General features: G+C 38.0%; 1 protein-coding gene and 1 long non-coding RNA gene across 3 annotated transcripts; both read left to right on the forward strand.

Moving 5' to 3' along the window:
• The first annotated feature begins 16,274 nt into the window (after positions 1–16,274).
• Positions 16,275–66,852, forward strand: LOC103985272 (zinc finger CCCH domain-containing protein 4). 2 transcript variants are annotated; one of them, XM_009402924.3, is made up of 14 exons: positions 16,275–16,481; positions 27,393–27,579; positions 27,945–28,118; positions 28,515–28,662; positions 31,937–32,248; positions 59,299–59,445; positions 59,523–59,703; positions 61,871–62,154; positions 62,235–62,348; positions 63,190–63,334; positions 63,413–63,675; positions 63,785–63,976; positions 65,465–65,980; positions 66,490–66,852. In XM_009402924.3, exons 1-14 carry the CDS (start codon positions 16,313–16,315, stop codon positions 66,670–66,672), a joined length of 3,015 nt encoding a protein of 1,004 aa, XP_009401199.2. In that variant the 5' UTR covers positions 16,275–16,312; the 3' UTR covers positions 66,673–66,852. The 2 variants fall into 2 exon arrangements, with proteins under 2 accessions (XP_009401199.2, XP_064965075.1); XM_065109003.1 differs by having other exon boundaries at positions 16,345–16,481; positions 27,416–27,579.
• Positions 43,430–46,171, forward strand: LOC135612566 (uncharacterized). Its single transcript, XR_010487004.1, has 2 exons — positions 43,430–44,178; positions 45,894–46,171. It is a non-coding gene; the product is annotated as an uncharacterized LOC135612566 (long non-coding RNA).
• Positions 66,853–133,296: the final 66,444 nt, after the last annotated feature.

The following is a 133,296-nucleotide window of genomic DNA, read 5'->3' on the forward strand; positions in this document are numbered from 1 at the left end:
ACCTTTACAAGCACTCACTCTCCTCTCTAAACAGAAATCTAAGTTTAAGCTAGAGGAGGGAATACACTTATGATCACAGTAGCGTTTTCTCTCTTTTAATCTTTTTGTGCTCGTGTGCTTTAACCAGGAATGAGAGGGATATTTATAGGATTTAAGTTGATTCAAACATAGAGCCTAAATCTTTCCTATCCCGGGTTCCACGAGCACGGGCGGTACTACCTCCTGCGTTGGGCGGTACCACCGGACAACATGATTAATGCTTTGTATTAATTGTCTAGATCGAAGTATATTTTTACATGTGCAGGATTAACTATGATAGCAAGGCATGAAGTAAAATGAAGTCCCAGAGTCAAGGATACGATTTCGTTGGGAGTTCAGAGTTCATCGGAAGTCCGAACGTTCATCAGAAGTTCTGTTAGAACCAAAAGAGAAGTCTTGGAGCTTGCCAGAGAAGCTCATCGGAACTTGCCAAGAAGATCATCGTGAAGACTAGGAGCTTGCCAGGAGTTTGTCGGAACATTACCAAGAGTTCATCAAAAGTTTGCCGGAAGATAAACCAAGACATAAGGGACTTGTTTAGCTTAACAAATGTCTTAGGAATCATAGTTAGCACGTAATTGGGTTTGGATTTAGGCCAAACCAATTAGGGGCCAACTAGGCCCATGTAAGGACTGTATTGGGGCCAATGAGAGGCCCAAACAGTGTCCCATGAGGTGGCACCGTCATGGCATAGTCTCCGAGACTGTGTCAGGTGGTGGTACCACCCAGACACACCCTCCGAGAGGCTACAGGCGGTGGTACCGTCGGTCTGGGTGATGGTACCACCCAACGTAGCCTCCCAACTAGTGGTATCGCCCATCGCAGACAGTGGTACTACCAGTGCCCAGGAAACCCGGGATGAGATATTTTTAGGCTCCAAGTTTGAATCAACTTGAAGTTTATAAATACCCCTCTCATCTCTGGTTAAAAGACACAAGCACAGAGAGTTTAAAAGTACAAAAACACTGAAGAAATCTCTTATAAGAATCCTCCTCTAGTCTAAGTGTTAGAATTCTGTAAAAGAGGAGTGAGTGCTTGTAAAGGTTAACTCCTAAACCTGTAAAAAGGGGAAGAGGGGTGTAAGAAGGAGGTTGATCTTCGCCTAGTAAAGGAAGATCAATAGTGGATGCTAGTAGCCTCGATGGAAGAGGAATCGACGGAGTGGATATAGGTCACGACGACCGAACCACTATAAATTGGCATGTTCTCTAGTTTACATTTATGTTTAGCAATTACCTTACTGCAAACCTCTTTAATTGCTTACTGCATTCAATTTATTTATGAATGTGTTTCAAGTTAAGATATTTTCGAGATCGGTTTTCAACGTAAACGGTTTTATCGAAATGAAAGTTTTTTTGAAGATGTGATTTTACCGCTGCACTAATTTACCCCCCCCTCTTAATGCTTTCTTGATCCCAACAATTGGTATCAGAGCCTCGTTATTTCTCATTTGGTTTAACACCCAAGAGAAATGACTCTTTTCGGCTTTCAAGAGGGTAACTCTCTCATTCATCCTCCCTTTTTTAATGGGACGAACTATACTTACTAGAAAACTCGAATGAGAGTTTTCTTACTTTCATTGAATCTTGATTTATGGCACATAGTCAAATCCAGTTTTCAAAGATCTTCTCTTCCAATGAACCATTGGAATGATTTGGAGAAGAAGGCTTTTTCTCTAAATGCAAAAGCTATGAATGCCTTATTTTGCGCTTCAGACAAAAATGAGTTTAATCAAATTTCTATATGTAAAACGGCTTTCGAAATTTAGCATACTCTCGAAATCACACATGAATGCACTAAAAAAGTTAAAGATTCAAAAATCAATCTTTTATTACATGATTTTGAACTTTTTCGAATAAAACCAAGCGAAACTATTATTGACATGTACACCCATTTTACGGATATCATCAATGGTTTCAAAGCTCTTGGTAAAAGTTTTTTGAATCTTGAACTTGTGAATAAAGTTTTGCGCTCACTTTCTAAAACATAAATACTTTTTTGATTGAAAAATTTATCGAGTCCCTAATGACCTATGAAATGGCATACAATGCACGTAAAGAACTTGAGAACCATCTTCCAAAGAACAGGAAGGATTTTGAACTTAGAACATTTGAAGACCACTCGAGCATAAGCTCAAGTGATGGTGAACTTGAACTCACTAAGAAATTTAAAAAGTTCATAAAATAAAAATTCAAGAACAAAAATAATGTAACTACTTGCTATGAACGCAAGAAGAAAGAAGAACTTTGGGATGAATCGAGCTCCTCCGAAAACAAGGAGAAAATCAACAAAGGCGAGGTGGCAAACTACGCCTTAACGGCTTTCGACGATGAGGTAATAAAAAAACCCTTAATTTATTTCAAAATTACATGATGCTTTTAATGAGTTATTTTTAGTTTAGAAAAATTATTTTTCTTGAAAATTGTATGTTTAATAATTTTATGAAAATGTAAAAAATTAGGAACCATATTTATCATGCTAGTAATTTTGAAAATAATCATGAAAATTACATATGATAAAGGAACAAAATGTTAGACTTAAATCATGCTAGATGTTTTAATGATGTGATAATGTGTATTTTGATGATCTTCGTATTTAATTGAAAATACTTTACGAAATTATGCTTGATGAAATAATGTAACGAAGATTTGAAATCATGTTTAGTGGTTTTATAATTCAAAATTATGCATGATGAATCTTGTGATTTATGGATTATCAATTTTTATAGTAATGAAAGTGGCTTTTTCGGTTTTTAAACGTTGATGCATGTTTTTGGCATAAATGAAAAAGGTATGCTTCTATGAAATAAATCAGATGAATTAAAACAACTAAAAAGATAAACATATTTTTCTTGAAATTTTTTTTTCTATATCTTATCAATTTTTCACTAAGAGATTGATAAAGTTGTTTATGTCATTTTGAATCTCATGAAAATGATTTTGATGAGTTAAATTTGAATGAGACTTATCTTTATTTTTTGAGATTTATAACTTAGAGATTTCTTATACATGAATCAAGATATTATATCATTTAATATCCTATGTTTCTTTTTTGCTATTTATAAAAAGAAGATATTTGATAAAATGAATCATGTCTTTTGTAATTCAAGAGATCTTATCTTTCATGACAAGATGTCTTTGTATTTATGGCTTATATGCCTTGAAATGATTAAAATATTTTATATTATTTTATTCTTCCCTTATTCTTTCTTGTTTATAATGATAAAAGAGGGAAAAGTTATGATCATGCATGGTATGATGCAATTTGATAAATTAATACCATCATGATCTGAAATATTATCATTTTTTACTAATATTGATGTAATTTTGAATGATGATTTGGAATCATGCATGTAATGATGATTTTATATTTTTTAAATATACATGATGATTTGGTATTATACATACAATGCTTATACTTTTTAATTATGATGATGAATGTGATGTATTGCATATTATGTGAATCATGATTGCTTTTATTTAAATTTAAGGTTTATCTCAATTATGGTATTTTGAAATAAGAATGATTACTTACCTTTATAATAATCTAAAAATTGATATAAATGGTCTTTCCTTCTTTTTAACAATGACAAAGGGGGAGATAAAAAGATGCTAGCTCGCACAATTAAAGAAGAAAGCAAAAATTACATTTCTCAAAAGAGAAGAAAAAACTTACTTCTTGAACATCTCAAATTGTTAGCTTCCATCTTGTAAAATAATGTAACATTTTGATAGCTTGCGTTTTTGCAAATGAAGCAAAAATAATCCCACTTCTCAAAAGAAAAGAAATTGTTATCTTAAACATTACTAAGAATTGCTAACTAGAAATCTCAAGAAGATACAAAAAATATGCTATCTTACACATTGCAAAGAAAAGTAAATTTGTAAACTTGCACAACTCTAAATTATTACTAGCTTGTATATTGCAAAACTTACTTTCTTTTTCAAACACTTGCTAGCTTGAACATTACAAAACAAATAAACTGAACTTGCATATCTAGCAAAGTTTACAAACTTATAAAACTTAAAATTCTTGCTACCTTGCATGATTATAAAACTGGAGATTTATGACATAATACATTGAACTTGTATTCCAAACACATGAATAGTTAGACTTCTTTTTGTTGATGACAAAGGGGGAGAAGTATATTGATGTTATGCATGATTTGATCATGACATGTTGCTTGGATTTTTTAGTCCAAGAGTTTCTATCAATATGACATATTAATAGGGGGAGTTTATTTAAACTCCAGGAGTTAAGGTTAACTCCGTCATCAATTGGTTGTCATCATAAAAAAGGAAAAGATTTTTGAATCTCGTATTTTGATGATAAAACCAATTGATAAATATTTATAATTTTAATCTGCATTGTGAGTGACGCAGGATGCTTCGATCAGGATGAGATAGTTAAAGCAGAAAGAATAATGTTGGGCCGAGGGAAAACATGTCAGAAGATTGGATGTCGGACCGGAGGATCGATCGAGGTATCGATAGAAGGTTTTAGGCCATGGATTTGGGCATTGGCCAAGAAGAGTGGATATTGTGCTAAGGATATCAGAGTTGCGGAGTCAACTGACCGATTGGGCAATAGGACGGAAGAGAGAATGATGCGTCGAAGAATCGAATGAAGCATCAAGGGACCAATGACATGCCAGACAACATGATTAATGCTTAGTATTAATTGTCTAGATTGAAGTGTGTTTTTATATGTGCAAGATTAACTATAATAGGAAGGCATGAAGCAAAATGAAGTCCCGGAGTCAAGGACGTGATTTCGTTGAAAGTTCGAGAGTTCGTCGGAAGTCCGGACGTTCATAAGAAATTCTGTGGGAACCAACCGAGAAGTCTCAGAGCTTGCCAGAGAAACTCATCGGAACTCGCCAAGAAGATCAACATGAAGTCCAGGAGCTTGCTAGGAGTCCGTCAGAACATTATCGAGAGTTTGTCGGAAGTTCGCCGAAAGATCGCCGGAAGCTTGTCGGAAGAAACCAAGACATTGGGGACTTGTTTAGCTTAGAAAATGTCTTAGGAATCATAGTTAGCACGTAATTGGGTTAGCACGAAAATGTCAAAAGAGAAGAAATTGCTATATTAAACATCACCAAGAATTGCTAGCTTGAAATCTCAAGAAGATGCAAAAATATGCTATCTTGCACATTACAAAGAAAAGCAAATTTGTAAACTTGCACAACTCTAAATTATTGCTAGCTTGTATGTTGTAAAACTTGCTTTCTTTTTCAAACACTTGTTAGTTTGAACATTACAAAACAAACATGCTGAACTTGCATATCTAACAAAATTTACAAACTTGTAAAATTTAAAATTTTTGCTAGCTTGCATGATTATAAAATTGGAGATTTATGATGTAATGTATTGAACTTGTATTCCAAACACATGAATAGTTGGACTTCTCCTTTTTGTTAATGACAAAGGGGGAGAAGTATATTGATGTTATGCATGATTTGATCATGACATTTTACTTAGATTTTTGAATCCAAGAGTTTCTATCAATATGACATATTAATAGGGGGAGTTTGTTTAAATTCCGGGAGTTAAGGTTAACTCCGTCATCAATTGGTTGTCATCATAAAAAAGGGGGAGATTATTGAATCTTGTATTTTGAGTGACGCAGGATGCTTCGATCAGGATGATATAATTAAATCAGGAAGAATCATGTTGGGCCAAGGGAAAATATGTCAAAAGATTGGACATTGGGCCAGAAGATCGGTCGAGGTATCGACAGAAGGCTTTGGGCCATGGATTTGGACATCGGACCAAGAAGAGCGGATATTACGCTAAGGATATCAGAGTTACGGAGTCAACTGACCGATTGGGCAATAGGCTGCAAGAGAGGACGATGCGCTAAAGAATCGGACGAAGCATCGAGGGACCAATGACATGCCGGACAACATGATTAATGCTTAGTATTAATTATCTAGATCGAAGTGTATTTTTACATGTGCAGGATTAACTACGAAGCAAGGCATGAAGCAAAATGAAGTCCCAAAGTCAAGGACACGATTTCGTTGGGAGTTCGAGAGTTCGTCGGAAGTCCGGACGTTCATCAAAAGTTCTGTCGGAACCTACCGAGAAGTCTCGGAGCTTACTAGAGAAGCTCGTCGGAACTCGCCAAGAAGATCGTCGTGAAGTCCAGGAGCTTGTCGGGAGTCCGTTGGAACATTGCCGAGAGTTCGTCGGAAGTTCACCGGAAGAAACCAAGACAGAAGAGACTTGTTTAGCTTAGCAAATGTCTAAAGAATCATAGTTAGTACGTAATTGGATTTGGATTTGGGCTGACCCAATTAGGGGCCAACTAGGCCCAAGTAAGGACTGTATTGGGCCCAATGAGAGGCCTAAACAGTGCCTCATGAGGTGACATCGTTGTGGCAAAGTCTCCGAGATTATGTCAGGCGGTAGTACCACCCAGCCACAACCTCCGAGAGGCTACAAGTGGTGGTACCGCCCAACACAGCCTCCCATGTGGTGGTACCGCCTAGTGTCAGACTGACTCTAGCGGTGGTACCGCCCAGCACAAGCGACCGTGCCTAGGAAACCCAGGATGAGATATTTCTAGGCTCCAAGTTTGAATCAACTTGAAGTCTATAAATACCCCTCTCATTCCTGGTTAAAAGACACAAGCACAGAGAGTTTAAAAGTAGAAAAACGTTGTAGAAATCTCTTGTAAGATCCTCATTTAGCCTAAGTGTTAGAATTCTATAAGAGAGGAGTGAGTGCTTGTAAAGGTTGACTCCTAAACTTGTGAAAAGGAGAAGAAGAGTGTAAGAAGGAGGTTGATCTTCGCCTAGGAAGATCGATAGTGGATGCCGGTGGCCTCGACGGAAGAAGAATCAATGGAGTAGATGTAGGTCACGATGACCGAACTACTATAAATTGGTGTGTTCTCTTGTTTGCATTTATGTTTAGTAATTTACCTTACTCCAAACCTCTTTAATTGCTTACTATCTTTAATTCATTTACGATCGTATTTCAAGTTAAGATATTTCCGAGATCGGCTTTCAACGTAAACAGTTTTATCGAAATGAAAGTTTTTTTGAAGACGTGATTTTACCGCTGTACTAATTTAACCCCCCTCCCCCCCCCCCTCCTCTCTCTTAGTGCGATCCTAACACCTAGTGCAAGGAATACTATCAATAGATTTTTCCATTTATCCATGGTGGAAGATGAGAATGAGGATGATCACCACTTGGACGGTGATAGGTTTTCTAATGTTGTTTTGAGTGTGAAAAAGATAAGGGTTGCTAACTTAGACCCCTTGAGTAAACCTTCTAAACTCTTTTTTTTATTTATGATAAATTTTGGAATGTAAAATATTAGGGACTTAATGCCCCTTATAAATAAAAAATTTGTTAGGGATACTATTATTCCTCAATATTATATTGAATGCTTCTTTATTATGGAGCCTCGATTTCAATAAATTAAAGTCAAATCTATTTTTAAAAACCTATTTCGGGATTGGAGATATCATAGAAATTAAGATTTTGATTCTTCTTAGATTTAGTATATTTGAAATCCTTTATTTGTGTTCATTGATTGATATGTTGCATTCGTCCAATCAAATCATGACTGGTTTCTTAAGGACCGTCGTTCATAAGAATCTTTCTAACTTTTCTACAGTCTATGGTCTCATTATTGTAAACTCTGCTCCAATCTTGTAGAACTATTCAAGGCCTAGGGGTTGTGATGGGCAACTTTAATACAGTTTTCTATCCTAAAAATAAAGTGGGTGAGCGCACTATTCCAAACTCAACGATTACTAAAATCTCGAATTACCTTATAGGCTTATTTGACCTAAAAATGAAAAGGCATTACATGATCAAATAAAGTAGTTGCAACGTATTAAGTGTAAGCTGGATCATGTTCTAGTTAATAATATTAGATTTCTAGCTTTGTTGACTCAGAAACATAGTTTCTTCCTCTAGATATTTGAAATACACGCCTTAGTTGTTATTCATAATAGCAAACTATAAAAGGGTAACGAGAGATTTCCCTTATTCAAATATTGGACTTTTCATTCGGAGTTTTTAAAAGTTGACATGGGAATGTCTAATTTACTACAATCTCCTCGTATGCGATCTTGCTGGAGCTATGGTATATTTTTTAGCCCATAATGTTGTCTCATAGTTTTCAACTTAGCACACTCAATCATGACAGCTCATGAGCATATTCTCTATACAAAGTTATAGCTGTCCCAAGGTGTTTTTCTTCATGACTAAGGAATGCATTAAAGAAGTTGGTTACGAGCTATAAAACACTTAATTTCATAATTTCCTATGCATGAAGGGTTGTTTCATGTACTAGTACTTATTTTGGTGTTTAGGAGTTAGAAGAAACTTTAGAAACTAATGATAAACTCTGTATCTCTTGGATGCATCCTTGAGTGGTGAGTTTTTTCTTTTCAATTCTGTATCCTCGTTTATAATCCTTGGGATAGTGAACTTTCTATATCCTTTTGTGATTTTAAACTTGGTGGTGAGCTATTTTTCATTTTTATCAAAGTTGCTTCCTGAGTTCACTCTTTTTATGTTTGGAAAACTCATTCTAGCAAATACAATTGTACTGTTGACGTTTGTTCGTACCTTCACTCATTTTTTGTATGAAAAACTCATTCCAGTAAATATGATTGTACTATCGATTTTTCTTCGTGAGTTCGTTCGTTTTCTATCCGAAAAAACTATACTATCATTTTTTTTTTATCTATTCTACATCATACAGGTATCAAAGGTAGTGGACGAGGTTTGGAACTCTCCATTGGATGCAAGGGTCGTACCCCCTTTACTCATATATTTATTCTAGTTCATATGCTGAAATCTCGTAAGGCAAGACTTAAAATTTGGTCTTGGACCGTCTACCAACAATGTAATAACTCTTTGAAATCCATTTAAAACCCATTGTATCTAATTCGAAAAGACATTGATTCTTCCCCTATATATGAAAGTCTTCGTAAACATGAGTAGGCCTTTCACTTTGAGCTACGTAAACTTCTTGAAGCTGAAGAACCTATGCTTAGATAGAAATCTAAAGATCGTTAGCTAAAATTGGGTGATGCAAATTCTTATTACTTCTTTTGGTCCCTTCATGCTTCTAGGAGTCATAACTCTATTCTTTCCTTGATGGATTCCAATGGTAATATATTAAAAGTGACCAAATTCATGAAGAAGCTGTCAACTATTATAAAAATATATTCAACCCTTTTTGTCTCATAGATGCATTTCACTCCTACGAAGGTTCAAAAACTATCAAATGAATCCAAATTGACTCTTGTGCAACCGATTGCTCCTAAGGAGATTAAGGAGGTTATTCTCAAATCTAACCTAGATAATGCTTCGGGAGTTAATGACTTTAATGCTCATTTTTATATCTCTTGTAGGCATATTATATAGCGAGATGTTATTACAACTATTAACAAATTTTTCATCTTAGGGAAGCTACTTAGGTAAATATCACATCTCTTATTCTTGTCCCTAAGAATAAGAATCCTCAATCTTTTGAGGATTTCAAGTTCTTTCAATTGGTAAAGTTCTCTGTTGGTTCATATCTAAGATTATCTCTAATAAGTTGGCTAAGGTACTCTATGACATTAGCGATGCAAATCAACATGCCTCTTTAAAACAATGATTAATTCATGAAAACATAGCTTTGTGCCACTAGATCATGCATAACTATAATATCAACAAAGGGCCCTCCAAGAATAAGTTTGAAAACTAATCTTCATTAGATTTATGACTCTGTACATTGGGACTTTCTCCATTTCTTAGAGCTCTATAGCTTTCTTGCACAGTTTATAAAGTGGATTCAGGCTTGCATTACAAACTCAATGTTTACTATAAATCTAAATGAAAAAAGTGTGGGGTTCTTTAAAGGGAGAAGGAGCCTAAGACGAGGCTATCCCATGGCCCCTTACTTATTTCTAATTGTCATGCAAAATCTTTCTCATTGGTTAAATCAGGTCATTACCTAATGAAGCATTCATTCATACCAGAATTATCATATATAATTGGTTATACTCACCTTTCATTTGGGACATCCTATTTTAATTTACAAACGATTCCTTAGATAAACTCAGTAAGACATCAACACTTTGAAATATGCCTATCGGTATCCTCCTCGACATTTTCTTGGGACCCCTCTTATCGATAAAATATTATCATTCTTTGATTGTATTATCCTCCTATAATCCATAGTATGTAGAATCAAAAAATGAAATACTTGTTACTTCTCTTATGCTAATTGTACCCTACTGATCAAATCAGTTATGATGGAAAAAAAATTATTCTAATATAGCGTGTTCATTTTACTATAATGGTAATTCATCGATTAGAATAAATAATACCTCGATTCTTATGGAATGGGGATGACAATAAAGGCCTCCACAAAGTTGCTTTGCACGACGTCTATAAACTATTACAAGAAAAGAGTCTTGGGATTCGAAGCCTTCAAATCCTAAACCGAGTATGTTTACTTTAGTTCATATAAATAATAGCCTCTAAGAAGGATTCCCTTAAGGTCAAATAGATTAGCCTCTAAGAAGGATTCCCTTAAGGTCAAATAGATTGTGAGATAATATTTAACTCGAAATTTTATTTGGATCATCCTAACTCTTAGTGTTTACTCGTGGAGCTTCAAGAATATATTGCAAACAAAGGTACATATTGAATCGATGGTTTTTCATATAATTGAAAATGAGAATGATATTTTTTGTTAGCTTGATCCATGGTACCCTAAAGGTATCCTAAAACTCTCTTCAAAGAACTATATTGATTATGAATTCATGCTTAACCGTTTAACTGGAGTTTCTAAAATTTACAAAGGTGGAACATATGTTATTGGTCACTCTCACTCGCCGACCTTAATCCTTATTTGGGATGTTCTAGTTAACATTAACACTTTTTCCCATACTCGAAAAGATTGCATGTTTTTGGAAATTGTTAACATTCGATGATTTTATTTTTATATAGCCATGGATGAACTTTCTACTATAGTAGAATGGAGTAATCTTATTTAGTTTAAGAGTAACATACTATGGTATTTTTTCATCTATTAACTTATTTGTTTAAATAAATTGAGTATATTGGATAGACCGACGAAGTAAAGAATTTGTACTAGTTCTTCCTACTACTTATGCGGTTAAGAATATGAAAGTGTTTATCATTTACTCTTTGAATGCACTTTTTAAGTATGTGTGTGAAGAGCCATTTTGAGTAGATGTAATCTATCTTGAGTCTCCACAGGGATATAATGCAGAATTGGCATGTGTATGCAATCATTGAAATAACGATAGTTTCATAAGCAAATAAAAAACTATCCGTCACAACTATTATCTATCATATGTGGATTAAGAGAAATCGTAGATCTAAATCAAACACCTAAAGATCTCATGATATCATTATCTAAGTTGTTATGCATGATGTAAGAGATTACATATTAAAATCATAACTATAACTTACATTACATCAACTCGGGCCATTGGTGTAAGTTGGAATCTATTTCTAACTTTGTATCTCCAAGTCTACATGACACTTTTGGATCGCAACCACAAAGGGTATTACTACCATGCATATTAATGCCTTTTTTTTTTTTTTTCTTGGCTAGGTTGGGATGTGTGTTTCGGGACACTTTTGAAAGCTCCTTTTTGTTATGCCAAAGATGAATCGAAGGAATATCTCATTCTACTACATAAATTATAGGCATAAGAAACAATTTACATTAATTATCACTCAGTCCATTTGATTCACAATTTGATATGGATATACTTAATATTGCATCGTAATTTTATTGGATTGCCTTAGAAATTCATTCATTTTTTTTGGAGTGCTTTAAAACTTTAGATTTCTTTTTTGTCTATCAAGAAATTAATTGATCAATCAATTTCCTTATAAATGACATGATTTTCATGAGTCTTGTATGTGATTTATTTATCTCACTAACTATGAGATTAGTCTCCTCGTGAGATGTATTTGATGCTTTACACGTGATAGTGATTTTTGTATTTTGTAACCATACTTATGTTTAACACACTTTTTTTCTCCTTAATATTAATATATATATATATATATATATATATAATAAAGGTTAAAAAAATGTTTTAAATAATAGTTCCGATAATGTTGTAAGATAGATTAGTACGGTACGATATGGGTCAACATGGCTCACCAATAAAAGAAAATTTCCTATGAGTGCCTACCAATACAGTTTGGGGCGACATGTACACTGGTATATCAGTATGCTATTTAAACTATACGCTTGGTATACCATGATATAGAATTAAAATGAGATGAGAGATAGAGGCAGTCAACCTTCTTTCTTATTCCACATAAAGCAACATTATTTTTTCTTTTCAGACTTTTTTTTTTTTTCTGCCAAATATGCGCTGTCAGTCTTTTTATTATCTGAACTGATACCATAAACATGGTCATTTCAATCAAGAAGTTTCTCTATGCTTTGATCTGACCAAGAATTGGAGCAAAATGCATTCAACTCAGTGGAGCTAATTAAGTTCAAATAAGAAGAGAAACATATAACAAAAAGAGATAAATCATATGATCCGAAGCAGATTTTTACCTAAAAATATGCTAAGGAAACTTTTGATATCAAAGAAAGAACGATAGCTTTGTCCACGGTTCAGTTCAAACCGGAATCAAATTAGGTCGATAATTTATTAGTTCTCAATAGAATTGGAACATTTTTTGGACAGTTTAATTTTATTTTTTTGATTATAGAAAATTGAACTAACGGTTCCAATTCCAACTCGAATCATTAGTTCCATAATTTAAAATAAAAAAAATTGGTCAAACAAGCTTCACCAACGATCCAGTGATCGATAGTTTGAGGGTTGGAGGAGTAAATAACTAGTTTGCCCATCTAATAGTTATATATTTTCAGGATAATTATTTTATAATTATAAAATATAAAATATAAAATATAAAAATATATAAAAAAAATTATCTCTTCCAACAGCTAAATAACAACTAGTTTTGGGGCATTTTAGAGAGAAGAAAAAAAAAACCTTTGAAAAAATCTATTTACTTACATACCACTCATTCTTCCTCATATTTGATTAAGCATTCATAATAAATACTCTTTTAAAATATCTTAAGCTCTCTCACACTCTCTTAAGCGCTTTCCCTAATACCAATGATAAGTGAAAGCTACTACTTCACTAAATCATTCATGCTCAAGGAGAATTTTGAAAGTTCGATCATGATAACACAAGAAATCCAGTACATCATTATTGAGTTAGAGAAACTCGATATAATGACCAAAACAATCAAGTCAAAGATTTTCAAGTTTCATTTCAGTTCCTTGTAAGTGATCTACAACTGTTGCTCTCAAATTTTCAAATTCAAAGAAGACGGATTTGAGACCTTTCGCATGCATCTTGAGAATAAACACCCAACACAAGCCGATATAGAAAAAACCAAATATAGATTTTCAAGTATCTAACTAAAAAAATGATGATGAACTAGTTAGATCTATTTCTGTCGAATATTTATCTTTTAATTTTCGTGAAAAGTCAAACTTATCGATTATTGTGAAATTAGTTTGAATTATGTTGTCCGATGTATTTCTCATTCTACACTTACTGCATAATCCTTGTAAAAAAAAGAGACTTATAAAATTCCTTTTAAGCTTTTGATAGTCGGTTTTTGCTGATATTAGAAATGATAACTAACAAATGCACTCCTATATAGGTAATCATATGTTATTGAAACGATAGTGATTCGACCATGCAAAAAAAATTATTGCCTTTGGAGTTTCTAATTAATGACATACTACCGATAACATTTGTATAATGATAAAAATTATTTTAGCATAGTACTAATTGGTTTTTTAAAATTGTTTCAATTGATCTTGATAATATATCTACAAATACTACTTCTACTCCTAAATTACAAGAAGTGTGTTAATCGGCTTTTGATGGTTTTCTTTTTTCATACAAGGTATTCTTGTCATATTTTAAATTTATATATCTAAGAAGGTTTTAGTTTTCTTGAAACTTTTCTTTCTCCCATTAAGTAGATTATTTTTTTCATCCACAAATAATAAAAGGGTTGACTATGTTTTATAAATTAAGTGACAAAAAACCTAAAAGATTTACTAGGGATGTTCCTACCTAATAGAATTCTAATTATGAATTATTTTATGAAATTTTGAATAAAAAAAAAATTATTATGTGATTTATTATAAATAATGTCAGACAAATCAATTATATCCACAACATTGAAATGTTTGTGAAAAAAAAATTAGAATCTTTAAAATTTTATAATGATGCTACTTACACCATATTCAATATTTATTATCTTATTATGCATATATTTTTAATTATTTATATTAATTTTATTAGTTCTTTAAAAGAATATCAACATGATTATGATTTAAATATGATTATCATGGTAATGAAAATAAAATAGATAAATTATTTTCTTGATATTCCGTTGATTTATCTTGCTGTTTTTGTTTTTGATCTTCATACTAGAGTAGATGATAGTTTGAGTGATTATTTAAATATTTATTATGAAAGTTTATATATGATTAAAAGTTAATATTGATAACAAAATAGATAAATAAAAAACTGATCATTAACTTATATGACCATTATAATGCAAATTATATTAGACAACAAACTATATGAACCTTCTTAATGTACGAATCAAGTTAGTAAGAGTAATAGAATAAGAGAGAGATTATTATTATAAATACAAAAAAGGGGGAATTCTTAGGCTCAGATTCCGAGCTTGAAATTTATCTAATAACTTTTTTGAGTTTAATGACAACATCATGGGTATAAAGTTTTTAATTTTTGATTGATGGGCACATTGTACAATTACCTTTTCAATTTTAGCGATGATTACAATGAAAATATTAGTAACTCTGATGTTCATAATAGTTATAGGGTAAGCTTTCCGCATGGGTCATATTCCGGATGAAACTCATTCGAATATGTCTCCAAATTAGTTGAAGTTTAAACATATATTAATAATTAGACCAAGATGAAATGAAAAAAATAGATTGTCCAGTATCAACCAAGGGAACGGTCCAAACAACTAAACATTAAATTTAATTTTTATATTATTAAACTCATTATACATTCAAATTTCATAATAGTAGAAATAAAATTTTAAATTTTTAATGTTTTAAATAGTTTTTAATTAAAAATGAAAAAAAAAAAAAAACTATTCGAACTGAAACTTGCCCAATTCGGTTCGTTCCCGTTCCAAATTTGAGGTAACTGGAACCACCGGTTCAGGTCTGGTGGGAAGGGCCCAATTCCAAAATCTTTGACGTCCACAGCTTTTGCTGTCGGCCCCACTCTCATAGACTCGGGGTTGTGGACTACGCTCCCGTGTTCGTACCGGCGCGCTCCGTGATGGCGTGCGAGCCTCGGCGCGGCCCTGCCCTCTCGTGTCGCGTCACGATGATGGGATTCCGACCCAGCAACTTTTCATTCACCGTCACGTCTTGAGCCAACTTTTTCACCTGCCGCGCTATTTGCGAGAACGACGGTATCTACGCGGGAAACGCTTGTTGGCTCCCCGCTTCATCCAATCATGAGATTGAAATGAAATTAATCGAGGGTAAATCACTAGGGTTTAGGACAACTATTGTTTCGAAGCAGCATCCCTGCTGCTCCAAAGTGCCAAAGCCAACTCTCAAACCTTAACGTGCTCCGTGAGTCGGAAAGTTAGGAGCGGTGCTCATGTTACAGGACTCACGAACGACCACAGGCACGGGCGTCACAGGTGGTGCCCATCAAGCAAGCGAGGGATACGTTGCAGTCGCCGGCGACTCGCCACATCCCCAGCCGTATCTCTATCGAAACATTTCTATTAACAAGTTTGCTGGCTTGCACATGTACATGCTTGTACATAGTATTTAGAAACGAAGATATATTTTAAAATATATAAATATTTAAATATTATAGATAAGATAATTTTTCAATAGAAAGAAGGAGAAGGTGATCCGCGGATGCATAAGAGATAACCAAATCCAATTATAACTTCCATCTAATTTGCAACTACCACACGTCACAGCTCGAATGGTAAGTATTTAAAGTTTAATTATATGTCAACATACTTTTGTTCAAGATAACATTAAACGAGAGCTCGGAGGAAACTTACCGCGATGCTTCAAAAGGAAAGGCGGGAGGAAAGTGGCGTAGGAGGTGACTGCATCGTTTCGCATCCCCTCCATAAAATATCTTCCCCTGGGCCTTTCTGTTTCTGACCTTTTTTACTTCATTTGCTTCGCCTCGAAGAATGGTCAGTAACGGGGAGACCTCCTCGGTGGCGTCGTCGTCGTCTTCCTCCGTCCTAGCCACAGTCACCGATGGCCGTCCGCCGCTCCCGGTGATGGCTTTACGGGACAAGATCGTCGCCAAGATTCTGGGGAATCGGGTGACTCTTATCATCGGTGACACCGGCTGCGGTATAATCTCAATGCCATCTTCTATCGATGATGTATGATCGATCGAACTTTCGTCGTCGGTGTCTTAGGTCTCCTGCTACTGTTCCTTGTTTATATGCTGTTGCAATTCGCCTTTTGTTTCGTAGAATCGCGTCGGTTGAGAGAAAACCTGTGATTCTTTGACTACTGAATGATTACGTTAGAGATGTTTCTTCTTTCCATATAGAAGTTTGATTTCTTAAACCATGGCAATGTGGATGCCATCAATAACATTCCTGCTTGTGTTGACATTGAGTTCTTTGACCGTGGTTTTGAGAAGTAAACGGTAAAGGAAAAGCATGGGGGTTCGGGTTTACATGAGTACCGAAGTGATGTTTGTCGCTTTGGTAACGAGGAGTATTTACTGATCCTACTACAGGGTAGATGCGAGAAAGATTGTTGGTTCAGTCTTTAGGTTTTTGTTTGCTATTGGTTGCGGTAAAGCTGCTTATTGAGGATATTTTTTGTTTTAAGACAATGATGGCGATGCTTAAGTATATTTTCTTGAAAAAGGGGATGTGACGATGCCCGTTTTAAGACAAAGATTGTTGGTTCAGTGAAGTTTCATTCTTCATTTTATAGCCCTTTTCTTATATCATAGTCCTCGTTGTAAGCACAAAAAGTCATTCTAGAATAAATATAAACCAGTGATTTAAAAAGCTCTAGGTGCCAAAAGGCGTTAAGGTCCAAAAATGCCCGAGGTGGTAGGCGCTCGCCCGAGCGAAACGAGACGCTAAAATATAAAAATATATAATATAATTAATAAATATAATTATTTAAATTAATAATTTTAAATAAATCTAACAATATTAATAGTATACAGTATACTGTAATAGTATACTGTTGTATACTGTTAACAATATACAGAAGGAGAAGAAGGAAGAGTGTAAGGGGGTGCTGATCGTTGACTGAGAAAAGAGGAAGCGACAGGGGGAGCCGGAGCGGGAGAGTAAGGAGGCAGCGGGAGCGGGAGTGTAAGGAGGCAGCGGCAGAGGGAGTGTAAGGAGGCAACGGCAGCGGGAGCGGGAATGTAAGGAGGCAGCGACCGTGGGAGTGTAAGGAGGCAGCGATAGCGGGAATGTAAGGAGGCAGCGGGAGTGGGAGCGGCGATAGCGGCAGCAGCAAGCAGCGGGAGCAGGAGCAGGAGTGGGAGCGGCGACAGCAGCAGCGGTTGTGAGCAGCGACAGCGGCGAGCTGTCACGGACTTAGCTGGTTTTGCCTAAGTCGTGCGGCACCCTTGCGTGTTCGTCCGCAAAGGTTAGCCACCCCGAAGCCTCCCATTGTCCCTTAGGACCAACAAAAGAGAGAACGGGTTAGAGAGAACGCCTTAATCGGGATCCACAAGCAAACATCTCTGAAAAATACTTCATAGACAATGCAAATTACAAACAAACTTTACAAGCTCTGAACAGTTGCACAATAAAGGGTAAAATGGTCCATTACAGATCGAAAATCTCTCGCACGTGTCCACATGACAACCTTTATTTATAAGCCTAAAGAGGCCACCAACCCAACTAAAATGAGATTATTAAGCTTTCGACCGTCCCTCTACATGCTGTACAAGGCATGAACATACCAAAAGACACGGATATACATAAGCATTACATCAAACATCCTGTTTAGAAGTTTGTCCGTGACATTCTCCCCCACTTATTCCCTCGACGTCCTCATTGAAGCCTTTGTTGACACTGCAACTCCTCGCCTTTGCTGAGTCTTCAATCTTCTGCTCCAGCTACAATGCGCCTCTTGGCTCCTAGCTGCTCTCCGCTGCTGTTTTTGAGTAGTCGAACCTTTGGTCCGCCATGCTGCTTCAACTCACCAATGACTTTGACTCTGGTGTGGGGTTGACTGAGTTGTGTTGATCATTGTTGATTCCTGCGGATCCCCCCAGATGAAGGAAAAGACCATTCTTACTGTGCCAATCTCTCAAATTTCTCATGCTGCTTGAATTGGGTGGATGCTTGTTGGAGTTTTAACGAGCATCATCTCGCAAACTTCTGAAGTTTTGGGTCCTTCCTCCATAAAATTTGCTCATTGACTCTTTTTTCACTTAGTTGTCACATCCAAATAAGTTCGCATCACTTTCGCTTTCGATTGGCATTTCATTGGGAAATGAAGCGGACAATCTACTCTCAATAGCACTGATCACCGTTGGTGAGTATTTGACAACTATTGTCTTTCATTATCTTCGAGGGGTCTTTGAACTTGTGTAGAGCTCCTCTGCTGGATAGATAAGAGAATTGGGGTACTCGGTTTCGCCCATTCTCTTAAGGGTTGAGAAGGCAAAGGTTACTTGACTTCGCTCGCCTCTTCCAGGTTGTACTCCATGCATCGAGCTGGTTACTAGCCCTCACCTGCTCTTTGCTCACACTTCTGAAGCACTTGAAGTGTTTGCACTCCTTGCGTTGAGTTAGTTACTGTGATTCACCTTCTCAATGCCATCGAACTTTTGGAATGCAGGAAGTTTTCACCCCAACTTGGAGTAATTCTCTCATAGGTTTGGTCGCCTCTGGGATTGTATCGTCTTTTTCATCAACCCTGTCGCTTACTCCCCTGAGTAGCGAAGGTACAACACCACGTACTGCCTGCTTCGTTCCTTGGTTATGCACTCTTGCATGACCCGAAGTCCTTCACTTTCGGCTATCTTGATGAGAAGCTCATTGATACCGGTCTTACAAAGTTCCTCGGCCTCTACCCTTCAGCCTTGTCTCGGTACCTGGAGATTACCTCTGCATGCTCCATCTCCTCGGCCCCTTTCACGACCAAGCACTCTCCCTCCATGAGAGCAAGGGATCAATAATTTTCACGGAAGTCCCACCTCTGCGGTACCATGGCGTTGCTATGCCCATGGCCCTACTATCCGTCGCCTCGCATCTGCATTCCTTTTCTTCACGATCAGCAGATATGTCTTCGTGGCACTCCTCTGAGTCCACCTACATTCTAACTGATGCTTGATTTTAGGTAGCTAAGTCCCTCTGGACTCGTCGTCGCTTTCTCGCCCCTTTCGACCCCCTGCTTCAACATCTCTGTGTTCTCCAAGCAGTTTCCTTTGGTCGATGGAAAGACAGACTGCAACTCCCATGTATGGCCTCTACCATCGCATTATAGGTTTGCACCGATTCTGTTCTCCTTAGCTTCCTTGGTAGCAACGTTCGCTTACTCGACCTTATCCTCTAACTTGTCGGGCTCCCTTAAGCGAATATGAACTCTGGAGCAGTCCAACTCTCCAGCTGCTTCGATCATACCTCTGCATGATCAAGTCCCTCCCATGGAACTCACTGATACTTGCATTCGAACTTTTCCCTTGGTGGAACCCAGCCCCCATATGCTGATGACCAAGGTTTTCATCCGATGTAAAATTCGATGCACGCATGGAAGATCCGCCTCTGCGGTACCATGACCTTCAGTCCTTGAATCCATAGCTCTTCTTGCCGTCGTGTTGTTCACCGAAGTGGAGCTTCCAATAGCTCCCGATCATACCTTCGTATGATTTAGTCCCTCACGGGACTAGATTGTGTGTATCGCATTGCCACGAACTGTTCCACCACGATCCGCTGCACCATGTCGCCTCCTGGTGACATCTCTATTGTATTTTGATCCTTGTGGGATGAACTCGAATTGTGAACCTTCCATGTGTGGCCTCTGCCAATACATCGCAGGGTCTCTTCCACCTTCGATTTTGTTCGCTCCTTTGGCAATCGACCTTCATCCACCCACTCTTGGGTCACACTTAGATGAAGCATCGCTCTAGGACAGTCCATTGCCTAGTAGCTCCCGAAGTCCACCGACTTCACTGTAATTTGTGCATCATTGTCTGGATCCTGGGCCTTTGCCCCTACCAGCACAATCTCCGTTGCGCACCGCTTCCTTCATGACAACTTGAATGGCAACACTGTGGCATATTCTTCAAGAGCACCCGCCTGTGAGTCCTCTTGCCCCATGCTAAGGCCTTCTGAACCCAATTTCACCTTCGCAAATTGAGTCGCCTTAGTTCCTCCATCAAATGCTTCTCTGAGATAAGGTGCATGTGCCCAGAAACTCCTTTCGTCTTTGGCACCAAGCAAGATGAGTTCACTTCGTCAGAATGAAGGACCCATGGAACAACATAATTCTACTCTTGCCTCTACAAGAGTTCATGTCCTTGACCTCTGTCTAAGGAAAGCACTGTGCCTCCGCTCCATGTTCCAACTTCTATGCTGGCTCCCTTCATGCGGCTTGGGTACTTCGCCAAGTTACACTCCAGTTGCTCCGCTCCTCGTTTTTGCATTGAGTTGATGGTGGCCCTCGCGCTCACCATTCCACGGGTCAGCCCTCCCTTGAGTTCGATCTCGATATCGACTCCAAGTATGCCTTCATTTGAGTTGCTTTGGGTCGCTCCCCCACTTGATCTCGCAATGCATCCACCAATGTATTCTCTCGAGCGAGATCATGCGACGACTCTTTGTCGCTTTCTCAGTCCATTGAGCTTCGTGGAGTTGTTGTTTGTCGAGGTACTCCTCAACTTGTGAGGTCCGTCCCATATGATTCTCCCTCTAGAGAGCCGGGACTTATCCTTCCTGGATAACTGTCCCATTGGAGCAACATCTCTCTTCGTTTCGGAGACCACCATCCCTTTGGACTACTCCGATCTGCTGAACAAACTGTGCATTTTTCTGTCTCCTGCAAATGCACTTGCTAGATTGCAACTCCACGTCAATACACCCCCCGCTGCACCACTCAAGGCCTAGCAACATGCTGAACTTGTTGCACACTTCAGCCTCCTACGGACGTATCCTTCACATGCTGAAGAGAAAGTTTCAATGCTCCATGACGCCGAGTTTCGGTCGCCTTGGGATGGCCACGAACATTTTATCATCCGCATACAAGTCCATGCATGAGTACCAAATTCTTCGAGTTAGCAATTCCCCTCACCTCTGTGAGCTTTGCAAAACTCTTTTGGTCGTTGAGCAACTCATTCCACCTTGCATGGTCTCATCCTTTACCAAGCGCCTCGCTTGCCTTGAGCACCATCAAGTATGGTTGTCAACGTTGAGCCGTAGCTCAAACTCAACCATCCCAACCTTTGTATGCTCCGCATTCTTCCAAGCTTGCCTGTTCTCGTGGTGCCTTTTGCGCGAAGGGTTGGCCATTCCTCTGAATGCCAATGTCAGATGCCCGCTCCTCCGAGCGACTCCTTTTCCCTACATCTCCATGCCCGTTTTCCCCCAAACGGTCGCGCGTGTGCTGACTGCCCTCAACGCAGCCCCGCTAGGTCCCCCACGTTTGCATGTTAAGTGTTTCTATGAGTGCTTGTCCCGCTCTGATACCATTTGTCACGGACTTAGCTGGTTTTGCCTAAGTCGTGCGGCACCCTTGCGTGTCCCTCCGCAAAGGTCAACCACCCCGAAGCCTTCCATTGTCCCTTAGGACCAACAAAAGAGAGAACGGGTTAGAGAGAACGCCTTAATCGGGATCCACAAGCAAACATCTCTGAAAAACACTTCATAGACAATGCAAATTACAAACAGACTTTACAAGCTCTGAACAGTTGCACAACAAAGGGTAAAATGGTCAATTACAGACCAAAAATCTCTCGCACGTGTCCACATGACACAACCTTTATTTACAAGCCTAAAGAGGCCACCAACCCAACTAAAATGGGACTATTAAGCCTTCGGCCGTTCCTCTACATGCTGTACAAGGCATGAAAATACCAAAAGACACGGACATACATAAGCATTACATCAAACATCTTGTTTAGAAGTTTGTCCGTGACAGAGCGGCAGCGGTTGCGAGCAGCGACAGCAGCGAGCAACGGGCGCGGGAGCAGCAACGAGCAAGGTTAGGGTTGGGCAGCGATAGCTGATATCGGTTTTAGTTGGTTCGATTGAACCAACGAATCACCGGAGACCGAACCTGACCAAAAATCCTGGTTCGGTCGCCTGGTTTAACCCAGGCGCTCGCTCGAAGCGCCCAGCCCCTAGGCTCGGGCGAGCGCCCAGGCGGCGCCTCTTTGAAGCGCGCCTCCTGGAAGTTTAGCGAGGCGCTCGGGCCTTGCCTCGCCTCGTCCGAGCGCCCAGCCCCTAGGCTCGGGCGAGCGCCCAGGCGGCGCCTCTTTGAAGCGCGCCTCCTGGAAGTTTAGCGAGGCGCTCGGGCCTTGCCTCGCCTCGTCCGAGCGCCTTTTTAAATCACTGATATAAACAAAAGAAAAAAAGAAGTAATTTGCTAAAGTTAAAAATAATAAAGATGTTCAATCCAAAAAAATGTTAATCTAACTTAAAAGCTAATCTTTTAGTTTTAGCAAAAGAGATTTCCCACAAAATTTATTGATGGTATTCGTTTTTGCTGTTGTAGCTCATGTTTATGATTATCAGAAGGCAGCAAAGCTGTAAAATCAACATAGATTTCTTTTTAAAAAATAAACTTTTTACATTTACATTTATGCTAGATGTTCAATTGAATGATTGTTACAAAAATCATGCTACATTGCAATCATGCAGGTTGTTCAATTAAAAAGTATGAGTACAAAAATCATGATGTGATCGTTAAAAAAGGTAAAAGAAAGAGAACAATTTTTAATTTTTCTTAGTTCTTTTCTGTGTTGATATAGGATCAAGGAAGTAGTTAGGAGAGGGCTGTAACCTCTGCTACCTTGAAGAACATTCTGATTGCTCACAGTAGCTGCTTCTTGAATGTTAAATTATACAAGAAAAGAAATTAACAAGACAATATAGAATGAGTTTCTGTTGTGAAGGAGATTATCACAGACCATGGTACTTTTTCTGCATTTATCCTGTATGATTGACTAATATTACTAATAAAGTTGGATGAATATTACTAATCTGTGTCAATCTATCAGACTACCATGTTTACCCTCTAATATTTTGTTGTTCATCTAAGTTGTCTTTGATGAACTGCTAATTGGTCTTTATGAAAAGGCAACATTTCTATAAAAGTTAGAGTCAAAGTAGTCCTTTTGGGTTTTTGGCCAATAAATACAAGTGGTGGGTCAAAGTGTATAATGCTTTGCACATGAATTACAAAAGGAGGATCAGATCGTAGGATGGAATGTGGTTTATACCATGGTGTTAAATATTAACCCATTATTAGTTTAAACAAATTGTTGGTCTAGTTTGGAAATAGTGTATAGGGTGATATATCAAACTCTACTTAATATCTGAAAATAGTCACAACAAATTAAATCAATGGGTGTCAAATTTTATGGTTTGTTATTGGTGCTTGACGCCAACCGATAAATACAGATTGATAGGCATGGTTCACTTTAACAGTCCGTACCGATGTACCGATTAGTTGTTGGTGTGGTACATACTAAGCTATACCGAGTCATACCAAACATGTCGACACATGGTATATGGGGGCATATTGATGTACTACCCATATTGGTCCCTTGTTGGATTGGTACATGTTGTTGAGTGGTATGGAGAACCTTGTTGATAGGTATTTAGGGGTCTCACCAATATTCAAAACCATTTGCTCATACTGTGGGTTTCAGATGTTGGACAAAGAATTTATTACGGACTAGTTTCAAGCAGGGTTCTCAATTTTGATGTGTACTGCCCGGTACGGGTGGTATGTATCGGTCCGAGAGGATATCGGTACACGGACCATCCTCTACTGGGCAGTACCAGTGTTTTGACTTTACCGAGGCGTACTGATAGATATCGCCTCGGATTTCGACCGTTACCGAGGCATATCGATCGGTATGCCCTGGTGTGGTAGTTGAAGGTATTTTTAAGGTTTTAGGGTATACCATTGGTACGCCCTAGCGTACCGACGGTATATACATGTATGTATCGTACCGAGCAGAGCTCAGTATGCTGATACGGACTAGTATTCAAAACCCTGGTTTTGAGTCCATTGTACTTGTAAATATAACATATTTCACCACTCGAGCATTTGTCATAAATCAAGAATTTCTTCTTCTACCAATATGTAGCAAACTTTACAAGCCCTTTATAGACATTCCACGTACAAAATAGTAAGGAAAGTAAAGGAAGAAAAATAACAAAAAGAAATCTATTACATCTTTCATGTTGCTGATTGATGCTGAAAGATCTAATTTTATTCAAGCTCCTATGTATTTTGAAGTCCTCATTCCTGGTCGATACTTGATTGGAGAAATTATCTTCCTCAATTGCAATGATTTTATTGGAGATTAGTTTTCATTTTATCCAAAGATATTAAATTAGTCACCATCAACCATATTGGTTCAGGATCTAATTAGAAATTGCAATGTAAGAAATTTTCTTTTCTTCCTGATGGATAACTGTAGATTTAGAATTGAATGCATCTCCGATACAAGATGACTATTGCCTATAAAAACCTATAATTTTGACATTTCGCAAAATTATTCTATATGCAATAAATTTCAAACTGTTATGATAGTGCATAAAGAATAACGAAACATGAAAGATAAACTAACTTGAGACATAACATTAAACTAACTTGAGAGATAACATCAACTTTGTTGATATACATCAACTTTGTTGATATACATCAACAATGATGCCATTCTCTTTGCAAATTCCTTCATTTTATCTCAAATATTAAATTTATCATTTTAAATATATAGTGATTTTGCCAAAAATTAAAAAGGCATGAAGGAGTTGATCTCCATAGGTCATAAGGTATGAAGCGGGGTTTTTAATTTTGAATGATATCGCTTGTACTGGGTAGTACATATCGGTCCGCTAGCAGATCGGTACGCGGGATGCCCACTACCGGGCGGTATCGCAGATAGGGGCTGTTTCCATCTCGTTATTATCTGAAATCGGTCGGTGACAGTCGAAGGAGGAAGAGAGAAGAAAAGGGAGAACTTGGAGATCTGACGTCACTATCTCTTGACGATCCCGATTCGTCACTACCCTCCCTCGCAGGATGTTGCAGATGATATGTCGCCTCCTCCTCGTTTGAGGCGACGATGCCTCGGTGTTGTCGGTGACTTCTCCTCATCTACGCGGGGAGAAGAAGCCTCGGTAGCGTCATCGAGGCTTTGCGAGGAGAAGAAAACGAGCAGAAGAAAGAAGATATCGTTTCTTCTCCCCACGCGGGCAGAAGAAATGAGGCAATGTTGGCGACTTCTCGTAGGGAGAAGAAACTGCCTAGGCTTCGAGGGGAGAAGAAACCGAGCAGAAGAAACCGTTTCTTCTCCCCATGCGGGCAGAAGTAACGAGGCGACGTCACCTCTCTTTTTATTTTTGAACTTTTTTATTATATATATATATATATATATACACACTTGAATGTACCGCTTGGTATACTCGTATCGTTCTATATCGAGCTGAACTCGATACTTCGGTACGGTACGAAATTACGAACCTTGGTATGAAGTGATGGTTAAATTTAGGTGAAATGAGTGGAAATAGAAGTTCAATAGAAAAAAAAAAAGATAACATGAGGGGGTTGGGGTTAGTTGGAGTAGAAAAAAGAGAGGGAAGACGGAAAAAAAAAAGAAGAAAAAGGAGAAAAATGAAGAGAAACAAAGGGCTCTCAGATATGGGAAAATGTGATAGGTTACTGCCAAAAGAAAGGTGAGATAGGAAAGTGGGTACACTAGTTTGCTGATTGGCCACATTCATTTAATCTATCAGGAAAGAAAACATGATTTTGGAGTTTAAAAATCTCCCCTTTCTTTTGAATTCTGTTTTTTGAGTGTCTGAAATATACATTCTAATAGTAAAATATGAAAACAGAGTTTGATGTATTTGAGACAGATATTTAGAAAAACTGTCTTGAAAAAGCTACAAAAAGTCATTGTACACGTTTCTTATAGTTAGTTATAGCATGCAAGCAACCGACTAAGAGTTTCCATCATAGGTGTAACAGCCATTGAATTCATGAGTAGTCAGAAAGGTTTCACAAGAACAAATAAGTCATGTTAATGATTAATGTTTCCCACTGTGAGATCTAATTTTTCAAATCTCAATGAAGCAATGTTCTCAATGGCGGCGAAAAGGTCCATGTAGTCGATCGACTCGATCCCAAATATTTGAGACTTTAGTTTTATTGTTGTTGACTATGAGATCTAAACTCTTTCATTTGCTTTCTTAGTTGGTCAAACAGTTAATTCATCATTCAACTATTATTATGATTTTAGTTTAGAAGTAAATATAGGACTTTCTTGGTGAGTATCATAATAGAAACCTTCAATCACACAATTTCAAATTAAATGGAGTCAGATATATATTTTTCTTTATATACTGCTATCTGACATGAATTATGAATTTTTAACATCCTCTTTAAGTTTCATTGTATCTACAATAAGTCATCAATTCATCATATGCAATTCTTTAATAAACTTACAACTAATCAGATTAATGAAATTATTAACTAAGCAAAACCTTATTAAAATATTGCATATCAATGTTGTTTTGATAAACTCTATGGTCCATTAGAAATGTTGTTTTGCATATTTGGAATTTGTTGGACTTGATGGATGTATGTAACCTTTCCCATGTGTATAGGTAGGGAAATGAAGTGGCCAACTGGTTGGCCAGATATGCTAGGGAGTCTCAGTCATTTATATTTTGGAGATGGGAGTGGCCCTCTTGGCTGAGTTTTTTCTTACACTCCGATACTACGGGTGTCTTTTGTAATGCTTTAATATAGCTAATTTAATCTGCCGGGTTTGAAAAAAAAAAGAGATTGCATATCAAGATTATAATGCAGCTCCCAATTTCTAGACTAGGTTTGTTACCATTTTTTGCCATAATTGGTGCCGAAATGCGAAAAAACATCTCAAATTCTTAACATTACTGAGCTTCTTATTTCCCCAACTACCTAATAAATTGTTTATTGCTGGATTGATCTTGCTATGTGTACAATTACTTTCTAGTTTGTATTTTTTTTTCTTTTTTCCTTTATTTTATGCATTGCCATTTTATTATATTAAAGGAAAGAGCTCCCAAGTTCCACAGTTCCTCCTTGAAGAGAATATCGAACCCATATTATGTACACAACCTAGAAGATTTGCAGTCGTGGCAATAGCTAGAATGATAGCTCAAGCTCGTAACTGTGAAGTTGGAAGTGAGGTTGGATATCACATAGGCCATTCAAATGTCTCCGACATCAGTTCGACTAGGTACTCAATCTTTCCTTGACATGTATTAGCACTAATTACATTGCAATGATAAATAATACTGTGATCATGTACCAAAAGATAATCTGTTCTGCCAAAACCTTTGACCTGTGTTCTAAGTCATCCTTATTGATAAGAAAATGCAAATAGCTCATGTTTAATGTGGACAAGAACTTACATATGTGCTACTTTTTCTTGTTTGGTTTCTAAATTCTTTAATGATATGACTTTTCTGATTTGTATTACTTTCATCATGAACTTAACCATTTCGCAAAGGTTGCTATATTACATTGTCAGCCTGTGTTTTTTTTTTCGCTTGGTGTTAAATTCTAAGATGCTTTACTTTTTCTTTAACTATCATGTGACAGATCAAAAATTGTTTTCAAGACTGCTGGTGTTGTATTGGAACAAATGCGTGATAAGGGATTGACTGCCCTAAAATATAAAGTTATAATTCTTGATGAAGTGCATGAACGGTCGGTGGAATCAGATCTTCTTCTTGCCTGTGTGAAGCAACTTATGATGAAAAACAATGATATGAGGTTAGGACCATGTGCTGCTTTTTCTTTTCTCCAACTATCATATTATAGCCTATACTAAATATGCAAGGATTGTTCTGCTAGTTGGCTTGAGCCACACAATGGAATATGTCCAGTACATGGCCATACCAATTTTTGCTCTCTGCCAGATGGCAGTTGTATGTTTATTGACATGATACAGTACATTCCATTTTGGGAGGCACTTTATGCCTTGAAACCACAATCCTTGGTTAGATGATGATAATTTTTTTTCAAAAGCATATCTGGTTGAATTTTACACTATGGATTCTTTTGTCTAGAACATTCAACTACTGTGATTAGAACATTATGCTTTTAACCATTTAATTTTGGTATCTCTCCTATCGATAATATTTCTGATACTATTTTGTTTACATGTAGGGTTGTTTTGATGTCTGCCACAGCTGATATTACAAGATACAAGGATTACTTCAAAGACCTTGGTAGGGATGAAAGAGTGGAAGTGATCGCAATTCCTAATGCCCCACAGCATAGCATCTTTCAGAGAAAGGTTCTATATCTTGATCAGGTACTTTACATTTCTATCATTTTGTCTTATTTATGTTGGTTTAACAATTGATTATTGGTTTGGAGTTATTATATAATTGCTTAGCGGACAGGCAAAATTTCTAAATCTCATTTGGAAGAATAAGTGACATTCATGATCCATATAGTTAAAGATGCTGATTGTGCTTGAGGATGTCAAAGTGTCATTCTTAGATTCTTTCTTGCCTTAGAAATTACCATTTTTTAGCTCATGATTGTGATTTCACATTTAAATGACCAGGAGATTTACGACTTCTGGAAGGTCTCCTGAGATATGGCCAACAATTTACTGCTTAAATTAGTAGACAAGTCTTGTGGTAGCAAATACCTACTTTGTGATAGCTCCAACAGTGATACTTGGTTCTTCCAGCCAACAAAAAACAATAGAGGGTGATAGCGATAGTTGTTGTCCCTCTTGTTTAGTGGATTACCCATTATATGGTGCAATGGAAATTTCTTTGAAGGTAGCATATATGGCATGTGTTGTTGCAGTCTGTAGGATCTAGGAACTTGCCTTGACTACTGAAAAATAATTCTATGTGGTATTTGTTGATCGATTTGGTTCACCTAATTCTTTTAGTGATTTTCTAGATATGATGGCCTAGAAATGGCCTTGACTACTGCTACAGTGCTCGGCACGCCTGAATATATCGCTCGGTACACCTGGGTGTACCGAGCGGTATACCGTACCGTATCGGTACCGAGCCCAGGTCGAAACTCCGGTACGGTACGGTATTGCGAACCTTGCATGAAATTGTCCCTCAAATGCAGAAGCGACAGTCTTTGTCACTTAGATCAACTAATGATCATTTTTTACAAAAAATACTAACTCAAATCAATTGAAATTGTAACCTAAATCAGTAATTTTTTTTATTAAACTGAAATTTCTTTAACAAAAAAGAAAACCCAGAGCTCGAAGCCTTGGCAATGCAGGGTTTGCAAAGGTTCAATGAACGCAAGCTGACCTCTATAAATAATTAAAAAACAGAAATAATTAAGATAAGCATATACTGAGTTATTGTTACAATTCCACAAATTTGAAAAGTATTGACATGCCTTGCGCCACTGAAACCTTTGATAGATCACAAACTTGTCATAAACAAGCCTATCTATTTAAGAACTTGTGCCATGAGGACTTAATGGTGCTAATTAATGCTCTTAAAGAGCTCGCAATGATCTTTACTATAAATCCCTTGTACATGCTCGAAACTGATCTTCGATATAAAAGAACAATTTAGTAGGTAAATCAACCCTGAAAGTTTTCCAAGAGTTTGCTACCTCACTAAGATCTGATGTTTAAAGACCCATGCACAACAGGTTTCTTGAGAGGTGACACCACTCCTGAAAATTTTCAAGAGCAACTGCCACATCCTAGGTATCGTCATTTATATGAACTTTATATGCTTGGGAACATAAAACTTATTTGTATAGTGATTTGTTCATGACAAGGTTTGAAATATCGTACCGTACCGACGTTTCGATATTCGCTCGGTATGGTACGATACTGTATACCGAGCGGTATACCGTTCGGTATATCGCTCGATATATATGTATATATACATGTATATATACACATGTATATATATACATGTATATATACATATATATACATATATATACATATATATACATATATATATACATATATACATATATATATACATATATATATAATTTGGTGACGTCGCCTCTGTCTTCCCCCTCTTCCCCAGTGGGGTGACGTCGCCTCGTTTATATATATATATATATATATATATATATATATATATATAATATTTATATATAAAATATTTTTATAAAAGGCGACGTCCTGTCGCCTTTATATATATATATATATATATATATATATATATATTTCCTTTTTCGGCGACGTTGCTGAGGCGATGCGATGTCACCTTAAAAAAAAATGTATTATATATATATATATATATATATATATATTTATATTTATATACCGTTCGGTAACGAGTGGTCCGTGTACCGGTCAGCTGACGGACCGGTACGTACCGCCCGTATCGGGCGGTATTATTCGAAACTGTATACCTTGGTTCTTGACAACAAAGACATGCTTATTTGGTCTTAAGGTTTTTGATTAATTGTCAAAAATCTTTATGGTCAAACTAGTTGACATTCTTAATATATCTTGGATTAAGGGTTCAATACCTTAATGGCGACGATGACAATAATTGTAAGTCACTATGTCATGAATATTTGTTGTTGGTTACATGAATCTTTTATTACCATTGATTTATATAGAAAACCATATCTTTAGTTAAATTTAGAGTGTTTAAATATATATGTGAAGTTTTGAGTAGTCTTCTTGGGTCTTCCCTTACCTCTCCTCATATATATCATTAATAGTAATTGGTTCCTCTTCTATGTACATCTATAGGTCTCCTTAACATATGCCCAAATGATTTTTAATTTTTTTCTCATTTTATTATTTATTTATATTACAACTTATTATTCACGAAAGACTATGTTTTTTCTTATTTTATATAATAACTGACACATTCATCCCAATATTCTTATATGATGATATAAAATTTGTGTATATGTTACTTATTAATAGTTTAATTCTCAAATCCATAAAACATCGTTGGTTTGACAATTGTCTTATAAAATTTTTATTTCAATGATACAAAGTTTTTTGCTTGTGGGAACTTTTTGTCTGTCCAATTTTTCTGTATCTTTAGATTTGGTGAAAACCAAGGACATTATATCAGTAAAAGTTATCTGAATCTCATAAAATTTCTTGGTGAAAACTTGAAATACAAATTAAGGTGAGCCTTTGATATGCTCCATTTAGTATGTAGCCTTTTGATCAAGATTGAGATGTGACAAGTTGACTTTTGAATTCTTTTTTACTATTTTTCTGTAGTGAAAGTGTTAATCTCTCTTGGTTAATGCCAACATGTAGATCCATTTGATTTCTATGTTGTAATTTTCTTGCAATTGTTTCTTGCTTTAATATGACTAGTCATAAATGCTTCTATAACACACAAAAGGTCAGTCATCTAGAGCATCGGTAATAAACCACATGAATGTATAATGTGCATCTACTATATTGGATCATATTTATTCTTCATATTCTTTTGGGTTTTTTCAATAAAGTCTATATAGACCTTATAGCTGCAGTTGCACTTAGTTGTAGGTTGTTATATATTCAGCTCAATTTGAGTGCAGCTTGCATCTGAACATTTCTTCTTTAAAACATGCCGTATTTGAGAAAAAAATGAAGCAAATATGCCTACCAGGTTGCGGTACTTCTGGGAATGGATTCAGATTCATTGTCATCATATTGCAATCCAGGGCAGATCCCTTCTTCCAATGCAAACATGAAACCTGAAGTACATGCGCTTATTCACAAGTTGGTATTGCATATCCATGAAAGTGAACCAGACATTGAAAGGAGCATATTGGTTTTTCTTCCAACATACTATTCCCTGGAGCAGCAATGGATACTTTTAAGGCCTCTTAGTTTGTTATTCAAAGTACATATTCTTCACCGAAGTGTTGATACTAATCAAGCACTATTGGCAATGAGAGTTTGCAAGTCTCACCGCAAGGTACTCCACAAAAATCAATTCCTTATTGCTTAGAATTTATATTTCTGTCTTGTAATGTTTAATGTATACCTCATCTCCATGTTGATGGGTAAGAGTGGACTACTAGTTTTTTATTAAAAAAAAAAGTTAATGCCAATGGATCGATGTGAGTTAACAACAAAGGCACATGCATGTAGTTGGTATTAAAGCATTAGATGTACAGTCACAACAAAGGCCTTCTAGTGCCGGTTATAAGTTACAAGGATTATAACAACAATATAGTGTGGGTATTATCTTGTCGGACTGATACATACATACTGACTGGAACCGATGTATCGACACATGACACATTGGTATATGTTGAAGGAGAATGAAAAGATAAAGGAAGAAGAGGAGTTGGAGAAAAAAGAGAAGGCAATGGAGGAAGTGATATGGAATGATCTAGTTGAGTTCAAGTCAAACTCTAATTCGACTTAACCGGAGTTCAAGTCGAACTCTAAATCGATACTGATTCAATCGAACCAAGTTCAAGCTTAAATCCGAGCTCAAAGACCAGATCAAACACAACGTAAATCTCATTCGAGTAAATTGAGTTCCAGTCTAAGTCCGATTTAGCTCATTCAGAGTTCGAGTTGAACTCTAATTAAATCTCAATCCTGTTTAACCCAAATCGAGCTCGATTCCAAGCCCAAAAGACAGATTTGATCAACTCCAACCTGCAGCAAACTCAATCCAAGTCTCACTCGGATTGGGAGAGGAGTAGGCAACCAAATTGAGGAAGAGAATTGTGGCGTCGGCCCTAGCAATGGAGTCCTAACCTAGGTAGGACTTCATCCATAAAAGGACTAGGAAGAGAGTCCTAACCTAGTTAGGACTCCACCCCTATAAGCAATAGGAAGAGGGAGTGAACATTATGAAGAGGGAGTCCTAATCTAACTAGGACTCTATCCCTCCATCTATAAAACAAGGGGATGCTCAACCCCTTTAACTCATCGAATCCAAACTAGACACTCTTCAAGTCCCAGTTGGCCCTAAGCAAAGTCCTAGTCGAAGAGAGAAGAGAGGAGAGAAAAACGAAGAATAAGTTGACAATCATCAACCTTCCTGTAGCAGCACGTTTGTTGCAAATATTCTTCCAAGAAGTTGTTGCTCCCTAGTAGCCTTCCCAAGATCCTTTGACAGTAGCAAGAAGAGGAGAAGATAGAAGAAGAAGAGAAAGAAAAGTGAACTTGTGACAACTCTTAGTAATCTCGAGTCCAACAACTTCTCCAAACAGTAGCATAATAGCTACTGCAACTCTCAGTAAACTATAAAGGAGAGAAAGGGAGAGTTCGGTGACAAGTTTGTAACCCAAATAGTTCGTGTTTGTCGCACGAGAAGTTCGAGCCTTTATCGCTCTAGAAGCCTTTGCTTAGTTCTCTGTTTTAGGTACCTCTATTTTAAAGTAAAGTAGATTGATTTTGCCTTTAGATTTTGTGTTTTCTACAATACAAGATGCATCGTGAATTGCTCATACAGGTCTGCTGTTTTCATATCATCATTCCTCGCTTGTGGATGGTTACCACTAGGCAAAGATACAAAGCATCGGGTGATAAATTACACTAGTTGGAATTTCAACTTCGATCATTGATGAAAAGAGGCCATCCATGATGGAAACGAGCAATCCAACAGTCTTGGTGGACTTCTGCAAAAGATGGAGGTCATGATAGGTTGGTTCCAATCCTAAGCCATCCCAACAACAAGAGACGATGGAGATATACACATCACAACGAAGGAGAAAGGCATCCTCATCAAATTTTGAAATTGGTTTGTTGAAGGCATGTTGTGGCAACAACGACAATGATGTTGTGATATCGATGAAAAAAGTGAGTCTTCGACCCTTTTGAGTTAAGGCTTAGATTGACATATCATCCTATGATGATACGATCAATGCTAAGGTATTAGATGTGTGGCTTGATCAACTTGACACCTATTTTACTCTCTATGGGTACAACAACAACGATGAAGTCGTGCTTGTGTGACTTAAGTTGTTTGGGCATGCTCTAGCATGGTGGAATGTGTAACTCTGATCTTACACCGACGATGAGGTGACTTGGGGTCAGTTTAAAAGGCTCGTCCAATAAGAACTCCATTTGATGGCCTACATCGAAAATTGGTCGAAAATATGACATCACTTGTGCCAAGAATCGAAGCAATCGGTGTAAGATTACACCACCTAGTTCTGACAGCAAGCAGTGGCGCTTCAGATTTCTCTTGACGGCCACTCAATAATCATGAAATATACCATTGGTCTACATGGTTAGACCAACACCAAATTAAGCCTTTTCAAGGTGTTTGACATCTCGGGCCCTGGTGGGACAATCATGGTGATCGAAAGAAAGATTAGATACTACAGCGAGAAGATTGCGGAAGGCCAAGCAAAATTTTGAGTATGGTAAGAATTTATCCTCCTTGAGGAAAAGTGATCTTTTATATGATCATTATAAAATTGTTGTAATCTCAATGAGAAGTGTTGGAAGGTTCATCTAGAACACTTTTCGAAAAGGTGAAAGAAGAATGATCAAAGTTAGCGAATAGCAGTTGCGATCATTGATGACAACTCCATCGACCTTGCATCGGTATCTCATCGTAAGGTCTAAGGTTATATACTCGAGTTCGACTTTTGGTCCAAAAGTTCTAGAACTCTTTACTATAATGATCCAGGTGAAACAAGAGATCATTGGTGATGTTGAATCTATGTTCGACATCGGTTGCCAAACAAACCTCATCTTAGTGAGCTCAGTTCAGAAGCTCGGCCTAGAGACCACCACATCCAAACCCATAATTTCTAGGTTTGCTCCATGAGGATGTGGAGATAAATATTGGTCGATGATGCCATATATGCTTTGCCATCACAAGCCAATACATTGACAAGGTGATGTGCAAAGTGGTGTTGCTTGACATCTATGAAGCCATTTCTTAGTAGCCCCTACCTTTGGGATTGAGATGTTTACTTTTGTCATCAACTCCAAAAAGGTATTAACTCCAGAAGGATGGAAGAAAGTTCCTTGTCACCTAAGATCCGATTGGTTCGACAGATGACTTGATAACCGCGGACTAAACAAAAAAGATGGTGATCACTTGCTAAAAGCACATGACTCTAATTTCTACATAGAGATCAAAATGTTCCTCCAACATGACAAAATGGAGGAGAAACAAAAAGGGGCAGTAGTAAGATTGCAGCCTCGAGAGCTCAAAAAAGAGAAACAAAACCCTTGAGTTGATGGTGAATGATGATGAGAACCATGTCAAGAAGGCACAAAAAGAGAGTATGGTTGGGCATGACGACATTAATCACGACAATGGGCCCAAGCAAAACCCCTAGTTGCTCAAACCAAAATCAAGATTCAATAGGAGCTGAACTACCTAATTGGGGAATCCATGATCTGCGATGAGGAGTTCAAGTTGAACACCAAATCAATCCCAATCCAACCAAACCAAGCTTAAGCTCAAGCTCGAACCTTATCTCAAGGACCAGATCGGACATAGCCTAAGTCTCACTAGAGTTCAGGAGTTTTGATTGAAGTCGAATTCAACTCAAATGAACTTCGAGCCGAATTGCGATTCAATCTCAATTCTGTTGAACCCAACTCGAGCTTAATTCCAAGCTTAGAAATTAGATTTGACCAGCTCCAACCTACAACAGACTCAATTTTGAGTCCTACTTGGATTAGGAGAGTAGACAACCAAATTGAGGAAGAGAGCTAGGGGTGTCGAGCAAGGGAGAAACCTAACTTAGTTAGCACTCCATCTCTAAATGCACTAGGAAGAGAGAGTCCTAACTTAATTAAGACTCTACCTCTACAAGCACTAGGAGAGGGAGGCATAACCCAGTCAGGACTTCATCCCCCAATCTATAAATCAAGGGGGGCATTCAACTCAGTGAATCCAAACTAGAGCCTCCTCAAGTCCTAGTCGGCCTTAGGAGGCAGAGTCCTTGCTGAGGAGAGAAGAGAGGAGAGAAAAGAGAGGGTGAAGTCGGTAATTAGCAGCCTTCTTGTTCTTCTTCCTACCTATTGCAACACCTTTGTTGTGGAGATTCTTCTAAGAAGCTGTCGTCCCTATCAGCCTTCATAGGAGCCTTCGTCTTCTATCGTGAGTGCAACAAGTTCTTTCCCAAACGATGGTAACTTTCGACCATTGCTACAACCCTTGACAACCTCTGAAAGGGAGGTTGATGGCTGAGAAGAAAGGAGGGAAAGGGAGAGTTCGACAAATTTAGCTATTTATGACATTGCTTTGTGCCAGTTAAAACATCACAAATGCTTGCATAAAATTTTTGCACTAGTTCTTTTGTCACTTTGCACATAATAGTTCCTTATGCAAATGAAACAACCTTTTTCCTTGGTCTCAAAAAGGAATTGTTTTGCATTATTATGCGTTCTTATAACTAATTATGATGTTTTTATTTATGAAAGAGGCTAACAACTTGTGATTGTCTTCCACCTACATATGATGTGACTTTGTTCTACAAATAGCATAATTGGTAATTCTAGATCTTTAGGTCTAATATCCTAATTATGTTCTGGATAATTAAAAAAAGCAATTGAACTCTAAAATAAGTTTAGTGGGGACAAAGTTCCATATTTGTCATAAATTTAGCAAATTTTCTTTGGAGTGTCTCGAGATCATCTTTACGTGATGCACATGAAAAATTTTATAAATATTGCTGTATAAAAACTTTTATTTATCAAGTCATCAAGTAGTTCATTGTAATGTTCTTTATTTCCCAAGAGACTAAAATGTTATCCAAAAAACCCCTACAAGAATAAAGGAAAATCTTATAACATCTCGTCAAAGACATTATAAATTCACACTATGCTAATCTTTTATGCAATTCCCACATTGACTAATTAGTTGGCCCTAACTAGCACTTATTATTTTGGATATTAATTATCTTACGATTTTTATGTATAATCCTTGAGGGCAAGCAATTTTGTAATTTTGCAATTTTTAAGATTGCTTCTTAGCAATCTGGGTGACTATGTGATCAAGGACAATCTAGTGAGTTTGAGCCAAACTCCAATTTTGCTCAACTGAAGTTTTAATCGGACTCCAATTCGATCTTGATCAAACCAAAGCAAGATTAAGCCCAATATTGAGCTCAAAAACTAGATTCACATTTCAAGCCTCACTCGAATTCAGCTCAAATTGAGTTCTGATCGAAGTCTAATTCAGCTCAGCTTGGCTAGACTCAAAACTCTGATTCAAATCCAATATGGTTGGACTCAACTTTAGCTCAATTGAATCCAAAGAGGTCAGGTTCGACCAAATTTGTTCCCACTCTAAGTCCTAAAGGCATTAGGACTTCAAGTCCGAAGAAATTAGGACTCTCTGAGTCTTAACCTAGTTAGGACTCCACCCCTCCAATCCTATAAAACTAAGGGATTGCAACCCACTTGAAGATATCCAAGTAGAGCCCGCTCTTGAGTTTCCAGCAGGCCCTAAGCTGAGAAGAGAGGAGAGAAAGAAAGGAGTTTGCAAGTTCAACAATCCTTCTTCCTATCTATGTTCACCTTCCTGTAGTGAACTTTCTTCGAGTTGATGCCAACCTTAATAGCTTCCAAGGAGGCCTTTGGCAGCAACAAGACAAAGAAGAAGAACCTAAGGCAGCCAAGAAGCAATCCCAATCGGCCCTAGTCCTTTAGCTTCTATCAAGAGCAAAAGAGAGAAGAGAGGAGGAATTTTGTAAGGTGTCGCTAGACCTCCAGCGGCTGCCCCTTCTTCCTTAAATTTTAGCAGTCGAAGTCCTTCACATAAACATTGTGTAGTTGTTGTGAGAAGCAAGGTTCGCAATTTCGTACCGTACCGGAGTTTCGACATTAGCTCGGTACGGTGCGATACTGTATACCGAACGGTATACCGCTCGAAGCGATGTTACCTTATGTATGTATATATATATGTATGTATATATATATATATATATATATATATATATATACATATATGTGTACACATATATGCATATATGTGTACACATATATGCATATATGTGTACACATATATGCATATATGTGTACACATATATGCATATATGTGTACACATATATGCATATATGTGTACACATATATACATATATACATACACATATATATCGTTCCGTCCGGTAACGAGCGGTCCGTGTACCGGTCAACTGACTGTCACGAACTTAGCTGGTTTTGCCTAAGTCATGCGGCACCCTTGCGTGTCCGTCCGCAAAGGTCAGCCTCCCCGAAGCCTCCCGTTGTCCCTTAGGACCAACAAAAGAAAGAACGGGTTAGAGAGAACGTCTCAATCGGGATCCACAAGCAAACATCTCTGAAAACACTTCATGAATAATGCAAATTACAAACAGACTTTACAAGCTCTGAACAGTTGCACAACAAAAGGTAAAATGATCAATTACAGATCGAAGATCTCTTACACGTGTCCACATGACACAACCTTTATTTACAAGCCTAAAGAGGCCACCAACCTAACTAAAATAGGACTATTAAGCTTTCGGTTGTCCCTCTACATGCTGTACAAGGCATGAACATACCAAAAGACACGGACATACATAAGTATTACATCAAACATCCTGTTTAGAAGTTTGTCCGTGACATGACGGATTGGTACGTATCGCCCGTACCAGATAGTATTATTCGAAATTGCATACCTTGGTGAGAAGTCCCAAAGCCCTATTGCTTGTGTTCAAACCTCAGGAGGAGGTCCCAATAATAATAAAAGAGGAGACCAAAACCAGCAGTGATCCTCAATCTGTCGAGAGCACCCAAGTGTTGTCCAAAGGCAAGTTGCATTTTAACGCTTTTGTTTAAATCTTTTGTTGCACTTTATTCTATTTAGCCCTTGTAATTTGCACTTTAATTATACGAACAATAGATGTTTTTTTTTTGGTTTTACGCTTGTTCCTTATCGATATCTTTTGCTCGACTAAAACCTTCATCAAAGAGGTGGTATTGAATAGATGAGTCATCAAACCCGAATCCCATATGGATGAGGTGGTATCAGAGCAAGGGTTCCTTGCCTATGGATGGTTACCACTAGACAAGGATACAAAGCCTATAGAGAAGAGCTAGAAGAATTGGAGTTCAAGTCACGCTCGCCAAGAGGAAGGAACATCGATTGGATGGTGGCCAACACCTCGATAGCCTTGGCTGCTCGTACTACTTAAATGGTTGTATTAACCCAACACATGGAGATTGTGATGGGTTGGCCAACCCCAAATAAAGGACGATTAAGCGAAGAACGTTGTAACAAAGGAGAGAGTTATCTCTATTTGAGACGTGTAGTTGTGAAGAAGAAACTACTAAGCAGGACATTATAGCAAGAACTCAGCCCTTTTAAGTCGAGGTTCTCATCAACATACCCTCCAAAGGGAAGCACTCGAAAGCCAAGAATAACACTAGGAGTAGTAAAACCTCATCTTCTTCGAACAAAAATGATTTATTCTATAATCATTGTAAAATTACAAGTCTAGAAGAATTGGAGTTCAAGTCACGCTCGTCAAGAGGAAGGAACATCGATTGGATGGTGGCCAACACCTCGATAGCCTTGGCTGCTCATACTACTTAAATGGTTGTATTAACCCAACACATGGAGATTGTGATGGGTTGGCCAACCCCAAATAAAGGACAATTAAGCGAAGAACGTCGTAACAAAGGAGAGAGTTATCTCTATTTGAGACGTGTAGTTGTGAAGAAGAAACTACTAAGCAGGACATTATAGCAAGAACTCAGCCCTTTTAAGTCGAGGCTCTCATCAACATACCCTCCAAAGGGAAGCACTCGAAAGCCAAGAAGAACACTAGGAGTAGTAAAACCTCATCTTCTTCGAACAAAAATGATTTATTCTACAATCATTGTAAAATTACAAGTCATACATAGGAGAAGTGTTGGATGGTTCACCTCGAATTCTTACCAAGAAGTGGAAGAAGAACAATCAAAGTCAGTCTACAGCAACCATGATCGTAGTAGATGATCATCTCGAACTGGCATTGGTTTCACATTTGGATATGAGTTTATCATTGATTTTTATACCAAAGGTTATAGACCTGAATTCGATCCCCAATTTAGAAGTTCGAGAAGAATTGTTCACTCTCGAGATCTAAGTGAAAGGAAAGGTAATCGATTTGATCATCGACATTGGAAAGCAAAAGAATCTTATCTCAACACTCTTCATCCGAATCCATATCCTCTATGGTGGATCCACAAAGACATCAAGATAAAGATATATTGCAAATACAAATTCAAATTTACGATCACCACCAAGTACATCGACAAAGTGATATACGAGGTGGTGCCTCTCAACATATGTCAAGTCATCTTCGGGAGCTTGTACTCATGGGACTAAGAAGTCATCCACTTTCACCGACCCCATCAATTTATATTTAGGAAGGATGGAAAGAAGTTCATTATCAAGAAGGATAGAAGTGGATGGCCAATCGACTTAATGATGGTCGCCCATGCCAAAAGGATGGTGAACATGTGTCGGAAACTCATGGCTCACTTTGGCATGCAAATAACTTAAGTCTACCTCTAACATGATGAGAGAGAACAAACACAACGGGGTACTATCAACATTGAAGCCTCGAGAAGAAAAAGAAAGTCCTCAAGACAAGTAAATTATGATCGACAACAAGGAGAACCCCATCAAAACAGCGTGCGTAGACAACACAACTAAGCAAGGTGATGTTGATGACATCGACTAACCAAAGCAAAACCTCCAACATACAAATGGAGGGAAAAGCAACCTCAAAGCAAGATTCAACTTGATGTGAGTTGCTTAATCGGGGAGACATGAGAAGGGATGATTTAGCAAAGTTTGAGCCAAACACCAATTCAGCCCAACTAGAGTTCCAGTTGGACTCCAATTTGATCCTAAATAAAACCAAACCAAGACCAAGCCCAATCTTGAGCTCAAAGATCGAATTCAAGTCAGGTTAAATCTTACTCAAATTCGACTCAAATCGAGTTCTAGAAGAAGTCTAATTCAGCTCAACCCGACTTCGACTCGAAACTCATATTCAAATCCAATGTAATTGAACTCAACTCGAGCACAATTAAACTCAAAGAGATCAGGTCAGGTCAGATTAGGTCCAGTTCCAAGTCCTAAGGGCATTAAGACCCTCCAAGCCATAAGGTCATTAGACTCTTAAAGTCCTAAAGGCATAAGGACTCTTCAAGTCCTATCCTAGCTAGGACTCCATCCCTCCAATCCTATAAAACCAAGAGGTTGTAGCTCCCTTGAAGACATGCAAGTTGGGCCCTCTTTTTGAGTTCCTAATGTGCCATAAGCTGAGAAGAGAGGAGAGAAAGAGAGGAAGGAGTTTGCAAGTTCAGCAGCGCTTATTCCTGTCAGTGACCACCTTGCTACATCATCTTTTTCGAGTTGCTGCTAGCCTTAATTACTTTCTAAGAGGCCTTCTGCAGTAGTAAGAAGAAGAAGAAAAACCTAAGGCAGCAAAGAAGCAGTCCAGTCAGCCCTCCAGCTTTTGTTGAGAGCAAGAGAGGAGAAAAGAAGAGAGGATGAATTCTGCAAGGTGTTGCTAGACCTCCAGCTGCAACCCCTTCTTCCTTGAGTTCCAATAGTCGAAGTCCATCCAAACATCGTCTGGTTGTTAGATTTCTTAAAATCCTATTGCTTATTATCCAAACCAAACCTTAAGAGGAGGTTCCACCAGCAATAGAGGAGACCAAAATTGATAGCGATCATCAACTTGCCTAGATGCATCCAGGTGTTGTCCAAAGACAACCTGCATTTTATTGCTTTTTAAGTCTTTTATCATGCTTTATTCCATTGATTGATCCTCGTAGTTGACACTTTAATTTTATAAGTAAAAGAGATTGCTTTCTTTTTTGTTTTATGTTTGTTCCATAGAAATATATTCTCCTCTATCAAAACTTCTATCCGAGTGGGTTCTTCAAACCCAAACCCCATACAGATCACTAAGTTTGAGTTATAGAATGTTAGGACCCTTTTTTTGAGCTTTTGAATAATGTTTATTGAGTCTGTTTAGTCCAGTTGTTTATCGAGTCGGTTTGGTTCAGTTAGAGATAAGTAGAGGGTTATTTAATATTTATTTATTATTAGAGTTCAAGTCCTGATGGATTTTGGGTGGAACTCTATAAATAGGGATGTAACTGCTTCTTTTCAGTTATCTATGAAAAATACTATTCTGTCTTTTGACAAATCCTAGGAGGTCGATCCCCTCGAAGCGATCAAGGAGGTCGATCCCCTCGAAGTGATCATCACCTTTCTCTTCTTTTTTAAGATAAGACTTTAGGGTCTTATCATTTGGTAACAGAAATAGGGTAAATCACCGATTGCCTTTGTTCTCGCAGAGCCACCGTCGATTCCTATTCTCCACTGCAACATCAACCTCGGCCGCTTCAACGCTGCCTCTCCCTTGCTCTACCTCCGCTGCTGTAGTCGTCGGATGCCATCATCGCAGTCTCAACCTCATTATTTAGCGATCGCTTCCGTGAGTCATAATAGTTGCAGTCGTTACCTTCCAGCCCCCGACGCTCTCATCACACGCAGCGATCGAAACACAGGGCAGCAACTCTTCCTCCATCGCAGCCATCGCATCGGCAAGCCCTTGCCGACGCTGCCCCCAAACGCACCACCATCGCTACCTCTCAGCCCTCAGCAGTAGCGATCCCTCCACGCAGTGACTGCAACAAGCATCGTTGCCTCTCACCAGTGCCTCCTTCCGCAGTGTGACAGAGATATAGCAACGCTGCCTTCCATCCGTGTCGTCGCACCCATCGCAACGACGAGCCCTTGGCGGTGCTGCCCTAGCCGCGCCACCATTGCTGCCTCCCAGCCCTCAGCAGTAGCGATCCCTCCACGCAGCGACCACAACAAGCATCGTTGCCTCCTACGCAGCGAACACAGCTACATCCCCACATCCTCGCAGCAACCCTTTATTCCAATAGTGCTACCACCGATTGCATCATAACAATAGCATCGAGTAGGGCAGTGATATATGCCCTAGTCTTGACACCAGAAATAGGAGTTGAGATTACAGATTTGCAGTCTTACAAAATGGCCACCGATAACTTAATGAAAGCACAAATGGAAGCATTGGAAATCAGAATTGAGAACCGACTGCAAGAAACACTTAATGATTTCAAAAAAAGCCTACTAGAGAGCCTCAACAAATTTTAACAAGATGAGAGCTCAAGTTCTGCGTTGCATAGAACTTGAGCTCTCGCTGCGATCGACGAGGGGCTGCGACAACAGAGGAAGTTCTGTTTCTGTAACCGCTACAAGGAGGGGCTACGGCAACCGACGACTGCGGTTACGGTGCCGGCGGTCCTTCTCGCTCGAGCAAGATGGGGACGCGAGGAGAAGAGGTCGCTAGCCGGGTGATCGAGCGGCGGCGATGCGGCTGGGAAAAGTGGTGGTGACGCGGTTGGGAACAAGGGCAATCCGTGAGTTGCCCTGTTTCGGTCGCCGCGAGGAGGGCGACAATCGGTGGCTGCGACCCAAGGGGAGGCTGTAACACCCCTCATTTCCGAATGTTCGTATAAATTTTTGGTGATAATGTAAGCATCTATTTTAATTGACAAAAGAAAGAGTATGAATCAGAGGTAACTTATTTTTAAGATTTGGGAGATCTGTTCAAAAAAAAAAGAAAAAGAAAGAATCTGAGGACCTATATGTAAACCCTAAGGACCTAATCGTGAATATGATAAAAACAAGGACTAAACTGCAAAATGCACCAAATGACAAATTCCACCGCTTAAGCTTTCTCTGCCTTCGTTGTTAAGGAAGCAGAGGAGGCAGCTCGTGGGTGATCAGGGAAAGAAAGAAAGAAAGAAGAAGAAGAAGAAGAAGAAGAAGAAGAAGAAGAAGAAGAGAAAGAAAATTGGGGCTTTTAGGGCTCTTGCTTTAATCTTGTCATTTCGGGTCAAAATTTCCAAAGGCAAGTGTTCTAACCCCATCCTACAGAAGTATTAGACTCTGTTTTTATGTTGATTCAAAATAAATTGGAAGATTTCTGTTTTGAAACTGATATGACTCGTTTTGGACCTAAAACCATGCATTCTGAAATATTTTCGGTAAACTGACCCCTATACACTGCTTCGGCTGTAAGTTTTAGTATAAGATGTGAATTCAGGCAGGAACTATTTTGTTTGTAATTAGACTCTTATGTCTTTCTTTTGACACCGATTTTGTAGATTTTGGACACCGAATACTTACCCAAACATTTTTTTCAAATGAGCCTATAGACGCTGTAAAACAGAGTTCAAGATTTCTGACCTATCGCTACTAAAATGCCTATAACTCCCTGTTGAAAATTCTGAATTGTACCAAACTGATTTTATTTGAAACTAGACTTGAAAATCTTTCTTTTGACATATGGTTTGAAAATTTTGGAATTCAATTGCCTACCCTATCGTCTGTTGAATCCGACCCTGTAAATTCTGCAAAACAGTGATTGTGATTTTGACCTTGTGTTACCAAATCAGAGGTAACTCTGTGTTGGGAGCCCTATTTCATCTGAAATCTGTTCCATCCGAATATAGATTGATATATGGTTCGACCATAGCCTTCTTATGGGTATTGGAGCATAATTGTTATTCTGAAATATTTGTTTGATGTGCCACTGGAATTCTGTCCGAAATCGAGCTTTGGTTGATTTCGCGTATTCTGTTCCATTTCCTTTGGATACTTGAATTCACCTAATCTTCTTATTGGAATTGAGCTGATTATGATTGCTTGGAATCCCTGTACACTCTTGCTTTCATTTCTTTCCTAAAATGAATATTTTTGTGAGAGATTTGTTCCTTGCATCACATTGCTTTTGAAAAGGCACATGTACGTTTGGTTGTTCCGCGTGTGCTTCCGTTATATGCTACTTATTGTTGAAACTGCCTTCTTGTACTCTGGTGTGTGGGATTGTCTGGACCTTTGCCAGAAATGGTAAAGGGTATGCGCTGATTTGCCCGCTTTGTGGGGTCCCGCTTTGTGGGATATTCTGGTATGCGCTTATTTGCCCGCTTTGTGGGATCCCGCTTTGTGGGATATTGCTTAGAGCCTGCGATGCTCTGCCGGCCCCCTTTGACTTCACCTAGACGTGGGTGGATGGAGCTCCCAGACGTGGGAGACTTTTGTCAGGTGGTCATTCAGAAATGGATGAATCACATTCTGACTGAGATCCCACTACACCCTCTATATGTTTGATATGACATCCAGAGTTTTGGTGAGTTATTTCTGTTCGTGCTCTGGATAGTTATGATATGATTGCAACGTCAAGGACGACGTTTGAGCTTCTGTACGACATATGAGTTTGATATGCTCTGAAATGCTTCATTCACTGTTGATTTTGCTTCGTAATGTTCCATATGTCGTTGATGTGATTTGGAACATTTTAAATGCCATTGTTAAGCTCCGATATGTTTCCTTTGTTTCTGATATGCTCCAATTACTCTATGCCCCATCTGTCAGGAACCAAATATGTATGATTAAAAAGGACAATTATGATTCTGCTCCTAATGATATTATGTATACGAAATCGTATATTCTGCTTTGTGTTTGAAAACTGCATCTCTTTGGAAATTGTACTATTTTGATATGGATATGTTAGTCACTTGCTGAGCTCTTTATGCTCACCCCATTTGTTGATAAATTTTTCAGGATAGCGTATCGCTTGCTTAAATGTTAAGAATGGGCTGAGGCAGTGGAAAGTTTAGAAGACGTTGGCCAGAACTTTTGTTAGCATATATGTAGTTGTGTATAAGCTACCTTGCATCTAATGAAATGTGACTATGAATCTAAACCTGTGGATTTTGTGCAAGTTAAAGGATCCCTCATGTATAGGGTTTGGAATGTTAAATTAAATTCGTGTAATGATATGAACTTATGGTAAATCGATGATTGTGGTGACTGCATAGATTTCCCCACTTGTGGATTTATATTGTGGTTTTTATTTTGATGAGTTGAGTTCAGATTGTATAAATTATCGAGTGATGTGTGCTATGTTTATGAATTGCACAGGGTTATGAATTGGTAGATTATAGAAGTGAAATTTTTGATCTGAATGTTTTCTTAGTGACCTCAAATGTGTGTTTGGATCCTGGGTTAGTCGTGACAAAAAAAAAAAATTTTTAAATATCATGGATATTTTTAGGGGTGTGACAGAGGCAGGCGGCGGTGGAGAGGCAGCGGTGGTGGCGCGGCTGGGAGCAGCGTCACCAACGATCGTCGAGGAGGAGAGGTCGAGCGGTTGCGCTGCGACGCAAGGGGAGGCGGGCGGCGGCAGTAGGGCTAGGATGGATGCTGGTAGCGTCGTCTCTTTGTCGGGGAACAGCGGCGGTGATGGTCGCCAGCCAGGAAGCGAGGCGATGGTGGGCGCTGGCCGGAGAGCACCACTACAAGGCAACTCTTTCTTCACCATTGTCGTTGTTTCCCCAGCCAGCGACCTTCGACCACCGCTCGACCTGCTCGCTGCCCCATCTCGTTCAAAAAAAAAAAAAAGAAGAAACACGAGAGGAAGAAGCCGCAGCCACCCCTGCATCCCCTGCTTCCGGCCAGCCCACCCACCGCTGCTGCTCTCCGGCCAGCGCCCACCATCGCCTCGCTTCCTGGCTGGCGACCATCACCGCCGCTGTTCCCCGACAAAGAGACGACGCTACCAGCATCCATCCTAGCCCTACTGCCGCCGCCCGCCTCCCCTTGCGTCGCAGCGCAACCGCTCGACCTCTCCTCCTCGACGATCGTTGGTGACGCTGCTCCCAGCCGCGCCACCACCGCTGCCTCTCCACCGCCGCCTGCCTCTGTCACACCCCTAAAAATATCCATGATATTTAAAAATTTTTTTTTTTTGTCACGACTAACCCAGGATCCAAACACACATTTGAGGTCACTAAGAAAACATTCAGATCAAAAATTTCACTTCTATAATCTACCAATTCATAACCCTGTGCAATTCATAAACATAGCACACATCACTCGATAATTTATACAATCTGAACTCAACTCATCAAAATAAAAACCACAATATAAATCCACAAGTGGGGAAATCTATGCAGTCACCACAATCATCGATTTACCATAAGTTCATATCATTACACGAATTTAATTTAACATTCCAAACCCTATACATGAGGGATCCTTTAACTTGCACAAAATCCACAGGTTTAGATTCATAGTCACATTTCATTAGATGCAAGGTAGCTTATACACAACTACATATATGCTAACAAAAGTTCTGGCCAACGTCTTCTAAACTTTCCACTGCCTCAGCCCATTCTTAACATTTAAGCAAGCGATACGCTATCCTGAAAAATTTATCAACAAATGGGGTGAGCATAAAGAGCTCAGCAAGTGACTAACATATCCATATCAAAATAGTACAATTTCCAAAGAGATGCAGTTTTCAAACACAAAGCAGAATATACGATTTCGTATACATAATATCATTAGGAGCAGAATCATAATTGTCCTTTTTAATCATACATATTTGGTTCCTGACAGATGGGGCATAGAGTAATTGGAGCATATCAGAAACAAAGGAAACATATCGGAGCTTAACAATGGCATTTAAAATGTTCCAAATCACATCAACGACATATGGAACATTACGAAGCAAAATCAACAGTGAATGAAGCATTTCAGAGCATATCAAACTCATATGTCGTACAGAAGCTCAAACGTCGTCCTTGACGTTGCAATCATATCATAACTATCCAGAGCACGAACAGAAATAACTCACCAAAACTCTGGATGTCATATCAAACATATAGAGGGTGTAGTGGGATCTCAGTCAGAATGTGATTCATCCATTTCTGAATGACCACCTGACAAAAGTCTCCCACGTCTGGGAGCTCCATCCACCCACGTCTAGGTGAAGTCAAAGGGGGCCGGCAGAGCATCGCAGGCTCTAAGCAACTCTTTCTTCACCATTGTCGTTGTTTCCCCAGCCAGCGACCTTCGACTTATCTTCCTTTAGGGTCTGATACCAAATGATAAGACCCTAAAGGTCTTATTATTGTCGCTCTGATACCAAATGATAAGACCCTAAAGTTATATTGTAAAAAAGAAGAAGAGAAAGGGGTATGATCACTTTGAGGGGATCGGCTGGAAGGCGACGATGCTCGAGGCGTGGCTGCGATCAAGGAGGGCCGATCCCCTCGAAGCGATCAAGGAGGCCGATCCCCTCGAAGTGATCATCCCCTTTCTCTTCTTCTTTTTTACGATAAGACTTTAGGGTCTTATCATTTGGTATCGGAGTGACGATAAGACCTTCAGGGTCTTATAATTTGGTATCAGAGCAACGATCCTTGGCGCAGCCCGCCGCAGCCTTGCTTCCCTTCTTCCCCACCACCGCTACAAGGCAACTCTTTCTTCACCGTTGTCGTTGTTTCCTCGGCCAGCGACCTTCGACCATCGCTCGAAGCTATCAAAAAAAAAAAAAAAAGAAACGAAAGATAGAAAGAAAGAGAGAAGCAGCAACCACAGCCACGCACCCCTGCTTCCGGCCAGCCCACCCGCCGCCCATCGTTGCTCTCCGGCCAGCAACTGACTCTGCCCCACTTCTGGCCAGAGTCCATCGTCGCCTCTCACCCGAGTCACCACCGCTGCCAGGAGACGACGCTGCCAGCGTCCCACTCCGCCGACGCTGCCAGGAAACAGAGCACAGGCAGCTCACCTTGCTGCCTTTGTTTCCAGCCGCACCACAGTCGCGAGTCCCCTTGTTGCTGTTACTGCCCAGCCAGTGCCAACGCTGCTCGCTGCCCAACCGTGATCCTCGCAGCCTCTCCCTTGCTCTGGTAACAGAAACAGGGTAAATCACCGATTGCCTTTGTTCCCGCAGAGCCACCGTCGATTCCTATTCTCCACTGCAACCTCAACCCCGACCACTTCAACGCTGCCTCTCCCTTGCTCTGCCTCCGCTGCTGCAGCCATCGGATGCCATCATCGCAGTCTCAACCTCACTATTTAGCTATCGCTTTCGTGAGTCACAACAGTTGCAGTCGTCGCCTTCCAGCCCCCGATGCTCTCATCACACGCAACGATTGAAACACAGGGCAGCAACTCTTCCTCCGTCGTAGCCACCGCATCGGCGAGCCCTTGCCGACGTTGCCCCTAACCGCACCACCATCGCTACCTCTCAGCCCTTAGTAGCAGCGATCCTTCCACGCAGCGACTGCAACAAGCATCGTTGCCTCTCACTAGTGCCTCCTTCCGTAGTGTGACAGAGACAGAGCAACGCTGCCTTCCATCTGTGTCGTCGTAGCCATCGCAACGGCGAGCCCTTGGCGGTGCTACCCCAGCCGCGCTACCATCGTTGCCTCCCAACCCTCAGCAGTAGCGATCCCTCCACGCAGTGACCACAACAAGCATTGTTGCCTCCTACGCAGCGAACACAGCTACATCCCCACATCCTCGCAGCAACCCTTCATTCCAATAGTGCTACCACCGATTGCATCACAACAACAGCACCGAGGAGGGCAGTGATTTATGCCCTAGTCTTGACACCAGAAACAGGAGTTGAGATTACAGATTTGCAGTCTTACAAAATGGCCACCGATAACTCAATGAAAGCACAAATGGAAGCATTGAAAATCAAAATTGAGAACCGGCTGCAAGAAACACTTAATGATTTCAAAAAAAGCCTACTAGAGAGCCTTAGTAAATTTCAACAAGATAGGAGCTCAAGTTCTGCGTTGCACAGATCTGGAAATACTGGAAAAGGGCCCTAATATTGTGACACAATCTGCTCATACATGAAGGTGGATGGATAGCTTGCCAAAATTTGTCAAACTTCTACAGTGTTGGAATATCAGAGTAGGTTTGAAAGATTGTCAAATCAAGCTAGAGATTGGTCGGAACGACAACTTCTGGATACATTTATTGAAGGGCTTATTCCAGAGATCTGGTGTGAAGTTAAGGCTCGTCAACCCCGCACTATGATAGCTGCGATCTTATTCGCACATTTACATGAGAAAAAAAATCAACAGGAAAAATCATGGAAACAAAAGTGACAACCACCAGATGATCAGTAAGCCACCCACCATATCTATTTCCAACCAAAGCCTTGACACCTGAGGACTAACCCAAGAAGAACTCAAGAAAAATTTAGCAAAGGGTTTGTACCAAGGTTTGCTGTACCGTACTGCACCGGCGTTTCAACCTGGGCTAGGTACGGTACGGTACCGGTGTACCGGGCGGTACATCAGGGTGTACCGAATATTTTTTTTATTTTTTCCATACTATAGCAGTGCTACAGTATAGTTTTGTAGCACTATAGCAGTACCGGGCGGTCCGCGTACCGGTGACCTGTCGGACCGGTACGTACCGCCCGGTACGGGCGGTACGCTTCGGTACGGCAGACATTGGTTTATACTATGATGAAAAGTGGAGTATGGAGCACCAATATAAACAAGGGCAACATATGATGATTGAGCCAATTGTAGAGGAACCGAAAGCAAAAGAGTTGAACTCCGATCATGAAGGTATAAATTCTAATGAAGACGTTGAACCTATCGTACATATAATGCATACATTAGCCGACTACTCTAACCCACAAACTATGGAAGTCGTCGGAACTCTTGAGCATCAGCCTATTATAGTTTTGATTGATACTAGTAGCACTAATAATTTTATGGACAGTGAGACTGTTGACTAATTGGCCTACCACATTAAAGACTATGGCAGATTCGAAGTAAAGATCGTTGATGGACGGATTTTCATTTGTGATAGTAAAGGTTCAAAGATAAAATTGATTATACAGGGCCAGAAGTTTTATGCAATGATTACTACACTGAAAGATCGATCTGTTGCTTACACTATCAAAAAGTGGAGACCATACTTGATCAACGGGTTGTGATGCGTTGCAGATAGTCTATGGCTAAAGTACTGAAAGAGAAGCTCCCCGAGATTGATGCTGCTCAGCCTTGAGGACAAAGCTGATTTGAAGAGGGAGGAACTGTTAGGACCCTTTTTCTGAGCTTTTGAATAATGTTTATTGAGTCTGTTTAGTCCAGTTGTTTATTGAGTCGGTTTGGTTCAATTAGAGTCAAGTAGAGGTTTATTTAATATTTATTTATTATTAAAGTTCAAGTCCTGATGGACTCTGGGTGGAACTCTATAAATAGGGATGTAACTGCTTCTTTTCAGTTATCTATAAAAAATACTATTCTATCTTTTGACAATCCCTAGGAGGTCGATCCCCTCGAAGCGATCAAGGAGGCCGATCCCCTCGAAGTGATTATCCCCTTTATCTTCTTCTTTTTTACGATAATACTTTAGGGTCTTATCATTTGGTATCAGGGCGACGATAAGACTTTAGGGTCTTATCATGGAACTAGTCACTTTGCATATAAAGGATAGAATATGTACATTAGTTCAACTCGTTTGAGGGATTTATGCTGCCTTCTGGAGCTTGAACATATTAATGATAGATTATTTGGATTGAATTGTAATAACCCAATAACCTCCTCTGAGCTTTAAAGGCTATCGTTCAAAGAACCACTTGGAAACCATATCAATGAAGTTTTATTGGTGAAGACAAAATCTTGTTAAATCTGGATTCATGTATCCTATTTGTTTGATATGTTAATATTTAAAGTCCTTGATTATGTGCAATCGCGTTCTATTGTTTTCTAATTTGATAGTCTATACTAAAAAAGTAACAATTATATTTTTCTTAGGGACCTAAATTTTAACATCAATCTTAGGAAGGACTAAGGTGCAAAGAAAGTGGAGATTTACTGTTGGGGACTTGTTTTTGTATTAGAACTTCAAATCATTTCTGGGAAAATCATGTTTAAGTTTTTGGATTCTCAGTTTCTATTACTTAAAAAGTATATAGGATTACAAAAGAAATTAAATTTGATCTTCTTGATGTAATCTAATCTTGATGATATTAAATTATAATCATTTAATTTAATGATAGATTTGAAAGAATAAAAGGAAAATATGGAAGTGAAGAAAAGTGGCTCATGGATTAGTTTAATGAGCCTCATAGATTGTGCATAGCTTCTTATGTCCTAAGCGAAGCCATGAAAAGGAAGATAAGTGGAGGTGAAGAAAAATCTGTTTGTAGCAAGCTGTGTATGCCAAAAGAGGTTTGTGTTAGGATCCCTTTATTTTTTAAGTTTTTGAATAATGTTTATTGAGTCTATTTAGTTCAGTTAGAGTCGAATAAAGGTTTATTTAATATTTATTATTAGAGTTCAAGTCCTGATGGACTCTGGGTGGAACTCTATAAATAATAATGTAACCGTTTCTTTTCGTAGACAATGAAATATTATTATTAAGTCTTTTGACAAACCCTAGGAAGTCGATCCTCTCGAAGTGATCAAGGAGGCCGATCCCCTCGAAGTGATCATTCACTTTTCTCTCCTTCCATGATAAGACCTTAGGGTCTTATCATTTGGTATTAGAGCAGCGATCTTCAGCGTTCTCGCTGTAGTTATCATAAAAAAAAAAAGAGGAAGGAAAAATCTGTAGCCATATCCTTCTCAAGCGAGGAGGCCCGGCCAGCGAAATAAAGCTCACCACCGCCACTGCTCGCTGGCCAGCGATCACTACCACCGTTGCTTCCCGGTCGACGGACCACCATACCCCCCTCATCGCTCCTAGCCTCGGCAACCACCACTTCCTCTCCTCCATCGGCTGCAGCCACATCCTTCTTGAGCGAGAAGGAAGCTCGGCCAACGAAACAGAGCCCACCACCCCCACTGCTCGTTGGCCAATGATCACTGTTGCTGCTGCGTCCGGCTGACGGACCACCACCACCCCGTTTCCCGGCCAGAGTCCATCGTCGCCCGTCGCCTCCCACCCGAGCCACCACCGCTGCCAGGAGACGACGTTGCTAGCGTCCCATCCCGTCGCAGCCCCGCACCCCGGCCTGGCTACCTTTAATTCAGTGAAAACAAATGAAAGCATTGGAAATCAGAATTGAGAACCGGTTGTAAGAAACACTTAATGATTTCAAAAAGAGCCTACTGGAGAGTCTTAGCAAATTTAAATAAGATGGGAGCTCAAGTTCTACGTTGCACAGATATGGAAATACAAGAAAAGGGCCCTAAGATTGTGACACCAACTACTCACACATGAAGGTGGAATTTCCGAGATGGGAAGATAGAGATCCAACCAGTTGGATCTTTAGGGCAAAATTTTTTTTCTGTTTTCACAGAACTCCAAAAGAATCTAAGGTGGAAATAGTCTCAATCCAACTAGTGGGAGATGCAATCTAGTGGTATGATTGATATAAAACTTGCCACAGAGTCCCTTCGTGGGAGCAATTTAAGAGAGGACTTTTTATTCTCTTTGGACCATTTGAATACGAGAATGTGGGCAGCTCGCTAAAATTTGTTGGACTTTTACAGTGTTAGAATATCAGAACATATTTGAACGATTGTCAAATCAAGTCAGAGATTGGTCTGAATGATAACTAGTGAGAACATTTATCGAAGGACTTAATCCAGATATCCGGTATGAAGTTAAGGCTCATCAACCCCACATTATGATAGATGCGATCTCATTCGCACATCTACATGAGAAAAAAATTAGTAGGGAAAATCATGGAAACAGAAGTGACAACAACCAAATGATCAGCAAGCCACCCGCCCCATCTATTCCCAATCGAAACTTTGACACCCGAAGACTAACCCAAGAAGAACTCAAGGAAAGATTGGCAAGGGGTTTGTACTATGATGAAAAGTGGAATATAGAGCACCGATGTAAACAAGGGCAATTTCTGATAATTGAACCAATTAAAGTGGAACCGAAAGCTAAGAATGTGGACTCCGATCATGAAGGTATAGATTCTAATGAAGATGTTGGACCTACCATACATATAATGCATGCATTAATTGGCTATTCTAACCTGCAAACTATGAAAGTTTGGTAGAACTCTTGAACATCAGCATGTTATATTTTTGATTGATACTGGTAGCACTAATAATTTTATGGACAGTGAGACTATTGATCGATTGACCCACCACATTGAAGGCTGTGACAGATTCGAAGTAAAGATCGCTGATGGACGGATTTTACACTTGTGATAGCAAATGTTCAAAGATAAAATTGATTATACAGGGCTAAGAGTGTCTTGCAATGATTACTACACTAAAATGCCGACCTATTGTTTACACTATCAAAAAGTGGAGACCATACTTACTTGATTAATGGGTTATGATGTGTTGCAGATAGCCTATGACTGAAGTATTGAAAGAGAAGCTCTTCGAGTTTGATGCTGCTCAGCCTTGAGGACAAGACTGATTTGAAGGGGGAGGAATTGTTAGGATCCCTATATTTTCTAAGCTTTTGAATAATGTTTATTGAGTTTGTTTAGTTCAGTTAGAGTCGGATAGAGGTTTGTTTAATATTTATTATTAGAGTCTAAGTTTTGGTGGACTCTGGGTGGAACCAGTGATTGAAAGAGGTGCTCGGGCGCTCGCCTAGGCGCTCGGGCGAGGCGAGGCGAGGCTCGAGCGCTTCATTAATGTCCCAGGCGGCGCGCTTCAAACAGGCGTCGCCTGGGCGCTCGCCCGAGCCCCGGCGCTGGGCGCTTCGGGCGAGCGCCTGGGTAAACCAAGTGACCGAACCAGGATTTTAGGTCTGGTTCGGTCCTGGTTCGGTTGTTAGTTGGTTCAATCGAACCAACTAAACCGATATAACCCTTACCCAACCCTAACTCGCTGCCGCTGCCGCTCTCGATCTCGCTGCTCGTCGCTCCTGCTCCCGTTGCCGTTGCTCGTCGCTGTTGCTGCTCGCGCCTCCCGCGAGCCCTCCAGCTGCTCGCGCCTCCTGTGAGCCTAGTTGCGAGCCCTCTCGCTGCTCGCGCCTCTCGCGAGCCCTCCCGCGAGCCTTCCCTCTGCTCGCGACTCCCGCTGCTCGCGCCTCCCGCGAGCCCTCCCAGCTTCTCGCGCCTCCAGCGATCCCTCCCGCTGCTCGCGACTCCCGCAAGCCCTCTCGCTACTCGTGCCTCCCGCTCCCTTTTCCTTTCCCGTCGCTGCCGCCGCTCGCCGTTGCTTCCCGCCGCTCTTAGATTTTCTTAATTTAATAGCATATTTTTATTTAAAATTTTAAATAATTATATTTATTAATTATATTATATATTTTTATATTTTAGCGTCTCGCTTCGCTCGGGCGAGTGCTTGGGCAAGCGCCCAGCGCCTCGGGCGTTTTTGGACCTTGGCGCCAAAAGGCGCCTAGCGCTTTTTAAATCACCGGGTGGAACTTTATAAATAGTGATGTATCCGTTTCTTTTCGTAGACAATGAAATATTATTATTAAGTCTTTTGACAAGCCCTAGAAGGTCGATCCCCTCGAAGTGATCATTCCTTTTTCTCTCATTCCTTCCATGATAAAACCCTAGGGTCTTATCAATTTGTGGGCAAGCCCATGCATGGAAATTAAAAGAGAAGGGAAACTGATAGAGACATGAAAAGGGAGAAGAAAAGTAATGAAAAGAAAAGACAAACAAAAGGAAGAAGGGATAATTTAATAAAACTTAGGCAACGTATATATGATGTTATTATTATTTTTGTTTCATGTATGGTTAATAATTTATATTTCTTGTATAATTTAGGAAAATAAGCATTTTGATTGTTATGTTGGTTTTGAGATTGTACACCATAGTAAACATTTGATTACTTTCTCTAGCTTGTTTTCAAAAGTAATAATGTACATATTTCTAATTAGTAAAAATATATGATTTACATCTGTAAAATGAAATATCTGATTGACAAAAGTATCTATGTAAGATATTAAAATGTTTTTTTTTATTATTGTTGGTTTTAAATGTTATATGATTTTACATTTTGAAATGACATATAAATAATTGTTCAAGTTTGTAGTTTCTTAGAGGTGTTTGCTATGTTATATTTTGTGACATTAAAGTTGTCTGTTCAAAAACCAGTCTTTCTTAACCTTGGCATATGAATTAAATGTGTTATCTGTGTTAAACATGACTCTAGTCTTGTCACATGGAAATAACATGGTCATTGCTGTGAGAACTGTTATGATTTATGTTAAACTTGTATCTTAGCTAACTTATGTTTATTTGTGAAAATTTTGATGAGCAATCAATCGTATGATTTCTGTTTAGATATGCTTATTTGGTCATATTGTCTTTATTTGTGATATATTCAAATATATGTTGCTCTGAACAATTACTTTGAAAATATTTCATTGTTAGAATAAAAACTGAAATCTTGAAAATGTAACACTAAAATGGGTACCTATCTGGATTAAAAATGTTATGATGCTTTATAAACAGTTATATAACATAGACTCAAGGGGCAAGCAATTGCTTTAAATTCTTGTTACTATCACATATAATTGAACTTATATCTAATTTTTTTCATACATTCATATAAAGTGTAATAACATAGACAAACAGTGATAGTGTTGCATGTCTATTGATATTTTTTTTCATACATTCATATCAACCTATATCTAATTTTTGGGTAACTTTCATGTTATGTAGATATATTGGTATTCCTGGATAAATCTTGCTATGAACGCATACGATGGGTATTTCATATTATATGTAAATTTGTTTGCTATGTAGAGAACAGAGATCATTCAGGTTGAAACAAACTTGTTTATATTATAATTTTTCAGATAGATATTGCCATAGAAATACTCATGCTTTATGCTTTTTAAAAAAATTAAGCTAGAGAATCAGCATAAAAAATGTCATAAAGGTTCTGTTAACTGCATGGGATACCATCCCAACAACAAGAGAGGATTTTAAGTTGGGAAAATAGAGCAAGGGAATGAGTGACCCTATTGTTTTCTCTGTACAAAAATCCTCAATGACATTAACATTTGTGGCTAACAAAAAACAGTTACTGAAAATGTTTTGGATGCTTCATGAAGGCATCACTGGGATATCCAAAAAGCTAATGGCTGGCAAGCAGCCAGATCAGACCCAAATATTTCTTAGTCCTCTTCTTTGAGCATGTTTCAAGCCTTCCAAATTGCACCGCATTCCGCCTGAATTATTAAATGCATAGTTCTGTGTGAGTGGCCAGCTTCAAGAATATTGCCCTGTCGATCTTGAAGATAAATCCCATTCCTGCATACTCAGCAGAATTCATGAAAAAAGCATCACATTCAAGGATGGAGTAGGAAGGAATGCACATTAATCTTTCCTGCATATCATTGCCCTCATCCCTCTTAGCAGTACGAGGATCTGGATCTTCATCACAGGTAAATGACAGTGCTTTGCACCAAAGTGTCTCAATAAAACACTTGTTGTGAAATGGCAGCTGTTTTGGTGATTCCATAGGACCCACAGAGAGCTTGCAATAGGGGCTTTAAGGGTACCCTTGGCAGCTTTGTCAAGGAATTCTCCCTTAGAGAGCCAACCATCCTGGTTCCAATTGGAAGTGTAGTTTGGATTGAGCAAGCGGCCAAAAGTTGCAAACAAACTAACTGAGAAAGAACATGTGACGGGAGCTATCCAGACTAAAGTCACAGACAGGGCAGGAGGATCAGGAGAATTGGTAAATTTAGAGAACCATTCAAGGTAGGAATCCTACCCCATAAGCTTTTCCACAGAAATAGTTTGATTCTAGGAGTCACCTTCAATTGCCAGATTGCTTTCCAACCAACCCATGAGTCATTTAGGTCAAGCTTCCTATCACTCTGAGCCATCATGATTCCTAGAGGATGGGGTTCAAACCCATTTATCATTCTCGGGGGACAGAGGAATGTGGAGTTTTGAGATAGAATTGGCCAAAGAAGGATGAAAAATATTAAAGATTACTTGTCTGTTCCATTGACTACCTTCAATTAAATCAGCAACCTTATATCTCATCATTTCATCCTTGTTGATTAGAATAAGGCTTCTATTAAGCGGTTGATGGAATTGCCGAAGCTCATGCCAAAGATCAGTTTGGTTCCAAGACCAATAAGCTTTCTGAATCTGAGTTTGCGGGAGTTAAGAGTACTGAGAATACCCTTCCAGTTCCAGGAGTGAAATTTCACAAGGGTGCTTTCTTCTTGTTGATATTTGCAATTTCTTGTATAATTGATGTCATATGGGTGAATTCTATATTAGTGCTGTTGATCCAAGTTTAAAAGATAATCTTAAACTAGATTAACAAAAGTTAAACATATCGTGGAATACATTTTCAGGGCAAAGCTCTTGTTGAAAATGACTACAATATGATTACATTGAGCCATAAACTAATGCCGGAAGATTTTGGTTTTTGAGGTCACAATTTAGCAATTCCTATGGAGTGGCTGAAGTGGAGATGTACCTCCACATTGTTACAGATGGTGTATATTTTCAAACTATAGAAATGTTATCACATGGATTTGTTGCATATTTGATGAAGATTTATGGTAATAATGTAAAATTTTATTATAAAGAGAATCTAGATGTGCATACATTGAAGCCGGATTCCTGGTATATGAAACAAGCTATTGACATGTGTCAATGGTGGGTGAAAAATGACAATTTTGATGGGATAAATTCGAAAAATAAGGAATAAACTGAGTTAGGGAAGAGTGATGGTTTCTTGGAAATTTTTATATTGGATGGAGGATCAGATATTGCATGGAAAAACATTACTTGATTGAATCTTGTTTTAGTTGGCTTTCTGCTTTGCTTTTATGCCTGCTTTGTTCTTTGACCTTGATCTGTTGGTATATTTCTAATACTATTTTTGGAAAATTTGTTTGATATTATTTGTACCAATCATTATTGTGTTACACATCCTTAATTTTTCTTACTATTGAAATGCAAGAAATGAATTGACTAAATTCCAATCACTGGTCATAGTTAATAATACTCTTTTCTTTTAGTGCTTTGGAATCAGTAGGTTTTTTTTTGTTTTACTGATGAAATTGTGATTACACTTTTCATTTATTTAATCATGTCCTGTAGTTCACATTTTAGATATTTATATATTCTGGAAATTATCTGAAACTTCTGATTCATTTTATATCTCGAGCAGGAAGCAGACTGTTCATGATAACATTATATGCTTATATAAAATGCTGTAGAACTTTTGTTAGATTCTGTTTCCAAAGAAATGTAATTTTTCACATGGACATATGGATACGTCTACAGGTGATACTTGCAACAAATATTGCAGAATCATCGGTCACAATTCCTGGAGTAGCCTACATAATTGATTCATGTCGATCTTTGCAAGTGTTTTGGGATCCTATCAGAAAAGTAGACTCTTGTGAGCTTGTTTGGGTTTCCAAATCACAGGTACATTGAGTTTACTTTTCTTATTGGGTTTCACTTACTAGGACTCGGTGTTAATCTGTTCAAAGGATTTTGTTTAGGCTGATCAACGTAAAGGTCGGACTGGTCGAACCTGTGACGGTAAAATTTACCGATTAGTCACACAATCATTCTACAGTAGTCTTAAAGACCATGAATATCCAGCAATATTGAGATTATCATTAAGGCAGCAGGTGCTCATGATTTGCTGCTCAGATACTAAAGGAATTAATGATCCCAAAGGTAATGTCTATAATCTATATTTCTTGTAACTTAAAACTTAATTGAGGCAATACCTAGTTATGATATTTCCAGAGTTTGCTTCTTGAAGTCATAAGGTGAATAAATACTGTTCATAGCAGGTGAAAAGTTAACTATCGATCGTAACTGCCACTCTAAATTATTAAATATCTTAGTGTTTTCCAGAAATTATCAAGGGGTTAATAAAGTTTCAATTTTTATCCATTTTGTTGGACACTTTTCTTGTGTAGTCCTTTATGAAATTGGTGATCATACATGTGACACAAATCTGATAATACATCACTGCTATATTAAGGTGTACATGACACTGGTGAGAAAATTTTGATTAATCTGACAAATTATCATGTGATACATACACTTCATGCAAATCTGTCATCGCTCAATCAGTTACCTGAGAATGTGAAATTAAAATTATTTTCAACTTGTCCTAGAATTACCTTAGTTCAAATTGAGGTGTGGCATAGATGGATGGACACTAGAGCACTGATTAAATCTAGCCAGATACCAGCTTCAGCATCTGGTCGAACTGGTATGGTAGCATTACCGGTGCTTAGTTGGAGTCCTGACCGGTGTTGACAAGGCTAGCAGTAACTGGTCAGTCCGTTTAAATGGGCAATTTAATATTGCAAATGGATTATCTAATCGATTATTTTTAATGAATAGATCTGATTGCAGCTTCAAATATGCTATTCAAAGGGATCAAATAGGAAATAATACTCTGAATCATATAACTATAATGAAATATACGATCAACCATCATTTATTGAATTTGAAAAAGAGTAAGAAGAAATGGTTTGATCCTCTTATTTCTCAAATCGAGAGATCCAAGAATTGGGATCTTGATGTATATACAAATGGTCCAATGAGAGTAAGAATTTCAGAACATCTGGAACATTTTGTTTTCTAACAGAAGAACCATTTTCAAGTAGTGTTCAATTGGTTATGTATTAATCAATATTCAATTGATTGGTCCGAGGCTATCAACAAACAGGATTTGTCTAAGTCACTTCGTTTCTTTTTGTCCAAGTCATATTAGTGAGTTTAATGCTTTTTACCCCATTTATTTTCTTGAGTTTTATTCCTCAAGATTATTTTCTTTTTATTGTTTCTATCATGATTGCAAAGGCAGGAATGCTTCTATGGTGCCCCACTCATTTTCTTTTCAAGTTGCAAAGGCATCTATTGCTGTTTTTATTGGTACTGTTGTTGTGGGAATTTTATGCAGTGATTACATGCCCTTTTATGCAGTTGCATAGATGTTCATCTAGTGCTTAGATGGTCAATGACCCTCAGGTTTCCTAGATGTGCCAAATTCAGTACCTCTTGTCCTAACCTGACCACTTAATTTTCCCAAAGTGTTCCCCAGTAGAACAATCCTCAAATCCCATTGGAGTAGTAGCAAGAGTTACTGTTGAGTGTTCTAGTAAACCATCATCACCAGCTCTTCGGATTGCCAACCTCACTATGATGGTTGGTCTAGTGGCCTTCACATTTTGGTCTTTGAAATGCTAGCTCATTTTTTTGCATCACTTGCCATGCCTCCATTAGGAATGCACCCTTCCTAACAGTTCCATCTTTACCTCAAAAGGATTGAAGTGTCTTCAAGATGTGAACTAAAAATGAAGATAATATATTAAACTTTATTAATGCAATAAAAGATGACAAGGGATTCATATGCCCCATTGTCTTTGAGGCACTCATAAAATCATTGATTTTCTATTTATTAACATATTAAAAGGAAATAGTACTAGTTAAAAATGGCATTCCCAGTACACAAGGCTCCCACCAATGCAATACTACTGGTTATTACTTATTCGATTGAGTGCATTTTCAGTCAATTAATGTAAAGCATATTTTACAAGATTTGGGTGAGGATTTGCTATGGATAACACAATCAAGATTGGTGCAAAATCAGTAATACTGGAATCGGTTTAGATATTCGATGCTAGAAATTTGAGTTTCTATCTCATATTCTAGAACTATTATCTGATAGCTCATATTCTAGACTTAAGCTTGCAGCTCTGTTTTTCAGGTTGAAAAATCGTGTATGCTACTATACCTCTATGTAGTACATCCTTTAGTTAAAAGCTTTCTTAGATGCTTTACATACGCCATAAGAGCCTGATGTGTACTCTTTGATATTCACCAGCCTTGTTGCAGAAGGTTCTGGATCCTCCAGATGTGGATATCATTGAAGATGCGTTGAATCTGCTAGTCAAAATTAATGCATTGGACAAGCCTCTTTCTAGCAGAGGCCGCCATGAGCCAACATTCTATGGTTGCTTGCTCGATAGTCTGCCTCTCTCATTTGATGCTTCAGTTCTAGCTTTAAAGTTTGGTGAGATTGGTATGCTTCAAGAAGGAATACTCATTGGTATACTAATGGATGTCCAACCATCACCAATTTTTCAACCTTTTGGCAGTCAAAATTTGGTACTAACAGTTGCATTGACTTAACTTTTGGTTCGTAATTTTTTATATCTGATTATTTTTACTGTGTTATTGATCTGAAGTATGTAGACAATTATTTTGAGGATGACAAAAGCAACGAATTGCCGATGGGCAAGAAAGAAACAATATTTATGGCAAACTTGTGTGCCTTTCAGTTTTGGCAACATGTTTTTAAGGTAATTCATTTAGTCTCAGCTTTTGAATATTGATATATTATGGGCCCATTCACTACCCTAAAGGAATTTGTCATTTTGTTAGTAGAGAATCGGACCTAAGTTGCTCAAACTCTGCTGAGCAATATAAGAAAAAGATTAGGGCCGTTATGCAAGGGTAATCAGATTGAGAACAATAATTAGAGACAAGAGCAAGAGCTTTATCATGGATGAAAGTGCCAAGATATGAAATTGTTTCACAGGATTGCTTTTTAAATGGACTTGCTCTTTTATCATTTCATGTTATACGTGATAAACAGACTAGTAATTATGGCAGGGTTCAGAATCTGACATTTTCTTAGAATTGGAAACATAAATTTCTGTACTCAAGCTCATACACTTAATTCCAACTGAATAATTAACTTTGTTGTTTATCTTGGATTAAGAGGTTCATTGGGTTTCCAGCTATGACATTAATTTACTTCTGGTAGAGTATCAAATTTTTTTTAGTCGGTTGCACCCAAATTAGTACGTTGCAGTAGCTTTGTCAAAAAAGCAATGCATATTACTTTGTACGCCATATCACCTGAAATAACTGACCTAACTAAACAAATATGCTTGCCCTAGCTCATCTCATTGATAAAGATAATCTTAGTGAAGAAACTAAAGGACTAATGATCTATCTGACTAATTTTGTATTTTATCTATTTGGTACATTAAAAATAGATCTTTTATTGTGGATGTATAGATTCCTGTCTAGAGTGAATGTGAACTTATAATTCTTTCTTTTGACTATTCTTACGAGATAACATCACTGAGTTCTATATTCTTTTTTAATTTCTAACTAATATCACCATGCTTGAAGGATAAACACCGTCTTGAACGACTAAAGCAAGAAATCAACATTGATGAGCCAAGGACATCAGAAGTCCTGATCTCTGATCTTGAAGAGGAATGGTGCTCATTTCACAATCTTGTGCGGACCTCTCTGAACAATGTCTCCGAAATCTGTAAGCAACCATTGATATGTAGTTAATTCTTAATGCAACATGTTTCTCTGCTTTTTAGCTTTAACAAATGTCCTGCAGATGAAGATATTATCAACATAATGCATCGTTTTAGGCCCAAGTTTTTGGCAAAAAGTGGGGTTCACGGATGCTTTGAGCCTTATGCATTTAAGCACAAATGTCTTTTGCAATCAGAATCAGCAAGAGATACAGATGCCCTAGAACTAGGATATGAGAACCCTGATGCTACAACTGGGACAACCTGCATTGCTGTACCATATGTTTCTCGAGATGATTTCCGAGCTACTTCAGTGTCTGAGAAACTGATGAATCTCATTAAAGAAGTATAATTCAACATCCTTCTCTTTCTGTTCCCTTGCATTTCTTTACTTTTATTACCTACATGTAATTCATGAATTCCAATATAATTTTGAACCTCATTATGTTGAACAGATACGTATGAAGTACACGGAAGACAACTCATATAATCAGCATAACAATGTATATAATGTAGTTTCTCAAGTCACTGAATCTGCTCTATGTAAATTCTTCATTATTGGGACATGTAACAAGGGGACACAATGTTGCTTTTCTCATTCACCTCAGGCCAGAAGACCTCCTTGCAGGTTTTTCCATACATTTCAGGTAATTGTTCATTACCTCTTGCAATATTCTGTTTGTCAATTTTCACATGATGTTTAATGTTATACATGAAAGGGTTGGTGTGTCACACAAGATTAAACTAGAATCTGTTCACTTCAATAAAACGATGGCATGCTTAGGTAGCTAATTCTTGGATTATGCATTGCTAACATGACCAAGTATTAGATCAATTTAATAGCTCTTTTCCTTTTTACTATTTTAACTTCTTTTGTTCATAGCTAAATAAAGGACAGGCCAGTAGCATTTCTTAAACAATGTTTTTTGCTTTCTCCTTGGTAGTTATCATATAAGTCATTGTACTTTCCTATGTTGAAGAATTGATCAGCGATTAAATTTTAGAAAGTTATTGTTACTTTTAGAATGAGTCTCTTAATTCATCTTTTTTTAAGATAGCCAATCAGCCGGTACATTGTTTTCTAATAATTAGTTGCAAGCAAAGAAGGATTGTAGTGTTGACTAAAACAGTACCAATTCTCAACTTGATTTCTCAGATGCCTTTACCTCAAGTTTTCATCTAATGAGTTCCAAAAGTTGCATCGGAAGCTAAATTATAAAGGTGAAGTCTACTTCATATCTTGGAATCAAATTAGCCACAATACTGACAGAACCAACCCAAGGATTTAAAAGTCAAAATGGCTTCACACTCAGAAAAAAAAAGGATCCACAGAACCCTACGGCTGCTGTAAATATGTGTTTATTGATTTGTATGCTACTGAATATATTAAGTCTTCTTAAGAAAGAGGAGGAGAAATGAAGAGAGGACTTTGTCTCATTAGATCGGTAGGCGATTCTGTTCCTCTTTCTCCTCCCTCCTCCTCTCTTCATTTCTCTTCCTCTTTTTCCATTGCCTCTTCCTTTCTCTTCCTCCACTATGTCCCCTTCTTCCATTCCTCCTTCCTCATCCTCTTTCTCCACCTCCATCTGTTCGTTTCTCTTCTTCTTCCTTTTTGAGTTCTCGGTATTTATCGGTGTACCATGTGTTGGTACCTCAGTTGATGCATATTAGGTTGACCAGGGACTAATATAGATGGTTGCAAGACAACAATTCTTGCTCACATACCTACTAGATCTGAGATATCTTCTGATAGCTACTAAACTTTATGTATTGGAAGAAGAAAAAATAATAAATTCACATATCAGAAGAAATCTTTTAATTTCATATTTGATATGATTACAACTAATACAAATTATCAAACAGGAAATTGGAAAAAAATTCAATGGGAATAGAACAAATTAGATAAAAGGTTCTTCAATGTTCCATGTAATTACAACCATATATCGGTTTTTTTATCTATGCTTTCAACCAGCTATTTTTTTTTCTTACGGACTCAAAAGTGAAGCACTATATTGCTGTGATGACAAGGGTACTTGTTTTTCTCACAAAAATATGTGGATTTATAATTATGTCAATCTTTTCCTTTTCCCTGGCTGTACTGTCTCTAATGTGGTAGTTGTACTATGAATGAACAGGGCTGCCGTAATGGAGATTCATGTTTCTTTTTACATGATTACACCCCATGCTTTGCAATGACTGCTGCATCTAGTCTGTGCTTACAAGAAGATGCAAGTACTCTGGCCTATTCTCTTTTAGAGTTGTTGCCCTTCAGGACCAATGATTATGTTCTTATATTGAATGATAAGGATCTCTTTTTTTCATGTAACCTGTCACAATGGTATGATCCTCACAAGATAGTTGCTACTACACATCATCCATACTCTGAGTCTGAGTTGTCTTCATATGGGATCAAGATACTATGGAATATAGCTCAACCCTGGCAATCCATATTGAAAACAGAAGAATTTCCCATTTCTTGGGGACGAGTGAAATGTGTATTATGGTTTGCTGATATTAAGGATGATGCAACGGCAGAGCACAATCTTTTACAGAATTTCTTCCACTATCTTGCTGTCAGAATGTTGGCTGATGCCTTATATGATATGCATGTAATTATAACCATCAATAACATGAAATTTGCACAGCTACAGGTATGATTAAGTTACCTATTGAATATTAATTATATGTTTAATGGAACAAGCTGGTGTCTTATTGCTCAGTTTTTCTGGATCTTCAATACAAAAATATTTTGAGAAAGAATGACCATACAAACAAAATATACAATAACATGACCATACAAGCTGTGTTGTTTTTTATTTTTAATTTACATTGTTATTAAATACTAGACCTGGAAGTTTTATTGACTTAATTTAGAGTGTTGCCTCTATGTTTCAATGGTTCCCTGTCTACTACATGTTTCATCTCATCACTATAACTTACAGGTTTTCAAATCCAGACATTTTTCTTTAGAAATGCATTTTTATTGGCAATATTTTGACGTCCACCCTTGAATTCAGTAAAGCATGATATGATTTGTTCATATGAAATGTTTTCATCCTGATCATTATCTTCATTTGCGTGATTTGTGATCAAATAGTAATATAAAGGCTCATTATCAGTGTTGAATTTTCTTTTCTTTTTTTTGAAATATGCCTTTCAGGTGGAAAGATTGGCGAGGGAGTGTTTTTTCTTTCTTACCCAGTCATTTCCATTTGATGAAACAAGTTTTGGGAAGTTCTCAGGTTCCAGGGGAACTACAAGGCCCAATCAGGTCTCTGTGCCAATCTCTTATGTTTTTCGTATGTATCCACCAGTTGGCATACAATTTGCGGACTATAATTAAGGCTTTAAAAGGATTCTGGTATACAATTTGCCTATGCAGCAGTGCTCCAGAATCCTAGACTGTTCATAGTATAGGTGTTATGGAAGTGATCGTTTGCGGTTTCTTGACTGTTCATAGTTTTAGACCAAGAATTTTGACAATGTGAAGTTAAGGAAGTGAAATTCACCTTTCTTTTGTTTCTTTCTTGTGCTTAAGTTCTGGTGCTTAAGTCTTGGAATGACCATGTATGTCTATCAACTTTCAAAGTATAACTTGTGTTGGTGAGGAAAGTATAGTCCTACTTACAGAAGCTCAAGATGTATGAAAAGAGAGCGATGGCGAGGAAGGTGATGCTGAAGATGAGAACAATGACGAAGGTGATACAGAAGATGACAACCTTGTAGTATTTGTTACAGCAGACTTGACGCATTACATGTCTGCGTAAGGGGATTGTAGTAAGCTTATCATCCCTCATTTTTATTGGATAGTTTAGTCGTTTTGGCCTTGTATAGTTGCTTGGATGTCACGAACGAATCTGGATTTTGTCCTATGGCTCCATCCAATCTTGTGCCATCCTTTTCTATCTTCAGATATGAGAAAATTTCTCTGATATGTTGGAGTCTCAAGGCCACATGAGACTTGTCTGGCGTACCAATTTTTATGAAGGATTGCAGTTGCAGATTTGCACTTCTAGTACGTCAGAACATACCGTGAGGTTGGAGTTGGAAGGGGATGAAGAAGGAAAAAAGGAAAGAAAAAAAAAGAGAAAGATGAGGAAGAAGACTGAAAAAGAGTTTGGAGGAAGGAGTGGAGACGAGAGGAAGCACTGTAGCAACCGGCAATGGGCGACAAACAGTAGGCATCAACCATGCAAACCGCTCCTCTTTGTGCTAGTCCATCAAAGTTTTACAAAAGAAAGTGTAGATCTTTGTGCAAAAATAGCAAAACTTTGATATGGATACTAGTATGTTGAATTTACCATGGTGATTCAGTCGTCTAACTCTAACTGCATTAAAAGTGCCTTGATATACTATTGTTATTCAATTATCTTAATGAGGATATCCCGATGCGTAACAGATTAATTTTGGATGAAGCCTTTCTCAATAGCAATCATTAAGCGTTCCTAAGCTTTAACGCTAAAGCTTCACATTGGATGCTAGTCCTATCCAAAATATCAGTTTGCGCTTACGTTCTGATTTTCATTATAACTGCAAATTGACTTTATATCTTTGCTTTAACTGCATCTCGCCTTATCTCAAGTTAAAGTGGTTTACGAATCAGCTTTTATACTGAAATCGCTTTTATCGTACGAACGTCGTATTTCAGTTTGCGCTTATATTCTGATTTCCATCATAACTGCAAACTGCGTTCATATCTTTGCTGCATCTCTCCTAGTCAAAAGTTGAAGTGATTTACAAATCGGCTTTCTTACCAAAATCACTTCTATCGAACGAAAGCAGTTTTCGATTTTAATCGCAGAAGGTTTTCTGCTGCACTAATTCACCCCCCCCCCCCCCCCCCCTCTTAGTGCTCTTGAACCTAACTATTGGTATCAGAGCAGGGTTAACTCTCTAACAGATTAAAACCCAAGAGAGTTGGCATACGCCGGAAACCAAGAGGTTCATTCTATTACACGTCCACCCATGTTCAATGGGACGGACTATACCTATTGGAAGACCCGAATGAGGATCTTTCTTATTTCTATGGATTTTGAACTTTGGAATCTTGTCGAAAACGGATTTTTGAAGTCTTCTCTTCCAATGATCGATTAGAATGAATTGGAGAAGGCTTTCGCTCTTAATGCAAAGGCTATGAATGCCTTATTTTGTGCACTTGATAAAAACGAGTTTAACCGTGTTTCGACTTGTGAAACCGCATTTGAAATTTGGCACACACTCGAAGTGACTCACGAAGGCACAAGTAGAGTGAAAGAGTCAAAAATCAATCTTCTATTACATTCTTTCGAACTTTTCCGAATGAAACCGAGTGAGACCATTGGCGACATGTTTACCCGTTTCACGGATGTCGTCAACGGTCTAAAAGGACTCGAAAAAAGTTTTTCGGATTTTGAGCTCGTAAATAAGATTCTAAGATCCCTTCCTAAGAGTTGGGATTCTAAAGTCATTGCTATTCAAGAGGCAAAAGATCTAAGCAACTTCCCTCTTGAAGAACTAATCGGGTCATTAATGACCTATGAGATGACTTGCAAAGCTCATGAAAAGCAAAAATACATCCTTCCAAATAACAGGAAGGATATGACACTTAAAATTTCAGAAGACCACTTGAGAGAAAACTCAAGTGATGAGGACTGTGACAATGACTTGGCACTTCTAACAAGAAAATTTAAAAAATTCATTAAAAGAAACAAGTTTAAAAATAAACTTGAACCCAAAAAGGACCAAGTTATTTGCTATGAGTGCAAGAAGCCGGGACACTACAAGAGATGATTGTCCCCAAGTTAAGAAGAGAACATCAAAGAAGAAGGCGCTCAAAGCAACATGGGATGACTCGAGCGCATCCGAAGAAGAGGAGTCCAACACCGAGCAAGTTGCTCATTACACCTTAATGGCCATCAAAGAGGAGGTAACGAATTTAATGGATGCATATTTATCATTTGATGAATTATTAAATACCTTCCATGACTTATTTGATGAATGCAAGATTATTAGTAAAAAATATAAATTGCTAAAAAAGGAGCATGATAGTCTTACTTGTAATTTTGATAAGTTAAAAACTGAATATCATGATAGTTTAAGTTCATGCACAAAATGCCATGATCTAGAAACTCTCCAAAAGGAAAACTTGCTACTTAAGGATACCTTGAAGAAATTCGAGGTTGGTAGCAAGTCACTGAACATGATCCTTGCAAACAAGGTCACGTTCCCAAAAGAAGTGGAATTGGATTTGTGAGAAGTCCTCACCAAAATCCAACCACCTTTATAAAAGGCCCCATCTTACAGGTTCGATACCAAAGCAAATGCAACTTTTGTTGCAAACTTGGACACAAAATGCATTATTGTCCATTTAAGAAAATTAGTCCGAATAAATTAATTTGGGTTCCTAAAGGAACCATAATAAATTCTATGCAACATGATAAACAATGTAGATCTATTTTTGAGGCACCCAAAAGCAAATGGGTACCTAAAAATCATCCTTTCCTGTAAAAACATAAAAAAATTATAAGCTGGAGTAAGAAATAATATTCTGCTCCTTGGATTCTCGATATTCATGACCCAAGATCCAAAAAGAACTCGCAATACTCTCTAGCCTAAATAAGAGATGAAGATTAAAATCACAAATGCGATTTAGATACAATCCTATTTGATTTTTCAGAATTAGAAACGCATGATTCTCAATTCACATATCCTCTGGATTTTCGAACCCATCAATTTCATCCGTTCATAACTTTCGAATCCAACTCTATATCATGAACTGACTAAGTCTGTCATGAACTTGCAAGGCTTACCAACTTGAACAAACTGTCACAAACATGTGTACGACATTGAGAGTATGCACGTTAAAAGATCCATCTTGATTGTGCAAAAGTTCTTGTCTTAAAATGAAAACTCTTACGTAATTATGTAAGTAAAGTTGATTGCTCTGAATGAAAATTCTTCTCAAGACAAAAACTCTCAAATCAGATTACACTGCGATCAGAACAAGTGCTCACCGCCTGCAGGCGGTGGCACCGCCCCAGCTGGAGGTAGCACCTCCGGCTGTCACGTGTTGCAAGCGGTTGCACCGCCCCAACCAGAGGTGCAACCGCCCGCAACTCTGCCCTTTTTAACCCAAGCTAGGGCCGGCGGTGAAACTGACCCCAACTCACTCCCTTCCCCTCTTTACTCTTCCAAGGCTCCTCCATCCCCATTTCTTCCCTCATAGCATCCCGAATACCCCTTATTTCGGAGCAAAACATCAACAATCCTTCCCTCTCTTGAAGATCTCACTAAGGTATTCTCTAAGAAGCCCTTAAATTCTGTTTTTTTTTATTGCTCATCACTATTCTTCTAAACAGCAGTAGTTATGGGATCTAGAAGATCCTCAAGGGACAAAGGAAAGAGGAGATTAGTAGAAGATTTTGATCTCACCCTTTTCGATTCAAAATACCATGCTGAAAAGTTTTCCTCGTTCGAACTTAGGAGTGTCAATAAGGGAAAATATGTAGATTTAAATGAACTAAGAGACTTAGAGACAATCCAATGGTTTGCAAACTTAGATCTACTCCCTATTTTGCAAATTAATGAACCCATCTATCCAAGACTTGTTAGATTATTTTACAACAACATACAAATAGATGAAGAAGAAAGAATATCTACCTATCTTTTAGGACAACACATCTCAATTACGGATAAATTCATTTGCGATATGATAGGTATTCCCATAAAAAGTAGAGGACTTTACTTTAGAGGATCATGGGATGATGAAACTGTTGGAACAACACATGTTGAAGCCTTAGGAACAATTTTTGCCAATCCCAACTTAGCATTTGTTCCTAAAAGTTATGAACATCTACTGCCTCTAAACACTAAGGTACTTCATCATATCCTAACTAGCATCATTCTCCCTAAACAATACCATCATGATGAAGTAAGCTAATTAGAATTAGGAACTATGTATTTGATCATGAAAGGACATGACATCTGTCTTGGTTATCTTATCCAACAAAACATGTTAGAACTATCTAAGAAAGACATGAGGCTCCCATATGGTGGTATAATCACTAGAATAATGAAAGCCTACGATATTCTAATACCACCGGAAGAAGAAGTAATAAAAGTAGATAGATTTAGCATAATAAATAAAAATCTACTTCACCAATTAAGATGTTTTTATAGAAACGGTAACTGGGTTAGAATGCCAAGAAGAACCGATCCCTCTCAACCTGAACCTGAACCGGAAACACCAGTCTTTAGGGGTACCCAATCTCCTCCGATCTGTCCCTTTGAGGAAACACATCCATTTGAGCAAACTCATACATCATTTGTCGAAGATATTGAGATTCGGATGGACCGATTCGAACAAAGACAAGAACGGCTTGAACATCGACAAGATCAAATCCTATCTGAGCTGCAGCAAATTCATCGACAATTTGACTCTTTGTTTAGGCACTTTAATTTTCCACCTCATGAATGAGCTTGTATGAATATAATCATCTGTTGTTATTGTAAACTCCTTATGTTACTCACCATGATGGGCTTTGCCTTGATCCTTGATATGGTTACCTGATATATTTTTTTTGAGCATATGTAGAGTTGTAAACATCTCTTGTTGTTTATCTCGGATGTTACATTGAAACTAAATGTTTTGAAAACCTTGTGCCTTGATTCCCATGATAAATATAATTTGAGAAAGTGATATACCAATGCAGTTGATAAGTCATGACATTGCCATGATATTAACACTAAACATCAACTAGCTGACATTTTTAAAAAACCTCTAAGTGAAGAACAATTTGATTTCATAAGAAGAGAATTAGGAATGTTGATGTGTCCGAATAGATAAACTAGTTAAAATTATTTTTTGGACTTTATTGAATGATCAAATCACTTGATTGCCATTACATGCCTAAATAACATGTGTTGAAATGTTTTGTCTTCATGATTGTATTTGAAAATCTATAGCATAGTCTTGTCCGAATGCATGAAAGTGTTCATTTCATTTTCGGATTCGCTTAACAATTGGAATGCTAAAAATCGAATTTTCTCATACACTCTTATGAAAAATATTTTTTTCTGAAATGGATTTGATGATATGATTCCTGCTTATGAATTCCATCTTGAAATATGGATGATAGTATTTTTACTTGCAAAAAGCTATTTCAAACACATATCTTGACTTAAAGTAAACTCACAAATAGCTGGTATCATAAATGGCTTTCCTCCTTCATGCAAAAAGGATTATAACAAAAAAGAGGAAGAAGTATTCAAAGCAATCTACGTATCATGATAATTTGCTTATATTGTTCTCCTGGTATTACAACTACCATGCTTTTTGTTGATGACAAAGGGGGAGAAATATATGAATTGATGCTATAAACACTAATGCTATGATTATGCTATGCTTGCATCACCAAGAGATATATGAACAGATGCTATGATTAATTTGCATTATACCTTGTTTATATCGTGTCAAGATATCAAACAAAAAACTTGCATCGTAATTCTACGAGTTGATATCTTACCATATGATGGAATGCAATACTTGCTAAAAATATTTGAAATATGTACATCATTTAATGATATCAAAATCTTACTTCGCAGCTTTACATGTTGATATCTTACAATATGATGAATTGCTATAATTACCATCATTCAAACTTGTTATGTAAAATTTAAAAATGAATGTCAAGCCTTGACATCATCTTCAGAGAGATACATCATGATGGGAATCATGATGGGAGTATTGATAAGTTCAAATGATTTTAACTTATCAATATGTCTCTTGAATTCTTAGGTCTTGAATTCAAGAATGACTTATCTCAAGTATGGCATATAGACAGGGGGAGTTAAGGTTAACTCCATTATCAATTGATTGTCATCATAAAAAAGGGGGAGATTGTTGAATCTCGGATTTTGATGATGAAGTCAATTGTCATTTGTTATCTAATCTATATGTTGAGATAAGTGTGTAGGATTAACTACGATGAAAGTGAGACATACAACAGGAGTTGCGCCGGAGTCAAGACAATGATCACGTTGGGAGTTCGAGAGTTCGACGAAAGTTCGGACAATCGTCGGAGGTTCTGCAGGAACAAATCCGAGAAGTCCATAAGCTTGCCAAAGAAGCTCGTCAGAACTCACCAAGTAAATCGTCGCAAGTCCAGGAGTTTGCCGGAAGTCCGCAGGAGCATCACCGAGGGTTCATCGGATGATTGACAGAAGTTCGCCGGAAGCTCGCCGGAAGAAGCGACTGACGCACCGGAGCAAGTTGCAGTAAATGTCTTAGGAAAAATCGTAGTTAGCACATTGATTAAGTTGGAAATAGGAGGTGATCCCATTAACTTAATCTTGGGGCAATTGGGCCCCTGAAAAACCCAAATTGGGTCGAATGGATCAACCCATTCGGACCCTGATTTCTGCCAGGCGGTTGAATCGCCCAAGGCAGGAGGTTGCACCACCTGGGCTCAATCTCCGAGCGAGACTAGGAGGTGCAATCGCTCCAGCCAAGCGGTGGCACTGCCTGGGGCTCAATCTCCGAGCGAGACTGGGCGGTGCAACCTCCCCTAACAGGAGGTGGCACCGCCTGAGCTCGGTCTTCGAGCTCTACCAAGCGGTGCAACCGCCTCAGTCAGGAGGTGCAACCGCCTGAGCTCGGTCTTCGAGCTCTGCAAGGAGGTGCAACCGCCCTTGACAGGAGGTAGCACCGCCCAGAAGCTCAGTCTTCGAGCTCTGCCAGGCGGTGCAACCGCTCCAGTCAGGAGGTGCAACCGCCTGATCCCGGAATTCCGAGAATTGACAGTTTTGAGCTCCAAATTTAAACTGGGTTGGGGCCTATAAATACCCCACCCATTCAGCACTGAAAGAACATGAACTTACACCGAAATCTTGATCTTTTTTTGTGATTCTTAGAGCTCAAAATTGTTGTAAAGGCCAAAAGTTCTTCTCCCTCTTTTCTTCCAAGTTCTGAGTTGTAAAGAGAGGAGAGAAAATTCTGTAAGGGTTGTCTCCTAAGCCCGTCAAAAGGAGTGAAACTGTAAAAGGGTGGTTGGCCTTCGCCTATTGAAGGAAGGCCTCTAGTTGACGTCGGTGACCTCGTCGGTGGAGGAAGCCAAAAGTGGAGTAGGTCAAGATTGACCGAACCACTCTAAATCTCGGTTTGCATTTACTTTGAGCATCTTATCTTTACTGCAAACCTCCTCAATAGCTTACTGCCTTATGTGTTTTTACGAACATGTTTCAAAGTTCAGTGCTTTCCGAATCAAGGTTTAAGACGCAAATCAGTTTTATCGTACGAACGTCGTATTTCAGTTTGCGCTTACGTTCTGATTTCCATTATAACTGAAAACTGACTTTTTATCTTTGCTTTAACTGCATCTCGCCTTATCTGAAGTTAAAGTGGTTTACGAATCAGCTTTTATACCGAAATCGCTTTTATCGTACGAACGTCGTATTTCAGTTTGCGCTTATATTCTGATTTTCATCATAACTGCAAACTGCGTTCATATCTTTGCTGCATCTCTCCTAGTCAAAAGTTGGAAGTGATTTACAAATCGGCTTTCTTACCAAAATCACTTCTATCGAACGAAAGCAATTTTTGATTTTAATCGCAGAAGGTTTTCCGCTGCACTAATTCACCCCCCCCCCTCTTAGTGCTCTTGATCCTAACAAGACATTCTTAGTGTCTCAAGTCTAAGGATTAGATACACAATTAGGACTACGAAACTACTTTCTAACCATGATATATCATTAACCATCGAGCATTCCGTGAGTAGATCATTCAATGAATTTATTCTCCAATGAGTACCTACATTATATCTATAGTGTCTTCACACAAACAATTATGAGACCAGCTGCCTCCATCATATTGTTGTATCTCGGATTTTGATGATGAAGTCAATTGTCGTTTGTTATCTAATCCATATGTTGAGATAAGTGTGTAGGATTAACTACGATAAAAGTAAGACATGCAGTAGGAGTTGACCCGGAGTCAAAGACTATGATCACGTTGGGATTTCAAGAGCTCGACGGAAGTCCGGACGGTCATCGGAGGTTCTGCGGGAACAAATCTGAGAAGTCCAGGAGCTTGCCAAAAGAAGCTCGTCGGAACTCGCCAAGTTGATCGTCGCAAGTCCAGGAGTTTGCCGGAAGTCAGTCGGAGCATCGGCGGAGGTTCATCGGATGTTCGCCGGAAGTTCACCGAAAGCTCGCCGGAAGCTCGCCTAAAGAAGCGATTAACGCACCGGAGCAAGCTGTAGTAAATGTCTTAAGAATTGTCGTAGTTAGCATGTAGATTAAGTTAGGAATGAGAGATGATCCCATTAACTTAATCTGGGGGCAATTGGGCCCTTGACATACCCAAATTGGGCCGAATGGATCAACCCATTCGGACCAGAATTCCTACTAGGCTGTGGCACCGCCCAGGAGAGGGTCTCCCAGGAAAGCCGGGTGGTGCAACCGCCCCAGGCAGGCGGTGGCATTGCTTGGGCTCAGTCTCCGAGCGAGATTGGGCAGTGTAACCGCCCCTAACAAGCGATGGCACCGCTAGGGCTCAGTCTCTGAGCGAGACTGGACGGTGCAACCGCCCCTGTCAGGCGGTGGCACCGCCCAGAAGCTCAGTCTCCAAGCTGCCAAGCAATTGTACTGCCCCAGTCAGGAGGTGGTATCGCCAGAACCCCGAAAATCCGGGAAAAGACATTTTTGAGCTCCAAATTCAAACTAGTTTGGGGCCTATATATACCCCACCCTTTCCTGCATGAAAGGGCACCGAAAATCCAATCTTACTCTGTGATTTTTAGAGCTCAAAAGTATTGTAAAGGCTAGAAGTTCTCCTCCCTCTTTTTCTAAGTTTTGATCTTTCAAGAGAGGAGAGACAAGTTTGTAAGGGTTGTCTCCTAAGCCCGTCAAAAGGAGTGAAACTGTAAAAGAGTGGTTGGCCTTCGCCTATTGAAGGAATGCTTCTAGTGGAAGTTGGTGACCTCGTTGGTGAAGGAAGTCAAAAGTGGATGTAGGTCAAGATTGACCGAACCACTCTAAATCTCGGTATGCAATTACTTTGAGCATTTTATCTTTACTGCAAACCTTCTCAATAGCTTACTGCCCTCTGCTCTTTTATGAACTCACTTTCAAGTTTCCGAAAATAGTTTTACGTCGGAAATCGGTTTTATTGTACGAACATCATATTTCAGTTTGCGCTTACATTCTGATTTCTATCTTAACTGCAAACTTCCTGCCTTAGTTTACTTCAAATACATTTCCGTAAGCTTTCAAAGTTATTATCTGCACGAAACGACTTTTACGTCGGAATCGGATTTCAACGTACGAACACAGTTTTAATCGTCGAAAGTTTTCCACTGCACTAATTCACCCCCCTCCCCCCTCTTAGTGCTCTTGATCCTAACAATTGGTATCAGAGCGAGGTTAACTCTCAAACGGATTAAAACCCAAGAGAGATGGCATACGTTGAAAACCAAGAGGGCCACTCTATTACACGTCCACCCATGTTTAATGGGACAGACTACACCTATTGGAAGATCCGAATGAGGATCTTCCTTGTTTCAATGGATTTTAAACTTTGGAATCTTGTTGAAAATGGATTTTCGAAGTCTTATCTTCCAATGATCGATTGGAATGAATTAGAGAAGAAGACTTTCATTCTTAATGCAAAGGCTATGAATGCCTTATTTTGTGCGCTTGATAAAAATGAGTTCAATCGTGTTTCGGTTTGTGAAACCGCGTTTGATATTTGGCATACACTCGAAGTGACTCACGAAGGCACAAGTATAGTGAAAGAGTCAAAAATCAATCTTTTGATACATTCTTTTAAACTTTTCTGAATGAAACTGAGCGAGACTATTGACGACTTGTACACCCGTTTCACGGATGTCGTCAATGGTCTAAAAGGACTTGGCAAAAGTTTTTCGGATTTTGAGCTCGTAAATAAGATTCTAAGATCCCTTCCTAAGAGTTGGGACCCTAAAGTCACTGCTATTCAAGAGGCTAAAGATTTAAACAACTTTCCTCTTGAAGAACTAATCGAGTCATTAATGACCTATGAAATGACTTGCAAGGCTCATGAAGAGCAAGAAGACATCCTTCCAAAGAACAGGAAGGATATGGCACTTAGAACTTTAGATGACCACTTGAGAGAAAACTCAAGTGATGAGAACAGTGACGATGACTTGGCACTTCTAACAAGGAAATTCAAAAAATTCATTAAGAGAAACAACTTTAAAAGTGACACAAAAGATAAACTTGAACCCAAAAAGGACCAAGTTATTTATTACGAATGTAAAAAGCCAGGACACTACAAAAGTGATTGTCCCCAAGCCAAGAAAAGAACATCAAAGAAGAAGGCACTCAAAGCAACGTGGGATGACTCGAGTGCGTCCGAAGAAGAGGAGTCCAACACCGAGCAAGTTACTCATTATGCCTTAATGGCCATCGGAGAAGAGGTAACAAATTTAATTGATGTAGATTTATCATTTGATGAATTATTAAATCCTTCCATGACTTATTTGATAAATGCAAAACAATTAATAGAAAATATAAATTACTGAAAAATAAGCATGATAGTCTTGTTAGCAATTTTGATAAATTAAAAACTGAATATCATGATAGTTTAGCTCAATGTGAAAAATGTCATGATCTAGAAACTCTCCAAAAGGAAAACTTGCAACTTAAGGACACCTTGAAGAAATTCGAGGTTGGTAGCAAGTCTTTGAATATGATCCTTGCAAACAAGGGTCACATTCCCAAAAAAAGTGGAATCGGATTTGTGAGAAGTCCTCACCAAAATCCAACCACCTTCATAAAAGGCACTATCTTACATGTTCAACACCAAAGAAAATGTAACTTTTGTTACAAACATGGACATAAAATATATCATTGTCCATTCAAGAAAATTAGTCCGAACAAACTGATTTGGGTTCCTAAAGGAACCATGATAAACTCTATGCAACATAATAAACAATGTAGATCAGTTTTTCAGGCACCCAAAAGTAAATGGGTACCTAAAAATTATCCTTTCTTGTAGAGACATTCACCATCACAAGCTAAGAGCAAGAGATGGTACCTTAATAGTGGATGCTCAAGGTATATGACCGGAGATCCATCTCAATTCTCTAAGCTCACTAGCATAGACGAAGGCTATGTCACCTTCGGAGACAACAACAAGGGTAAAATCATTGGCAAAGGAGCTATATGTAACAAATCCAACTTCTTTATTAACAATGTTTTGTTAGTTGATGGTTTAAAACATAACCTCTTAAGTATTAGTCAATTATGTGATAAAGGATATATTGTCAAATTCGAATCTATGATTGCATTAAAACAAAATAACGTATACACCATTGACATCAATGATCTTTGTAATGAAATGTGTTTCTCGGTTTTGAATGAGGATGCTTGGCTTTGGCATAGGAGATTAGGTCATGCTAGCATGAAACTAATCACTCAAATATCATCCAAAGAACTTGTACGAGGAATTCCTCATATCAAGTTCATCAAAGATAATGTGTGTGATGCTTGTCAATTAGGAAAACAAACTAAGAGTAGTTTCAAATCTAAGAATCAAATAAGCACCTCTAGGCCCTTACAATTGATCCATATGGATTTGTTCGGACCAATCTCTACATCAAGCCTAGGAGGTAGCAAATACGCCTTCGTCATTGTAGATGACTATAGTAGATACACATGGACTTACTTCTTGAAACACAAAAATAAATGCTTTAAATATTTCACCAAGATTTGTAAACTTGTTCAAAATGAAAAGGGTTTTATGATTTCATCAATTCGAAGTGATCACGGTGGAGAATTTCAAAACCGTGATTTCCAAGAATTTTGTGAATCTAATGGATACAACCACAACTTCTCTACTCCAAGAAATCCTCAGCAAAATGGAGTAGTACAAAGAAAGAATAGAAATTTACAAGAAATAACAAAAACCATGTTAAATGAACATAGCCTACCCAAATACTTTTGGGCCGAAGCCGTAAATATTACATGCTATATTTTGAATAGAGTTCTAGTAAGACCCTTACTCACCAAAACTCCCTATGAGTTGTGGAAAAATAAAAAACCTAATGTTTCATATTTTAAAATTTTTGGGTGTAAGTGTTTTATCTTGAACGAAAAAGATGCCTTAGGAAAATTTGATGCTAAATCCGATGATGAAATTTTTCTTGGTTATTCTTCGGTTTCTAAAGCTTTTCGTGTCTTCAATAAAAGAACTTTAATTATAGAAGAATTCATTCATGTTGTTTTCAATGAGACTTCCAAAATCAAGGAAAATGATTTTGATGATGATGTTAATTTTAATTCTTTAAATTTAAATGAAACCCCTTCTCCAACTAGCAACTTGGATGCATCTACTTCCGAAACACCCTTACCCAAGGATTGGAAGTATGTAGATGCTCATCCTAAGGAGCTAATCCTAGGAGATACATCTAAGGGGGTTCAAACACGTTCTTCTCTTAAAAATTTCTGTGCCAACGCCGCTTTTCTCTCCCAAATTGAACCTAAATGTATTGACGAAGCCATGAAAGATGATTCATGGATTATCGCAATGCAAGATGAGTTAAATCAATTTGAGAGCATTGTGTTAGGATCAAGAGCACTAAGAGGGGGGGGGGGGGGGGGGTGAATTAGTGCAGCGGAAATCTTTCGACGATAAAAATGTTTGAACGATAAAAACGATTTTGGTGTGAAAGCCGATTTTAAGATTACTTTAACTTAAGATCAAGTGAGATGACATTAAAGTCAATCTATGAAGGCAGTTTGCAGTTTGCAGTTATGATGAAAACCAGAATATGAGCGCAAACTGAAATATGACGTTCGTATGAAGAAACTGATTTATGTCTAAATGCTGATTCGTAAATCACTTGATTAGGCAAGATGCAGCTTAAGCAAGGATATTAAGGCAGTTTGTAGTTAAGATATAAATCAAAATGTAAACGCAAACTGAAATATAATGATCATACGAAAAAACAGATTTACGTCTAAACGCTGATTCGGAAAGTGCAAAGCTGAAACCCGATCGTATATGCGCAGAAAGCAGTAAGCTTTAGAGGAGGTTTGCAGTAAAGATAAAATGCTCAAAGTAAAATGCAAACCGAGATTTAGAGTGGTTCGGTCAATCTTGACCTACTCCACTTTTGGCTTCCTCCACCGACGAGGTCACCGACGTCAACTAGAGGCCTTCCTTCAATAAGTGAAGGCCAACCACCCTTTTACAGTTTCACTCCTTTTGACGGGTTTAGGAGATAACCCTTACAGAATTTTCTCTCCTCTCCTCTCTTTACAGCTCAGAACTTGGAAGAAAAGAGGGAGAAGGACTTTTGGCCTTTACAACAATTTTGAGCTCTAAAAATCACAGAACAAGATCAAGATTTCGGTGTGTATTCTCTGTGCTTTCAGTGCTGAATGGGTGGGGTATTTATAGGCCCCAACCTAGTTCAAATTTGGAGCTCAAAACTGTCAATTCCCAGAATTCCGGGATCAGGCGGTTGCACCTCCTGACTGGAGCGGTTGCACCGCCTGGCAGAGCTCGAAGACTGAGCCTCTAGGCGGTGCCACCTCTTGTCAGGGGCGGTTGCACCTCCTGCCAGAGCTCGAAGACCGAGCTCAGGCGGTGCAACCTCCTGACTGAGGCGGTTGCACCGCTCAGCCAGTGCTCGGAGACCGAGCCCAGGCGGTGCCACCTCCTGTCAGGGGAGGTTGCACCGCCTAGTCTCGCTCGGAGATTGAGCCCAAGCGGTGCCACCGCCTGGCTGGAGCGGTTGCAACTCCCAGTCTCGCTCGGAGACTGAGTCCAAGCGGTGCCATCGCTTGGCTTGAGCGGTTGCACCTCCCAGTCTCGCTTGGAGACTGAGCCCAGGCGGTGCAACCTCCTACCTTAGGCAGTTCAATCGCTTGGCAGAAATCAGGGTCCGAATGGGTTGATCCATTCAGTCCAATTTGGGTTTTTCAAGGGCCCAATTGTCCCATGATTAAGTTAATGGGATCACCTCCTATTTCCAACTTAATCATTGTGCTAACTACGATATTCCCTAAGACATTTACTGCAACTTGCTCCGGCGCGTCAATCGCTTCTTCCGGCGAGCTTCCGGTGAACTTCCGTCGATCATCCGATGAACCCTCGGTGATGCTCCTGCGGACTTCCGGCAAACTCCTGGACTTGCGATGATCCACTTGGCGAGTTCCGACGAGCTTCTTTGGCAAGCTCATGGACTTCTCGGATTTGTTCCCGTAGAACCTCCGACGACTGTCCGAACTTCCGTCGAACTCTCGAACTCCCAACGTGATCATTGTCTTGACTCTGGCGCAACTCCTGCTGCATGTCTTACTTTTATCGTAGTTAATCCTACACGCTTATCTCAACATATAGATTAGATAACAAATGACAATTGACTTCATCATCAAAATCCGAGATTCAACAATCTCCCCCTTTTTGATGATGACAATCAATTGATAATGGAGTTAACCTTAACTCCCCCTGTCTATATGCCATACTTGAGATAAGTCATTTTAGAATTCAAAACTTTTGAATTCAAGAGACATATTGATCATTTAAACTTATCAATACTCCCATCATGATTCCCATCATGATGTATCTCTCTGAAGATGATGTCAAGGCTTGACATTCATTTTCAAATTTTACATTACATGTTTGAATGATGATAATAGTAGCAACTCATCATATTGTAAGATATCAATATGTAAAACTGTGAAGTAAGATTTTGATATCATTACATGATGCATACATTTCAAATGATGTTTTAGCAATTATTGCATTTCATCACATGGTAAGATATCAATACGTAAAATTACGATGCAAGTTTTTTGTTTGATATCTTGACCTGATTATAGCAATCATAGTATCTCTTGGTGATGCGAGCATGGCATTAATACTCATATATTTCTCCCCCTTTGTCATCAACAAAAAGCATGGTAATTATGATACCAGGAGAACAATATAAGCAAATTTTAAGCATCAGTGTGATAATTGTTCATGCCTTTACTCGGTTCATGTTATTTTCGAATAGTAAGTGATAGGAAATCAATTATACAAGCATGATATGTAGATCACTTTGAATACTTCTTCCTTTTTATTTGTTATAATCTTTTTGCATGACGGAGGAAGGCCATTTGTGATACCAACTATTTGTGAGTTTACATTGAGTGAAAAAACCGATGAGAGATTAAATCATGCTTCAGGTATCAAGATATGTATGTGAAGCAAATCTTTGCAAGTAAAAACACTATTATTCATATTTCAAGATGGAATTCATAAGCAGGAATCATTTCATCAAGTCCATTTCAGCAAAATATTTTTCACATATAAGTGTATTAGAAAATCCAATTTTTAGGATACCAATTGTTAAGCGAATCCAAACATGAAATGAACACTTTCATGCATTCGGACAAGACTATGCTACAGATTTTCAAATATAATCATGAAGACAAAACATGCTTATTGTTATGAAAATTTTTGTATTCAACACATAATTTCCAACATGTTATTTAGGCATGTAATGGTAGTCAAGTGATTTGATCATTCAATAAAGTCCGAAAGATAATTTTAACTAGTTTATGTACTCGGACATATCAACATTCCTAATTCTCTTCTTATGAAATCAAATTGTTCTTCACTTAGAGGTTTTATAAAAATATCAGCTAGTTAATATAACATGACGCATCAACTACATTGGTATATCATTTTCACAAATCATATTTATCATGGAAATCAAGACACAAGGTTTTCAAAAAAAATATTTAGTTTCGATGTAAAATCCGACAGTGAGTAACGAGATTAAACAATGAGTGATGTTTGTAACTCTGCTCACAAATAAATACATCAGGTAACCGGATCAAGGATCAAGGCACAAGGCATTGTGATCATAGTGAGTAACATAAAGAGTTTACAATACACATACAAGCTCATTCAGGAGGTGGAAAATTAAAATGCCTAAATAAAGAGTCAAATTATGGATGAATTTGCTACAACTCAGATAGGATTTGATCTTGTCGATGTTCAAGCCGTTCTTGTCTTTGTTCAAATCGGTCCATCTGAATCCCAATATCTTCGACAGATGATGTATGAGCTGGCTCAAATGAATGTGTTTCCTCAAAGGGACAGATCGGAGGAGATTGAGTACCCCTAAAGACTAGTATTTCCGGTTCTGGTTCAGGTTGAGAGGGATCGGTTCTTCTAGGCATTCTAACCCAGTTACCGTTTCTATAAACACATCTTAATCGGTGAAGTAGATTTTCACAACTTTTAGGAACAAATGTTAAGTTGGGATTGACAAAAATAATTCCTAAGGCTTCAACATATGTTGTCCCAATAGTTTCATCATCCCATGATCCTCTAAAGTAAAGTCCTCTACTTTTTATGGGAATGCCTATCATGTCGCAAATGAATTTATCCATAATGGAGATGTGTTGTCCTAAGAGATAGGTAGACATTCTTTCTTCTTCATATACTTGTATATTGTTGTAAAATAATCTAACAAGTCTTGGATAGATGGGTTCATTAATTTGTAAAATAGGGAGTAGATCTAAGTTTGCAAACCATTGGATTGTCTCTAAGTCTCTTAGTTTATTTAAATCAAAATGTTTTCCCTTATTGACACTCCTAAGTTCGAAAGATGAAAACTTTTCAGCATGATATTTTGAATCGAAAAAGGTAAGATCAAAATATTCCACTAATCTCCTCTTCCCTTTGTCCCTTGATGATCTTTTAGACCCCATAACTACTACTGTTTAGGAGGATAGTAATGAGCAAGAGTAAATGAATCAAAAACAGAATTTAAGGGCTTCTTAGAGAATACCTTAGTGAGATCTTCAAGAGGGGGAAAGATTGTTGATCTTTTGCTTCGAAATGAGGAGTATTTGGTATGCTATGAGGGGAGAAATGGAGGTGGAGAAGTTTTGGAAGAGTAAAGAGGGGAAAGGAGTGAGTTGGGGTCAGTTCCACCGCCGACCCTAGCTCGGGTTAAAAAGGGGCAGAGTTGCAGGCGGTTGCACCTCTGGCTGGGGCGGTGCAACCGCTTGCAATACGTGACAGCCGGAGGTGCTACCTCCAACTGGGGCGGTGCCACCGCCTGCAGGCGGTGCCACCGCCTGCAGGCGGTCAGCACTTGTTCTGACCGCAGTGTGATCTGAGTTGAGAGTTTTTGATTTGAGAAGAATTTTCATTCAGAGCAATCAACTTTACTTACGTAATTACATAAGAGTTTTCATTTTAAGATAAGAACTTTTGCACGATCAAGATAGATCTTTTGACGTGCATACTCTCAATGTCGTACACATGTTTGTGATAGTTTATTCAAGTTGGTAAGCCTTGCAAGTTCATGACAAACTTAGTCAGTTCATGATATGGAGTTGGATTCGAATGGATGAAATCGATGGGTTCGAAAATCCAGAGGATATGTGAATTGAGAATCATGGGTTTCCAATTCTGAGAAATCAAATAGGGTTGTATCTAAATCGCATTTGTGGTTTTAAATTTCTAATCTTCATCTGTTATTTAGGCTAGAGAGCATTGCGAGTTCTTTTTGGATCTCGGGTCATGAATATCGAGAATCCAAGGAGCAGGATATTATTTCTTGCTCCAGCTTATAATTTTTTTTATGTCTTTACAGGAAAGGATGATTTTTAGGTATCCATTTGCTTTTGGGTGCCTCAAAAATAGATCTACATTGTTTATCATGTTGCATAGAATTTATCATGGTTCCTTTAGGAACCCAAATTAATTTGTTCGGATTAATTTTCTTGAATGGATAATAATGCGTTTTGTGTCCAAGTTTGCAACAAAAGTTACATTTTCTTTGGTGTCGAACATGTAAGATGGGGCCTTTTATGAAGGTGGTTGGATTTTGGTGAGGACTTCTCACAAATCCGATTCCACTTCTTTTGGGAACGTGACCCTTGTTTGCAAGGATCATGTTCAATGACTTGCTACCAACCTCGAATTTCTTCAAGGTGTCCTTAAGTAGCAAGTTTTCCTTTCGGAGAGTTTCTAGATCATGACATTTTGTGCATGAACTTAAACTATCATGATATTCAGTTTTTAACTTATCAAAATTACAAGTAAGACTATCATGCTCCTTTTTTAGCAATTTATATTTTCTACTAATAATCTTGCATTCATCAAATAAGTCATGGAAGGCATTTAATAATTCATCAAATGATAAATCTGCATCTTTTAAATTCGTTACCTCCTCTCCGATGGCCATTAAGGCATAATGAGCAACTTGCTCGGTGTTGGACTCCTCTTCTTCAGACGCGCTTGAGTCATCCCATGTTGCTTTGAGCGCCTTCTTCTTTGATGTTCTCTTCTTGACTTGGGAACAATCACTCTTGTAGTGTCCCGGCTTCTTGCACTCATAGCAAATAACTTGGTCCTTCTTGGGTTCAAATTTATTTTTTGTTCCATTCTTAAACTTGTTTCTTTTAATGAATTTTTTAAATTTTCTTGTTAGAAGTGTCAAGTCATCATCACAGTCCTCATCACTTGAGTTTTCTTTCAAGTGATTTTCCAAAGTTCTAAGTGCCATATCCTTCCTGTTCTTTGGAAGGATGTCTTCTTGCTCTTCATGAGCTTTGCAAGTCATCTCGTAGGTCATTAATGACCCAATTAGTTCTTCAAGAGGGAAGTTGTTTAGATCCTTTGCCTCTTGAATAGCAGTGACTTTAGGATCCCAACTCTTAGGAAGGGATCTTAGAATCTTATTTATGAGCTCAAAATCCGAAAAACTTTTTTCGAGTCCCTTTAGACCGTTGACGACATCCGTGAAATGGGTAAACATGTCGCCAATAGTCTCACTTAGTTTCATCCGGAAAAGTTCGGAAGAGTGTAACAAAAGGTTGATTTTTGACTCTTTCACTCTACTTGTGCCTTCGTGAGTCACTTCGAGTGTGTGCCAAATATCAAATGCGGTTTCACAAACCGAAATACGGTTGAACTCGTTTTTATCAAGTGCACAAAATAAGGCATTCATAGCCTTTGCATTAAGAGCGAAGGCCTTCTTCTCCAATTCATTCCAATCGATCATTGGAAGAGAAGACTTCGAAAATCCATTTTCGACAAGATTCCAAAGTTTAAAATCCATAGAAATAAGAAACATCTTCATTCGGGTCTTCCAATAGGTGTAGTCCGTCCCATTGAACATGGGTGGACATGTAATAGAGTGGCCCTCTTGGTTTCCGGCGTATGCCATCTCTATTGGGTTTTAATCCGTTTGAGAGTTAACCCCGCTCTGATACCAATTGTTAGGATCAAGAGCACTAAGAGGGGGAGGGGGGTGAATTAGTGCAGCGGAAATCTTTCGACGATAAAAACGTTTGAACGATAAAAATGATTTCGGTGTGAAAGCTGATTCTAAGATTACTTTAACTTAAGATCAAGCGAGATGACGTTAAAGTCAATCTATGAAGGCAGTTTGCAGTTATGATGAAAACCAGAATATGAGCGCAAATTGAAATATGACGTTCGTACGAAGAAACTGATTTACGTCTAAATGCTGATTCGTAAATCACTTGATTAGGCGAGATGCAACTTAAGCAAGGATATTAAGGCAGTTTGCAGTTAAGATATAAATCAAAATGAAAACGCAAACTGAAATATGATGATCGTACGAAAAAATAGATTTACGTCTAAACGCTGATTCGGAAAGTGGAAAGCTGAAACCCGATCGTATATGCATAGAAAGCAGTAAGCTTTAGAGGAGGTTTGCAGTAAAGATAAAATGCTCAAAGTAAATGCAAACCGAGATTTAGAGTGGTTCGGTCAATCTTGACCTACTCCACTTTTGGCTTCCTCCACCAACGAGGTCACTGACGTCAACTAGAGGCCTTCCTTCAATAGGCGAAGGCCAATCACCCTTTTACAGTTTCACTCCTTTTGACGAGCTTAGGAGACAACCCTTACAGAATTTTCTCTCCTCTCCTCTCTTTACAGCTCAGAACTTGGAAGAAAAGAGGGAGAAGGACTTTTGGCCTTTACAACAATTTTGAGCTCTAAAAATCACAGAACAAGATCAAGATTTCGGTGTGTATTCTCTGTGCTTTCAGTGCTAAATGGGTGGGGTATTTATAGGCCCCAACCTAGTTCAAATTTGGAGCTCAAAATTGTTAATTCCCGGAATTCCAGGATCAGGCGGTTGCACCTCCTGACTGGAGCGGTTGCACCGCCTGGCAGAGCTCGAAGACTGAGCCTCTAGGCGGTGCCACCTCCTGTCAGGGGCGGTTGCACCTCCTGCCAGAGCTCGAAGACCAAGCTCAGGCGGTGCAACCTCCTGACTGAGGCGATTGCACCGCTCAGCCAGTGCTCGGAGACCGAGCCCAGGCGATGCCACCTCCTGTCAGGGGAGGTTGCACCGCCCAGTCTCGCTCGGAGACTGAGCCTAGGCGGTGCCACCGCCTGGCTGGAGCGGTTGCACCTCCCAATCTCGCTCAGAGACTGAGCCCAGGCGGTGCAACCTCCTACCTTGGGCGGTTCAACCGCCTAGCAGAAATCAGGGTCCGAATGGGTTGATCCATTCAGCTCAATTTGGGTTTTTCAGGGGCCCAATTGTCCCATGATTAATTTAATGGGATCACCTCCCATTTCCAACTTAATCATTGTGCTAACTACGATATTCCCTAAGACATTTACTGCAACTTGCTCCGGTGCGTCAATCGCTTCTTCCGGCGAGCTTACGGCGAACTTCTGTCGATCATCCGATGAACCCTCGGTGATGCTCCTGCGGACTTCCGGCAAACTCCTGGACTTGCGACAATCCACTTGGCGAGTTCCGACGTGCTTCTTTGGCAAGCTCATGGACTTCTCGGATTTGTTCCCGCAGAACCTCCGACGACTGTCCGAACTTTCGTCGAACTCTCGAACTCCCAACGTAATCATTGTCTTGACTCCGGCGCAACTCCTACTACATGTCTTACTTTCATCGTAGTTAATCCTGCACACTTATCTCAACATATAGATTAGATAACAAATGACAATTGACTTCATCATCAAAATCTGAGATTCAACAAAATGAGGTGTGGAAGCTTGTTCCTAGGCCAAATGACAATTTAGTTATTGGTACTAAATGGGTATTTAGAAACAAGCAAGATGAATCTGGTATCGTGGTTAGAAACAAGGCTAGATTAGTGGCCAAAGGTTTCAACCAAGAAGAAGGTATCGATTACGAAGAAACCTTCGCTCTTGTGGCTAGATTAGAAGCCATAAGGATGCTCCTTGCTTATACTAGTAATAATAATTTTAAGTTGTTTCAAATGGATGTTAGAAGCGCTTTTCTTAATGGCTTTATTTCTGAAGAAGTTTATGTTGAACAACCTCCCGGATTTGAAAATAAAAGCCTCCCTAATCATGTATTTAAATTAACCAAAGCTCTCTATGGTTTAAAACAAGCCCCAAGGGCTTGGTATGATAGATTAAGTACTTTCTTATTGAAAAAAATTTCACAAAAGGCAAGGTCGATACCACATTATTTATCAAAAATTTTAAAAATAATTTTCTCATTGTTCAGATTTATGTTGATGATATTATCTTCGGTTCTACAAATGAATCTCTTTGTGAATCTTTTGCTGAAGTCATGAGTCTCGAATTTAAAATGAGTTTGATGGGAGAATTAACCTTGTTCTTAGGCTTACAAATTAAGCAAACTAAGCAATGGCATCTTTATTAGTCAAACTAAATATACCTTAGATTTGCTAAAAAGATTTAATATGAATAGCTCAAAAGCTATTAACACTCCTTTGACCACCTCCACTAAGTTAGAAGTTGATGAAAGTGGAGAAAGCTTCGATCAAAAAACTTATAGGGGTATGATAGGAAGTTTACTTTACCTCACTGCAACTAGACCAGATATCATGTTCAGTGTAGGACTTTGTGTTAGGTTTCAATCGAACCCTAAAATATCTCATTTTAAAACGGTTAAAAGAATACTTAGATATCTTAAAGGTACCACAAATCTAGGATTATGGTATCCAAAATCCGAGAATTTTGAGTTAATTGCGTATGCTGATGCGGATTTTGCTAGGTGTGGATTAGATAGAAAAAACACATCAGGATCATGTCAATTTTTGGGACATTCCCTTGTTTCCTGGTCATCTAAGAAACAAAACTTGGTTACACTATCAACAACCGAAATTGAGTATATTGTAGCTAGTGCATGCTGTGCACAAGTTGTGTGGATGAAAAACAACTTAGAAGATTATAAAGTCTATCTTAAAAACATTCTCATTAAATGTGATAACACAAGTGCAATATGTTTAACAAAGAATCTCATTCAACACTCAAGAACAAAACATATTGATATTAGACATCACTTCATATGAGATCATGTCACTAATCATGATGTAATCATAGAGTTCATTGATTTAAACATCAACTAGCTAATATTTTTACAAAACCTCTAAGCAAAGAACAATTTGATTTCATTAGAAGAGAATTAAGAATGTTAATGTGTTTGAATGCATAAACTTGTTAAAATCATTTCTCGGACTTTATTGATTGAATGATCAAATCACTTGATTGCAATTACATGCCTAAAATTACATGTTGGAAATTATGTTTTTTGGATACAAAAATTTCTATAACAATGAGCATGTTTTGTCTTTATGATTGTATTTGAAAATCTATAGTATAGTCTTGTCCGAATGCATGAAAGTATTAATTTCATTTTCGGATTCTCTTAACTAGTGGCATCCTAACAATCAGATTTTCTCGATACATTATCCTTTTCCGAACTTAATAAGCATATATATATCGAGTTTGATTCTCATCATTGATTTTTGACATATGGAATCAACTAGCAAAAACATCTCTCATACACTTATCATGTGAAAAATATTTTTTGAGAAATGGATTTGATAAAATGATTCCTGCAATGGTAGTGTTTTTACTTGCAAGGATATGTTTCACATATATATCTTGATCCTTATAAAAATGGAATATGATTTAATCTCTCATCGATTTTAACTTCATTCAAAGTAAACTCACAAATAGCTGATATCACAAATAGCCTTCCTTCTTCATGCAAAAATATAATAACAAATGAAAAGGAAGAAGTATTAAAAGCTATCTCCATGTCATGTTTTCCTTGAGATGTTTGCATAATTGATATCCTATTACTCACCATTGGAAAATGACATGAACCTAGTTATGGCATGAATAAAACCGCACTTATGCTTAAAAATTGTTTATATCGTTTTCCTTTTTGTTGATGACAAAGGGGGAGAGATATATGAATTGATGCTATGATTATGCCATGCTTGCATCATCAAAAATATATGAATCGATGATAACTATGATTGCCATATTTGCATTATGCCATGTTTGCATCATATTAAGATATCAAGAACTTGCATCGTAATTTTACATATTGATATCTTATGTTGAACTGCTACAATCATTCATATTTGAAATGTAAAACTTGAGAATGGATGTCAAGTCTTGACATCATTTTCAGTAAGATGCATCATGATAGGAATCATGATGGGAGTAATTGATAAGGTTAAGAGTTCTTAACTTATCAATAAGTCTATTGATTTCAAAGGCCTTTAATTCAAGAATGACTTATCTCAAGTATGGCATATAGATAGGGGGAGTTAAGGTTAACTCCGTTATCAATTGATTATCATCATCAAAAAGTGGGAGATTGTTGTATCTCAGATTTTGATGATGAAGTCAATTGTCATTTGTTATCTAATCCATATGTTGAGATAAGTGTGCAGGATTAACTACGATGAAAGTAAGACATGCAGTAGGAGTTGAGCCGGAGTCAAAGATTATGATCACGTTGGGAGTTCGAGAGCTCGATAGAAGTCCGGACGGTCGTCGGAGGTTTTGCGGGAACAAATCCGAGAAGTCCAGGACCTTGCCAAAAGAAGCTCGTCGGAACTCGCCAAGTGGATCATCGTAAGTCCAGGAGTTTGCCGGAAGTCCGCTAGAGCATCGCCGGAGGTTCGTCGGATGTTCGCTGGAAGTTCGTTGGAAGCTCGCCGGAAGAAGCGATTGACACACCGGAGCAAGCTATAGTCAATGTCTTAAGAATTATCGTAGTTAGCATGTAGATTAAGTTAGGAATGGGAGGTGATCCCATTAACTTAATTTGGGGGCAATTGGGTCCTTGACAAACCCAAATTGGGCCGAATGGATCAACCCATTCGGACCAGAATTCCTACTAGGCGATGACACCGCCTGGGCTTAGTCTCCGAGCGAGATTGGGCGGTGCAACCGCCCCTGACAGGCGGTGGCACCGCTAGAGCTCAGTCTTCGAGTGAGACTGGGCAGTGCAACTGCCCCTGTCAGGCGGTGGAACCGCCTAGAAGCTCAGTCTCCGAGCTGCCAGGCGATTGTACCGCCCCAGTCAAGAGGTGGTATCGCCAGGACCCCGGAAATCTGGGAAAAGATATTTTTGAGCTCCAAATTCAAACTAGTTTGGGGCCTATATATACCCCACCCTTTCCTGCATGAAAGGGCACCGAAAATCCAATCTTACTCTGTGATTTTTAGAGCTCAAAAGTGTTGTAAAGGCTAGAAGTTCTCCTCCCTCTTTTTCCAAGTTTTGATCTTTCAAGAGAGGAGAGAAAAGTTTGTAAGGGTTGTCTCCTAAGCTCGTCAAAAGGAGTGAAACTGTAAAAGGGTGGTTGGCCTTCGCCTATTGAAGGAAGGCCTCTAGTGGACGTCAGTGACCTCGTTGGTGGAGGAAGCCAAAAGTGGATGTAGGCCAAGATTGATCGAACCACTCTAAATCTCGGTTTGCATTTACTTTGAACATTTTATCTTTACTGCAAACCTCCTCAATAGCTTACTGCCTTCTGCTCTTTTATGAACTCACTTTCAAGTTTCCAAAAACGGTTTTACGTCGGACATCGATTTTATCATACGAACATCATATTTCAGTTTGCGCTTACATTCCGATTTCTATCTTAACTGCAAACTTCCTACCTTACTTTACTTCAAATACATTTCCGTAAGCTTTCAAAGTTATTATCTGCACGAAACGACTTTTACGTCGGAATCGGATTTCAACGTATGAACGCAGTTTTAATCATCGAAAATTTTCCGCTGCACTAATTCACCCCCCCCCCCCCCTCTTAGTGCTCTTGATCCTAACACATATGAATGAGTATATAGTATACCAGTCTATCTGGCTATCTCGATATCCCTCTCAAATAACCTATGATCGGGAATATTTAGGTTTATGTTTATAGGCGAATTGGTCTTATTATTATGTTCTCATCATGATCCAATTCTCATTGCAGAGATTTAATGACATCATAATATATTCATCATCCAATATAAAGTAAAATAATAATAATAATAATAACTAAAAAAACTATACAGCATGTCACATGTGTCATCACTTACGTGATTGGTTTACAGAACACCCGTATCCAGTAAAAGGTCATCCAATAACGAAGGCAATTTGCAGAATATTATCCCTATTTCAGTATTCAATTAGGAGACTCGAGAGCTATATTCACATAAGGATAGACTAAAACTACTCTAGAATGGCTTGAAAGTTCAGGCACAATGGTATCAGGTGGAAAACATCTCTCCTAAATGACCTTGGGCCTTTAGTTAGGATTTGGATAGTCTAATTTTTGGTAAAAAAAATTTAAAAAAGTAAAAACCTTGAGCTAAGTTATGAACCACCAAAGAAACAGAATATTTCCACAAGCAACTAACCATTAGGCAAACCACCTCAATCAGGTCTGCTTCGTCAAAAACTAACCCACAAGACTAAATCTCCATTCTTAAGAGATTCATCATCAAATTTAACAAAATCGATAAAAGAATCCCTAATCTTATCAAAGATAAAAGCTGATAACAAAGAACTAAACATAGTATAAGAAGCAACGAGCGAGTTGAAAATCACTTCGGCCTAAGACGATCCAAGGAACCTCTCTTATAGATGAAGCAACTAGGAAAGTACCTAGAGAGCTAATTGGGAAGGAGAGGTCATCTTGGTGGAGATGACAAACATTGGCACAAACATCAGAGGAGGAAGACCTAGAGCCAACTGAAGAGGAAAGCAATAGAGCTGCCCCATCATGACAAGCATGGCTAGAAGAGGAAGGAAGGTCTAGTAGAAAATAAGGAGAAAAGGTGAAAAAAGACAAGGTTGCCAAGGAAAAATACAGTAGCTCATTTCTCCTTCCCAAGTTTATATATATATATATATATATATATAATTTTATCTGATTTTTTCATAACTTTTGTATTCATAGAACTTTAACAAAGTAGAGGCTCAAGCAACAATCCAAAATAGCTTTCCAATATCTTTGTCTAGTACATCGATCATAAGATTTTTTGATATATTAGCTATACAATGACCGGACGGTATCGACGTATCATTGGATGTCAGAAGATATACTGTATCGACGTACGGTATATCTTATGATCTCGTTGGAAGTTTAAGAGTTCGTCGGAAGACCAGACGTTTGTCAGAAGTTATGTCGGAACCAATTGGGAAGTCTAGGAGCTTGCCAAAGAAGCTTGTCAAAACTCACCAAGAAGATCATCGTAAAGTCCAGGAGCTTGCTGGGAGTTCGCCCGAGCATTGCCAAAAGTTCGTCTGATGTTCGCCGGAAGCTCGCCGAAAGAGCAATTGACGCACCGGAACAAGAAGTGCTATGATTAAGCCTTAATTGCCATAGTCAGATCATAAATTAAGTTAGGATTGAGAGGTAATCCCACTAACTTAATTAGGGGCCAACTAGGCCCTTAACATGGCTGAATTGGGCCGAATTGAGCAGCCCATTCAGCCCCTAAATTTTTGGCCGGCGGTGGCACCGCTTAGAAAGCAGTGCCCTAGGTTATCTAGGCAGTGGTACCGTCCAGACTGGGTAGTGGTACCACTGGCAGTTAATGCTGCCAGCAGTGGTACCACCCCTGTTAGGCGGTGGTGCCGCTAGAGCTCGGTCTCCGAGCTCTGTCAGACGGTGGTACTGCCTAGTGTCAGACTACAAGCGATAGTACCACCCAGTAATGGCGGTGGTACCACTAGTAACCCGGAAATTCAGGATGAGACACTTTTTGGATCTATTTTTGAAAGCCATTGGGGCCTATAAAAACCCCACCCTTTTGTGCATGAAAGGGCACGAAAGCTATTTGCATAACCTTGAGTTCTTGAGTCTTAAAGTGTTGTAAAAGTGAGAAAAGTTCTCCTCCTTCATCTCTTAGCTTTGTAACCATTCAAGAAAGAGGAGTGAGACTTGTTAGGGTTGTCTCCTAAACCTAGCAAAAGAAAAAAGAGCTATAAAAGGTGGTTGACCTTCGCCTATTGAAGGAAGGCCTTTAATGGACGTCGGTAACCTCATCGGAGGAGGAATCCGAAAGTGGTTGTAGGTCAGATTGACCGAACCACTCTAAATTATGGTTTGCTTTTTATTTATGTAATTTATATTACTGTAAATCTCTTTAATCTTCTCTTGTACTTTTACAAAAGCTTTCAAGTTCAAATTCTCTCCGAAACGGATTGAGTCGAAACCATTTTCGTCAGAATCAGTTTTAATCGAAATAAAGACTTTTGAAATCAAAAAAGTTTTCCACTGCACTAATTCACCCCCCCCCCCCCTCTTAGTGCTACTCTTGATCCTAACAAGACTGTTAGGCGGTGGTACCGCCTAGTGGTAGGGTGCTAGGCGATGGTACTACCAGACTGGGCAGTGGTACTACCTAGTATTAGTGCTACAGGCGGTGGTACCAACCAGCACAAGCGGTGGTACTGTCAGGACATAGGAAACCCGGGATGAGACACTTTTAGGCTCCAAGTTTGAATCCACTTGAGGCTTATAAATACCCCTCTCATCCCTGGTTAACAAACACAAGCATAGATAATTTAAAGTGAGGTAATATTGTAGTAATAACTTGAGAGATCCCCTCCTCTAATTCTAAGTTTAGAATCCTGTTTAGAGAGGAGTGAGTGTTTGTAAAAGGTTGTCGCCTAAACCTGTGAAAAGGAGAAGAGGGGTATAAAAAGGTGATTTGTCTTCGCCCATTGAAGGAAGACCGTTAGTGGATGCTAGTAGCCTTGACGGAAGAGGAATCGAGAGTGGATGTAGGTCACGATGACCGAATCACTATAAAATCTGGTTTGCATTTTAGCTTTGCTATTTACATTTCTTGCAAACTGCGATACTTCCTCATTACTTTAGCTGCACACTCTTACGAATATGTTTCAAGTTAACATCTTTCCAAAATCGATTTTAATCGAACGAAAGATTTTTGAACCGACGTAATTTTATCTACTACACTAATTCACCCCCTCTCTTAGTGCTAACTTATTCCTAACAATTAGTATCAGAGCTACATTATTTCTCGCCTGATTTAACACCAAAGAGAAATGGCTCTTTTTAGCTTTCAAGAGGACTTTTCTATCGTTTGTCCTCCCATGTTCAATGGGACGGACTACACTTATTGGAAAACTCAAATGAGAGTTTTCCTATTTCCAATGGATTTGAATTTATGGAATATTATCGAAAACGGTTTTCAAAAGTCTTCTACTCCAATGAATGAATGGAATGATTTGGAGAAGAAAATTTTTTCTTTAAATGCTAGAGCTATGAATGCTCCATTTTGCGCCTTAGACAAAAATGAATTCATTCGGGTTTCTACTTGTGAAATGGCTTTTGACATTTGGCACACACTCGAAATCACACACGAAGGCACTAGTAGAGTTAAAGACTCGAAAATAAATATTTTGATGCATGATTTTGAATTATTTCGTATGGAACCAAGAGTGACTATTGGAGACATGTACACCCGTTTTACGAATATCATCAATAGTCTAAAAGCTTTTGGTAAAAGTTTTTCGAATCTTGAACTTATGAATAAAGTTTTACGATCACTTTCTAAAAATTAAGATTCGAAAGTAACGACTATTCAAGAATAAAAAAACTTGAACTATTTTCCTCTTAAAGAACTTATCGGATCATTAATGACTTGTGAAATGACATGCAAGGTGCATGATGAACATGAGAATAACCTTCCAAAGAACAGGAAGGATTTGACACTTAAAACAAATGAAGACCACTCAAGCGAAAGCTTAAGTGATAATGAACTCGAACTTTTTACTATAAAATTTAAAAGGTTCATTAAACAAGAATTAAAAAATAAAAATAAATTTAAAAGGAAGTTGCCAAAGAAGAAGAGAGCACTCAAGGTGACTTGGAACGAATCGAGTTCATCCGAAGATGAAGAACAAACCAACAAAGGCGAGGTGGCAAACTACGCCTTAACGGCTTTCGACGATGAGGTAACCAAAACCCCTTTACCTTATTTGAAATTACTTGATGCTTTTTCATGAGTTGTTTTTAAATTAGTTAGTAAATAAAAAATATATATCATACTTCTTTTTCTAGCTATTTTGAAAAAATGATCATGACAATTGCATATTTTATGATAAAGGAACAAAATATTAGATTTAAATCTAATGATTAATCGTATGTATGTTTTTTAAAAAATAATATGTATCTAAATTGATGATTTTCGACTTTGATTGAAAATGCTCAATGAAATTATGATTGATGTTTTAATGACATAATGATGTAAGACGTAATGAAAATGTTAAAAGATTTTGTATCATGCTTGATGATTTTATTTTATACATGAGGATTTGAAGTAATGATTTGAAATCATATGTTTTAGAATTATGTGTTACACTTTTTGATCTTGATGATTTTTGTGATAAATCTTGCATTTTCATTTTAAACGTTGATGCATGTTTTTATTTGGCATAAAAATTTGGACATACTTTTATAAAATCAATCATATGAATTGAAACACTAAAAAGAGAAAAGCTTTCTGCTTGAATTTTTTTTTCCTCTACTTTATCGATTTTTCAGAAAAGGAGATCAATGAATCTATTTATGTTATTTTATGAATCTCTTGAAAATAATTTTGATGTTTTGATGATTTGAATTTGAATGAGTTTTATTCAAATCATAATCTTGATTTCTTGGAATTATTTGAGATTTTTTTAATCAAGATCTCTTCTTTGTACTCCTACCATTTTTTCTTGGTATTTTATTTAAAGAGGAGATTTACTATATGAATCATGTCTTTTGGTATTCACATGATCTTGTCTTTCATGATATTATTTTTATAATTCCTTGTATTCATAAAATATATCTTATCACCAAAATTTTCTTGTTATCCTTCATGTGATGATATGAAATTATGCAATATTCATGATATTATGTTGATGCATACAAATGAGAACTTATGATCATGCATGGTAGGATGTAATGTAATTTGACATTTTGATACCATCATGATTTGAATTATTTATGATTTGGAATGATGCATGCAATACTATGATTTGTTGCTAAAATGATGTATCATGAATGCTTGAGTATCATGTATGATATGACCATAACGATAATTTATTTTTTGTATCATGCATGAAGTAAGGATGAAATGGAAGGTTTTTAAATTATGCATGTTTTAATTTGAAACTATAATGATGCGCAGACATATTGAAATAAGATTGATACTTTACCTTTGTTATGATTTAAAAATTATTGTAAAGGGAAAAAGAATTATAAAATTATATTCTTCCCTTTTTTTTTTACAATGACAAAGGAGGAGATAAATTTGTTAGCTTGCACATTTCAAATAAAGAAAGTGTTGAATCTCGAGTTTTGATGATAAAGTCAATTGTAAGTTGTTTGATCTAATCTATATGTTGAGAAAAGTGTGCAGGATTAACTACGATGGTAGTAAGACATAAAGCAAGTGTTGTGCCGGAGTCAAGATCGAAATCTCATTGGGAGTTCGAGAGTTCGACAGAAGTTTGGACGTTTGTCGGAAGTTCTACGGGAACCAACCAAGAAGTCCAAGAGCTTGCCATAGAAGCTCATCGGAACTCGCAAAGAAGATCGTCATAAAGTCTAGGAACTTGCCGGGAGTCCGCCGGAATATTACCGTGAGTTCATCGGATGTTCGCTAGAAGTACGCCGGAAGCTCGCTAGAAGAGCAATTGACGTACCGGAATAAGAAGCATTGTAAATTGTGTCTTAATTATCGTAGTTAGAGTGTCAATTAAGTTAGGATTAGGAGATAATCCCACTAACTTAATTATGGGCCAACTAGTCCCTTAATAGGGCTGAATTGGGCCGAATTGAGCACCCAATTCAGCCCCTAAAAATATGACCAGCGGTGGCACCGCTTAGGAAGTAGTGCCCCTGGATTCCTCGACAGTGGTACCCACCCCACCAGAATGGGCAGTGGTACCATCGGCAGTAGTGCTGCCAGCGATAGTACCGCCCCTATTCGGCGATGGTATCGCTTATGTTAGAATCAAGAGCACTAAGAGGGGGGGGGGGTGAATTAGTGCAGCGAAAAACTTTCGACGATTTAAAACGACATTCGTATGATAAAAACAATTTCGGTAAGAAAGCCAATTCGAAGATCACTTTAACTTGTGATCAAGCGAGATGCAGTTAAAGAAAAGATATAGAGGCAGTTTGCAATTAAGATAGAGAACATAATGTAATTGCAAACCGAAATATGACGTTCGTACGATAAAAGTGATTTCGGTATGAAAGCTGATTCAGAAGTTGTTTTAACTTAGATTAGGCGAAGTGCAGTTAAAGTAAAGCTATGGAGGCAGTTTACAGTTAAGATATAGAATAGAAAGTAAATGCAAACCAAGATTTAGAGTGGTTCGGTCAATCTTGACCTACATCCACTTTTGGCTTCCTCCTCCGATGAGGTCACCGACGTCCAATAGAAGCCTTCCTTCAATAGGCGAAGGCCAACCACCCTTTTACAATTTCACTCCTTTTGATGGGCTTAGGAGACAACCCTTACAAACTTTTCTCTCCTCTCTTGAAAGATCAAAACTTGGAAGAAAAGAGGGAGGAGAACTTCTAGCTTTTACAACACTTTTGAGCTCTAAAAATCATAAAGTAATATTGGATTTTCGGTGCCCTTTCATGCAGGAAAGAGTGGGGTATATATAGGCCCCAAACTAGTTTGAATTTGGAGCTCAAAAATGTCTTTTCCAGGATTTCTGAGGTCCTGGCGGTACTACCTCCTGACTAGGGCAGTACAACCGCTTGGCAGCTCGGAGACTGAGCCTCTAGGCAGTGCCACCGCCTGATAGGGGCGGTTGCACCACCTAGTCTCGCTCGGAGACTGAGCCCAAGCGGTGCCACCGCCTGACTGGGAGACTATCTCCTGGGCGATGCCACCGTCGACCCTAGTAGTGCCATCGCCTAGCAGGAATTATGGTCCGAATGAGTTGATCCATTCGACCCAATTTGGGTCTATCAAGGGCCCAATTGCCCCTAGATTAAGTTAATGAGATCACCTCCCATTCCTAACTTAATCTATATGCTAACTACGATATTTCTTAAGACATTTACTGTAACTTGCTTCGGTGCGTCAATCACTTCTTCCGGTGAGCTTCCGGCGAACATCCGACGAACCTTCGGCGATGCTCCGGTGGACTTCTGGCAAACTCCTGGACTTGCGACAATTCACATGGCGAGTTCTGATGAGCTTCTTTAGCAAGCTCCTGGACTTCTCGTATTTGTTCCCATAGAAGCTCCGACGACCGTCCGGACTTCCGTCGAACTCTCGAACCCCCAACGTGATCATGATCTTGACTTCGGCGCAACTTCTACTGCATGTCTTACTTCCATCGTAGTTAGTCCTGCACACTTATCTCAACATATGGATTAGATAACAAATGACAATTGACTTAATCATCAAAATTTAAGATTCAATAATCTCCCCCTTTTTGATGATGACAATCAATTGATAACGGAGTTAACCTTAACTCCCTCTATCTATATGCCATACTTGAGATAAGTCATTCTTAAATTCAAGGCCTTTGAATTCAATAGACTTATTGATAAGTTAAGAACTCTTAACCTTATCAATTACTCCCATCATGATTCTTATCACGATGTATCTTACTGAAAATGATGTCAAGACTTGACATCCATTCTCAAGTTTTACATTTCAAATATGAATGATGGTAGCAGTTCAACATAATATATCAACATGTAAATTTACAATTTAAGCTTTTAATATCTTAACGTAAATCAAACATTTCAAGTGTTTAGCAATCGTAGTATCATATGGCAAGATATCAACAAGTAAAGTTGCTATGCAAGTTCTTGATATCTTATCATGATATGGCAATAACATAGTGCAAATATGACAATCATAGCAATTCTATCATCAATTTATCATATATTTCGATGCAAGCTTAACATAATTCAAATTCAAATATGGTACTCATAGCATCAATTCATATATTTCTCATTCAAATATGTCACTCATAGTATCAATTTATATATTTCTCCCCCTTTGTCATCAACAAAAAGGAGAACGATATTAGCAAATTTTAATTAGGTTTATGTCATTTTTCAATAATGAGTGATAGGATACTAATTATACAAACATCTCAAGGAAAACATGACATGGAGATAGCTTTCATTACTTTTTCCTTTTTATTTGTTATTATCTTTTTGCATGAAGGAGGAAAGCCATTTGTGAGCTTACTCAAATGAAGTTAAAATTGATAAGATATTAAAGCATGCTTCATTCTTGTAAGGATTAAGATATGTAGGTGAATCAAATCCTTGTATGTAAAACTATTTCTCAAAAGATATAAGAAGGAATCATCAAATCCATTTCTCGAAAGATATTTTTTACATGATAAGTCTATGAGAGATGCATTTGCTAGTTGATTCCATATGTCAAAAATCAATGACGTGAATCCAAAAACTCGATATGACATATGTTTATTAAGTTCGGAAAAGAATAATGTATCGAGAAAATCTGATTGTTATGATCAAGAAGATCCGAAAATGAAATTTAACACTTTCATGCATTCGGATGAGGTTTTGCTATAGATTTTTTAATTCAATTATGAAGATAAAACATGCTTATTATCATGAAAATTTTTGTATTCAAAACACATAATTTCCAACATATAATTAAGGCATGTAATTGTGTAAAATCATCATGGCAATTAAGTGATTTAAAAAAATCTAAAAAATAATCTTAACAAGTTTATGCATTCGGACATATTAACATTCCTAATTCTCTTCTAATGAAATCAAATTGTTCTTCACTTAGAGGTTTTGTAAAAATATCAGCTAGTTGATGCTTAGTATCAATGAACTCTATGATTACATCATGATTAGTGATATGGTCTCGTATAAAGTGATGTCTAATATCAATATGTTTTGTTCTTGAGTGTTGAATGAGATTCTTTGTTAAACATATTGCACTTGTGTTATCACATTTAATGGGAATGTTTTTAAGATGAACTTTATAATCTTCTAAGGTGTTTTTCATCTACACAACTTGTGCATAGCATGCACTAGCTGCAATATACTCAGCTTCGGTTATTGATAGTGCAACTGAGTTTTGTTTCTTAGATGACCAGGAAACAAGGGAATGTCCCAAAAATTGACATGATCCTGATGTGCTTTTTCTATCTAATCTACACCCAGCAAAATCTGCATCAGCATATGCAATTAACTCAAAATTCTCGGATTTTGGATACCATAATCCTAGATTTGTGGTACCTTTAAGATATATAAGTATTCTTTTAACCGCTTTAAGATGAGATATCTTAGGGTTCGATTGAAACCTAGCATAAAGTCCTATACTGAACATGATATCTGGTCTAGTTGCAGTGAGGTAAAGTAAACTTCCTATCATACCCCAATAAGTTTTTTGATCGAAGCTTTCTCTACTTTCATCAACTTCTAACTTAGTGGAGGTGCTCATAGGAGTGTTAATAGCTTTTGAGCTATTCATATTAAATCTTTTTAGCAGATCTAAGGAATATTTAGTTTGACTAATAAAGATGTCATTGTTTAGTTGCTTAATTTGTAAGCCTAAAAAAAAGGTTAATTCTCCCATCAAACTCATTTTAAATTCGAGACTCATGGTTTCAGCAAAAGATTTACAAAGAGATTCATTCGTAGAACCGAAGATAATATCATCAACATAAATATGAACAATGAGAAAATTATTTTCAAAATTTTTGATAAACAATATAGTATCGACCTTACCTTTTGTGAAATTATTTTCAATAAGAAAAATACTAAGTCTATCATACCAAGCCCTTGGGGCTTGTTTTAAACCATAGAGAGCTTTAGTTAATTTAAATACTTGATTAGGGAGGCTATTATTTTCAAATCCGGGAGGTTGTTCAACATAAACTTCTTCAGAAATAAAGCCATTAAGAAAAGCGCTTTTAACATCCATTTGAAGCAACTTAAAATTATTATTATTAGCATAGACAAGGAGCATCCTTATGGCTTCTAATCTAGCCACAGGAGTGAAGGTTTCTTTGTAATCGATACCTTCTTCTTGGTTGAAACCTTTGGCCACTAATCTAGCCTTGTTTCTAACCACGATACTAGATTCATCTTGCTTGTTTCTAAAGACCCATTTAGTACCAATAACTAAATGGTCGTTTGGCCTAGGAACAAGCTTCCACACCTCATTTCTCTCAAATTGATTTAACACATCTTGCATTGCGATAATCCATGAATCATCTTTCATGGCTTCGTCAATACATTTAGGTTCAATTTGGGAGAGAAAAGCGGCGTTGGCACAAAAATTTTTAAGAGAAGAACGTGTTTGAACTCCCTTAGATGTGTCTCCTAGGATTAGCTCCTTAGGATGAGCATTTACATACTTCCAATCCTTGGGTAAGGGTGTTTCGGAAGTGGATGCATCCAAGTTGCTAGTTGTAGAAGGGGTTTCATTTAAATTCAAAGAATCGAAATTAACATCATCATCAAAATCATTTTTCTTGATTTCGGAAATCTCATTGAAAAGAATATGAATGGATTCTTCTATAATTAAAGTTCTTTTATTGAAGATACGAAAAGCTTTAGAAACCGAAGAATAACCAAGAAATATTCCTTCATCGGATTTAGTATCAAATTTTCCTAAGGTATATTTTTCATTCAAGATAAAACACTTACACCCAAAAACTTTAAAATATGAAACATTGGGTTTTTTATTATTCCACAACTCATAGGGAGTTTTGGTGAGTAAGGGTCTTACTAGAACTCTATTCAAAATATAGCATGCAGTGTTTACGGCTTCGGCCTAAAAATATTTGGGTAGGCTATGTTCATTCAACATGGTTCTTGTTATTTCTTGTAAATTTCTATTCTTTCTTTCTACTACTCCATTTTGTTGAGGATTTCTTGGAGTAGAGAAGTTGTTGTATCCATTAGATTCACAAAATTCTTGGAAATCACGGTTTTGAAATTCACCACTGTGATCACTTCGAATTGATGAAATCATAAAACCCTTTTCATTTTGAACAAGTTTACAAAACTTGGTGAAATATCTAAAGCATTCATTTTTGTGTTTCAAGAAATAAGTCCATGTGTATCTACTATAGTCATCTACAATGACGAAGGCGTATTTGCTACCTTCTAGGCTTGATGTAGAGATCGGTCCGAACAAGTCCATATGGATCAATTGTAAGGGTCTAGAGGTGCTTATTTGATTCTTAGATTTGAAACTACCCTTAATTTGTTTTCCTAATTGACAAGCATCACACACATTATCTTTGATGAACTTGATATGAGGAATTTCTCGTACAAGTTCTTTAGATAATATTTGAGTGATTAGTTTCATGCTAGAATGACCTAATCTCCTATGCCAAAGCCAAGCATCCTCATTCAAAACCGAGAAACGTATTTCATTGTAAAGATCATTGATGTCAATGGTGTATATGTTATTTTATTTTAATGCAATCATAGATGTGTTTTTGTTCGGTTTTTCAATGATGCAAGCATTAGATTCGAATTTGACGATATATCCTTTATCACATAATTGACTAATACTCAAGAGGTTATGTTTTAAACCATCAATTGACAAAACATCTTCAATAAAGAAGTTGGATTTGTTACCTATGGTTCCTTTGCCAATGATTTTATCCTTGTTGTTGTCTCCGAAGGTGACATAGCCTTCGTCTATGCTAGTGAGCTTAGAGAATTGAGATGGATCTCCAGTCATATGCCTTGAGCATCCACTATCAAGGTACCATCTCTTGCTCCTAGCTTATGATGGTATATGTCTCTCCTCTCCGATGGATATTAAGGCATAATGAGCAACTTGCTCGGTGTTGGACTCCTCTTCTTCGGACGCGCTCGAGTCATCCCACGTTGCTTTGAGCGCCTTCTTCTTTGATTTTCTCTTCTTAGTTTGGAGACAATCACTTTTGTAGTGTCCCAGCTTTTTGCACTCGTAGCAAATTACTTGGTCCTTTTTGGGTTCAAATTTATTTTTTGTGTCATTTTTAAACTTCTTTTCTTAATGAATTTTTGAATTTTCTTGTTAGAAGTGCCAAGTCATCGTTACAGTCCTCATCACTTGAGTTTTCTCTCAAGTGGTTATCTAAAGTTCTAAGTACCATATCCTTCCTGTTCTTTAGAAGGATGTCTTCTTGCTCTTCATGAGCCTTGCAAGTCATTTCATAGGTCATTAATGACCTGATTAGTTCTTCAAGAGAGAAGTTGTTTAAATTTTAGCCTCTTGAATAGCAGTGACTTTAGGGTCCCAAATCTTAGGAAGGGATCTTAGAATCTTATTTACAAGCTCAAAATCTGAAAAACTTTTGCCGAGTCCTTTTAGACCATTGACGACATCCGTGAAACGGGTGTACATGTCGCCAATAGTCTCACTCGATTTCATTCAGAAAAGTTTAAAAGAATGTATCAAAAGATTAATTTTTGACTCTTTCACTCTCCTTGTGCCTTCGTGAGTCACTTCGAGTGTATGCCAAATATCAAACGCGGTTTCACAAATCGAAACACAATTGAACTCATTTTTATCAAGCGCACGAAATAAGGCATTCATAGCCTTTGCATTAAGAGCGAAAGTCTTCTTCTCCAATTCATTCCAATCGATCATTGGAAGAGAAGACTTCGAAAATCCATTTTCGATAAGATTCCAAAGTTCAAAATCTATTAAAATAAGAAAGATCCTCATTCGGGTCTTCCAATAGGTGTAGTCCGTCCCATTGAACATGGGTGGACATGTAATAGAGTAGCCCTCTTGGTTTTCGGCGTATGCTATCTCTCTTGGGCTTTAACATTTTTGAGAGTTAACCCCGCTTTGATACCAATTGTTAGGATCAAGAGCACTAAGGGGGGGGGGGTGAATTAGTGTAGCGGAAAACTTTCGACGATTTAAAACGACATTTGTATGATAAAAACGATTTCGGTAAGAAAGCCGATTCGAATATCACTTTAACTTGTGATCAAGCGAGATGCAGTTAAAGTAAAGATATAGAGGCAGTTTGCAGTTAAGATAGAGAACAGAATGTAATTGCAAATCGAAATACGACGTTCGTACGATAAAAGCGATTTCGATATGAAAGCCGATTCGGAAGTTGCTTTAACTAAGATTAGGCGAAGTGCAGTTAGAGTAAAGCTATGGAGGTAGTTTGCAGTTAAGATAGAGAACAGAAAGTAAATGCAAACCGAGATTTAGAGTGGTTCGGTCAATCTTGACCTACATCCACTTTTGGCTTCCTCCTTCGATGAGGTCACCGATGTCCACTAGAGGCCTTCCTTCAATAGGCGAAGGCCAACCACCCTTTTACAGTTTCACTCCTTTTGACGAGCTTAGGAGACAACCCTTACAAACTTTTCTCTCCTCTCTTGAAAGATCAAAACATAGAAGAAAAGAGGGAGGAGAACCTCTAGCCTTTACAACACTTTTGAGTTCTAAAAATCACAGAGTAAAATTGGATTTTCGGTGCCCTTTCATGTAGGAAAGGGTGGGGTATATATAGGCCACAAACTGGTTTGAATTTGGAGCTCAAAAATATCTTTTCCCAGATTTCGGGGTCCTAGCGGTACTACCTCCTGACTGGGGTGGTACAACCGCCTAGCAGCTTGGAGACTAAGCCTCTGGGCAGTGCCACCGCTTGACAGAGGTGGTTGCACCACCTAATCTCGCTCGAAGACTGAGCCCAGGCGATGCCACCGCCTGACTGGGAGACTATCTCCTGGGCGATGCCATCGCCGACCCTGGCGGTGCCATCGCCTAGTTGGAATTCTGATCCGGATGAGTTGATTCATTCAACCCAATTTGGGTCTATCAAGGGCCCAATTGCCCCTAGATTAAGTTAATGAGATCACCTCCCATTCCTAACTTAATCTACATGCTAACTACCATATTTCTTAAGACATTTACTACAACTTGCTCCGGTGCGTCAATCGCTTCTTCCGACGAGCTTCCGGCGAACTTTCGACGAACATCCGACGAACCTTCGGCGATGCTCTGGTGGACTTCCAACAAACTCCCAGACTTGCGATGATTCACTTGGCGAGTTCCGATGAGCTTCTTTGGCAAGCCCCTGGACTTCTCGGATTTGTTCCCACAAAACCTCCGACGACCGTCCGGACTTCCGTCGAACTCTCGAACCCCCAATGTGATCATGGTCTTGACTCCGGTGTAACTTTTCCGAAAAACCCTTCGGCATGCTCCCTACTCATTCTCGGCTAGTTCCGACAGCATTCCCGACGAACCTTCGGACTTCCGTCGAACTCTCGAACTCGCAATGAATCCTTCGTGCTTGACTCCGACACTTTGTTTTGCTTTATGTCTTCGTCGTTATCGTAGTTAATCTTGCACACACAAGCTAAAACTCTACTCCAATCTAGACAATTATTACAACGCGAATTGACATTCTATTGCCCGGCACGTCATTGGTTGGCGCTTCGTCTGATTCTTCGGTGCATCGTCCTCTCTTGTGGCTTGTTGCCCAATCGGAGGTTGACCTCCGCAACTCTGATATCCTTGGCGCAATTTCGCTCTCCTTTGCCCGATGCCCGATGTTTGAAGCCTTCTGTCATCCAATATCCTGACGTGATCTCCTCCGGTGCAACATCAATTCCTCCTGCGTTAACTGTCTAATCCTGATCGAGTAGACCTGCATCACTCAAAATGCAGTTTAAATTATAAACACATATCAAGTGGTTTCATCATCAAAATACGAGATTCAACAAACTCAAGTGATGAGGACTTTGATGAAGACTTGGCACTATTAATAAGAAAATTTAAAAAAATTATAAAATAAAATAAATTAAAAAATGATACTAAAAAGAAATTTGAATCAAAGAATGAACAAGTGATATTCTATGAATGCAAGAAGCTGGGACGCTTCAAGAGTGAATGTCCCCAAGCAAAGAGGAGACAACCAAAGAAGAAGGCACTCAAAGCTATATGGGATGACTCAAGTGCTTCCGTAGAAGAGGAGCCAACCAACACCGAGCAAGTTGCTCAATATGCGATAATGGCTACTAGAGATAACAAAAATGTACCATCATAAGCTAGGAGCAAGAGATGGTACCTTGATAGTGGATGTTTAAGGCATATGACTGGAGATCCATCTCATTTCTATGAGCTTACCAGCCTAGACAAAGGATATGTCACCTTCGGAGATAATAATAAGGGTAAAATCATTGGCAAAGGAACCATAGGTAACAAATCTAACCTTCTTATTGAAGATTTATTGTTAGTTGATGGTTTAAAGCATAGCCTTTTGAGTATTAGTCAATTATGTGACAAAGGATATATTGTTAGATTTGAATCTAATGCTTGCATTAGTGAAAAACCATACAAAAACATATATATGATTGCACTAAAACAAAATAATATATACACTATTGACATCAATGATCTTTGCAATGAAATATGTTTTTCGGTTTTGAATGATGATGCTTGGCTTTGGCATAGGAGATTAGGTCATGCTAGCATGAAACTAATCTATCAAATTTCATATAAAGAACTTATAAGAGCAATTTCTCAAATCAAGTTCATCAAAGATAATGTGTGTGATGCATGTCAACTAGGAAAACAAATAAAAGGTAACTTCAAACCTAAGAACCAAATGAGCATCTCTAGACCTTTGCAATTGATCCATATGGATTTATTCGGACCAATTGCTACATCAAGCCTAGGAGATAGCAAATATGCATTGTCATTATGGATGATTTTAGTAGATACACATGAACTTACTTTTTAGCACACAAAAATGATTGCTTTAGGTATTTCTCTAAGTTTTATAAATTTGTTCAAAATGAAAAAGGTTTTATGATTTCATTAATTCAAAGTGATCATGGTGGTGAATTTCAAAACCATGATTTCCAAGAATTTTGTGAATCTAATGGATACAACCACTTCTCTACTCCAAGAAATTCTCAACAAAATAGAGTAGTAGAAAGAAAGAATAGATACTTACAAGAAATGGTTAGAACTATGTTAAATGAATATAGCCTACCCAAATATTTTTATACCGAAGTCATAAATACGGCATTCTATGTCATAAATAGGGTTCTAGTAAGACCATTACTTTCCAAAACTCCTTATGATTTATGGAACAACAAAAAATCCAATATTTCATATTTTAAAGTTTTCAGATGTAAATGCTTTATATTGAATGAAAAAGATACCTTAGGAAAGTTTGATGCAAAATTCGATGAAGAAAATTTTCTTGGTTATTCTTTCATTTCTAAAGCCTTTTGTATCTTTAACAAAAGAACTTTGATTATAGAATAATCAATTCATGTGGTTTTTAATGAAATTTTCAAAGTTAAGAAAAATGATTTTGATGATGATCTTAATTTTGAAAATTTGAACTTGAATGAATCCCTTTCTCCTTCTAGCAACTTAGATACATCTTCTTCCGAACCTTCTTTACCCAAGGAATAGAAGTATAAAGATGCTCATCCTAAGGAGCTAATAATATGAGACACATCTAAAGGGGTTCAAACTTGTTTCTCTCTTAAGAATTTCTGTGCAAACACCGCTTTTCTCTCCCAAATTGAACCTAAGTGTATTGATGAGGCCTTGAAAGATGATTCATGGGTCATCACAATGCAAGAGGAGTTGAATCAATTTGAGAGAAATAAGGTGTAGAAGCTTGTTCCTAGGCCAAGTGACCATTTAGTTATTGGTACTAAATGGGTCTTTAGAAACAAGTAAGATGAATTTAGTATCATGGTTCAAAACAAGGCTAGATTAGTGGCCAAGGGTTTTAACCAAGAAGAATGTATCGATTATGAAGAAACCTTCACTTTTGTGGTACGATTATAAGCCATAAGGATGCTCCTTGCCTATACTAGTAGTAATAATTTTAAGTTGTTTCAAATGTATATTAAAAGTACATTTCTTAATGGCTTTATTTCTGAAGAAGTTTATATTGAACAACCTCTCGGATTTGAGAATGATAATCTCCCTAATCATGTATTTAAATTGACTAAAGCTCTCTATAGATTGAAAAAAGCCCTAAGGTCTAGGTATGAGAGACTTAGGTCATTTCTTATCGAAAATAATTTCTCGAAAGGCAAGGTCGATACTACATTGTTTATCAAAAATTTTGAAAATAATTTTCTTATTGTTCAAATTTATGTTGATGATATTATTTTTGGTTCTACGAATGAATCTCTATGTGATTCATTTGCTAAAAATATGAGTCTTGAATTTGAAATGAGTTTGATGGGAGAATTAACTTTCTTTTTAGGCTTACAAATCAAACAACTAAGTAATGGTATATTTCTTAGTCAAATAAAATATGCTTTAGATTTGCTAAAAAGGTTTAATATGGATAGCTTAAAGGCTATCAACACTTCTATGAGCATCTCCACTAAGTTAGAAATTGATGAAAGTGGAGAAAGCTTTGATCAAAAAGTTTATAGGGGTATGATAGGAAGTTTACTTTACCTCATCGCAACTAGACCGGATATCATATTTAGTGTAGGACTTTATGCTAGGTTTTAATCTAATCCTAATATATCTCATCTCAAAGCAATTAAAAGAATACTTGGATATCTTAAAGGAACCACAAATCTAAGATTATGGTATCTAAAATCCGAGAACTTTGAGCTAATTACTTATGCTGATACGGATTTTGCTGGATGTAAATTAGATAGAAAAAACACATCCAAAATATGTCAATTTTTAGGACATGCACTTATTTCTTTGTCTTCCAAGAAACAAAACTCGGTTGCATTATCTACATCAAAGCTAGTACATTGCAGCTAGTGCATATTGTGCACAAGTTGTATGGATGAAAAACACTTTAGAAGATTATAAGATCCATCTTAAAAATATTCCCATAAAATATGATAACACAAGTGCAATATGTTTAACAAAAAATCTCATTCAACACTCTAAAACTAAATATATTGATATTAGGTATCACTTTATATGAGATCATGTTAATAAACATGATGTAATCTTAGAGTTTATTGATACAAAGCATCAATTAACCGATATCTTTACAAAACCTTTAAGTGAAGAACAATATGATTTTATTATGAGAGAATTTGGAATGTTAATTTGTCCGAATGCATGAATTTGATGTATATCTTTTCCGGACTATCTTCCTTGAATGGAGCTTTCATGAGCCTATTTCGTTTTTATCTTCCTTGGTATCAAGTTTACTTCATACACTTGCTCCATCACTTAATTATTTTTTATACATGGAATTAATTGACAAATGCATCTCTCACGGATTTATCTCTTGTAAACTTTTATTGACAAATGGATTTGATGTGATGATCCTCTCATTATGAAGGCTTATTCACGGAATTTCTTTTATCCTTCATATGATGATTCTTTCATATGAATTCTTTCTTAATGAAGGAAGAATTTTTATGATTCATTTTTATGAGACGAACACTTGCAAGAATGAGGATTTGATTTCACATTAATATCTTGATCCTTGTGAAAATTGAAGCATGATTTAATGAAAATCGTTTATCATTTTTAACTTCATTCAAAGTTGGTTCTCAATGGATTTTCCTTCTTCATGCAAAGTTTTGATGAAAAATAAAAAAAGGAGAAGTTGATGGAAGCTATCTCTTAAATAATTATAACTTTTAATGTTGAGAACTTTTGAATAATACCATGTCATGAATGCTTGAAATATGATTGGTATGAATTTTTTTTTTACAATTTGAAATGTGACATGAATTTTTATCACACTTACATTGTTGAATTGTTTTCCTTTTTATTGATCACAAAGGGGGAGAAATAAGACCAAAATGTTATAAATTGATGACAATGTATACAATGTATTTCATCATATATACTTGAAATGTTTGCTTGATAAATTTCCTTCGTTATGATAAGATATCTAGACCTTAACTTGCTATTTTGTAATTGATATCTTGCCATAGAATGATGAATTACTATCTTTGCATCTTTCATATTTAAAATATCATACTTGAAAAATGGATGTCATGCCTAGACATCATTTTGAGAATGTTAGATCATGATAGGAATCATGATGTGTGTATTAATAAGTTTAAATGAACTTAACTTATCAATTTGTTTCTTGAATTCAAAGACATTGAATTCAAGAATGTCTTTTCTTAAGTATGACATATAGATAAGGGGAGTTAAGGTTAACTCTGTCATCAATTAATTGTCATCATCAAAAAGGTGGTACCGCTAGAGCTCGATCTCCGAGCTCTGTCAGGCGGTGGTACCGCCCAGTAATGGCCATGGTATCGCCAGGAACTTGGAAATCCGGGATTAGACACTTTTTGGCTCCATTTTTGAAGCCATTAGGGCCTATAAAAACCTCATCCTTTTCTGCATGAAAGGGTACAAACCTATTGGCTTAATCTTAAACTCTTGAGTCTTAAAGTGTTGTAAAAGTTAGAATTCTCCTCTTTCATCTCTTAACCTTGTAACCATCCAAGAAAGAGGAGTGAGACTCGTAAAGGTTGTCTCTTAAACCCGTGAAAAGGAGAAAGTGCTGTAAAAGAGGTGGTTGGTCTTCACCTATTGAAGGAAGACCTTTAGTTGACGCCAAAGACCTTGTCAGAGGAGAAATTCGAAAGTGGATGTAGGTCACATTGACCGAACCACTCTAAATCTAGTTTGCATTTTGTTTTGAGCAATTTTGTTTAACTGCAAATCATTTCATAGCAAAGTGCTTCTTCTCCTCATCTTGCTTTCACTACACTTACGCTCTCTTACATTTTAAAGTTACTATCTTTCCGAATCGATTTCCTTCGAATATACGAAATATTTTATATAAGAATCGAAAAGTTTTCTGCTGCACCAATTCACCCCCCCTCTTAGAGCCACTCTTGATCCTAATAGAAAGTACTTGCTATGTTGAACATCATCAAGAATTACTAACTTGCAATCTCAAGAGAAGCAAAAGTGCTATTTTGCCTATCTCAAGAAGCAAAACTTGCAACTTGCATATTACAAAATGAAGCAAGAATTGCTAGTTTGCACACTTCAATAAGAGACAAAAATGCTATCTTGCATTCATTTTCGAAAACTTACTAGCTTAAACATTGCAAAGATAAGCAAACATGCTAAACTCTGCACATCTCTAAAACTTGCTAGCTTGCATGCTATCTTACTAACTTGCATGATGATAAAACTTGAGATTATATTTGTAATGCAATGATTTGAAATTATATTTCAAAAACTTGCTAGTTTGAACATCGTAAAGAAAAGCAAACATGCTAACTTGCACATCTAGCAAAATTTACAAACTTGCAAAACTCAAAATCGTTGCTAGCCTGCATGTTGTAAAATGATGTAAAATTTTGCTAGCTTGTGCTTTGCAAAAAAAACAAAAATTACTAGCTCGAACATTGCAAAGGAAGTAAAAATTGATAACTTGCACTTCTCAAAAGAAAAGAAAGAACTCACTAGCTTGCATGTTCTAAAATCATGAAAATTTGCTAAATTGCTAAGCTTTCATATATCTAAAACTTCATAGATGCACTTCTCCTTTTTGTTGATGACAAAGGGGAAGAAGGTATGATGATGATTATGCATAGGAAGATGTACTTGGATATTTTGATTATGCATGATTTTATGATGCATGCAATGATATGATAAATTGGTTATTTTAATACTCATGTTGCATGCAATGTTAAAATACTATGATTTCAAAGTTTCTATCAATATGACATATTGATAGGAGAAGTTTGTTTAAACTCCATCATCAATTGGTTGTCATCATCAAAAAGGGGGAGATTGTGTTTATCTTATCTGTGTTTTGAGTGACGCAGGAAGCTTCGATCAGGGAGAGATAATTAAAAGTAGGAAGAATTATGTTAGGCTGGAGTAGAATATGTCAGAAGATTAGATGTCGAGTCGGAGGATTAGTTGACGTATCTGTTAGGAACGAGTCGACACTAGGGGGGGGGTAAATTAGTGCAGTAGATAAAATCACCGGTTCAAACAATTTTCGTATGATAAAAATCGATTTCGACGAAAACCATTTTATAAAGATATTAACTTGAAAGAGTATGGAAGAGTAGTGAAAGCAATAAGGATGTAAGGTAGTTTGTAGTAAAGATAAATTGCAAGAATAAAAATGCAAACCGAGTTTTATAGTGGTTCGGTCATCGTGACCTACATCCACTCCGTCGATTCCTCTCCCGTCGAGGCCACCGGCATCCACTAACAATCTTCCTTCAATGGGTGAAGATCTATTGAATCTCGAATTTTGATGATGAAGTCAATTGTAATTTGTTTGATCTAATCTATATGTTGAGAAAAGTGTGAAGGATTAACTACGATAGTAGTAATATATAAAGTAGGCGTTGTGCCGGAGTCAAGATCGAGATCACGTTGGGAGTTCGAGAGTTCGTCAGAAGTTCGACAGGAACCAACCGAGAAGTCTAGGAGCTGGAGCTTGCCATAGAAGCTCATCGGAACTCGCCAAGAAGATCGTCACAAAGTCTAGGAGCTTGTCGGGAGTCCGTCGGAGCATTGCCGAGAGTTCGTCAGATGTTCGCTAGAAGTACACTAAAAGCTCGTCGGAAGAGCAATTGATGCACCGGAACAAGAAATGCAGAAACATATATTAATTATCATAGTTAGAGCGTAAATTAAGTTAGGATTGGGAGGTAATCCCACTAACTTAATTAGGGGCCAATTGGGCCCTTAACAAGGCTGAATTGGACCGAATTGAGTACCCAATTCAGTCCCTGAATTCTTAGCCTACGGTGGCACCGCTTGGAAAGCAGTGCCCCAGGAAATCTGGGGGATGGTACCACCCAGAATGGGCGATGGTACCGCTAGTAGTTATTGCTGCCAATGGTGGTACCGCCCTTGTTGGGCGATGGTATCGCCAGAGCTCGATCTTTGAGCTCTATTAGGCAATGGTACCGCAAACTGAGCGGTAGTATAGCCCAGTGTCAGGTGTCAGGCGGTGGTACCGGCCAGTAATAGTGGTGGTACCGTCAGGACCCCTGAAATCTGGATTAGACATTTTCTAGCTCTATTTTTGAATCCATTGGGGCCTATAAAAACTCCACCCTTTTCTGCATGAAAGGGCATGAAACCTATTGACATAATCTTGAGTTCTTGAGTCTTAAAGTGTTGTAAAAGTTAGAGTTCTCCTCCTTCATCTCTTACCCCTGTAACCATCCAAGAAAGAGAAGTGAGACTTGTAAGGGTTCATCTCCTAAACCCATAAAAGGAAAAAGTGCTGTAAATAGGTGTTCGGTCTTCACCTATTAAAGGAAGGCCTTTAGTGGATGCCGGAGACCTCGTCAAAGGAGAAATCCAAAAGTGGATGTATGTCACGTTGACTGAACCACTCTAAATTCTAGTTTGCTTTTCATTAGTGCAATTTACTTTAACTGCAATTCATTTCATTACAAACCGCTTCTCCTCCTCATCTTGCTTACGCTCTCATACGTTTCAAGTTGCTATCCTTCGAATTCGATTTTCATCAAACGTACAAAATATTTTACCGAGAGATCGTTCGATTTTCATTGTGAAGTCCAGGAGCTTGCCGGGAGTTCGCCAGAACATTACCGAGAGATCATCGAAAGTTAAAGAGATGGGTGGGTGTTAAAAGGGAGAGGGGTGGCAATAGGGCTTTTCACGATCCAAGAAGAGAGAGAACAAGAGCATATCTCCTCATCATTTTCATCGTAAAGATAATAGGTAAATCATGAGCATCCTTGAGCAATGAATTTATACTTTATGATCTATTTGTTGTGAGCATGATATACTAATGGCCAAGGAAAAATACAGTAGCTCATTTCTCCTTCTCAAGTATATATATATATATATATATATATATATATATATATATATATATATATATATATATATATATAATTTTATCTAATTTTTTCATAACTTTTGTATTCATGGAACTTTAACAAAGTCGAGGCTCAAGCAACAATCCAAAATAGCTTTCCAATATCTTTGTCTGGTACATCGATCATAAGATTTTTTGATATATTAGCCATACAATAACCATGATTTGCTTCTAGAAAGATCTCCCTCGCAACTAAAAGAATTTTTGGATTTCGATCACTAATAATTGTTAAGTTTTTGTATTCAATAATACATATTCCCAATTGATGTAAAAATCATTCTCAAGAAATCCTATTTTTAATCTCTCTCATAGCAAATGTAATTAAAAATAATTTATTATCATTATCAATAGCTATAGTAATCATTAAAGTACCACAATTTTTTCTCGATGGATATGTGATATCAATATCAAAAATAGGATGCATATGTAATCGAAACCTTCTAAGGCAAAGTCCAAAAGTCCAAAAACTTCTTTGAAAATGATATTATGATGTCATTATCATTTGAACAAGAATCTCATAATCCTAAAGTTTTAACCCCTTTAGAATTGAAATTATATTAGTTTGAATAGTCAAAATCACCATAAACTTTATTAAGTGAAATCTCTCGTGCAAGATAAGTCTTTTTGTATGATACAATAACTCAACCTTTTTTTAATATAGATAATAAATATCTTTGGAGTATAATCATCATTTGTCACAAGTTGATCTTTTAATTTGATCTAGAATGAAAGAACTATTGCATTCTTTATGATCCCTATTTAATCTTGGCAAAGTATATTCATACTTTTTACAAAACTTGGTAATTCGGAAACTATCAGTTCCACCATAAGTTACTATCATTCATTGATAGTCGAAAACTATACATTTTAAAACTATCAAGAAGAGGATTGTCCCTATATTGAGATTATTAGGAAAAAAAAAAAAAAAAGAAGCACAAGCTAAAAATCCAAAAATTTACATGTAAAGTAACACTGAAATATGAGAAAATTTTTGGACAAATTGAAGTTTTTGAGGTTGTTTCAAGTGAAAATGTCCTATCATGTGATATTGATTTTGAAAAAGAAAATATGAGTTGGACATCCACATGTCATTTTTAAGAAATCTTGAAGGTTTGAGATTTTACGGAGGAAAAATTGGAGTTATAATGTATTTTAGTACAGCCCAAAAATATTATAAATCTAATAAAACAAATATCATAAAATATAAAAATATTTAGAAAAGTTTAAAAATATCATCTTTGCTAACACTCTTATGGTCTTGGAACAAAAGGCACATCTAAATTTAGCTTCAAAATAACCCAATTTTTCCTAAGGTTGATTTAAGTGAAAATACCCCATGATATGACATGAATTTTAGAAGAAAAAAAAAAGTCAATTGGACATTCACATGTCATTATCAAGATCTCATGAAGGTTTTGGAATTTTTTGGGGAGGAATTAAATGAGTTACACTGTTTTTTAATAGGAACAAAAAAATAATATAACCCTATTGAAAAATAGTAAAACTAAAATCATGAAATATAAAAATATTTTAAAAAGTTTAAAAATACCATCCCTATTAATATTTTTGTGTTGTTTTGACAAAGGCACATCCAAATTTAGTTAAAATTATCAAATAATAGAAAATTAACATAAATTCAATCTTTGTGGGCTGATTTAAATGAAAAGCAGTCTAGCCAGCACTATTGAAAAATAGCGAAAAACTGACCTCATTAAACAAGAAAATACTAAAAAAAAAGGCTTGAAAATACCATCCCTACTAATACTCGTGTTATTGGGGCAAAAATACATTTAAATTTAGCTTAAAATTATTAAATAATATTAAATTAACACAAATTCAGTGTAAATAATAATAGTACAACCTTGTCGTCAAACAGTATAACTAACCTCATAAAATATGAAAATATTTAGAAAATTTTGAAAATACCATCCTTGTTAATACTCCATTACTCGGGACAAATGCACATGTAAATTTAACTTAGAATTACCTACTAATAGGATATTAGCACAAATTCAGTATTTTTGGGGCTCATTTAAGTGAAAAATATCCTATTATGCATCATTTTCAAGGTATCTCGAAAGCTTAGAATTTTCTGGATGAGGTGTGAATGAAAAATAGTGTTTTTCAAAGGTGTTATATTTTTATTTAGAAGGAAGCCTAACTCACCTCTGAATAATTTATTTAGATGTGATAACACCTTAAGTAGTTTTGAGTAAAAATTACTTCTAAATTCAGCTTATATTGTCAAACTATAGATAATGAACAAACTATATAAGTTAATATAATAATAAAATATATTATAAAAGATGAGGGTTTCACATGGGGAGAAAATCAATAATTTGGTCAAACAATAAATATTTTTACTACTCTTTTAATGAAAATCTTATACATATTTTAACCTCTAAATAACTATTAAACGATCAACAACTAATCAGGACAATAATATACTTAAGCAAAAAGCCTTTGTCTTCTCGATTCAATACTCAAAGAATATAAAAACCAAGCCTTTAAGACATCACAACAAAAATGAAGGAAAAGAGGAATGAGAATCACAAGGACAAAATCAAAGATAAGACTAAAAAAAAAAAAAAAAAAAGAAGGTGGAGAGGAAAAATAAAAAGGCGAGGGAAAAGATAGATGGGAGAGGTTTGATAGAAAGAATAGAATATAAGAAGCTTTATTTAAGTAACTTTGGCTTAAATATATTAAGCTGTTCTCTCTCCTATTTATACAGATTAGGACTATTTATACAGATTAGGAGGAAGGATTTCCCTCAACAGATTAGTTGGGGAAATCTTATCTTCTATCAAGTTGGGGTAGTTGGGGAAATCTTATCTTCTATCAAGTTGGGGAAATCTTATCTTCTATCATGCCCCCGCAAGATGGTGCTCCTGACAAGGATACCAATCTTGGATCGATGCAAAGAATTGTTTACAAGCGAGAGGCTTCATGAGTAAGATAAGTGTAGATCGCTACTGCTGCTGTTGTGATTGCTGTTGCTGTGATGGCACAGGCGTTCCCTTCATTCTCCTTAAGTCTGCCGAATGTTTAAGTCTGCCGAATGTTTAAGTCTGCCGAATGTTGACAGATCAGCGAAGACTACCGCGGTGAGGAAGATGAGGATTGACCACGGAGCCTCTTAGGAATGCAACGGCATTGGTCGCTGGCCGAAGGGTGAAGCTTCACTTTTCTCAGCGACATTGGTCGCTGGCCGAAGGCAAGAGTGAAGCTTCGCTTTTCTCAACGACGTTGGTCGTGGTTGCGATTACGACGGCTGCGACGGTAGAGAAGAAATCTACAACAATGTTGCAGTAATGCTACTACAACAAAGGAGGAAACTGTAACAGAGGAGGAAGCTGTAGCAGAAGAGGAAGAAAAATAGCTACAACGAGGAAGAAAGGTGGGGCAGTGCTGATGAGCAGCACTAGAGATGCCGTAACGGAAGGGAACGGACGTTGGCGCAGAGTGGCAACACCAATGATGAATTGGCAGCGAGAAGAGAGCTTGCTCTAGGCAAGTGGCTCTGATACCATGATAGAAATAATAGAAGATAAGAACAATAATTGAAGAAGCTTTATTGTAGAAATAAAATAGCTTTAGCTTAAATCTATTAACATGTTCCCTCTCCTATTTATACAAATTAGGAGGGAGGATTTCCCTAACAGAATAGAGAATTTTCCTCAATAGAATAAGAAATTTCCTCGTATAGTTAGGAAAATCCTCTATTCTGTTAGGGAAATCCTCCCTCCTAATTTGTATAAATAGGAGAGGGAACATGTTAATAGATTTAAGCTAAAATTCTCGGATACCGCCTCAAGAGCAAGATTGAATTTCACTGGTCCGGCATCATTGTTATTAAGGCAAAATGCTGTAAAGATGGTCATGGAACTTTGGATATAGTGACTGATCCTCAGTCGAAGAAGCAGACGATGTGGCAAGCAGCACCAGACTTTACAAATGGTCAATCAAGAATACATAGGAGGCATATGCTTCAATGTCCCTGCGGCCAGCTAAGCAAGTTTTCTAAGCAGCTTATTGATCGTGATCCACATCCGAAGTCACAAAGTCAGCAACCAGACTGGATGATTATGGAGCCTTCTCAGCCTTCTTTGAACTTGATTCTCCTTTTGCAACTTCGTCAATGTGTAATAAGAATGAGGTACACAATTCTTTTGGAAGGACACAAGATTTTGACTCTCAGGATATTCCTGCACCAAGCTCTGATACCATGATAGAAAAAATAGAATATAAGAAGCTTTATTGAAGTAACTTTAGCTTAAATATATTAAGCTGTTCTCTCTCCTATTTATACAGATTAGGAGGAAGGATTTCCCTCAACAGAATAAACAGAATAAAGAGATTTCCTCGTGTAGTTGGGGAAATCTTATCTTCTATCAAGTTGGGGAAATCTTATCTTCTATCAAGGTTAAGGGTTTTGTCTATCATCTCCCATACCAATGGACAGTAACATATATCTTTCCTTAACTAAATTAAATTTGTAGTGAACAACTTAGATTAAACGGAGCTGAATCAGAAAGCATTTATTCGATGGACGTAAAACAAAAAGAGGACACTCTACTAAAATTAATAAAACTTATAATTTTTTTAAAAGAATTTATTCGAAAAGATATTATTTTAAGTGAGAAAAGAGATTATTTTAGGATAAAACAAAAAGAGGACACTCTACTAAAATTAATAAAAACTTACAAATTTTTTTGAAGAATTTATTCGAAAAACAAAGATTAAGTTTTCAATATAATTAACTTTTTAAAAAATAATTAAAGAATAAATTATTAATGGACTCATTGTTCGTTGCTACTCGAGACATATGAAAAAATTAATGACTATATCCTTTCAACATTCACTTTTAGTTGTCATATCTTTATGTTCCTCCTCCGAAAATAAGCTTCTTTTATATTTTTCTTTTTTTCTTTCACCTTAGTTTGTGACGTGAGACTTGCTTTGTCTTGCATTCTTACTGTTTCTTTTTCTCTAGCACCACATCGTGTATCACACAGTGGATCAAACAACACTATACGATTTGCATCCAACTTATTATCTATAGTCCTATTTTGAGCAAAAATGAAACTAAGACTAATAAGTTATATATCCGATACACACACCAGTTGAGGAGAACCAGTAATCTAAGGTGATCAACATTTAGGAGACGTAAGAAACCATCAATAGTTTGCAACAAGGAACAAGGAATTCACTAACCGCAACTCAATTCCTCGGGAGTCCAGTCCATGTAGAACTCTATGTTAGAAAAGAGATAGAAAAGTAATTACTGAAGAAGCTTGATTGTATTGATATGTCCCTCTCCTATTTATGGAGGAAGGATTGGATTTTCCTCAATAGAGTAGAGAGATATCCTCGTATAGTTGAAGAAATCTTATCTGCTATCTGCTATCATGCCCCCGCAAGATGGTGCTCCTATGACGCCAATCTTAAACCGATGTAATGCAAAAAGGTGGTGAGCGAGAGGGTTCGTGAGTGAATCGGCTAACTAATCAACCGAATGGACATGAGAAACTTGTAGTTGACGATGGACAACTTGATCTCGCACAAAATGAAAGTCGATAGCAATATGTTTCGTGCGAGAGTGAAACACCAGATTAGCGCATAGATAGATAGCTCCGACATTGTCACAATATATTATAGGAGTAGAGTTGATGTTGAGTTCTTTAAGCAGATTTGCGACCCAATTGAGTTCTGCAATGACAGTGGCGATGGCACGGTATTCAGTTGTAGACCATGAGACTGTCTTTTGCTTCTTAGAACTCTAACTGATTGGATTAGTGCCAAGGAAGACAATATATCCCGATGTGGATATTCAATCATCAAAATTGCCTGTCCAATCAACATCGGTAAAGGCATGAAGCTGAAGTGGAGAGTATTTACGAAAAAAGACACTATGATTGAGAGTCCCCTTAAGATACCGTAGGACTCATTTGACCGCAAACCAATGCATAGTAGGCGGCCTCTGCATAAATTGTGATAATTTACTAACTGTAAATAAGATATTAGAATGGGTGAGTGCTAAGTACTGCAAGGAACCAACAACTTGTCGGTATTGAGTGGGTTCTATAGCAGGACTTCCATCAGATAATTTGAGAGAGCCATTAGCAAATAGAGGAGTTATAACTACATTTGCGTCCTGCATGTTTGTTTTGGATAATAAATCTTGAATTTACTTTCTTTGTGATAGAAAGAGACCGGAAGGTGTGAATGTAGCTTCTACACCCAAAAAGTAGTTCAAGGGTCCTAAATCTTTGAGCGAGAATCGATCTACCAACTGTTTAATGAATGCTTGGATTTCTTCGGGGTTGTTGCCTGTAACAATGATGTCATCCACATAGACTAGAATATAAATTGTGTTGCTATGGTGGTGTCTCAAAAATAACAAGGAATCAGATTTGGAGTTGAGAAAGACAACTGAAGTCAGAAAAGAGCCAAGTTCAGTGTACCAAGCTCTTGGAGCCTGACGAAGTCCATAAATAGCTTTTCGAAGTTTGCAGACATGCCTTGGATACTGAGAATGAGTGAAACTAGGAGGTTATTGCATAAAAACATCTTCAGTTAGAGTCCCTTGTAAAAAGGTATTATTAACATCTAATTGGCGTAATTGCCAACCCTTAGGGGTGGCGAGACTTAGGATAAGTTTGATTGTAGTGGGCTTAACAACGGGACTGAATGTCTCGGTAAAATCAACTCCAGGTCTTTGATGAAACCCTTTGGTGACGAGGCATGCCTTATATCGGGCAATAGAGCCATCGGGGTTCCGCTTAACTCGAAAAATCTACTTACACCCGATGATATTTTATGTATGATGAAAGGGTACTAGATCCTATGTTGAGTTATGGAGGAGGGTATTATATTCCTCACACATGGCGATATGTCAATGCGGAGATTTTTGAGCTTGAGTGAAGGTGGTGGGTTCAACGATGGTGGATGAGGAATCCACGATAGCATGAAGATCAAGGACCTGAGGCGGTTTAAAAATACCACTTTTAGAGCATGTGGTCATAGGATGGTTGGAGACTATAGGACCGTAAGGCTATGTTGTTGGAAGAAGGGGTTAAGAGTCATTGACACAAGGTAGGTCAGGTGGAGGAACATCAGGTGGTGGTACGTCAGGGTCACTTAGCCGAGAAGGAGGTAAAGATAACGATTGTGAACCTGAACCAAGTACCCCAATAGTCGGAGAAGAGAGAAATGGAGTAGGAATGGGCAATTGCTGAACCGGAGGAGTGGAATAGTATGGATCATGAGAGGAGGGACTGGACGATGTTATGGGAGGCTCATCCAATTGGATCGGAGGTATACCCCAATGAGAAATAGTTAATGAGGAGGTATGTATGGTAAGAGAGGTTTGGTTGTGAAAAGGAAAGATAAACTCAACAAAAATAACATGACGTGATATAAAAATTTTGTGAGTGTGGAGATTATAACAACGAAAAGCATTATGTTCAAGAGAGTAACCTATAAAAATGTAAGAATTAGATCATGATATTAACTTGTGAGAGGCATAGGGACGCAACCATGGATAACATAGATAACCAAATACTCTGAGTTTACGAAGGTTTGGGGGTTTGTGAAATAGTGTGTCAAAGAGGGACTGGTATTGTAGGACTGGCGTAGGTATTATATTAATAAGATAGACGACAGTTTGAAAGACTACCATCCAAAATTTTGAAGGCATGGAAGCCTGATGGAGAAGTGTGAGCCCAGTTTCCTATATATGCCGATGTTTGCATTTGGTGGAGCCAACAAGTTGATGAGTATATGGGGGAGACTTGAGGTGTTGGATACCACAAGTTAGAGAGATAGGATGCTAGGGCTTGATATTCACCGTCACCATCAGAGTAAACCGTTTTGATGGTAGACTGAAAGTGGTTTTCGATCAACTTTTGAAAAGTGGGAAAGATGGTCGAAACATCATATTTATGGTAAATAGGATATAACCATGTGTATTTAGTGAAGTGATCTACAAAAATGACATAAAATCTAAATTTATGAAAAGACTGGATAGGAGCAGGGCCCCAAACATCTATATAAATAATTTCAAATGGTTTAGAGGTGGAAATGGAAGATGAGCCAAATGGCTGTCGATGACTTTTATTACTAAGACATGCATCACAATGCGGTATAGAACTATATGATTTAAAAATAAAAAGAGAGAAACGAGAAAGTAATTTTTGTTGAATAAGGGATGAGGGATGACCAAGATGACGATGCCACACATTAACTGGAGCCATAACGGAAGAACGAACAGTGGGTTGGGTTATTTGTGGAGTTGATGGCCATTCATAAATGTTGCCTCTATTCGGGCCCTAAACTAAGGATGCCCCCGTGCTCAAGTCTTTAATAAGAAAGGAATCAGGAAAAAATTCAATTGAAGTATTATTTGTTTTGCAAAATTAAGAAACAGAAATGAGATTGCGTTTAATATTAGGGGCGCATAAGACATCATCGAGTGTAAATGTGGTAGTATCAGAAGTAAGCGTTGTGGAACCAGTATGAGTTATAGGAAGGCTTTTACCATCACCGATGATGATATCTTCATCGCCACCATAGGGATTGTGGAGAGACAAATTCTAAAGATCAGAGGTGATGTGATGGGAGACTCTAGAGTCCACAATCCAGTTGGGCTGGCTAGTTGTCGGAGAAGTGAGGAGATTTTCTTGAGGCCAGTGTGACGGAGCAGGAAGACGGGGTCGAGACCAACAAACTTTAGCGGAGTATCTGACTTTATCATACAACTGACAAACGATCCATCGTTGTTGGCTTGAAGGGGTAGGATGCTAAGGCAGACGAGTATTGGAGTTGCTATTTTGTGAGAAGTTGTGATTAGGGGGATAAGAGGAGTGTTGCAGAGGACTCATAGGATCAAGAGTACCTTTGGTGATGTTCGGAGGGTACCGGGTGTTCTTTCTCTTAGACTTATAACTGACTTGAGCTGTGATAGACGGTTCAGGCAATTTATCCGCACACTTCAAATATATCTCATAGTTAATCAACTTGTCATAAAGTTCTTCAAAGGAGACTAGCGAGTCGCGTGCCCGAATTGCAACCGCTAATTCCTTGTAGTCATCTCCAAGACCATTTAGGGTATGGATGATAATCTCCTCATCACATAGGGAATGACCTATCAAAGCCAAGTTATCGATGATAACTTTGATATTTTATAGATAATCAGTGATAGTACTTCCCTCTTGTTTGGTCACCATCAGCTTGGATAGAAGACTGAGCTTGCGAGTATGCAAATGATTCGCCAAGATTGTTTACAGTTTAGACCATGCATCGGCAGTAGTCACACATGTAGAAATCAATGGAGCGATGGATCTAGCAATTGAGGCTTGAATAGCTTGGAGGATGAGATGATCCTGACGTAGCCACAGTTTGTGAGCCGAATTTGGTACAGGACTGGGTTCTCCGGGGATGTTGATCGTGGCTGACGGACAACTGAAGGAGCCGTCAACGGAGCAAGTCTATCCAAATAAGATATTAGAAAATTGTGCCTGCCATGATGCATAGTTGCCACTCTTTGATAACTTGAAAGGGATTAGTGTGGTAGCATTGATGGAAATAAGCCCTATAGGAGAAGTGCTCAAAGTCCCTGTAGAAACAGTAACAGGAATATCGGAAGAGAAAAATGAAGACATCCCAGACATTTTATGATAGTTTAAGTGATATTTATAGAAGATGTAAAGATATAGGAGGGAGGGAGGGAAGAGGAGAAAAGCAAATCGATGCGCAGTAGAGGAGACTGCAGCGATGAACTGCAGAGGAGGCTGTAGCGATGCAACGATGAACTACAAAAGAGGCTATAGCGATGCACTATAGAGGAGGCTGCAGCGATAAGCGAGGAAGCTGCAGCGATGGCCGAGGAAGCTGCAGCGATGAGCGAGAAAGGTGCAGCGATGAGCAAGGAAGTTGCAGCGATGAACTGCAGAGGAGGCTACAGCGACGCACTGTAGAGGAGACTGCAGCGATGCGCGAGAAATCTGCAGCGATGCATGAGAAATCTGCAGTGATTAGCTCGAGAAATCTGCAGCGATGAGCAAGGAAGTTGCAGCGATGAACTGCAGAGGAGGCTACAGCGACGCACTGTAGAGGAGACTGCAGCGATGCGCGAGAAATCTGCAGCGATGCATGAGAAATCTGCAGTGATTAGCTCGAGAAATCTGCAGTGATTAGGTAAAAAAAAAAAAAATCTGTAGCTGCTAAAGCTTGCTGCGCCAGTAAAGATTGCTACGGCAAAGAAATTGCTGCTGTAGAGGGAAGCAACTGCAGATAGAAGCTACATGAACTGCAATCGTTCCTGCTACCGCAGGAAGGCAGTGATGGTTGTATGGCAAGGATACGAGAACGAGGAGAGGTTACTGGCCGAGGAGCAATTGCAAGGACAACGGCCACCACGACAGTGTAGGTGAGGTTCTTGTGAGGACGGGAGATAGCACTGTCCTTTCTAACTGAATAAAAAAAGAAGCAGTAGAAGGTTTCGGCAGAGATGCCTAAAGGACAAACTGAGGTCACGAAATGAGATTTTATTAACTTAAAGATATAGGTTAAGTTAATAAAATCTCCTAAAGGACAAACTGAGGTTCGAAGGTCGAGTGTTTCAATTATGCAAATTCGACATGAGGTCATGAAACTTAAAAAGGTGTAAACATCCGCATGCGCTTTAGGCTCCTTCCTCATGTCAAAAAGTATATGTCGAATTATAGTTCTAGCTCGAGTTAGCCACAATTTCGTACTTGTGGCTCTACGAATATGAAATTTATCAGAACTTTGTGTCTCATTCGAGAGACAAACAAACCAAAACTTGAAACTTTAAAGAGAATCTAGACAAAACAATTATACTTGTGGTTTGTGCTCCACGAAAGAAGATAGTTATGGGGAAGGAATCATATTTTTTGTTATAGTGTGCTACTGAAAAGTTTAAAAGTTTATATTTATCGTTTTCACATGATCATGAACATGAGATGTATCAATTATGTAACAACAGTACACTACATCCTAATTAAAAAGCATCTATTTTCAACATGTAAAATGGCTTACCGCTTACACAGTTTATCAAAGTTGAAAAGATTCATCGTCAGCTTTTAATGTTTGCTGCATGCATCTACACCATATCTTTCTTCGCAGGATTCCATAACTTGTAGTCGAAGCATAGCATTGAAGCATAGCATTGTTAACTTCTACAAATCCACATCATAGATCCGATTGGAAAAAAAAAAAAAAAAAAACATGTTTAAGTTTGAACCTATGAGCTTAAAATAATAATAATAATAGTAGTAGGCTTGTTCATTCTCGAGTCAAACTAGAGTGCTGATTGAATCAACCTCACCTTGATTGGAGGTTAAGATAATCTTAGAATTTAACTCATTGTGTTGATAAATTGTGCAAGGAGATGCATAATAATAGTTAGTCTTGAAATTTGTTTTAGAATGATTTATCAAGCTTCTCTCACAACCCTAGAAAATCAAAACAATAATTTAAATGAAAAAGATAAAACCAGAACAATTACATATCCAAGATGCAACAAGTTTATCTTTCACTCGTGTTGAAACAGAATGAAAAATAGAAGGTATTAGCTAGCTAGCTTAGTTTTATTATTGATCTTTCCGATAAGCATGGTGGCAAAAGATCACAACTTGTAAGAGACTTGAGTGCAAGGAAACGCTGGGAAATATGTGAAATCTGAAGGAACACATTTAATAAAACATCACAAACCACCACATATACATGCGTGCCTTATCAGACAAAAGGTTCACGAATAAATGGTGGATCCTCTTCTTCAAGAAACTCAAAAAGCAAGTCACCACCAGAATGAATGTCCAAAAACTCCCGTCACCACTAGACGTGACGTTCCCTCTTTTGCTGATGCCCATGTTTCTCTCTGAAGCATAATAACCTATCCATTTTTTGGTTCAAGGACCCATGCCCTTCACCATCCAAAGACCTTTTCATGTTCATAGTCGCTCGCTGCTACCATCACTCTCCTCCTCACTGGTTGGAACATCAAAATATCAACAACATATTAATTTACAGAAATTGTTAGATAAAAAACAAAAAAAACAAAATCCATCACAAGATGTAGAGGCAAAAGGAATACACTTTTTTTGACTTTTCATAACATCCATCATTTTGTTAGGGAAAAAGCCACCGGGACAAAGAAAACTGACCAGTAGCAGAAACCTTCAAGTGATTAGCTCCTAAATTTTCAAACTACATGTAGTTGGGAGTCTACTTCTCTACACCAGTAAAATTTCTATTTATATTCAGGTAAGAGGATCTTATTAATAAAGAAAATGAGTCCTTCATTTAACCCTTTCCACCCTAAGCTGCAAGGTTTTCATAGCTGAGAGAGCATGTAGTTCATGCGTGTGAGTGGAATTCATCTACTAGCTAACCTAAAAGTTCTATTTAAGTCATCTTCGCTACCTAAAAGTTCTTCTATTCAGCTTGCAGAAAACTGAATGAAAAAGTAATCCACAAAATATTTTTAAAAAAATGAACAGATCTAATCATACACTAAAAAGACTAAATGGTTTGTGTAAATTATATACAACAAGATCTGTGCCGAGTTCTGCAAAACCATGTTCGATGAGGTCCCAAATGAAAGTGATCAACCTGATTCAAATGCCTCGCTTCTTTTGCTGTAGACAACCCAAGTTTTTCACAAAGCTCACTTCCAAATCTAAAATTTTCCAAAGGAGGAATACTTTCCTGCCCCCATCATCCTACCCACCTATTTTTTTTATTGGAAGAAGAAGGGGCTCATACTTTTTTTTTTTTTTATTGGAAGAACAAATTTTCTTTAAGACGTCTTTACAGGTTCACAACAACCACGAGTTACTTGGAGTTTCTAGAACAGGCATCCAGCAGATTGGCTCACTGCTCGGTCTGACTGCACCTCTGCTAGCAAGAGAGGTTAGGAGACCTTCTGATAGCAGCTAATATTTATCTTGATACGATTTTCTCAATTATATGAGAAAATATCATAATTCTTTTGAGGAAAATTATCCCTCCTGACGTGTATAAATATGGAGCATCATATCAAAGAAAAGAAAGGAGAAGCGATCGGTGAGTCGCATACACATCTCACGGATCCTGCCGCTCTACGCTAGTATCTCTGCCCTCGTCCTCTCGGATCGATGAGCAGCTTCATCGCTTCTTGAAGACTAGTGCCCTCCCTTGCCTCTTGCCCCTCCTCATCTGCTTCACCCTCTTTGCCTCATCGTCACCAACAAGGGCGCCGGCCATGTCGTCTCCTGTCATGGATTCTCGGAGTACCGCCTCGGCGACTACTTCCCCTGAACTCCTTCTCCGCCTCGTCGAGCAGCATCCAAAATTGGTTGACGCACTTGGTGCGGACCACGAACCGCTTCCTCTCCGACCCGACGTGCACTGTGGCATTTGAAGCCGCAACCTCTCACAGAACTGCAGATCTCTCATAGATCTGTGACGAGAACTGCATATTGGCAAGAACCGCAGATCTCTCCTGAGCGATCTCCGAAACCTTCAGCCCACACCAATCGAGGCAACCTTCACCGACGCATCCTGCACATGTGCTGCATAGGTTAGAGAACTCACCCTATTACGAGCTTCTCTTCTCCGTGGATGACACTCCCAAAGGAAGCACAGTCGCAGCCTTTGTTTCTACCGCCAACTGCTGCTTCCTCGCCAACCGAAGTCTTCCGCTGAAGGTTCCTTCCGCTTCTTCCTCCGCCAAAGCCTCCTTCAAGTTGGCTCTGTGATTTCGCCATCTGCCTCCTCTACCGAGGGCTCCTCTCTCTCAGACTCTCCCGCCCTTTTGGCCACCGAACTCGGTTGCAAGCTACGATCTCCTATTGCGAACCGCTGCCTCATCGTCTAACTGCCACAAGCATATCTCGTAGCAGAACAAACCTCCTCTAAAACTTTTGAAATTATTTATATTGATATTTGGGCCTACCTCAATCACTTCTTTTGACAAATTTAGATTTTTTATTATTTTCATACACTATTTTACCAAATATACATTATTATACTCTTTTTACCATAAATATAAAGTTTCAATAATATTTTCCAACTTTGAAAGATTGGTCGAGAACTTCTTTTAGTCTATAACCAAAACAGTTTCCTCTGATGATGACGATAAATATCAAGCTCTCATATCCTATCTCTCAGCTTGTGATATACAATATCTTAAGTTACCCCACATACTCCTCAACTAGTTATTCTACTGAATACAAACATCGATATATAGTTGAAACTGGTCTCACACTCCTCCATCAAGCCTTCATGCTAACAACTTTTTGGTCTACAACATTTCAAACTGTCATCTACCTTTTCAATCGTATGCTCACTCGAGTCCTTCATTATCGGTCACCATTTAAAAAACTATTTTATAAATCCCCAAACCTTCAAAACTCAAAGTATTTAGATGTTTATGTTATCTATAACTACATCCCTATATCTTGCATAAGATAACATCAAGATCTAAACCTTACATTTTTATTAGATACTCTCTTGAACATAATGTCTTTCGATGCTATGAACCTCAAACTCAAAAAGATTTTATATCACGTCATGTTATTTTTGTAGAGTCTACCTTTCCGTTTCAAAACCCGAAATCTCCTACTGTGCGCCCTACTCCAACAAATAATATACATCACTAGAGTACACTACCGATGCCATCAACCGAGTCTCCCACAACATCATCCAATCATTCTCCTTAAGATCCCCACACTCTTCTTCTCCCGGTTCAGCAGCTCCTCACCCCCTCCATTGCTCCTCTCCCTTCTTTACAATGTTCCCCTACTGTTGAAGTAATGCCCTCAGAAACACAACCACTATCTTTATCCTCTTCTGAGACTAGTGACACTGAAGTACCTTTAGCACGTGTCAGTACATCTCCACCGCCCATACCTATAACACAACCGATAGCCCCTGGACATCTAATGATAACAAACTCCAAAAGTTGTATCTTTAAACCACGATAAGTCCTTGACCTATATGCTATCACAAAATCCTCGTTAAAGACCAATAAACCTACCACAATTACTCAAGCCCAAAAATCTTCATACTGATGTAAAGTTATGTGTGAAGAATATAATGCTCTCCTCCATAATTTTGCATGGACCCTTGTACCCTCTCATCCCACACAAAATATCATCGGGTGTAAGTGGGTCTTTCGAATTAAGCAAAACTTAGATGAATCCGTTGTCAGATATAAAGCGCGTCTAGTAGCCAAAAGGTTTCATCAACATCCTGGTGTTAACTTCGTAGGGACATTTAGTCCCGTTGTTAAATCCACAACAATCCGACTTATTTTGAGTTTTGTCATCTCAAAATGCTAGCATTTACGACAACTCAATGTTAACAATGCTTTTTTACAAGGAACTCTAATTGAAGATGTCTTCATGTAGTAACTGCTAGGATCGAGTTGGTACGGGGGGGGGGGGTGAATTAGTGCAGCGAATAAAAATGACATCGGTTTGAAAATCAAATGTATTTAACTTGAAAGCATTCGTAAGAATGTAAGAATGTAATAAGAAAGTAAAGTAAGTAAGGCAATTTGCAATAAAGGTAAATTACACAAATAGAATTGTAAACTAAGTTTTATAGTAGTTCGATTATCGTGACTTATATCCACTCCCAATTCTTCTTCCGTCGAGGCCACCTGCATCCACTAACGATCTTCTTTCAATGGGAAAAGATCAACTATCCTTTTACACTCTTTCTCCTTTTCACTAGTTTAAGAGACAGCCCTTACAAGTCTCTCTTTCTTATACCTCACTTCTCCCTTTAAATGAACTTCTAAATACTAGGAAGAAGTGATCTTAAATCCTAAGAGAGTTTCCTATTTTTCTCAAGTATTTTCCCCCTTTTTCAACTCAATTTTGTGCTCAATTCTTACTACTCCATGCAATAATAACTAGGATATTTATAGACCCAAAATGACTTTAAAATTAGAGCTAAAAAATATCTCATCCCGGGTTTTCCAAGTCCTGGCAATACCATTGCCTGTGTTGGGCGGTACCACCACCTACAGCATTGACATTGGGCGGTACCACTACCCGATCTAACAGTACCACTACCTGGGAGACTGCTACCATAGCCTAGACTAGCGGTACCACTACCTGACAATCTCAAAGACTAAGTCTGGAGGGTACCACCGCCTAAACGGGTGATACCACCTCCTAACTTAGTCTCGGAAACTATGCTATCGATGGTTCCACTAGTTTGGGTCATTGTTTGCGCCTTTCACTTGGCCCAATACATCCCAAACTTGGGCCCAATTGGACCCTAATTGAGTTGGTCCAATTCCAACCCAATTACGCCTAAAACCTACTTCAATCTAGATAATTATTATAAAGCGAAATCAAATGTTGTCCGGCATGTCATTGGTTCATCGACACCTCATCCGATTCTTCGGCGCATCATCCTCTCTTTGGCCTATTGCCCAATCGGCCAGTTGACCTCCACAACTCCGATTTCCTTGATGTAATTTTTGTTCTTCTTGTCCCGATGCTCGAACCCATGTCCCGAAGCCTTCTGCTGATACGTCGATCGATCCTCCGACTCACGTTCAATATTCTTATATATTCTACTCTGACCCAACATGATTCTTCCTACTTTAATTGTCTCTCCCTGATCGAAGCTTCCTACGACACTCAAAATGTAAATCAGATCATAAACACATCAATTGATTTCATTATCTAAATCCGAGATTCAACAATCTCCCCCTTTTTTATGATGACAATCAATAGATGACGGAGTTTAAACTAAACTTCCTCTATCAATATGTCATATTGATAGATCCTTGAATTCAAGTAGAGTTCAAGTCAAAGCAATTTTAATAATGAATACAAGCAATATGTCATCATAAAATCATATATAATCAAAATTTCAATATATAATTCATTCCAATTGTCATCATAACTTCTCCCGTTTTGTCATCAACAAAAAGGAAAAGTGCAACTAGCAATTTTTGAGATATAATTTCAAATTATTTCATAATTTCAAGCCTTTGAAACATCGTTGCATAATTTTAGGTTTTTGAAACATCATTGTATATATAATTATGCAAGCTAGCAAGTTTTTTTATATGAATGTTAGCAATTTTTTTACATCTTTTGAAATATGCAAGATAGTACTTTTGCTTCTCTTGAGATTGCAAGCTAGTAATTTTGCTTCCTAACAAGTTTTTCTCCTTAAAATGTGCAAGATAGCAAGTTCTTTACTTCCCTTTGAAATGTACAAGCTAGCAATTTTACTTCCTAGCAAGTTTTTCTCCTTAAAATGTGCAAGATAGCAAGTTCTTTACTTTCCTTTGAAATGTACAAGCTAGCAATTTTTTTCCCTCTTTGTCAATGTCAAAAAGAAGGGAAGAATACAATATTATAATTCTTTTCCCTTTACTTCAATCTTCAAATCACGATAAAGATAAAGTGTCATTCTTAATTCAATATGTTTATGCATCATTATAGTTTCAAATTAAAATGTGCACAATTTCAAAACCTTATATTTCATTCTTATTTCATGCATGATACCAAAAATAAATCAATCATCACTATGGGCATAACAATCATCATACTACAATATTAAAATTTTTAAGTATTTATTACTTCAACATTTTGATATTAAAATTTTTAAGAATTTATCACTTCATGCATTAAATCAATATTTTGATAATGATACCAAATATTCATCATTTATTTTCTCCCCCTTTATCATAGGCAAAAAGTGGGGAATAACACAAAGGTGTAAATATTCAAGTCGTCACATCAAAGATATTAAGAAAAATTTGGTGATAAGATATACAATTCATAAAGACAAATTGTGAATACCAATAGACAAATTATAAT

Source organism: Musa acuminata, chromosome BXJ2-5 (assembly GCF_036884655.1).
Source record: "Musa acuminata AAA Group cultivar baxijiao chromosome BXJ2-5, Cavendish_Baxijiao_AAA, whole genome shotgun sequence".
NCBI classification, from domain to species: Eukaryota; Viridiplantae; Streptophyta; class Magnoliopsida; order Zingiberales; family Musaceae; genus Musa; species Musa acuminata.

Coding starts and splice junctions, on each gene's coding strand:
- LOC103985272 (XM_009402924.3), top strand. CDS start 16,313: ATGGTCAGTAACGGGGAGACCTCCTCGGTGGCGTCGTCGTCGTCTTCC. Junction 27,580..27,944: donor TCCGACATCAGTTCGACTAG/GTACTCAATCTT, acceptor ATCATGTGACAG/ATCAAAAATTGTTTTCAAGA. Junction 59,446..59,522: donor TTTGGGTTTCCAAATCACAG/GTACATTGAGTT, acceptor GATTTTGTTTAG/GCTGATCAACGTAAAGGTCG.